At 36.5% G+C, this 121,896-nt stretch overlaps 11 protein-coding genes and 1 pseudogene across 16 annotated transcripts; 5 read left to right on the plus strand and 7 right to left on the minus strand.

Annotated features, from left to right (window-relative positions):
* Positions 1 to 1,529: 1,529 nt before the first annotated feature.
* LOC125190784 (putative N-acetyltransferase HLS1) lies at positions 1,530 to 3,829 on the minus strand. The gene is made up of 3 exons (XM_048088184.2): positions 3,557 to 3,829; positions 2,956 to 3,098; positions 1,530 to 2,497 (listed from the first exon to the last, which is right to left on the minus strand). Exons 1-3 carry the CDS (start codon positions 3,773 to 3,775, stop codon positions 1,654 to 1,656), a joined length of 1,206 nt encoding a protein of 401 aa, XP_047944141.1. The 5' UTR covers positions 3,776 to 3,829; the 3' UTR covers positions 1,530 to 1,653.
* Positions 3,830 to 12,937: 9,108 nt separating this feature from the next.
* On the plus strand, positions 12,938 to 15,246 carry PNSB1 (NDH-dependent cyclic electron flow 1). Its single transcript, XM_048083783.1, has 6 exons — positions 12,938 to 13,516; positions 13,645 to 13,835; positions 14,219 to 14,476; positions 14,565 to 14,670; positions 14,765 to 14,850; positions 14,943 to 15,246. Exons 1-6 carry the CDS (start codon positions 12,953 to 12,955, stop codon positions 15,106 to 15,108), a joined length of 1,371 nt encoding a protein of 456 aa, XP_047939740.1. The 5' UTR covers positions 12,938 to 12,952; the 3' UTR covers positions 15,109 to 15,246.
* A 4,830-nt stretch (positions 15,247 to 20,076) lies between these two features.
* LOC125187847 (putative N-acetyltransferase HLS1) lies at positions 20,077 to 22,620 on the plus strand. 2 transcript variants are annotated; one of them, XM_048084496.2, is made up of 4 exons: positions 20,077 to 20,329; positions 20,558 to 20,703; positions 21,683 to 22,269; positions 22,346 to 22,620. In XM_048084496.2, exons 1-4 carry the CDS (start codon positions 20,126 to 20,128, stop codon positions 22,438 to 22,440), a joined length of 1,032 nt encoding a protein of 343 aa, XP_047940453.1. In that variant the 5' UTR covers positions 20,077 to 20,125; the 3' UTR covers positions 22,441 to 22,620. The 2 variants fall into 2 exon arrangements, with proteins under 2 accessions (XP_047940453.1, XP_047940452.1); XM_048084495.2 differs by having other exon boundaries at positions 20,079 to 20,329; positions 21,683 to 22,620.
* Positions 22,621 to 34,399: 11,779 nt separating this feature from the next.
* On the minus strand, positions 34,400 to 37,691 carry LOC125187506 (Tetratricopeptide repeat (TPR)-like superfamily protein). Its single transcript, XM_048084106.2, has 2 exons — positions 37,005 to 37,691; positions 34,400 to 35,733 (listed from the first exon to the last, which is right to left on the minus strand). The coding sequence occupies exons 1-2, from the start codon at positions 37,583 to 37,585 to the stop codon at positions 34,695 to 34,697; spliced, it is 1,620 nt and encodes a 539-aa protein (XP_047940063.1). The 5' UTR covers positions 37,586 to 37,691; the 3' UTR covers positions 34,400 to 34,694.
* A 7,893-nt stretch (positions 37,692 to 45,584) lies between these two features.
* On the plus strand, positions 45,585 to 47,414 carry LOC125187520 (uncharacterized). The gene is made up of 2 exons (XM_089058498.1): positions 45,585 to 45,805; positions 47,110 to 47,414. Exons 1-2 carry the CDS (start codon positions 45,652 to 45,654, stop codon positions 47,199 to 47,201), a joined length of 246 nt encoding a protein of 81 aa, XP_088914624.1. The 5' UTR covers positions 45,585 to 45,651; the 3' UTR covers positions 47,202 to 47,414.
* Positions 47,415 to 49,954: 2,540 nt separating this feature from the next.
* LOC125189738 (cell division control protein 48 homolog C-like) lies at positions 49,955 to 57,589 on the minus strand (annotated as a pseudogene).
* Positions 57,590 to 75,249: 17,660 nt separating this feature from the next.
* LOC125190109 (magnesium transporter MRS2-1-like) lies at positions 75,250 to 79,522 on the minus strand. Of its 2 annotated transcripts, none has more exons than XM_048087310.2 (6): positions 79,416 to 79,522; positions 77,717 to 78,329; positions 76,661 to 76,789; positions 76,225 to 76,563; positions 76,095 to 76,142; positions 75,250 to 75,703 (listed from the first exon to the last, which is right to left on the minus strand). In XM_048087310.2, exons 2-6 carry the CDS (start codon positions 78,308 to 78,310, stop codon positions 75,473 to 75,475), a joined length of 1,341 nt encoding a protein of 446 aa, XP_047943267.1. In that variant the 5' UTR covers positions 78,311 to 78,329; positions 79,416 to 79,522; the 3' UTR covers positions 75,250 to 75,472. The 2 variants fall into 2 exon arrangements, with proteins under 2 accessions (XP_047943267.1, XP_047943266.1); XM_048087309.2 differs by lacking the exon at positions 79,416 to 79,522 and adding an exon at positions 79,216 to 79,409.
* A 4,440-nt stretch (positions 79,523 to 83,962) lies between these two features.
* On the minus strand, positions 83,963 to 86,664 carry LOC125191014 (cinnamyl-alcohol dehydrogenase). The gene is made up of 7 exons (XM_048088469.2): positions 86,540 to 86,664; positions 85,649 to 85,745; positions 85,345 to 85,458; positions 85,036 to 85,266; positions 84,685 to 84,970; positions 84,450 to 84,600; positions 83,963 to 84,381 (listed from the first exon to the last, which is right to left on the minus strand). Exons 2-7 carry the CDS (start codon positions 85,729 to 85,731, stop codon positions 84,185 to 84,187), a joined length of 1,062 nt encoding a protein of 353 aa, XP_047944426.1. The 5' UTR covers positions 85,732 to 85,745; positions 86,540 to 86,664; the 3' UTR covers positions 83,963 to 84,184.
* Positions 86,665 to 91,855: 5,191 nt separating this feature from the next.
* Positions 91,856 to 101,021, minus strand: LOC125188749 (putative protein phosphatase 2C 60). Of its 4 annotated transcripts, none has more exons than XM_048085782.2 (11): positions 100,885 to 101,021; positions 98,652 to 98,774; positions 97,726 to 97,789; positions 97,067 to 97,175; positions 96,711 to 96,852; positions 94,424 to 94,549; positions 93,781 to 93,904; positions 93,605 to 93,681; positions 93,385 to 93,437; positions 92,480 to 92,534; positions 91,856 to 92,398 (listed from the first exon to the last, which is right to left on the minus strand). In XM_048085782.2, exons 2-11 carry the CDS (start codon positions 98,766 to 98,768, stop codon positions 92,237 to 92,239), a joined length of 1,029 nt encoding a protein of 342 aa, XP_047941739.1. In that variant the 5' UTR covers positions 98,769 to 98,774; positions 100,885 to 101,021; the 3' UTR covers positions 91,856 to 92,236. The 4 variants fall into 4 exon arrangements, with proteins under 4 accessions (XP_047941739.1, XP_047941738.1, XP_047941740.1 ...); XM_048085781.2 differs by lacking the exon at positions 100,885 to 101,021 and adding an exon at positions 100,693 to 100,873; XM_048085783.2 differs by lacking the exon at positions 100,885 to 101,021 and adding an exon at positions 100,756 to 100,867.
* Positions 101,022 to 104,826: 3,805 nt separating this feature from the next.
* On the plus strand, positions 104,827 to 108,047 carry LOC125190271 (putative leucine-rich repeat receptor-like serine/threonine-protein kinase At2g24130). Its single transcript, XM_048087532.2, has 2 exons — positions 104,827 to 107,503; positions 107,570 to 108,047. The coding sequence occupies exons 1-2, from the start codon at positions 104,950 to 104,952 to the stop codon at positions 107,971 to 107,973; spliced, it is 2,958 nt and encodes a 985-aa protein (XP_047943489.1). The 5' UTR covers positions 104,827 to 104,949; the 3' UTR covers positions 107,974 to 108,047.
* A 188-nt stretch (positions 108,048 to 108,235) lies between these two features.
* Positions 108,236 to 114,272, minus strand: LOC125190272 (uncharacterized). Its single transcript, XM_048087534.2, has 7 exons — positions 114,085 to 114,272; positions 111,483 to 112,891; positions 111,168 to 111,248; positions 110,563 to 110,739; positions 109,546 to 109,611; positions 109,223 to 109,459; positions 108,236 to 108,783 (listed from the first exon to the last, which is right to left on the minus strand). The coding sequence occupies exons 2-7, from the start codon at positions 112,885 to 112,887 to the stop codon at positions 108,563 to 108,565; spliced, it is 2,187 nt and encodes a 728-aa protein (XP_047943491.1). The 5' UTR covers positions 112,888 to 112,891; positions 114,085 to 114,272; the 3' UTR covers positions 108,236 to 108,562.
* A 2,465-nt stretch (positions 114,273 to 116,737) lies between these two features.
* Positions 116,738 to 117,891, plus strand: LOC148926400 (serine/threonine-protein phosphatase 7 long form homolog). The gene is made up of 4 exons (XM_089059118.1): positions 116,738 to 117,119; positions 117,227 to 117,503; positions 117,576 to 117,663; positions 117,745 to 117,891. Exons 1-4 carry the CDS (start codon positions 116,738 to 116,740, stop codon positions 117,889 to 117,891), a joined length of 894 nt encoding a protein of 297 aa, XP_088915244.1.
* Positions 117,892 to 121,896: the final 4,005 nt, after the last annotated feature.

Here is a 121,896-nt window from a genome sequence, read left to right on the forward strand (position 1 = left end):
ACGGAGGGAGTATATAATTGAAATATATAAATACATATAATCGATAAATACCTCATTTTTTGATATATACCATATGTTCGGTATAAATTAATAATGGTATATACCTCATTTTCGGTATATACCGAATGTGCGATATACTGCGGTATACGGAAATCTATACCTTTATCTCACCGAATTCTATCGGTAAAGTATCATACTGTACCGCAAATTCGGTATAATTTCGGTATAGTAAGTGCGGTATTGCAATATTTCGGTATATTTACACAGCCTCAGTTCTAATAGAATATTAAAAAAGCTAAGTGTAGCCATCGTTTCATAAACCAGAGACGCACTGACAGAGACACATGCATGCACAATATACAATTTCCTAGCTGATAAGTTTTCTTATAGATATGTAATTTTGGAAATTAAACTTAACTAAATTGTGGCGTAGCCAAATTTAGATGAAATCAAGATGAGCAATTTATCTTGAAATTATAAAAGGGTTGTTTGTGTGTACGTGGCATTCTTCCAAGAAGCTGGATGGTGTAGTGAGTAATATAGTAGTACTTCATTTTTTTTATAGTTAGCTAGTAATGAAAATCATGCAGAGGGACAAAGTTTAATTGAGAGACAAGATCCCAATTTGAGGATTTGATGATAAGAAGAAATCATGTGGATACTTTTTCCTCAACAAGTTACATCTGCTTGTTATGAAATGACCCTATATTTAATATTTTGTCCTTAATATGTTGGACAAAGACCGGACCACACTAATAGTCACCATTTAGGACCGATATATATGTACATATGCTATTAAATGATGTGTTTTTTAGAATTATTTTTCAAGAATCATCTTTCGATTTGTATTGGTACGGAATCACTATCGATCACATGATCACATTAAAAATCATTATACAAATCTTAGAGGTTCTTCGACATGAAGACCCTCCTCGCATACCATTTCATTATTGAATGATGTGATATATCATATCGTACTCATATGTTCATCTCATATTCTCATTTTGAACTAGTCAGCAATTTTACATACTCGGATATAGAAAGTGATTTATATAAAAAAAATTTGCAGTGTAGGAATTGAACTAGGATCTATTTTGGAGGGATGATCTTCGTGTGATCTAAACAAATTAAATTATGGTACTATCTTCGTCCCGCAATAAGAGTAATATTTTTCTATTCCAGTCAGTTCCACAATAGACACATTTCACTTTTATCATAAATGGTAAGTAGATCTCATATTTTATCAACTTATTTCACTCATATTTTATTAAAAAATATATAAAGTGGGACTCATAGTCCACTAACTTATTCAACTCACTTTTCTTTACATTTCTTAAAATCTGTGTCCACACATAATGTGAATCCTACTGTGGGACGAATGTAGTATATATATTAAACCAGTTTTTGTTCTTCGATCATGAATATTTTTGGTGGATGTATCTCTTGATGTAAATCAAACTTTATTTTGGTTTTAATATCTCAAAATTTGTTATTGACATTTTATTAATTTTATGAAATATAACTAATACTTAGCTTAATTTATTCTTATTTTCATTTAATTGAACTTGATATGATTGCTTGTGTACAATTTGAAACAAAAAGAATAAGAAAAAAAAAAGATTAAGACACACCTATACATCCCCAACATTAAATCTATAAATCACGTGGATCAACAAATATAGGAGAAGTAGACGACACTGGAAACTCATAGTAGTCCTGATTGATCTGTCCAAATCTCTTTATGCACCAAATATCTTCATCCCATGAAAATTTCTTCCAATGTGGAATGGCCTCTCGTACAGGGTCGTTTTGGCCCACCTCAGCCACCACGACCCTACAACGAGAGTCATTTCTGGCCATATTATGCGCCATTTTGCACAAAGCTTTCAATAATCTGGGACCATCCTGACCCTCCATATGAAGTCCGTACATGAAGTAAAATCCAAAATTCTTAAAAATGTTAGGAATTGATGGAATTTTAAGCCATGGTGCCATAGCATCAACAACCCTAGTTCCTAGGCAGGCAGCATGTGTTAGGCTCGACACTCCCTTCACTCTTAACCTGAACACTTCCTTTGTGTCCCAAACACTAAGTAAGGCGAAAGAAGCCGGTAATTCGCCATTGTTAGGGTCCCAATTTGGGAGTAATTTATTTGGCAATGCCATGAATGTGCCCAAATTGAGTTTGTTACTTAGTAAATGATCGATGTCTTTAGGGAAGAATTCGGAGATTGAAAACAATTTCTGATACATAGATTCAGCCAGATTAGGAGGTACTCGAATGATTGTGATATCTGATGGTAACGGCTTGTGGTGAAGATGAACTGGCTGCACGAGGACCGTTGGATTTCGAAATTTCATATAATTGCATTTTTGAGTGAACAAATTCAAAGATGCTTGATTGCTGCATTCTGTAGCCATATAGGCATATTCTGCTCCATTTTTCTTGCACCACTCTTCCAATTCTTGGACTAGTTTTATGGCAATGCCAAGTCTCCTGAGCCATACAAAATATTTAAGTATAATTAATTGCACATTAAAAATAATTTAATTAGATGAGAAACAAAAGAAGAGGACAAGGTATTGAATTAATAATTCAGATGTCGTTATGTAATAGTAAAACTTTATGAAATTTGGAAGTACATATGCAAGTCATGTCACATCTAAACCTAAAGTAGTGCAGGAATATGTTTAAATATATTTGGATTTATATGTAATTAATTGGATAATGCAAAAATTAATTAAAACATGCAGATTACATATTTAGATTTCCGTAAAATCATGTACGTGCATTCATCAAAATAAAACAAAAGAAGAAAATAAAATAGTACTAACAAATGCATGGGGCACATACAATTATCATTAAATACAAAATAAAATGAGATCACACAATAATTATCTTAATTTGTAGATAAATAAATTATAATTTGCATGGGGGAAAAGAGGTTGACAGACCTGTGCGTGGATGAAACCCTTAATCCAAGAATGTAAGCCAATTTCACATAGATTGGAGATGAGCTTTTCTTTCCACTCGTCGCCGTTTTTATGCACCCTCTTATCACCCCAACTATTTCCCTCCCATCACCATATTCTGCCACCTATATAAAACATATATTTAATCAACATTACCTTTTCTATTTTCATATATTTTTCTTTTTTTTTTTTTTTTTTTGTTTTTCCAATGCCAAACGATGTTCTGAACCATCACGTAGACCATGTTGGTTATATTTTTCTTCTTTTCATTTTCATTCATGATAAAATTATGACTAGGTATTAATGTGATAGTACTTTTTCCTAGAGAACGTGAGATAAAAAAGGGACCACTAAATATAATGAAAAATTTTCAATTTTGGCCAACCATAAATTTAAACAAAATATAATAGCAAGTGAATTAAAAATATTAGTGAAGTAAGAATCCTGTTTTTATGTATTAGTTTTATACTAATAAAATGTGAGTGTGAATGAGTTAGTGAAATGCATGGTCAATTACCAAAAGTAGTAAAAAGTAGTGTGACAAGTATTGACTAGTAATGGCGGATAGATGAAGTATAATTACCAGCATAATGTGGGAGACGAAGTTGCGGACTCTAGCAATAGGATCTCCCATGAGGTCGGTCACGAGTGAGGGCTTCCCGGGCTGGCCAACCTCACACCGCTGCTCGAGCTCCTCCACGGCCGCCTTGTCTCTCCCTTCATCGTACGGCCTCACGGCCACCCGAGGCTTCTTGGCCGAGCTAGGTACATAATTCTCGGCTGCTATTTTAGAGAAGGGCATGATTGGAAGGATTGCTTAACGTGTGATAGAGATAGGAGAGAGAAACTATATATTTGATTTGTCTCATGTGCAGACAGTGGTTATATATAGTATAGAGGATGGATTTGTTGAGGTGGAGTTCCTCTGCCACCAAGCCATGTCATTAGGCATGAGTGGTCCACACTCCTACTCACTCTTACTCCACACACTCCAAAAATCATCTCAAATAAATTCTATTTTATGTTATATATGTATTTAATCATATCGCAATCGACACTCAAAAGCTAAATAATTTCATTCTTGATTCTCTGTTGGTTATTGTGTATCTCAACCTCATTTTTAATTCAATTCACTGAGACATTGTGCTTAAATGAAATAAAGGATATTGTGCTTAAATCAAATACTTTACAATGATATGACGTGCATTTGGGTTAATTAAAAAATAGTGATTCCTCATCTCATAACTTTTAATTCACTTTCTAGGGGGAAAATGAAGTCACAAAAAATGACTGATCTCAAAGCAATATATTATGTGCTGTGACATATTCTATAACCAAGCATAATATGCATGTCACTTTTTTTTTTATAAATATATAAGAATAAATTAATTGCTAGACAAGCTCAAGTTAGGGAGTCTCTATCTTGTAGTAGAATGGCATTTAGTGCGTTTATGGCCGTGGCGGCGAATATTGACCTTTTTCTTGATTACACAAACATGGATTTAGCTTTATATATACATACTCTATAGGGATATATTCACTTCAAATAGTTTTATCAATTAACTTAGTGACCATACTAAAAGCTATCCCTTCAAATAGTTTTATGAATTAACTTAGTGACCATACTAAAAGCTATCCCTTCAAATAGTTCCCTCCAAATAGTTTTATGAATTAACTTAGTGACCATACTAAAAGCATGAGACTATATTAAAAGCATGAGCTACTAAATTCTTTTTACGTTTTGTTTCGATTATATAATCAAACTTCTTTTTGTGATTTACTACATCTAAAAATTTTAGTGTGGAGAAGGTGGTCGCCTTCCAATTTTCTTTAACACATTGACCGACCAATTCGAAGGATGACGTTGGTCCTCGTATATACTACCCCAAATTTGATTGTCAACTTTGGAATATCTAGAGATATGCTTCACATAAAACGATACATTCATGGTTACACAATAACTTGAAAACGAACTTGTATTTGGGTTTTGAATAAAACATGTAATCAAAGAATTTCAGTTATTCAATCTTGTTTCCACACTAAACGTGTTGGACGTAAAATCCACCTAATGTGTTTCCTATTCTTCAGACAAACGTTTTTACCCGACTTGGGTCTAGCTTTTTTTTTTTTTTTTTAATTGGGTCTAGCTTTCCTCTTGCGTTCAACCAACGAATACAAAAAGGAAAATAAGCTATTTAGCTTAAAGAAAACTAATTCCGAGTAAGATATGCCCCTATCCTACTAGAGATATTCATCTTAATTCTAAGCCTCAATTAGGAGGCTTCTGCTATTCCTTCGTACTAATCATATAACGAGATTTAATTACTTTTGGTATAATTAAATAGTAGTAATTACTTTGACACTAAATATAAAAGGGGATTTAATTATTGAGACTCAATTATACTAGGAGATTTAATCACTTTGATATTGGTTAAATTAGGAACTTAATTAAATTAGAAGATTTAATCACTAAAAATTAATTAAATTAAAATTTAATTACTTGAGATTAACTAAATTACGAGATTTCATTATTTAGAATTAATTAATACTAAACTCAAAGTTAGATGAGCAAGCCCACATCAATTAGTTACAAGTATGCCCAAATAATAATAGAAGGTAAGCCCAACACCATATTAAATTTAATAAAAAATAGAGTGGTAGTTAAAAAAGAAAAAATCAGCTGCAAAATGTGGCTGATTTTGGGGCCAGCGGAAGCAGCATTTTGAGTTAATTCATTAGACGGGGAGTGTTATACTGTTAACTTAATATTTAATTGCTAATTACAACAAAATAATAGCTATTAGATATTTAAATTAAAGGCGTAAATCATCAATCTCGAAATGTTAATACGATCAACAAAAAATGTCAATAAGGCTATAGAATTAATTCCAAAAAATATCAATAAGGGTATTAATGTCAATTAACTACAAAATTAGTTATAACTAACTTTTAAAAGAAATCCCAAAACTTTAAATTCATATAAAATATATCAAATTAAAGATAATTTTATGAGGATTTCAACGATATCCTATATGCATATGTTCCGACGTCAAAATTTGAAAAAAACTTCGAAAATATTTAATTTTTGCGTACAGCAGATATGTCAAAATACTATATAAAATATGTCAATATAATACATGTAGAATGTCAATATAAGCAATGGGTTAACATTCTTAAAGCATTGTGTTGACATTCTCAAAGCATTGTGTTGATATTTTCGGAACACTATATTGACATTTTCATCCAAATCCTATGGCCTTAAATTAGTTGTAGTTAGCAATTAAATTATGAGTTAGCAATTAAATTATGAGTTAGCAATTGATCACTCCCCGGAATCTATGGATATATCATACGGGGAGTGATCAATTGCTAACTCATCATTTAATTGCTAACTACAACTAATTTAAGGCCATAGGATTTTAGAAAACGGTCTACAATTTGCCACGTGTAATTTTCGTTTTTATTAATTAAATAAAAAAAGATAAAAAAAAACTCCAAATTAGGGTTTTGGATGAAAATGTCAATATAGTGTCCGAAAATATCAACTCAATGGTTTGAAAATTTCAACACAATGCTTTAAGAATGTTAACTCATTGCTTATATTGACATTCTACATGTATTATATTGGCATATTTTATATAGTATGTTGACATTTCTGCTTGTACGAAAAAATTAAAAATTTTCGATTTTTTTTTCAAATTTTGACGTTGGAACATATGCATGTATGATATCGTTGAAATCCTTCTGAAATTATCTTTAATTTGATATATATTATATGAATTTAAAGTTTTAGGATTTCTTTTAAAAGTTAGTTATAACTAAACATGTAGGTAATTGACATTAATACCCCTATTGATATTTTTAAGAATTAATCCTATGGCCTTATTGACGTTTTTCGTTGATCGTATTGACATTTAGGGATTAATGATCTAAGCCCTTAACTTGAATATCTAATAACTATTATTTAATTATAGTTAGCAATTAAGTTATGAGTTAGCAATATAACACTCCCTATATCATATATATATATATATATATATATATATATATATATATATCCCCTATATCATACATAGGGGAGTGATCAATTGCTAACTACAACTAATTTAAGGCCACATGATTTTAAAAAACGTGTGGTCTACAATTTGCCACGTGTAATTTTCATTTTTATTAATTAAATCGAAAAAGATAAAAAAAACGCCAAATTAGGGTTTTGGATGAAAATGTCAATATAGTGTTTCGAAAATATCAACACAATGCTTTGAGAATATCAATACAAATTTAGGATTGACATTTTATATGCTTTATATTGACATATTATCTTAGCTGCATTGACATTAACCTGTGTACGAAAAATACGAAAATTCTAGATTTTTTTTTTCAAATTTTGACGTCGGAACATATGCATGTAGTATATCGTTGGAATCCTTATAAAATTATCTTTAATTTGATATATGTTATATGAATTTAAAGTTTTGGGATTTCTTTTAAAAGTTAGTTATAACTAACTTGACATTAATACCCCTATTGATTTTTATTGGAATTAATCCTATAGCCTTATTGACGTTTTTGTTGATCGTATTGACATTTTGTGGTTGATGATCTAGGCCTTTAATTTGAATATCTAATGGCTATTATTAAATTATAGTTAACAATTAAGCATTGAGTTAGCAATATAACACTCCTCATCATACATATATATATATATATGTATATATATAATCAATTTTAGTTGAAAAGTTTGTAATTAAATAAGAGAAGACTGCAGCAAAATAAAAAGGAAATCAGAAGAAACGTGAGGCGCCAAACCGATAATGAATCTTAAATTAGTTGGTAAGAGCATCTTCAACCATTTACACTAAAATTCAAATTTATTTTAGTGTAAATGTCACATCTAATATGATTTTACTCTAATTATTTACACTAAATTCAAACTTAAAAAAATATTCTTTATATTATACATTTTATACTTATAAAATTTGAAAAAGTTTTTTATTTTAGTTTAGGTTTAATGTAAACCTAAAAATAGATATTTTTTATTAAAAACCAGAAAAGAGATTGATTTTATCACTGGAGCTATATAATTTTAAGTTTTAGTATATTATTGAAGATGATTTAAGACTAAGAGGTACATTATTTGGTATAACGTTTTTCATTTAACCAATAAATCCCTGCATCTAATATAATACTACTAAGATAGTAGTAATTAATATATTACATGAAGGATCATTATTGTTGTTTTGTATAAACTCAACGCCAAGCCAATAATGCATTCGAATCATGTCAATTAATCCTATTACAATATTTCCTACCTCTATTTGTTGTTGCATCTATCGCAAGCCTTAGCCAACCATAATTTAAATTAGTACTCCCTCCGTTCTATAGTAATAGGGGCGTTTTTCCATTTCCGTTTGTTCCACAGTAATAGAGTCATTTCCCTTTTTAGTAAAAGTCAACACATTTTTCCACACCTACTTTACTCTCTCTTACTTTTTTTTATCTTCATCTCTCTACCTTTTTCATTTTTCACTTTATTCTCTCTTTACTTAACTCATCTAACAGAATTTTTCTTAATCTCCGTGCCGAAAAGTTTTCCCTCCATTATTATGGAACGGAGGGAGTAACTTATTTTAGTATCTTCTTTAATTCATCATTCATGTCCACGCGGACAAGATTACATAAAAAATTGGAGTATTACTCCTATATGACAACTTTTTTACTAACCTTTGAAGGTTCCGTTCACATAGAAAATTGATCGAATATGCCCGTCAATGATATTGTAAGTTGTAACTACTAGTTAGATTCGTTAATTATTTTCCTAGCAGCCAATTAGGTGAGCTCCGAGCAGCTCTGGAGTAATATAAACAAATTTTAAAATATTGATCTACAATGAGAATAATATATCTCTAGAACTTTTTTGGAGATAGATTATTACAATTAATTAATTAAGATGATTTGGTCATCATTACAAATTTACAATTACGTTATTCCATTCAGTCGCAGAATGCTTTTATTCGACAAGCTAGTGTGGATTTTTCTATTTCTTTCCCTTTTTAGTGTATATTTGTATTCTAATATAATAATCGCCTAAGAAAATTCCATAGCATCATAACCAAAAGTCCTTTGAGATGACATGAAAATTCTGACGAATGAAATAAATAAGTTAAAAGGGCTTAATTATGATGATCGGCATATTCTTGCCTAAAGTAACTATTAAGCACATAATCATATTCATATTAGTATAAAGTAAATTTAAAGTACATATGGAGTATAGAATATTTGGACCATTCTATAATGTTTTTTATGGTTCTTTTGGTCATGTATGCCATTTTCTTTTATCTTTGTATAATATCACTATTTTGGCCGATTTAGTTGAAAAAAAAAATTACTATTGATATCAAGCTAAAATGGGTCAAATTTATTTTGTAATTTATTTATTTTTAATTATCAAAGGTATCCACCGGTAGGCCAATAAAATTTGATTGTATTTGAATTTTAATTTATAGACTATCTTAAATATATGTGGGATATAATAGCTTATAGAAAGATTTTGCTATAATAACAGTATTTACGATATATTGATATCAATATATGCTATATAGTGTACTGGAATTCGGTATGAGCATATTGAAAAGTGGTATGGTATCGAATTAAAATTGGCCATGCCAAAAATTCAATGTACCCCGACTCACGGTATAAATACACATAGTATATTAAGTAGGTTCCAAACATGCACTTTATGCACACACAAACTACACACACATAGAGCACTTGCACAATTGCACACTCATACATTACACACAACAACAACACACCGCGCGCGCACATACACACACCAACACAATGTGCACACACGTACACTTTACACACTCACACACACAAATTTATAAATACACACAGTATACACATAGTATACACACAATTCATACATTGTATGCACACACACTATTAGGGTTGATACTGAAAACATGCTTTGAGCTGCTCATAATTTTATTTTCCAGTTATATGAGAAGAAGGAGGTTTTTGGTAAAAGAAAGCGGCTAAAGCCGAATACAAATCAATTAACGAATATAAGAAACACCTAATCTGTCATGGATCAACCAACTACTAAGCTTCAGCGACGATGCTCTAAAACATGAACTCTTCTACGAAAAGTTGAAAATTGAGCCAAAATCTACAGACTAATTAACTTTTTTGTGCACTTAATGAATCGTTGTTGAGCCAAAATCTTGGAATAACCTGCGGACTTTATGCACTATGGAACGACAATTGACAGAGATGTCATATTGCTCTTTGATCATAGAAACACCCACTAAGCTATCACTTTCCACCTGTACCTTATGAAATCCCTACTCATTAGCTAGCTGAAGCCCATAAAATATGCACCAAATTTCAGCAGTTAAAGTGGAACAAATCCCAATATTAACCACAAAACCGACCTCCATGCTCCAAACACATCACGAAATAGGCCTCCACCAAAAGCTCGCCTCGGTCGCATCCAAAGAAGCATTCGTATTAAGCTTGATAGTATCCATCATTGGCAGTCTCCAAGCCACCAAAATAAGCGCTTTAATTGCTCGTAGGCCAATATCATCCAAAACACGAGCCTCTCATACTGCATTTTTCCATACTAAAGATTTGAGATATAACCACCCCTTCTGGACCTACCCTAACCCCCTTAGAAATAAACCAACATCTCCTTTTCCAGGTAATGCCAACATCTTATTCTAAAAAAAGAACTCCATTTGAGACCACTACCCATCAAGCGGTTAGAGTCGATATTCCAGATCAACCAATATGAGACACTACCCATCAAGCGGTTAGAGCTAATATTCCAGATCAACCAATCTGACAAAGCTCAATGAAGAATCCTAAAAATTCTTCTGCCCACTGTATCTAATACGACCCAGGGGGAGGAGCGCACCTCGTTGAAGATGCAAGGGGGACCCGTGACAAGAGCAAAAACAAGGCATCTCCAAGGTGGGGTCTCCAATCTCGTCCAAAGGTTGTTGCATGAAGAGTCGTCAAAGTCTGGGGTTGAGCTTGCTGCGAAGACCACGCTTTTAGCCGCTCAAAGGGATGCGGAGGGTTTGCCCGGTCTGGCGAATGAGAGCTCTACCCGACCGGGCGCTGGAGCTAAGCCGTGGGAGATACAAAAGGTTTTTGCCAGGTCGGGCGAAATAATACTGCCAAATGCCCGACCGGCAACTGGGCGTTTGCCTTGCGAGTTCCAGAAGCTTTCGCCTTGGTCGGGCGATTTATCGTTGTCCGAACGCCCGACCGATCGTTTTGTCCTTTTTCTTTATTTTCTAGATTTTGTGGGCCATTTTTCTTGGGAATGAAGCCCTAACTATAATACTCTTTTGTATCTTTTTGGGACAGCTTTTGTTGAATTAAGATATCTCCCTTGTGAGTTTTTCCTCTTTGAGGATTGTATCTAATTCCTTCATTGAAGGTTGCTTGTTTCTTTCCTAGATAGATTCAAGTATAGGTATGCATCAATGGGTGTATCCATTGAGTAGTGGAGCAGTCGGTGATTAGGGTTGATGAAAGTTGCCTAGGGTTTTTTCCATTATTTTGGTCAGGTCCTATGGTTGTAATCTCAATTCCTCATCTTATACAGATTCTTTCACTTCTTATCTTCCATGGATCTCTATTTTGGATCTAGTTTTTGTGGCTAGATGCTCTCTATCTTTGTTTATTTTTTGTGTTTTATTGATAGATCTACACTTGTGGCATAATCTTGGATAATTACATGGATCTAATCCTTCAAGATCCTTATTAGTATCTCAAGATACCATTCTAGTTTCTCATTGCATCAAGACAAATCCCATTGTATATGTAAACAACTCTCCACTCTATCACTACACAGACAACATGAATCTATTTACGAAATTCGCCCCCTAGCTCGTTCCTCATTTATCAAGACTCCATTGTTAAAGAAGAAGGCAGAAAAAGGCCTTTATCAGCTCATCATAAGCTAATTTAATAGAAAATGTGTTCGACAACGAAGGCCCTCAGTACACAATCTTTCCCAAGTGCTTATCTTAGGGGCATAATAGCTGCTATAAAATTTATCACATCTTCTGGCTGTTGGAACTTAGACCACTCCCATCCTGAGCCATTAATAAAAAAATGCATAGGTTTATAAAGCAAGTGGACGGAATACGATGCATAGAAACTACTGATAAGGGATCATCTAAAGTTGTGATCCAACGATGATTCCGGAACTGAACTCTATTACATACATGTCTCTAACGCCCAAATTAGCTTTGCGCTTCGCTCATCATAGCCCAAGAGTTGCGGACCAACTTCAAGGAAGGTGCACCTAGAGGCGAAAATGCACGGGTCAAAACCCAAGGGCCGCTTTAATTTGCTCCATGATACCTTACTTATACGTTGATTTCCAATTTACTTCCCCACACATATCCCTACATGGAGGTTACAGGACTAATATTGCATAAAATCGAGTCATGACTTAAATCAATGTTAATTTAAGACAAAGATTTTGTTATACAAACTCTGCCCCATTTAAATTTAGTTTCAGCAAAATAAATAGGTGTCTTAAATTAGAGAACTCTTTTATAAATTACGTTAATAAAATTATATCAGCAATAAATTTAATTAATTAATGAATAATATCTAAAATACGAAGAAATAATTAATTAAAAGATTGCCCCAGACTACATGTAATTATGGCATCAACTTGAAAGTGTTCAATATTAATTTTCATATTAATAAAAAGTACTTAATATTTCAATGAGTTGAATAATATTTTAGTAAAATTTCAGTTGCAAAGCCCAAGCTCTATCTACCTTAGCAAATAATAAATCAGGCAGTGTGACAAGCAAGTATTAAAAAAATAAAAACATATGGCGGGTAAAGGGGAATGGAGCAATTTCTTATCCCAACTATCTTCACACGTTCAAATCCAACGTTAACAAAATGCCACACAGCTTATCTACTCTCCTCACCAACAATGGCTGCTGCCCTTTCCCCAAAACCAATCCCACCATGCCTCACACTTCCTCCCTCAACTCCCCCCCTCCAATCCACCACCACCCTCTCCTTCTTCCCCCGAAAAGCGGCCCCACTCTTCATACCCAATGCCAAGAAGAAGAACCCCTGGCTTGACCCCTTCGACCAGGGCGACGACCCCGAGATGGAGTACGGCCAGCTCTTCTCCGACGGCAAGCAGGACGAGGACCCCCGCCCTCCCGACAACCCCGGCAACCCCTACGGCTTCCTCAAGTTCCCCCAGGGCTACGCCGTCGAGGTCGCCTCCCTCGGCCTCAAGATCAGGGGCGACGTCAGGCGATGCTGCTGCGTCGTCTCTGGCGGCGTCTACGACAACCTCCTCTTCTTCCCCGCCATCCAGATGATCAAGGACCGCTACCCCGGCGTCCAGGTCGACGTCGTCACGACTGCCAGGGGAAAACAGGTTTATGAGATCAACAAGAATGTCAGGTTTGCTGATGTGTACGACGTCGACGATCCTTTTCCTGAGCCGGCCGACTATACTGACATGATCGGCCAGCTTAAGGTAGGGAAGATAGATAAGATAAAACATGATAAGAATGCACATTTTATTTTCTGAACATGGATGAGTTATCTGTCCTATCAAACTGGATCTTATGATTTTCGTTGACAAATTGTTGTCGATTTTTGCAGAACAGGTACTATGATATGATCTTGTCGACTAAGCTGGCCGGGATAGGCCACGGTGCATTCTTGTTTATGGCTAGTGCGAGGGACGTGGTTAGCTATGTTTACCCTAACGTCAATGCTGCCGGAGCAGGGCTCTTCTTGTCGGAGACATTCACTCCCGCCACCACCAATCTGGCTGACGGCGGTTACCACATGTATGTATGTTTGTTTGTTCATCAATGGGAAAAGAATTATTCATTCTTGAAAAAAAAACAGGGGAAACAGAGTATGTGATGTATATGAAAATGTTGTGGTGCTTGTTTGTTCATCAATGGTAAAAAAAAATCATTCATTCTTGGAACAAAACAGGGGAAACAGAGTATATGGTGCATATGAAAATGTTGTGGTGTTTGTTTGTTCATCAATGGAAAAAAAAATCATTCATTCTTGAAACAAAACAGGGGAAACAGAGTACATGGTGTATATGAAAATATTGTGGTGTTTGTTTGTTCATTCATTGGTAAAAAAAATCATTCATACTTGGAAAAACAGGGGAAACAGAGTATATGGTGTATATGAAAATGTTGTGGTGTTTTAGGTATCGCGAGATGATAGATTGGCTAGGGAGGCCGTTTCGTAGTGTTCCAAGGCAGGCGTTGCCTCCGCTGAAGGTGTCGATTTCAAGGAAGGTGAAGGAGGTGGTCGAGGCCAAGTACACGAGCGCGGGGGCGGTCAAGGGGAGGTACATCGTGATCCATGGCATCAAATCAGATTCAAAGGCCTCAATGCAGAGCAAGGGAGATACTGATAGCTTGCTGCCTATTGAGATATGGGATGACATAGCTAGTGCCATAAGGTACATATCTTAATTTTTCACAATTGATCAAATTTTCCATGACAATAATTAATTAACTATCTGCTTTATTTGATCAACACTGTGACAGTGGACTCACTCCATTGTTCGTGATCCCACACGAGAAAGAGCGGGAAAATGTTGAATATGTTGTTGGAGATGATGCTAGTATAGTGTTCATTACCACCCCAGGGCAGGTTAGCCTAAATTTTCATATGCATTAATATTCAAATTATTATCTAAAATTAAGATGATTGTCTAATGTAAAAACATGTAACTTGAGTTGATTAGCTCGCTGCTTTGATTAATGATTCGGCGGGTGTGATATGCACCAACACAGCTGCTGTACAACTTGCAAATGCGCGCGAAAAACCAAGGTGATAAATATCATACTTATAGAATGTGAGCATAATGAGTCAGTAGAATACCACCGAAAGTAAAAACCCTAACGGTGCTTGTGTGGGTGCAGTATCGCATTGTTTTGCTCGGAAGACAAGGCTAAGGTGTTCGTGCCCAACGCGGAAGAGAAGAAGTGCGCGGTTATATCGTCGAAGACAGGAAAACTTGTGGATATAGATGTTGAAGCCGTTAAGAATGCAGTTCAGATTTTCAGCTTGCCTTTGGCTATTGCATAACTAAATTCTAACATGCCAAATTCATTTTCTTACATTTAAGAATCTGCAACAGCTGCTTTTATCAAGAGTTCATCATAGATAATATATTATATATGTATATTTCAATTATCAAATAAAAGATAACTTTCTTGCCTTTGAGAGTTGGGAGCTTTGTCCACAGCCCACTAGGCATTATGTGGGATTTTTTTACTAGTATTTTTGGAGCATCCATTAAATTTTGGAATGTTTTTTGAACTTGTAATATGAAGTTTTGAGTTATTTTTCGTTTTCTCTTTTGTTTAAGTTGGGAAGGGGCAGTGAAATTTATGAGTTAAAAAAATGAGTCAATTAAATTGAAAATTCTAAAATGAAAAAATGGCTCAATTAGCATGAACGGATGAAGTGGTATAAGAGAAAATATGGATAAGAGAAAACATGAATCATCCACAGTGCTGGATGTTCTAACCTATTGATATTGCCCTATGGACAGACAAGTCATTGTGCTTAGTCAATTCATCTTTACCACTCCAAGAGCAATTAGACACATCAACCTGTGTTTTATTAAATTTCCTACTTTAAAAATCTAAAAAGGGCAAAACTTTGTTTGCCATCCAATCCAAGACCTCCCCCCATATTATATCATAACTATTCTTTTCCATCAAAGGCATAAGCAAACTAAAAAAAAATCATTCAAGCATAAATAATTGCAGATATCATGTATGTGAATGTGATCATCACCGCATAATTGTAAATCCATCATAAATATTAAACTCATCTACATGTTAACCAATTAACAAGCTTTTATGTGCATCATTTCATTCTCACAAACCAACCCCACCTTATAACTAATCTTCGCCATTAATATAATTAATCTCGACTTGTTTAATGACCTCTGTAATACGTAGGATGTGGAAATAATTAGCATGCCATGATCCCTACTTTATTTCCTCTTTTTCTATGAATCGTTTTTATATCAATTATCTTTAGGCATCGTGAAATTCATATTTATTTTGTCGGCCTCAAATGTAAAGTCTCAAGCATGGCATTGGTTAAATAAATATTCAAATCCTTTTAACAGTTCAATTTGCCAACTAGCTAGTAGTTTCAGCCTTAAAATAATAAACCAAACCCATGTGAAAGCGTTATTAATTAAACCAACAAATTCATGTGTTATACTCCCTCCATCTATAGTAGATGTCACACTTAGAAAATAACACAGAATTTTAGGAGATTGTTATTTTGTGTGTTAAGTGGTAAGAGAAAATATAATTTTATAATTGATGTGAGGGGGAACCTTTTTCAAAAGAAGAAATGTGACATTATTTGTGAGACAAACTAAAATAGAAAGTGTGACATCTATTATAGATAGGACAGAGGGAATAATATAATTACGATTATGTTCAGATTGTAGTGAACAAATAAAATAATTATTTAAGAGCAAATAATTGCAACCAAACGTATTAATTATTGCCTCTAAAACCTTTCCAATTTCTAAACTCCGAAACTTAATTTCAAATTCGACAATTAAGCTAAAGATATACTCTATATTTTCTTTGATTACAAATTCATCATAAAGAATACTAAGAAAATATGAAAAGATTTAATTATATTGTAGCGGTCACCATTTTTCTATATATCATGTGTTGTTTACACTGGTAGAAACCTGTGAAAATAAGTGAAATATATGCATATATTCCACCATTTTCCACCAAAGTAAACACATTCTAACCAAAAACAATATTAATTTCATCTTTTTATCCTAGTGTATAGACTTTTTAATTAACTTGGTAACATTAATTTTACGCAAGATTGGGAGTTGTTTTATTTTGGCCATCTGCTTTAAATCTTAGGCAACTTCATTGTCAATTCACACCAGAAGTTAGGGAAATAAAATTCTAATAAAAATTATATTCTTAAACATATCAATCTCCAGTCATCCGTGAGAACTTTGGAACAAATTAAATCTGCAATTGATACTTTAGAATTGGATTTTTAATTAAATCGCGATCATATCTTATATTGAATGTCTTAATCTGCTTTGTTAGTTGCATTAAATAAATATGAGTGGTCACTTACATTTAAAAAGAGCCAATAGCGGCGTGGAAAAAGTATTTAATCTTTCTAGTAAGGTGTGTGTGGACCACATTAGGAAAACAACAAATTTTATTGTGCACTTGATCACCATCTCTGTTATTTTGAGTAAATCTAATTTTATATTCTAAAAGTTTTAACTTTTTGTAAATGTGCCCCAAAACATGTAAATTACAAATAAATTAAATAACTACACTATCTTTAATACCCTCGTCATTTATTTCTATATATTATTAGAATTTAATCTTAAAAGATAACTATTTATGTCTTCGTAGGTGGCGTTTGGTTTCCAAGATAAAATTATCAATATATAATCTATGATTGAATTGTGAGATTCTTTTAGTTGAAGGGCGTTATGACTAATTACTATCACATGATTATCCATTTATGATTGAACTGTGAGATCCAATCTCATGACTCAATCACACTATTTATTTAATCCTGAGATACAATCTTGCAAACCGAACAGTCCTTTAGTATACTCCCTCCACTCCACGTTATTTGAGGCGTTTCTTTTCGGAAAAAAAGATAATTAATGTTTAATGAGTTAAAAATAAAATAAAATAAAATAAAATAGAAGAGAAAATAAAGTATGAGAGAGTAAAGTAAAAAAAAGTAATAACGTAAGTGAAATTAGATGTTTTGTTTTTAGTTAAAAAGAGAAATGACTCAAGTAACTTGAGACAACCCAAAATAGAATATGATTCAACTAACTTGAGACGGAGGAAGTACTATAAGTATGTGCGATATAAATGACAAGAAAGAAGAATGAAGAAATAAAATATTCTTATTATTCTCACCTTTGATTTCAAGGTGCCTCTTTTATCCATCTCTCCTATTCCTATTTGGAAGAGGAATTTTCTTTTCATTATTTTTGCATGTCTGATACATGTAATACGTACGAATTTTGCTATTTTTAGGGGTTAGAATCGCTTAGTTTCGATCATATATTGTTTGAATTGAGCTTGATAATGTGTATATTTCTCTATTTAGGTACTTTTGACAATTCCATTGAGATTGTGCAGATAATAGAGTTGAATTAGATTCAATACGAAAAGTACAAAAGTTGGAGTTCAAATGTGGAACAAAATGAACTGAGCGACCCGTTGGGTTCGCAATTCTCCAACCGAGCGACCTGCTCGAAGGTTTCCAGAAGAGTCATAGAAAGCCAGCAACCTGTTGAAAAGCTTCAATAAAACAAAAGACAACTAGCAACCACTGAGATCGCACCCTTGTGACCCGCTGGATTGTTGCGGCTCATCCGAATGACGTGTATTTATTGCATTTTCAACTTCAACTTATCCCCAACTATATAAAGGGACCTTGAGCTCAGTTTTTAAACTACATGGATATATTGATGTTGACTGAGCTAGAAATCCAAATAACAGAAAATCCACAACATGATACTTTACATTTGTGAGAGGAAATCTTGCATGCTGAAGCTATGTATAAAAAGTGGTTTAATCGAGATATCATGGTTGAAGAAGTTAATGACTGAACTAGGCCTTGGGTCATCAACTACGAGTAAGTTGTTCTGTGATAATAAGGCTCCCATTTACATCTCAAAAAATCCAGTCCAGCACGATCAAACCAAATAAATGGAGGATCACCACTTTATAAAAAGAGAAGATTGAAGCATAGGTGATAGAACTTCCTATTGTCAAATCTGAAGATTAGCTGAAATACATTCTAACAAAGGCAGGGAACTTGAAGATCTTTCATGAAGTATTAGTCAAGTTAATTTTCAGAAATCTCATTTCTCAACTTGAAGGGAGTTTTGGAAAGAAATCTAACATTCAAAATATAAGGAGAAAAATTAGGAGAATGATTATATTACAAAAATTAGGAGATCGTGATCCTATAGTTCAAATTTATCATGCATATGTATTTCTACCTTACAAGAGTATGTAAAGCATTATTATTGAATCAAATATAGATTATAGAGATTAAACCGCCCAAAATTAATTAAATTTGTAATTGCAAATTCTAAGAAATATAGTACTAAAATCAACAATTAATTCTTTTTCATAATCAATTTCTAGAGTTATATAGGAGTATATCTTTGGTGAAAATATGATTTTAGTTAGATTTGGTGGTTGTGGAGAACGAGAATCGGCAGGGAGTGGAACAGAACCGTTGCATAAATTAACTCTATATTCACATTTAAAGCTAAATAGATGTAAGTTTAATAATAATTAAAAGATTCGATATTCGCCGCCACAACCATAAACGAGCTAATGACATTCTATTACAAGATAAAGACTCCCTTACTTTAGCTTCCCAGCAATAATTGGAACACTCTTTGGTCAATATTTACTTTATAAATAATTGTAGAATAATAAAAGTTTACATGCATATTATTCTGGCTTACAGAATCACAATAGTATGTGGCCTTAGGATCAATAATTTTATGGATTGAATTATTCTTTTTAAAAGTTATAGGGATCATTATTATTTAATCAACCCAAGTGCATGGAGGGAGTGACGGAAAGTAGTGAGTATTAGCACTTCATATCATTGTAAAGTAATCCAATTGAGCATAGTATCCTCCCTTTTGTCTAACAAAGCATAATAGTGAAAAGATTAATTTATTCGTATAAAAAGCATAGTCATTGTAATAAAAGTGCATCTTATTTAAAAAATAAGAAATATAAGATTGAGATATATACTTATAAAATAATAGAGAACATGAGGAATGAAATTATTAGAGAATGAGATTAATATATGAGGTGTGATATCATGACATACAATGCATGTATACATCATAATCATAACAATACAATTTAATTAGAGATAATATTTTTGGTGAGTGAGTAGGCGAATGGACCACGCATGCCTCATGACATGGCTTAGTAGCAAAGGAAGGCCACCTCAACACTCACTATATATAACCCTCTCTCTTTAACAACACACAATCAAATTTTATCACTCTCTCTCAAAATTAACCATGCCCTTGTCCAAAATAGCTGCGGAGAACTATGTACCTAGCTTGGTGGTGGTGAGGCCGTACGAGCAAGAGAGAGACAAGGCGGCCGTGGAGGAACTCGAGCGCCGGTGTGAGGTCGGGCAGCCCGGGAAGCCCTCGCTGGTGACCGACCTCATGGGAGACCCTATTGCCAGAGTCCGCAACTTCGTCTCCCACATTATGCTGGTATATATATAGTCATGTTTAAAGGATTGTATTCAATGTCGAATTAATTTCAAAGGTCACTGGCCTAAAATGATTTTAAAATGAACTAGTCAATGTTATCCAATAATGAACTAATATTTTAGTTTGACGATTCAGCATTAAGAATTAGTTCCGCCTATAGCACAGCCTCATGTTAAAATAGATATATGCATGTAAATATTTTACTAAATAAAATTTATTTATTTTTAGGTGGCTGAATACGATGATGGGAAAGAAATAGTTGGGGTGATAAGAGGGTGCATCAAAACGGTGACAAGTGGAAAGAGAAGGTCAAGCTCTCCAATTTATGTGAAGTTGGCTTATATTCTTGGATTAAGGGTTTCATCCTCACACAGGTTTGTCATTTGTCAACCTCTTCCCCTCCATGCAATACTTTTGTCTTATCTTATTTTCTTTTTTGATGAATTTAACATGCACATTTCCCAATACCGCTATTAAAATGGAAACTGAGAACCAATTAAATTGGTTTACTGATTGATTAATATCAGTTGTCATCAAAAAAATTTCAGTTCTTGTCTTTGTTTATTGATTCATGAATATCAGTAGGATTTTATAATATTGAAAGTTAAGAATTCATATGTTTTGTAATGTCAAACGAAAAGTGTGCATATATGATGTGACCGAAATCTAAATTAGGATGTGATTCGGTTTATTTTACATTAGACACAAACTGATAAGTAGATGCAACCTGTCTGCTCCTGTTTTTGGTTCGTTGTATATATATAATCTATATAAAATGAACATATTCGTGCACTATTTTAGACATATATATGTAGCAGATAAGACTTGGATATATACTTCCAAGCTATCATTAATAAAATTTTTTTTACATAAGAGCAACTCCAAGGGTAGAAGGTAAATGAAAAGGGTATATCATGTTTATACCTTCTCAAAAATTGCAATATACCTTTCCAAAAATCAATCAACTCCAAGGATAAAAGGTATATAGAAAGATATATCATTTAAAAAAAATAAAATAATAGTACAAACATTAAAAAAACATAAAGTGTAATACCTTCTCAAATACCTTTCCCTTTGGAGAATGATTTTTTATGATTTTTTATGAAAAGAAGGTAAATATGGTGGTTATATGATTTTACCTCTCCATCAATGGAGAGGTAAAGATACCTCTTCAAAATGGAAAAAAAAAGTATAATACCTTCTCAAATACCTCTCCCCTGGAGAATGTTTTTTCATAAAGAAAAGGTAAATATGGTAGTTATATTAGTTTACCTCTCCATTTACCTCTCCCTTGGAGATGCTCTAAGTAACTCTAGAATTGATGGATTATGCTTATACTTTTGTATGGCTCAGGAGGCTTGGCATTGCAACAAAACTTGTCCAAGAATTGGAGGAGTGGTGCAAAAAAAATGGAGCAGAATATGTCTACATGGCTACAGAATGCAGCAATCAAGCATCCTTGAACTTGTTCATTCAAAAATGCAACTATGTCAAATTCCGAAATCCAACGGTCCTCGTGCAGCCTGTTCATTTTCACCACAAGCCGTTGCCATCAGAGATCACAGTCGTCCAAGTTCCTCACACTCTAGCTGAGTCATTGTATTGGAACATATTTTCAGGCTCGGAATTCTTCCCTAAAGACATCGACCGTTTACTAAGTAACAAACTCAATTTGGGCACTTTCATGGCGTTACCAAACAAATTACTCCCAAATTGGGACCCTAACACCGGTGAATTACCCGCGGCTTTCGCCATACTTAGTGTTTGGGACACAAAGGAAGTGTTTAGGTTAAGAGTGAAGGGAGTGTCGAGCCTAACACATGCTGCCTGCCTAGGAACTAGGGTTGTTGATGTTATGGCACCATGGCTTAAAATCCCATCAATTCCTAACATTTTCAAGAATTTCGGATTTTACTTCATGTACGGACTTCACATGGAAGGTAAAGACGGTCCGAGACTAATGAAATCGCTATGTAATTTGGTGCATAATATGGCTCGGAATGACTCTGATTGTAGGGTCGTGGTGGCTGAGGTGGGCCAGAACGACCCCGTTCGAGAAGCTGTTCCGCATTGGAAGAAATTCTCGTGGGATGAAGACATTTGGTGTATAAAGAGATTTGGAAAAGTCAATCAGGATTGGTACAAGTCTCCTACTTCGACTATATTTGTTGACCCACGCGATCTTTGATCATAATTAATAAACTGTGCTGTTTTAAATTAATGTACGATAATGTTGTAGCTTGTTCCAATTCTGCCAAGTAATGGATAACTTAGGAGTTTAGGATTTTGTACACGGCCGTTTCTACTTCTAGTACTGCAAAACAAAAACAAATTGCCACATGTAACATCTGGACAATTCCTTGGTTGAATTTTACTATCTGTTGACAATTTATTATCCTTATCCACTAGATTTGGTTGATTGGGAAGCTGGGGTGGGGGTATATTTAAAAATATGTCTTTTTCAAGAATAGATAGTTTTTCAAAAAGTTTGTTGTAATAACTAATTATCATAGGTTAATTAGGATGAATTGCACATTTCTACATTCACCTTTGTGGGCCCGTCCCACCGCCTAGCGGAACGGCGGTTGGGAAGGGCCTTATTGTGGGAGCCGAGCCGTGGGGGAAGGGGAGGGGCGCTCGAGAGCACGGGCTAGGCTGTCCCGCGCCGAGCCATAATTTTATTTTATTTCTACTTTATATATGTACAACTCATTGCATTTTATTTTTTTACTATTTGATAAACAACAACAACTAAAAAAATTAAATTGAAGAGTTTTTAGGAAGGCTGTTGGGAGGGTTGTTAGTAGGACTTTGATGATGTAGCTGGAGGTATCTGTGGTTCAACTGTGGCTGGACTGTGGAATGAACATTGTTATTACTAATGCTCTTAATATAACACCGTTAGGAATGATTTTTCATTATTAATATTTTTGGCCTTTCTTTAATTTTTTTTTTCAAGGAATAAATCCACTATTTAGAAAGTACTTGAAATGATATTGAATTATTCGTTAGTTTTTGTTATTTTAATATCCAGGAACTAATAATGTTGAATTGCTGATAAAATTCATTAAAGGCCACAAAAATAGCAGTATTCATCTATTAATTAATTAACTTTTAAAATAAGTAAGGATATACACAAATTAAAGATTCGCAATAGATTATGGAAAAGAAAAAAAGTACTATTACTATATCACATAGGCAGGCGCAAACACACTCATTTCAAGATTTATATAATCTATAATTGATCCATCAAATCTTGATGTATATGAATAAAATTTAAAATTTGTTAATGAACGTGTGTCATTAGCAAATGAAGGTGATATTTGGTCCCCTACTCTCTTTGGGAAAGAGAAAGTTTATCGCCCTTTCGGCTGATTTCAGTGCAACAACCCCAACTACACACACATACACACATAATAAAAAAAATAATATTAGAAAAATGGTTTCGAAGAATCAATCAACGTGTTAGCATTCAGCTTTAACACCTATCATGCCCGATCAAATGTTCGTTCACCACCCAAAATTAGTTCACATGACATGCCTTTCCTTATTACCCTTAATTTTGTGTTTAAATATTAAGTATTGTTTACCTTATCCGATTAATCGAGTGCTATAGTTTGTCAAATTATTGTGTAATGATGTATACGGAGTAATATGTTTGGACTTAATTCTGACATGTAAATGTAATATGAATCTATAAAAATTTATAGGGTTCCATCCTAAATTAATTAAATTGGTTATGGCATGAATAGTCATGAGACTAATTCCAGTTCACTTAACACCGATGTAGAACTATTGATACTTGTATTTGTTTAGGTTAGTATGCCTTGAATTTATATAGGAGGTTTCCTATTTAGGATAGAATTATATTTCTTACACCCAGTCTATCTCACGTGTGTTTATATATATATGGGAGTAGAGCACATAATTCTGTATCTGAAAACCGCAGTCATAGTACAATTTGTTCTCTGTTCTTGCCCGTGGACGTAACCAACACAACATTTGTAACAGCCCGACATTTCTAGGGTATAATAAATACGGCGACTGTTAACTAGGCGAACTTAAGGCGACGAAAATGTAGACTAGGGTTTCATTTAAAGAGATTTGACCAAGTGTTTAATGAACTGTCAAGGCAAGAAGTCAACGGCTAACTTACGAGAATCAAGATTTAATAGACTAGGCTCAAAAGTCAAAGGTTTAGCATAATTCCAACAAAACGCAAAAATTCTCATTATTCCAAATCAAAGAAATAAGTTCACAACAACCAAAGATAATAAGTTTCAAAATATTCAGCGGAAGCATTCCAAGAGAAAGCGAAGCCATGTATGAGGACACGACTACACTCAAAATCCCAACCATCCATATTATTCGATTCAATTGTCTCAACACCACCGACCGCCCGTCGCCGCTCAACCTGCACATAGGGAAAACACATGCAGGGCTGAGTATTTTAAACATACTCAGTGGACTCATGCCAAATCATTTTATAGTTATGCCACCCTTACCATAGTGAACTCGAGATTTTGCATTTATTTAAAGATAAGCATCGAGTATCACAAAATATTTCATGGACTGGCCAGTCAAACAATACCTCCCATTTTCTCATCAATCATCATTTCATATGGTGCGACGAAGTGTGGCCACACTTTCGCCCACGAGATCGGCCGACTAGCAAGGACGGCTCCCGATCTCCCGTTACACTAGCCTGATAGGGTTTGCGGCCCTACTCAGACCCGAATTCGTTTATATAGCCCTATAGCCTAATGGAGCGCACTCGCAAACTAGGCATCAGGCACACACAATATCCAAAATAATCATAGGCATGGCATAACAGTTTAATCTACCCTTATTGCTCCACTTTCATAAATTTGCAACATAAGAGAGAGTTTAAGAATAAAGCCCACCTCGATTTCCTTCGAGTTCAAAAACGCACTTCTTCTTGTTATCACACCGGGAACGCGAACTATCACCTTTAGTTCATATATTTCAAATAAGTCTCAATCATGGATCAAAATCATGCATGTTCTCACGTTTCCCTTTCCCATCGATTAATTTCAATATTCCAATCAAAATCAAAGTACGATTATCATATCGTTTTCATTCACACAACAACTCTAGATTTATCATCAAATCGTGTCATGCATGAGTGTTTCCACACACAACACACGCACACACACACAACGCATGTGCACGCCTACCGAGGCGGGCACACACACACGCACTCGGTCACACACACACCCACTTATCACATGCATCCAAATTTCACCGATTAATTTCCCCCTTCACTCGATCTAAATGCATGTGGACTCAAGAACACCGATTGATCGGTAGAAGAAGAGAAGATCAAAAATACAAATACCTTTTCAAGAGAACAATCGGTAGGAAACAAGTAGAATCTTGATTCTTCAACAAAAACTTGAATTTCAGCTTCAATTCTTCTCCAAAGATGAAAAATTAATGGAGAAAGTAGAAGAAAAATTTGAGAGAGTGGGGAGAAAGAGAGAGACGTGATTTTGGGAGTGGGGGCGATTTTTCTGATGTGCTAGGGTTAGGTCTTCTCTCTTATTTATAGAGTGCAAGATATAATATCTTTAATTAAATAAATTAAAGATTTAGAGAGATTTAGGGAGAGTAGTTGGCGTTAATTTGGTTGAGGAGAAAGGGGATTTTCGAAAATTTAGGCTATTTAATTAGCTTATGATTTACTTTGAATATTTCACGGAGCAGAATAAAATATCATGGAGCAAGAAAATAATAATAATCTCCCAAAGATATGGTAGTAGGCGTGATTTTCAAATTCCTACCCCAAGGAATTAATTAAAATCCTAATTTAAATAGGATATGGTAAGATCTTCTTAGATTTTGCAAGATATGCTAGGATATTTGAATTTATTTATGGAAGAGAATAAACAAGGGATCAAATAATATAATAAAAATAATCCCTTCCCCCATAATATAAGGGATTTTCGAAAATCACCCTCGAGACAATATAGGGTTTCGAAAATTTTATCAATAAATAAGGAATATTCGAACTTTGGATTTAATTTGGATAATTATCCCAAGCAATAATTAAATCCAAGAAAAATAGGATTTCTTCCCAATAAATAGGAGGGGTCGAAAATTCCACATACTTAAATAATGCTCCTATTTAATTCTCACTCATCTCTTAGGAAAATAATTCACCACAATTATTATTTCTCGCCACATTAAAATATCCACATATTCGAATTTCACCTCCACTTCACATTTTCCAACGACTTTGACCGTTCCACGGCCACGTCATATTTTCCACCATGTTGACTATTCAATAGCCACGTCACATATTCAACAAGTTTGACTATTCAACTCAAACTCAACTCCATATCGCAATTAGGTCACAAAGAATATTGCAATTTATCACTCGACATCTAATCCACATATATCATAGCATTAAAATCATTTAATGCAAAATTTTCCACGTCACAAAAATTAGGGTTTGAAAAACGGGGCGTTACAACATTGGTGAACCACGTAAATTTCGTGTCTCTTTACGTTTCTGTTTGTCTCGATTATACAATTGCTCACAACAAACTGGTATCTAGAGCCTGGTTTTCGGACTAGGATTTGAATTTCGTTGCGAGGGTTTTTGTCTGGTAAATCGAGATGTCTGCTCTGAACGTGAAGGTTGACAAATTCACCGGGAGAAATAGTTTTGGTTTATGGCAGATCAAGATGCGATCCCTGCTGAAGCAGTAGGGTTTGTGGGCGCCGCTCAAAACGAAGAAGGCAAATGAGGATGATGAGGAGTGGACAACCTTAGACGAAAAGGCCCATTCGACCATCATGTTGTGCCTGTCTGACGATGTTATCATCGAAGTTGCGAATCAGGAGACGGCTGCTGCGCTTTGGGCGAAGTTGGAGAGTATATACATGACGAAGTCTCTAATCCATAAGTTGCTTCTGATGCAACGTTTGTTTTGGTTATGCATGCAGGAAGGTACACCCCTTCGGGATCATCTGGAAAAATTTGAATAAAATTTTGCTAGATTTGCGTAATGTTGAAGTTAAAGTAGAAGATAAGGATGCTGCTTTAATTTTGCTTGTGTCATTGCCTGAATCATACGAAAATTTCGTTGAGTCTTTTATGACTGGCAAGGAAACTTTGTTGTTGGAGGATGTTCGATCTGCTCTTCACATTAGAGAGGGTCGTCAACAGGCAACGAGTTCAGCACAGAAAATTTGACATCAGGATTATCTGTTACGGGTAAAGGACATAAGAAATTTGGACAGAAGAAGCAGAACTTCAAAGGTTCAAAAGGTCCTAAAGGCCCTAAGCCAGATGACATCTGCAGATATTGTAAGGAACCAGGGCATTGGAAGGCTGATTGTCCAAGGATAAAGAAGAAATTGGGTAAGAAGGAAGGGACTAAACCAGATGAGGGGATTAGATACAAGGCTCGTCTAGTTGCAAGAGGGTTCACGCAGAAGGAGGGAGTTGACTATAATGATATATTCTCACCAGTGGTCAGACACACTTCCATCAGAGTGTTACTTGCGATAGTTGCACATTATGATTTGGAGCTTGAGCAACTAGATGTGAAGACGGCTTTTCTACAAGGATTGCTTGAGGAAGATATCTACATGACTTAGCCAGAAGGATTTGTGGTTCCGGGCAAGGATGATTATGTGTGCAAGTTGAAGAAGTCCCTGTATGGGCTAAAGCAGTCTCTGAGGCAATGGTATAAGAGGTTTGACAGTTACATGATCAAGCTGGGATTAAGTAGGAGTCCGTATGATTGCTGTGTGTATCACAACAAAGCTGATGATGGTTCTATGGTCTATCTTGTTATGTATGTGGATGATATGCTCATAGCTGCGAAGTCGAAGTCTGAAGTACAGAAGGTGAAAGCTCATCTTAGTGTTAAGTTTGATATGAAGGATTTGGGTGTTGCGAAGAAAATTCTGGGCATGGAGATTTCTAGAGATAGAGAAAAGAAGAATCTTTCTCTGTCACAGAAGAGCTACATTGAGAAGATTTTGTCAAGATTTGGCATGTCTGCATCTAAGGCTATTGATACTCCAAGTGCCACAAACATTCATTTGTCATCTGATCATGCACCGAAATCCGAAGTTGAGGAGGAGTACATATCTCGAGTCGCGTACTCTAATGCAGTAGGGAGTTTGATGTACGTCATGGTTTGTACTAGACCAGACATTGCACATGTTGTCAGCGTTGTTAGCAGGTTCATGGGACATCCTGGAAAGGAGCACTGGCAGGCTGTGAAGAGGATCTTTCGTTACTTGAGAGGTACGTCTGATGTTGGTCTCATTTATGGAAGTGATACTCATTGTGTAGTGACTGGTTATTCTGATTCTGAGTATGCTCGAGATGTCGATGGTAGAAGATCTATGAATGGTTATGTTTTCACTCTTGGTGGTTCTGTTGTTAGTTGGAAAGCAACTTTGAAGGCTGCAGTTACTTTGTCTACTACTGAAGCAGAGTATATGGCGTTGACAGAAGCTGCTAAAGAGGGAATATGGTTGCAAGGGCTAGTTGGTGATCTTGGTTTACATCAACATCAAGTTGTTGTGTTCTGTGATAGTCAGAGCGCTATTTGTTTAGCCAAGGATCAAGTCCATCATGAGAGGACTAAGCATATTGATGTGGGGTATCATTTTCTAAGAGATGAGAAGAAAATTGAGGTGAAGAAGGTTGACACTTCTGATAATCCTGCTGATATGTTCACCAAGTCAGTCCCGCAGAGCAAGTTTCAACATTGTTTGGACTTGCTTAATGTCATGAGTTGTTAGTTGCCCGTGTAGGGCAAATCTGAGGTAAGAATGGAGAAGTTTGTTCGTCTAGTATTATGATGATGCATTTGGAAGAAGGGAGAATTCAAGTCAAGGTGGAGATTTGTTATTATGCCTTGAATTTATATAGGATTAGGTTTCCTATTTGGGATAGGATTATGTTTCCTAGGCCCAGTCTATCTCATGTGTGTCTATATATATATATGAGAGTAGAGCACATAATTATGTATCTAAACACCGTAGTTATAATACAATTTGTTCTCCGTTCTTACCCTGGACGTAGTCAACACAACGTTGGTGAACCACGTAAATTTCGTGTCTCTTTATGTTTCTGTTTGTCTCGATTACACAATTGCTTTATTATGTCACAACAGTTTCATTTGCCACACTCTCTCTCAGACCCTTTTGAAAGATGAGTCTTGCGATTGGATTGGAATGGATTGGATTGGATCGGATCAATCCTATATTAACAAAGAAGAAAGAAAAGTGAGGGTGATTGATAGAGAGACATAAGAGATAGAGTAAAAAAGAAAAAAGAAAATGCCTCTAACGAAAAAGGAAAATGATTATTAAAAAAAAAAACGTTTTTATAATGCAACATCAATTTTTAGTGCCATCGGACAACGTTGCTTTGGCCTCTTGTAATTTTTCCACATGATATTTACATCAACGCTTATTCACCCTAAATAAGAGAGATGAGATGATTGAGTAATTTTCAAATTGATGATTATATCAATCAAAATTTGACCAAATTTGGTGATATATTTGACAAAGTATTACTGAACGACATTCTTTTGTCTACTCGTTGTCTTGCCCTCATAGATATTCAGCGATATTCAGCGTTAACTTCGCCTAAATTAAGAAAAAATAGATCATTGCAAACTTTGTGATTTATAGTTTCATTTTTTAAACTATTGACCAAATTTAATAATTTATTCAACAATTTACCCCTTTAATTTATGAGCAAGATAACATTTTCTATTCTGAGTTAAATTCCAACGTAGATGTCTGATTGCCAACACGGCTCTACAATTGTCCACAAGGCTTGTTGATGTGTGATGTGGAAATATATGTATATCATGGAAAACATTTTATAATTGCCGAAAATATCTCAACTTCGAACTTTTTTTATTTATTTTTACCACGAACTGCAATTCTCCTCAAGTCATGCTTATTCAATATACATGTAATAATTCACATAATTACATAGCGCATATGATTGGCAATGCGACTTGCATCCAGGAGATATGGTGTTTGAAATCCCACTACTTGTTTATTTACTCCCTTCATCCACGAAAAATAGACAAAATTGTGAATGGCACGAATTTTTAATGTATAATTGGTAAAATAAGAGCAAGATAAAGAGTAAGAGAAAAGGAAAAATTGGTGGACGCAGGAATTTTTTTTGGCAGGGCTCCACTAGAGCTGGGGAAAAATATCGAAAAAATGATATATCGCTCATATCGTATTGAAAAATATCGAAAAATTATCGAATTTTCGGTATATCGTAATTTTCGATATGTTACGGTATCGTATCGTAAGTTTTTTATACGATAACAATATGAATTTCCGTATATCGCGATATATCGTTTTATGGGATGTAATCAATTACTAACTAATTACCAATCCCAAATTGAAACCAATTTCCAACCATTAGATTAGAAGATCTTGTGGTTAATATAATGTCAGGTGTAATATATTTTAAATTTAAATAATTATTAATTAAATTAAAAGGGTATTAATGTCAAATCCTATATGTAGTAATTATAACTAACTACTTTATCTCTCCTCAAAATCATCTCAAATCTTTAAATTTACGTAACTCTCTCAATTTAAATTATTTTTTCGCAAAAAATATATCAAATTAAAGATAATTTAATAAGGAATCCAACGAGATCTCAATTGCATATGTTCCGACGATGTTCGGGTGATGAAATTTGATAAATTATATTTCAATTTTCGTACATGTTGATAAGCAGCTTTTATCAACAAATGCAACAAAAAATCTCAATATATTATAGGCAAAATCTCAATATTATGCATGTTCAATCTCAATAAAAATGTGTTGATATTTTCTTGTCCTTGTATTGATATTCTAATGTCATATTGTTGATATTTGTAATACATAATGTTGATATAAAAAAACACCTATAAAAATTATCATATGATAACATAATGACGATATTACCCTTTTGTTGATATTTTGTCTACTATTTATTGAGATTTGTGAGCTTTAATCTCATCCACTCATTTTAAAATCTAAGGGTGGAGATTTAGTATTGATTTTGGATTAGGGTGCTATAAGCATTAGAATATGACCCATCGTTTTATATCGAATATACGATATATATCGATATTTTTGATATATCGTTTTATATCGAATATACGATATATATATATATATATATATATATATATATATATATATATATATATATACGATATATATATATCGTATATGGGATGTAATCAATTGCTAACTAATTACCAATCCCAAATTGAGACCAATTTTCAACCATTAGATTAGAAGATCTTGTGGTTAATATAATCCCAAGTGTAATATATTTTAAATTTAAATAATTATTAATCAAATTAAAAGGGTATTAATGTCATGTAGTAATTATAACTAACTACTTTCTTTCTCCTCAAAATCATCTCAAATCTTTAAATTTACGTAACTCTCTCAATTTAAATTATTTTTTTGCAAAAAATATATCAAATTAAAGATAATTTAATAAGGATTCCAATGAGATCTCAATTGCATATGATCCGACGAAGTTCGGGTGATGAAATTTGATAAATTATATTTCAATTTTCGTACATGTTGATAAGCAGCTATTTTCAACAAATGCAACAAAAAATCTCAATATATTGTAGACAAAATCTCAATATTATGCATGTCCAATCTCAATAAAAATGTGTTGATATTTTCTTGTCCTTTTGTTGATATTCTAATGTCATATTGTTGATATTTGTAATACACAATGTTGATATAAAAAAACACTCATGAAAATTATCATATGATAACATAATGACGATATTACCCTTTTGTTGCTATTTTGTCTACTATTTATTGAGATTTTGTGAGCTTTAATCTCATCCACTCATTTTAAAATCCAAGGGTGGAGATTTAGTCTTGATTTTGGATTAGAGTGCTATAAGCATTAGAATAAGACTCTATCGTATATATCGAAACATATTGAAATTCAATACATATTGAAGTTTAAAATTATAAATATATATAAATCCATTTAATTTATTAATATATTTAGAAAATATATATATATGAAATCCTAATAAGAACACTATTTATTTTATTGTGTTGAAGTTTTATTAATTTTTTTGTTATTTTTCAGTTTTGAAATTATATTTTTCGACATATAGGTATTCGATACGATAACGATATTTCGATATATCGTATCGATCTTTGATATATCATTCTTAACGATATATCGAAATATCGATATGATAATGATATTGATATTATCCATATCGAAAGTTCGATATATTGAAATTTGATATATCGAAACTTTCGATACGATATCGATATGAAATTATTTCATATCGATATTTTCGATACGATACACGATACAACGTTTTCGATACGATATATCGTATCGACCCACCCCTAGGCTCCAGAGTAAACTTCATTCTCGCCCCATAAATGGAAAAAGTAAGTGGAGTATGTGTCTTACTTTTTTGTATATAGAGTTTATATTAAAATATGAATATAATTATTTAGTAAATTGAAGGGTTCACTTATCCAAAAAAGTGAATCAAGTTTAAATTGTGGACCTATCAAAATTACAAAATGTGATATTATTTCACGAACGGAGTGAGTATTTTGTTTAAATAATTGTTGTATTAAACCTATAAGATAAAAATTAAATAGGAAAACATCAATTTTAATAATCACTAATCTTATACTCCTTTCATTCTATTTTAAGTGGAACATATTTTATTTGGTATAAAATAGAAATAATGACGTTACCTTTTTAATAATGTGTCTACTAGAATGCGACGATGGAGTATATTCTTAAACTACAAACTCTAATTTTTATTGTGAATTGTTTATAATAAAATAAATATAAATAATTGTTAAAAATCATTTTTTTTTAATAATAGAATTGAAAGAAAAATATAGAAAAAAGCGAACCATTAAAAATTGTTATGTTAAAATAATGAAGAAATTGTTTTTTTAAGCACATCTATATAGATTAAAATACTCGTAGTAATTTCTAACAAAAATATTGTCACATTAACAAAAAATTACTATTACATGTAGTATAAATTTAAAATATGCTGTGTCTATTTAACTTAAAGTGTCACGCCACATTTTAAAGTGGAATAGTATTTTAAAAAAACTAAATAGAGAGCATTTAGGAGCCTGCAACTTACTCGTGGTAAAATCTTAGGAAGGGCTATTGAAAAGTTTTGAATATTTTTAAAATTTTAGAAGGAAAATATGAAAAAATAACTTTTGGGAATGGCTTAAGCCCCTCACCACTACGTACTGTGTCTGCCACCGGAGGAAAAAGGTAGTGAAATAAGTGTTATTGGATTGTGAGGTCCACATTTAAAATGATGTGTAGAGTTAGTATTAGTTGAAAATTTTCCTTTTAGTCTATTTTTTTTTAGACGGACTAAAATGACAAAACTTATTTATTTTTCGTGGACGGAGGGAGTTTTAATTTGTGTTTTTCTTGGATTTTCTCACACCTAATCTGATTCTTAATTCATTATTAATTTATTTATAGTATTTTTCTATCATACTAGTAGATTTTCTCGTGGCTAGATTTATTCATTTGTCTAGTATCTTAATCATTTTTTATGATTTTCATAGTTAATTCATTAGTTAGTAATTAATTTATTTTGTTTTTTTTTCACACTATTAATTTTGTGTATTTTTTTTATTTTCCCATTTATGTAAATATTGTTATCATAAAATTACAAAGTAATATTCTCTATAATCTAAGAATAATAATAAAAAAATTCTTTAGCCCCATAAATATACATATATATCATGTAAATTTAATTTTAAAGTTATGCTTTCTTTTTTAAAAATATACTCTTCAATTATTTCGACACTATCACTATTCATTCTAAAGTTATTCATCTCTCATTATCCATCTTTGTCTCAGCTAATGTATTTTTTAAGTAAGAAGTATTTCTGTCGTGATTGACATTGAAAATGTGCAACAATTATCATAATAATCCTAGGTCCGCCATAGCCAACATTTTAGCATAATAATACGACTCTTCGATATTTTAGACTACATGGAAAAAAAACTTGCATTTAGCATATTTCTTGCGTCTTTTGGTGCTTCTTAAAGCCTCTTTAGTGAATATCAAATCAAGTAAGCATATAGTTTGAGAATAAATTGAAGTATAAGCATGATCTACAATACCAGTTTGGGTAGGGTAGGGTCGGGTCGGGTCAGGTCAGGTCGGAGCATGATCTTGTGGCTTGCGACATTTGTCACTTCCATTTTACAATCAGAAGCTTTCCAAACCGATTCCTACTAGCATAAAATAAGCGATCTTCAAACAAACTTTGACTTTCTCCCTTATGTCCTCATTGCTTATTATGGTTTCTCTTTTTACTTCCACCATGTCTGAGACCTTTGCATCTCTTGATACGTCTCACAACTTTCATCTTTCCTTTACACTGACCAGGACTGGGTTGTTCCACGAGCTTTCTAAGAGATAGATCATCTTCTAGTCCTGAAGACTTCATCTCTGAGTAGAACTCTCGAGCTTTATCAGTCAATCCACACTTTGTCAATCCTTCAACCATAATGCCATATAACGCACGATCTGGCTTTACTTCATATACCTTCATAGCTGACCATATCTTTAACGCATCATCAGGTTCGCCTGATTTGAAATACTCATCAAGAATACAAGTAAAGGTATCGTGGTTTGGACCCAAACCAGCTTTATTCATATGATCCAGCACTCCCAGAGCCCCTTCTGAGTTCTCTCCCTTCAATAGCTCGTGATAGGTGTCAATAGTAGGACTGATGCCATCTCCTAACATCCTAGCTAAAACACTTCTTGCCTCCTCAAATCTAGCATTTTCACAGAGAGGACGTATGATAAGATTATAAGTGGTCGAGTCAGGCACCAGACCTGATTCTTTCATCCTATCTACGAGTTTAAGAGCTTCAGTAAGGCAATTTTCATGAGTTAGCACATAAATCAATGAATGATACACCTCCAATCCAGGAGCCCAACCCCTTTTCTTCATCTCATCGTACAACCTCAATGAATCATATAGATTGTGTACCCTGGAATAACCGGAGATCATGTGTATATAGGAAGTCCTGTCTGGTTCAATACAGCATTTGGACATTTCCCGCCACACCCTCTTGGCTTCATATATGTCAACCGTTATATTACACCAGCCATAGAGAATTATGTTGAAGCTCTCTGTTTCCAAAGGGAAGAACTTCTTGTTCAGAAACATGAACTCTTCAGCCTCTTCAATGTTTCCGTGTGTGCAAAGAATGTTGAGGAACGTGAAGTATGTTTTCTGTTCAAGAGAAAAAGTGAACTTCTGCATAAAGTGGAACGTCTCTATGGCTTTGTCGGGATGATTGGCAGCTGCATACCTGTCGAGTATCAAAACAAGACAATAAAAACTAAAGAACATGCTTGCAGAAATGTGAAATCATAAATTATGAATGCATAAGTGGCATAAAGTATGCTAGCTTCAGATATTTGCCAATTTATAATAGAAGGAAAATTTAGCTTCAAAAATCACTTCAATTCATAGAAAGTAGATTTCCACACTGAATATCAATTTATTTCCAGATTGCAATATGATCAGACCAATCACACTTTCAGTTAAATATATTCATAGGAGTTGATTTGTAATATTTGTTCACATGAAGAAGACAGTGAAATTCTAGTGCAGAGATGTGAAGTCAGTTTATTTCATATCATTCTAAGAAATCTATACAACTAGAACCCATAGTTTACTTAGGGCATGTTCGTTTTGAAAGATTTTATCACATGATTAAATATGTATTACGTTTGGTTCATGAGATTGAATCACAACTTAATCCTAGATGGATAAGCCATAGCCACCACCTCCAACTAAAATAATCACACAACTGAATCCTAGATGAATAATCATATGATAATAAGTCATGGCAACCGAACGACACCTTCGAGAATATGAAAATTGGATGTTTTGACATTATGGGAAGTATCCTGATGGGTTAAGAGAACCCAAAAGCCACACAAGTGCATTCAGCTCAAAGGCAGAGTGATGATAGTCGCATGGATTTGGCAGATTTGTAGTGAGAAAATTTCATAACTTAGTAGTGCTTAATTTCCCTTCTAATTCCACTCTATCCTATTTTCTTTTTCCTTTTCCTCTCGTTTCAGATTTTGCATCGGATTAATCAACCAGAAACCCCTGCTACGAAGCCACCTACCACCTAAAAGAGTGGCACCATCGCGATGAACATATTCTTCGTGTCTTCAGCAAGCAAAATGTTAAAGCAAACGCACCCTGGTCTGAGGGACTGTATCATAGTGTTTTTTTCTACTTTTTATGTATTTTAGCTATCTATTTTCTTTAGATTCATACTTGCCTTTTTTATCTCTTCATCTCTTTCATTACATATTCAGAAGAATTCTCAAAACAGAAACCTACACAAATCTACAGATACAAAAAATTCAAAATTCAAGGAAGAAACATAAAAAATGCACATTTCAGACCTAAACCATTCAAACTTACAGTTCTGAAATCTTAACTCAACACACATTAAATTAAGTCATACTCAAAAGGATGATCCAGCGATGCCAGTAAACCATTCCCATGCATTGCAAATCACAAAATAAGAGAATGACTAGTAGTGTTTTCAAAATTCACCTGTCGATCATGATCAGGATTGCTTGTCGAGCATCCTTCGAAGCCCGATAGAGCTCGTGTACAACAGTCCAAGCAGTGCTAAACTTGTTGTGATTACCCAACAACCAAATCATCAAACACCAAATCTTGTTAACCACACAATCCCATTTCATACCCCATTTGAACACCAAGAATGCCAGCTTCCACTCTTCCCTCAAAGCCCAGATAGCCGAAAAGATAAAATCTTGGTCGGGCTTGACGCCAGAATCATCAAGGAGAGCCATGGCCTCATCACCAGAAGCAATATCCTTTGCATTCTGAACTCTTTCAAGAAATTTGGGGAGACCCAATTGGGCACCTTCAGGGATTTCGTGCGCGTATTCTAAGAAGTCGGTGATTCTGTAGATTGACTGGCTGTGAGTTTGGAGCAGGCTGCCGGCGGGAGGAGTGCGTTTGCAGCGTTTGCAAGGTGCTTGATGAAATGCTTGTGTGAAGTAAGGCGGGAGTTTAGCAGGGATGGAACGTGATATTAGAGAGGTGCATGAAATTGGGCGTAATGTGTGGAATTGGAGCCTCCTAACAACAGTAAGAAGAGATGCCATGATTTTTGTGGGAGAGATTCATGCTGTTTTCAATTCATTTTCCCGGTGAAGGCGAATCACGCCGCAGAGTGCAAACCATTTGTGAAATGTATTGACACTCTAATAATTGTGTATGAATATGGAATATTTAATTCTGTTATTATTGCATTCGTATAAATGAAATTAATTGATATTTTATTGAGATTTGTGTTAAGACTTTGTTTCGAAAAAATATGTAGTTTCCATATTTATGCATATATCATATGGAATGAAGGATTACACGATTCAATTTATGTTTTAAAATATCTTTTTGATTATATTAGTTGTAGTTTCCATATTTATGCATATATCATATGGAATGAAGGATTACACGATTCAATTTATGTTTTAAAATATCTTTTTGATTATATTAGTTTTATTTTGTAATCACCAAAGTGAGACAAAATAAGTAGAGTTTATTATCAAATTCATATAAAAATATGTTTAAGTAATTGATCATTATACGTTTTTTATTATATGATGTTTATTTTGCAATCACCAAAATAATAGTAAGAGTTTATAATCAAATTAAGTGAAATCTGCTTAAACAATTAGTCACGATATATTCTTAATTGTGTTTATTTTGCAATTACCAAAGTGAGGTAAAATAAGAAGAGTTTATGTTTATCTGTCGGGTTGAAGCTTTCAAAGAAGCAAACTTAAAAATGGAACAAAAAAATGTCAGCTAGAATGCAACAAAATGGATGCACATCTACACTGGTAAACTCCTACTACTTTCTTTCATAAAACTGAATCATCAATCAATATTAAATACTACACTAAACAGTATACTAATATGATAATGCTTAATATGATAATGCTTTCTGATTTTTGGCCAGAATATAAGCAGTGAAATAAGGATAGTGGAAGTGAGAAGCGGAAGTAGTTCAGACACATGTTCTAAACAATAAGATATAGCAATAAACACAGGTTAGAAATCCAAACCAATCTAAAAATAAATATGACCATATGATGATAGTAAATTTGAAAAGAACGAACAGAAGTAAATAATATATAAGCATTACAGAAAAACTTAAGGCAAAACACATTTTTAGGTCCTTATACTTTATTCAAAATGTTCATTAGGTCCTCGTACAATTTTTTCGTTTTAATAGATCCTTATACTTTTCACAATATTTTTATCAGGTCCTCGTACAATTTTTTCGTTTTAATAGGTGCTTATACTTTGATTATAAATTTTATTAGGTCCTTATACAATTTTTTATTTTAAGATATTTTTTTACTTTTATATTAGATAATAGTTTATATTTAATTAATTAATTAATTTTAATGAACCTTTTAATTTTATTATTTAATTTATCTTATGATTATAAATATTCAGGGAAACGTATCTTTCAATATAAATATAAATAATCAATTGAAAATTCGGATAGTTATTCAATAAAAAAAAACTTCGGTTTTAATCTTCAATCATCACGGTTAATCTTTTTATTATTCTCTACAACTTACTGAGATTATTGGATAACAAGATGATATTATCTTCGTAGACTATGCTAAGTTAAATAATGGAATATTAAAAAGTTCATTAAGTTTAATTAAATTTAGATTATTACCCAAGATAAATGAAAAAAAGTCTCTAAAATAAAATATTGTACAAGGACCTAATGAAAGTTATGATAAAAGTATAAGGACCTAATAAAACGAAAAATCGTACGAGGACTTGATAAAAATATCGTGAAAAGTATAAGGACTTATTAAAACAAAAAAATTGTACAAGGACCTAATTAACATTTTGACTAAAATATAAGGACCTGTTTTGCCAAAACTTAAATACACAGTATATATTCTAAAAATTAGTAAGCTATTATTGGACTTAAACTTAATGATATAATGCATAGAAACTATAGAATATATATAATCAAAATAATCTACTACTAATCAGTAGGAAAGTAAAATGGAAATAAAATACTCCATTAACATCATTAAATAAACGGCCCATAAGCCCATTTAATCTTAGAAAACTTTTAAAATTACTTTTTAGCATACTAATTCAATTATAATGTGCCGGTCATACATGTAAAAAGGTGATAATGTGCATCACTGTTTACTTTATACAATCAATATTACATGTGTCCAGTATACTTACTATCTTAAAACATAATATCATTCAAATTTATGTACCAAATTAACAGATGAATATGACTAATAAACAAAACTTAATTTTTTTTCAGGAAATAGGAAGAGTAAATCTTAATAAAAGCAGCTTTGTAAAAGAAAATTTCTTGTTTCTAGAGCCTTCACAGGCCTAAATCATACGCACTCTGAAAAGGTAACAAGTAACTTTCTGAATTCTAGAGTTTTCAAAAATTATCGTCTTACAATTAACAGTAATAAGAGCATCCTCATACGTGCTCTTAGCTAAGAGCACAGAAGTGAATCTGGATCCATCCACGTTTGTGCTCTTAGTTAAGGACAAGTTCAAAGGTCCCACCATTCTATTATTCAATTTAAATAAAAAAAATTTCACAATATTAAAATGCATTAAAAATTTAAAATTACATAATTAAAATCCTTAAAAATAAAAATTACATAATTAAAATCCTAAAAAATAAAAATACATAATTAAAATCCTAGAAAATAAAAAATTCATAATTAAAATCCTACAAATTAAAAATTACACACGTGAAAGACTAGTCCTCTATCCCTAATTGTCTTTTGAGACCCCGGATTATTTGCTCATGTGTTGCAAGTTGCTCCGGAGTCATCTTAGACGTATCGTTCAAATAGAGTTGACCCAAGAGGGTCCACAACGTGTTGTTCGGGGGTGGAGGAGGCACAAAGGGAGCGCGAGCGGGGGCGGGGGCGATGGAGTCGAGGCGCGACGGCGGGTGGTCATCGCCTTCTTCTTTCCTTGCGGCCGACGGGAACTGCTCGGGGCAGCGTCGGGGCTACCCAAGTTAGTTCCGGCAAGCTGGGTAGCCACATCATCGGAGGCGTCGTCGGATAGGGCTACCGACCTTGACCGTTTGCTGGAGGAGCTGGAGGAGGATGCTACTACGCCGCCCCTATACTTCGAATGTAGGCGCCCCTCCTGCCAACTTCGAGGTACTTGAACGCTTTGAACTTCATGTGTTTGTAGGTCGCCAAGGCGGTAGTGATGATGTCGAGCCCGCTCGTGCCGCTCCCCGCCGACCGCTCTTCCTGGGGGTAATACCCCTGGAACTTACCGATTGTCTCGTTGCATCTGAAGAGGCAATTGCGCACCATACTATCATTGTGATAGATGGTTCCCCCCGGCAGGGTTTCATTGTAAAGACGAGTGATGCGCCACCAATATGTTTCCCCGGTTTGGTTTGTGCCAGTCTCCGGATCTTCGGAGACTGCCAAGTAGGCTTTGAACATCGCCATCATCTCACCCGGAGTGTACGGGGTGCGGGTGCCACGAACAGGATGAGTAGGAGTAGGAATAGAAGTAGGAGTAGGAGTAGAGCTGTTGCTCCCTCCCGATCCGGGTTCGGGTGCCCACCCGAAGCTTGCGAACCTTGGGTTTGAGGAGGGGCCGTTAATTGCGTTTCCGAACTAGGGAATGAGTCGGAGTCAAACCAATCGTGGTTCCAACTGTGATTGCCGGAGGGGTGATCGTCGGAGCCAGACATTGTGTAGTGTGGTGGGAATTTAGATGAGTGAATATGAGAAAAAAGATGAGAGAATGTAGATGATAGAATAGATGAAATGTGATTTTTTTTTGTGTTGAAGTGGGGGTATTTATAGATAAAAATGTGAATTTTGGGGGAAAAAAATTGCAAAATAAATTAAAAGTGGGTAGAAAACGGATATAATTTTTTGGGAAGTGGAAAAATATTCTTTTTTTATTTAAAAACATTTTTTAGAAAAATTTCGAATTTTTTTTTTTAAAAAAATTGAAATGCCAACGGCTATGCCATTGGCCAATCAGAACACGTCATGTAAGGCTGCTCAGCGGCACGAACGTGCTCTTAGCTAAGAGCAGCGTCGTGCCGCTGGCTTGGACGGAGGAGCTACAGCGGCGGATGGACGACGCCTGCTCAGCGACACGGACGGACGGACGTCCTTTCTTCAACCGCTGTGGATGCAAGCACACAGATGGATACATGAAACTAAAATAAAAATCATTTAATTAGGTTCTGAAGTCATGCACATTGGATATTGAATATTGGATATTTTTATGTGCAGTAAGACTTTTTTTTAAACTTAGTAATGTATGATACTCCTATCAGTTTTAGTATTCTTTGGTTTCATATATAGTTAGTAGAGGACTAACAAAAATACATTCAATTCCATGAAATACTACTTGTATTATAAAGGTTTGACGGTAGCGTTTGATTTCAAGATTAGTTTAACTAATGGTTAGTACAGGAACTTAAAAGGTAAGAAACATTTTACTGGATATAGTTTATTCCAATGTTTTAAAAATCGGACCGGCCAGTGAATCTGCGAGGCTACTGGTTCACGATTCAACCTGTCCGACCGGTTCAATCACTGGTCGAACCGTTTTACTGTTACAAATTATATATAATATATAAAATATATTCAATTTAAATGAATGATAAAATTTATTAAATTTTTTTATCAATAAATATAATTAAATGTACAATTTACAAGCTAGTGTGGATATAATTTTTAATATTTTAGATTTAAAAAAAAGATAATTCATAATAATTCAAAAAAATTATATGACAAAATATATAAATAAATATGAATTATTAATTAGTTTTGATGAAAATATACTATATAGTAAATAATTTATTATAAACCTTAGATATAACTACTTATGTTTACATAAGTACCTATATTATATAAATAATAGTTAATTTTATTAAAGAGTTAATTTTAGATAATAAATATATTATCATATTAATACCTACTCACTAGAATATAAATTTAAACTTGAATGATTAGTTTGAGTAAATAAAAAAAATATTTTAATATAATAATAACTAATGTTCATGTTATTAACAAGAAATGTCTGTGGTGGAGTGGTAATGGTTTTGGTCTCTTGACCAAGAGGTCATGAGTTCAATCCCCACCAAAAGCACTTATTTTACAAGAATTTTAAACAATGAAGAAAACTGGCTCCTGGCTTTCACACGTACCGGCAATCCGCAGACCTTGACGAACAAGATCTGTCACCGGGGCTTCTATACACCCTCCTAGTTGATTACACAAGATGAGAAAACCAAGACACACCTCTTTCCACGTTCCAATAGATTCACCAATTAGTAGAATCTAGGACTAGATGAGTGCTACCGAAATAACTATGAAACGACTTACTTGACCATGCAAATCTCAAGTTACAGTGCGTTCAAGTCACCTCAGTTAAGCACACCCCTACGTATGGTACTGTGCTAATTTCAAGTCACTGTGCGAATTTCAAGTTATTCTTTCCCAAACGAAATGCATTTTAAAAACACATAAATTATTCAAGTATAAATACTACCAGGAACTAATACAAGAAACTACAGAAACAGAATACAAATTGTTCTTAAATTAGGAAATACTCCGAAAAATAAAAAGTAAATATAAGTGGTCCCCACAAATATATGCCAACTGTAAATACGGTATTCCAATTAACACTCTCTCTCTTCTCTCACTTTTCTCTGTAAAAGCTAAAAACACAGTTTTGCGGTCATCTTCTTCCATTTAAAGTGACGAGAGCTACCGATTGAAGGTTATAAAAGCAAAATTTGGGGGTACAGTCGTACACTAAGTTACCGATTAATGGTCTAATTATTTCCTGAAAAGGAAATGACTTTAGTCAGGCCACGTGAGTATATTGACTCCATTTTGGGAAAAAAAAACCATTTTTGGATTTTACCGGCATCTCTTTTCATGCTTGTTCTCTATTTTCTGGATTCTTTACTTATTACAGCCATTTTCATTATCAATTTAGCTTACATTGCATACTTTTTCAATTACTCAACTTTTGTAACTTTATTCTTCCCAAATAGCTTCAACATATTTTAGGTGGTTTATCGTTGGATGATAACTTTATTTAAATAACTATTAATCGGTATTAAACTATTCATTAAAATATATGAGTTAATTTTTATTTTACTAATTAAAATTTCATATATATTCAGTTAAATAATCATTTAAATTTTATGTATTAGTAACTATTAATATTATGATAAATTAATGTAATAAAGATAAATTAGAAGTATAAAAAAAAAAAAAAAAAAAAAAAACTCATCGTCGGTCTCTCGCTGCACAACGGCCGCCGCCGTTGCTCATTTGATTCGTCACGTTAGCATGTAAGTTTTCACACCTATACTTTGATTTCTTGACAAGATTATTTCATTTTAATACACACGATACTTTGGAATACTAGTTCCTCAAGAAGCACAACATAAATGCTCTCTGTGACGCTATGGAAAAGCTCAAGACAGGTAACTCATCTCTCTCTCTTTCTCTATATAAATAAGAATCTCAACTCTGATCGCAACTTAAAACACTAATTATTGAAAACATGACATGTTTAAGGATAAATTTCAAATAAGTTGCTTCATGTTATGATTATAATAATTTAGTTAAACGCTGCTAATAATTAAATAATTAATGTGTAGTATTTAATTTGTATTGCGTCCGTGATAGAATGACTTGAAATTTGCACGGTGCATGACTTGAAATTTGCACAGTACGTGACTTGAAATTTGCACGGGCCATATGGAAATTAATTAAATTAATTTCACTTTCCAATAGATTCACCAATCTGCAAAGCAATAGGAAATTAGTAGAATCTAGAACTAGATGAGTGCTACCGAAATATCTATTGTTGGTGTGATTGCTATTATTGCAGAATGACATGGTGATGTTTGTTTAGACCGTTTTCTTTTACTATTAAGCACGCCGAGATCCCTTGTTCCTTTCCATGAGAGGCTAACTATTCTGTGTAGCATACTAGCATTGCCTAAAATTTTCCAAAAATTTCAGTTTCAAAAGCGAATGAGATCTTACTATCTTTTTAGGCGGATACTAAGGAAGAGCGAGCGAAGTAACATAAGTAGTTAACTTGTACTCGGAATTGAAGGTAACAAACACATCATTCAATAAATTATTGCCTTCTCATTCACAAAAGTCTCAACGACAACTCAAGTCTGTCAAATATACAAAATATAACAACAACAAAACCAAACATGCTCAAGCACCAAGGAGAGAGAGACTCGAGGATGAGAGAGTTGGTTCAGAGAAGGCGGGAGTGAGACTAAGGTGGCAAAGGGTGCTCAATGGCTCTGTTGCAAGTCTCAGTTCAGAGGGGAGATCATTCGTTGCTCAATGGCGGGTCTCCTGGACTGACACTTTGGGCGTCCGGCTTCGTCACTACCTCCTTTGGCGATGGTTCGCCTGAGCTAGCATCGTCGCCAGTCTCTTCTAGCTCTGGCGATACCTCCGCATCCTCCTCTTCAAGCGTGATCTCCGCATCATCTTGTGGTGTGTGGCTGATGGGATGTGGAGGCATAGACACCGTAGGGGGTGGTTGATGGGATGTGGAGGCATCTGCATATCCCTCACACCGTATCCCAACGATCTCTTCATCATTATGTACGAATTCCGTATTAGTGGGCGGTGGCGGTGACTGTTGGAACATGAGGGCATCTGTTGGCTCTTCAAGCACTGTGCTTTTATGCTTTGACCCTATCGTCGGTCTCTCTCTGTGCTTTTATGCTTTTACGGTTGGACTTTAAAATGATAATGACCAACTGTTAATTTTTTAAAATAAACATATAAATATAGAGTATTGTTTAGGACTTTGAGCCAAAACTCTCACTAAATGTTTATTACTAAAATGTTTTCTTGAGCAAATGTACAGATTTTTTTGAACTTTAGTCTATTTTTAAAAAAAAGTTAAAAGTTTTATGTTTTTAAAAAAAATTACCCGTCAAGAAAAAATTAAAAGTTTATAATATTCAATTGAATTGAAAATGTGTATTTTCAGAAAAATAATCATTAAAATGAGCTAAATATTAAACGACTTTAGTATAGGTAAGTAGAGTAGAGGATTTAAGCTGAAACACAAACTCGGAGAAAAGGGTTGAAGAGCGACAAAGAAAATGAGCGGTGAAGCGGCGAAATCAGGAAATGGAGGCGGAGGATTTAGGGCGAAAATGCATTATTATTTATACAGTGGTGAGAAAAGGCATGTTTTTACAGGCATCGCCATCGTCGGAGTTATTTTTGGCGTCCCCTGGTACCTTATGACTCGCGGTGAGCTTCGCATCTTTTTGAATTTTCGTTATTCCGGTGTTGATTTTCTGCTAATCTATCATTTTGGATCAGATATTATGCAAATCTGCCCTATTCTTCTTGTATATGTTGACAATTCTTCGTTGATTTGTGGTTTATTCCCTCACCTTTTATAGGTAATTGAAAATGCTGTTTAGTGTTTTGATTTCTGAATTTAATTAGTGCGAATCAGAACAGTGATCTGGAAGTAATTAATTGGAATGTAATTGTTATCAGAAGATCTTTGAAAATGGGCTTATGTTATGTAGTTATTGGTAGGATAACTATGATTTGTTAGCATCAATGTTTTAGAGTGGAATTCTTGTTTCAGAAAAAATATGCTGGTTTTGTTTTTGTTTATGGTTGTTGATAGATTAGCATTGAAGTTCTGTATACTAGCGATGCTTTTATTCGATTTACTAGTTTTTCGTAGCTAATGATTTGTAAGCATGCAGTGGAACATACATCTCTGATCTATTTTTATCTAATTTTTTTAGTGTTTATTTGGGTTTAAACAAACTTGAAAGGAAAGGACCAAAGGATATCATAACTAGTTTAAAGCCTATAGTATATCAGATTTACTTGTGTTGGTGTCTATATTTGAAAGATGTCTCATCTGCTAACTGTTTTTTCATCATTAAAAAATACGGAGTAGTCTGTTTTGGAAGGTCTGAATGCACGTCGCTATCTTAAAATGGATAGATGCCAAGGACCTGAAAGTCTGAAACACTGATGACATAGTCTTTATCAAAACTCATATGTTTATCCTATAACTGGACTTTCTATCGAAACAAGTTGTGCATTATTAGTAAAGAGTAATGGCTACCTACTTGATTAGCAGATTGTAAACCTCTTTGCCTTAGTCCCTCCCGATTATTGCAAGAAGTGTGGTAGTGTATTACTTTTGTCAAACAAGCCATTGAGTTTGGAAACTTGTTGTGGTTATCCGATTAATTTTCAATTCGCTGCCTATTCTTCATTTTCCTCGGTCAGATCTCTGTGTTTGTTTCCCAGTCTATAAGATAGAAGACAGTGTGTCTAGGACGATGTGCTTGTGTTTCCACTAGGTTGTCAATTTTGTTTCTGTACCTTTTTTCCCCCTTATGTGCAGGTAAGAAAAGAGCATGAATGACCTGGGTGGTTTATATCTAAATTTCTAAAAATTTCTGCAGCTAAATTTGCTTAAGCCTTATAACAATTGCTTGAATATATCTCCATCATTTATTTCATCTGTCTTGATATCAATTGTTGTCAAAAGGTCTAAGCCTAGATTTTACTTTTGCAAGGATCAAAGCAACAATCTCATCAAGATTACATGGAAAAGGCTGATAAAGCTAGGAGTGAGAGACTTTCAACTGGTTCGTCCACAGCAGGATGAAGAAAATTTTAATCCATTTATGCTGTCTTTTGCTGCATCACGTACCATGAACTAGGTGTTTGGGGAACCAGTTTTTTGGTTAAGGTTTATCTTGTACTTTCAAAAATAAATAGAAAAAGTATAGCCACAGAGGATGTTTCTTAGTATTCTGAAGCGGAATATGTCTTACATATCGAAGTAACTAAGTTTCTGAAACTCCCCCTTCCCTGTGAATTCGCTTTTTTTGTTGATTGATCGATTATTTTATCCCCAATACTAGAATTTCTTCAATCCTACCATTTCGATGGGATGTGAATCCAAATAATATTAGCTCAAATAATGTAAAAGCATGAAGCCCCTGAGAATTTTAATACAAAGTCTATCCCAATCCAACACCATGATCTAGAGAACAATTTCTAATTGAATATTACATTGAAGTGAATTGAATCAGGACTAGACAATAGAAATGTATTGTATGTTGTTCCTATAACTTGATGTACATTTTTTTGTATTTTTAAATAAGTAATTATTTTAATATTTTAATGATAATATCTTAGTCCAAAGGTAGTTGAATCGTTTTAGTTTTGAGTTAAAAATGTAGCCGTAAATATTTTCCTTGCCAATGGTATTCCAGTCTTATATGAAATGTTGTGTGTTTTTCGTATTTATCCTGCGATTGTGACTACTCAAATTCTCTAAACATTTTACCAATTAAATTGTGTTTTATTGTTAAGACGGAAAACGAGATTTGTAGCCGAATTCTAGTGTTTATTTCATATACCCTCTCCGTCCACCAAAAATAGCCTTATGGGTGAATGACACATGTTTTAATGATAAATTGTTAAAGTAAATGATAAAGGGGGAAAAAGTGAGTAGTATAGAAAAGGGAAAGAGAAAGAGTGGGTACAGTGTGAGACAAAATGTGGATAGAAATCGAAAAAATTATTGCCCCAGCTATATATAGCAATATATCTGGGCTATAAATTTGAGCCAGCTCAATAGAGAGTTGTTCCAACCTGATAAGAAAAAAGTTCAACCCGTTCAAGGTTTATCCATGAAAGGTTTGAGGAAGGATATTGGCAATTGAAACTAAGAATAAAATATACTACATCTCAGATAGTTTGTCTCACTTTGACTGGACACGAGTTTTAAGAAATGTAAATGAAAAGTGAGTTGAAAAAGTTAGTGGAATGTGATTCCTACTTTTATATATTAGGTTTATAATAAAATGTTAATATGAATGAGTTAATGGAATATGTGGTCCACTGTCAAAAATGGTAAAAAGTGAAATGAGACAAACTATGTGGGACAAACAAAAATGGAAAAATGGGGCAAACTATCTGGGCCGGAGGGAGTAACTCAGACACCTGGCAGCTGGATAGGATTTGAGTGACATCATCACTAGGCAGCTCGATGGTGAGTCCATTTATAGTGGAATTGGGAACTCGTTTCGTAGTCGTGACGATTCAAACCCAAAACTATGAATCCATGATGACTGGGAACTCGTCTAGTCACATAGTGCTTCACTTATTATTATATGTAGTCATTATGTTACTCATGTTAACTAAGTTTGCTTGATCGTCAAATATTTGAAGAAGATTAACATCATTTACAATGACCTCTCGACCTCATCTATTTCGAGCCTTATGTTGAACACCTTTCGTCGTAATAAGCATATCAATCTCGTTGATGAGAAGGAGCTTACCTTTGCACAATAGTACCTCGATAATGTTCGCTTTGCTCTCAATGCTTCCTAATTTTTTACTACTCCCTCCGTTCTGCTATAGTTGAAGCGTTTACTTTTGGCATGGAAATTAAGAAAAATATATGTATTCGGTTTAATGGATGGATTATAAAGTAAGAGACACATGTAAAATAGATATAATTGATGCTACAGAGTGAAGAAAAATTGAGACATGGCCATTATCGTCAATTCTGGAGCTCGAGCTCTGGCGTGATCATGAAAGAGCAAATGGTAGAGTTTTACGAGATTTGGTTTGATTTTAGTACCATTGATTTGTCTTCAAATAGTTTCAATGGGAAGATACCGAATGCAATTGGTGATCTTACCTCTCTTCACCATCTTAACTTCTCCCACAATGCTCTCAATTGAAGCATTCCAAAATCATTTGGTCAGTTGATTCATCTCAAATCACTCGACCTCTTGTGAACCAACTAACGGGAACGATCCCAGAGGGGCCTGGAGAACTCACATTCTGTGAGAGTGAAATAAATAAGGGTTTAGCTTAGCTTATGTGGTTAATTGTATTAACTAGGAGTATATGTTTGGCACGCATGTTAGTTTTAGTAATGGCATATGCTATTTGTTATGGCTCGGAGAGCCCTTAGTGTACCTATCGATTATCATGATCATTATTCTATCTAGCCGAAGAATGGGTAGTCTACCATTGAGCTAGTAGGTAGGGAAGATAAATAAACACAACATGATAAGAACACATTTTAGATCATTTTTGGTTATATAGTTATCACCTTACCAAAGTTCATTGAATACCACTTTTCTACTAGTAGCGCATGACTATAGACTATAAAAAAAAATCAAATTTCATTAAAGACCACTTGTACCAAAATCCAAACACTATCAAAATCTCAATTATACAACTGAGACATTAACTAGAATGCTCCAGAAGATGCAATGAAAACTCACATATTCACAACACATAACTAAGGTAACATATTACCTAAAAGACTGCTTTGATTTGCTACCAGTCCATCACAGAACTGCTATGTACAACAATCTTCTTAGACTGAAGCTCCTACTTCTTGACTTCCTGCGCACACACAAAATCAAGACCGTGAGGCGAAGAAACAACTCAGTGAAGGGAAAAACACAAAGCAAACCAGTAGCAGCACCGTGGCTGAGAGAGAAGGGGAGACTTCCGCCAACGCACTCTCGAAATCTGCATATTTGATTGTCATGCGGTTCCCAACAGACAATGCTGGTCTATTAATGGCGAACTTAGAAGCTTCTGTTACCTATCAATTATAGAAAATTTAAAGATTATCAGAATTTCACTTACCTCGTCCGTGCATGAAAATCATTACCAAAAATCACATTGGATTTTAGGCTAAATAGGTAAATATATCACAAACTATCACCATTTTTTCAGTTCTATCTTTAAGTGTCAATCGACCTCAAATTACAGAAGACTAAGCAAATCAATAACTAGACAAATTGAGTACCTAAAAGCCAGGATCATTAGAAATTTGATGTGGAAATACATATGTATATATGATTTCTTTTAATGCCACATAAGCAGGAGGGAGGAGAAAAATAAAGATGCATTTGTTTTTGTTTTTGTTTTTGTTCTTTTGACAGTTTCAAAACTAGGTTGTTTTGAGCTTATGTGGCATGAAAATATGCAATTTTCCATATGTATTACCAGGTTAAATTTGATATATTCCTACTCAACTTCCATGTTGTCTGGTATGGATTTGTAGAGTTTCTAGTAGTATGGGTGCATTAATTGGTCGAAGTAGTTCAGGATACAAAACATACAATTGAAACAATGGTGATAGTTTGGATTTATATTTGACTTTCCACAAAGAAGTTGGGACATACCAAAGTAAATAGATCACGGCCACTAAAATTTTCACAGGCCACGTCGTTTCCTAGGGCCATCAGGTCCACATCGGGATCTATTGGCTTGCATCGAGTAAGAGCTTTCAATATCGCACCTCGCTCTTCTGGAGTAGGGAGAGGAACATACAGAAGCCTATCAAATTGTGTTTTGATGAGTGAAGAATGACTCACAATTTCAAGCCTGCAATATGGCCAGCAAGATAAAAGATGTCAACACAAAGGCTCAAGAAGCAAGATTAAACCAAGAAGCATCACGTACTCTCTAAAATAAAAAATAGTGATATTGACATCTAATATCATGGAACTTTCAAAAAGTTGGGTTTTTCCCACAAACTTTGAAATTGGCAAATAATATCACGAACTTTATCCCGAGTTTGTTATTTCCCACCAGTGAAAAAATCCCGGCTAATATTAATAGATGGAAGAACAATTTTGTAGGATGTGCTTCAAGAAAAACTATCATCAAAGATTGAAAAACTTGAAGCTCTCGAAGTTGTTGTGGAGAAATTACGAAAAATATACGTATCATGATATTATTGAATTTTTAAATTGGTGGAAATAATAAACTCGGGGTAAAGTTCGTGATATTATTTACCTATTTCAAAGTTCGTGGGAAAAAACCAATTTTTTTAAAGTTCCATGATATTAGATGTCAATATCCCAAAAAAATAAGAGCACTAAAAGAGAAGATGAACCACAAAGCATCCCGTACCTGTTTGTTGCACCAAACACAAGAACACCTTCCATCGTTAATTCTGATATTAGCTGCAGTATGAAAGACCATCATCCTCTTTTTGCTAAATATGTGCACAGGGATGTGCTTAAAAAATAACAAATGTTAAAAGTTACAATGTACTTCTTACCTCGTTCTGCCACGTGGCACGTAACATGCAATATTGAACACACAAACATGAAATACACATTTATGAAAATTGTAGATGGATTTCCGCTGATTGCATTTTAGTTATAGGCAAATTGCATTTTTTTATTGTTAGTTATACTGTTTAATTTGCAGCATTATATATATAGATGAATTGCACATATATATAGAGTAAAGGTCAATTTTGGTCCTAAACATATAACCAAAATACGAATTTGGCCCAAAACATGCAATTAGCGTTGACCATTAGGTTTTTTACGGAACCATAAAAAAATGACTACTTCGACGACATTTTCATTTGTTATGGACCTGGTTTTCAAAAAGTGAATGTTTATTTTGCATTGTAGACAATTTAGGTTTATAATACAAAACTCAACAATATAATTTGCCTATAGTTCCATCTATAGCTTCACAAATGTATATTGCATTCCAGTGCTTACAATAATGCATCTTTTCTGCCACGTGGCAGCACGAGATTGGAAGTACGTTGTGACGGATACGCCCTAGTGCTCCCCTATGTCCATATGTTAAGTGACATATATATTGATAGCAAAGTTAGCATGGGAGAAGTGCCATTTACAGACCTGTCTAAAGTCCGGCCATCGTACATCATCACGTGATGCCATTAGGTAATGCTGTAAAAAAGGACATTGCGCATAAGGGGAAGGGTTATTCTTTAGTTACAGCCCGAACTTTGACCTCATGGTGACTTTAAAACACATCTGTCGGAAAAAGTAAAAGGAAGTACCTCATCGAAGAAAAGTACACATGGGACGTGAGTGCTTGCATAACTGAATATGTTATGCACTGCCATTTCACACTGATTGCCAAATTTCAATAGATCACGGGCCTTCATGGTGAATAAAAGTACTCCCTCCGTCCCATAAAAGTTGAGACAAAACTTTTGGGCACGGAGATTAAGAATTTATATTAAATAAATAGGAGAGATGAAAAAAGTAGGAAAGATAAGAAAGAGTAAAGTAAATGATGTAATAAAGTATGAGTGATTAGTGTTTTGTCTTTTGTTAAAAAAGGAAATGACTCAACTTTGTTGGGACGGAGTAAAAAGGAATACGACTCAACTTTTATGGGACGGAGGGAGTACAAAATAAGAAACCATTGATTGTTTCCAACTAAAGCAAGATGAAATGTGACTAAAGAAAGAACCTTGATATGCATGAAATTTGCTCCTGCTTCTTAAGCCACAGCCTTGACAAACAATGTCTTTCCACAGCCAGAAGGACCACAAAGGAGAAAGGAGCTAAGGACACTCGTCTTTATATCCTATGAAAAGATAAAACTTATTAGGGTATGCTCCCATTGGTTGTAAATTTAGCATAAGAAATGAAGGGATAAGAAAATATGAGTAAAGATGAAGTGGGGGGGGGGGGGGGAATAAGAAAATATGAGAAAAGATGAAGTGGGGGAAAAGAGGCATGCCCAGGGAAAACTGTGGAAAATGGGATAAAAGTAGGGGAGTGTTATATTGCTAACTCAATATTTAATTGCTAACTACAACTAATTAATAGCCATTAGATATTTAAATTAAGAGTCTAGATCATCAACCCCGAAATGTCAATACGATAAAAAAAAATGTCAATAAAGTTATTAATGTCAATTTACAATAAATTAGTTGTAACTAACTTTTGAAAAATATCCCATAATTTTAAAATGTATATAACTTTCTCGATTTAAATTATTTTTTTGCACAACATATATCAAATTAAAGATAATTTCATAAGGATTCTAACGAGATCTCACTTGCATATGTTCCGACGTCAAAATTTGAAAAAAAATCCGAATTTTTTTTAATTTTTTAGTACAACACAAATGTCAACATAATATATAAAATATGTCAATATAATACATGTAGAATGTCAATATAAGCAATGTGTTAACATTCTCAAAGCATTGTGTTGACATTCTCAAAGCATTGTGTTGATATTTTCGAAACACTATATTGACATTTTCATCCAAAACCGTAATTTGGTAGTTTTTTTACAAATTGTAGACCACAGTTTTCTAAAATCCTATGGTCTTAAATTAGTTATAGTTAGCAATTAAATGATGAGTTAGCAATTGATCGCTCCTCGATAAAAGTATATGTTTCTACCCTTTTGCAACAAAGAGAGGAAAAGGGAATAAAATGTGAATATCCAAGAGTTGAGCAAGAAAAAGGATAATAAGGAAATCTTTTGTCACCAAGCTTTTACTCTCAGGGATTGCTCAACTGGCTAGTTTCCAGAATACAAGGTAAGCTCATACGAGTTTGGCAATACCGATGAAGTTTGATACAGAGAAGTAAGCCTATGTATAAAACGAAGATGAAAACCTAAAAATTCTTGATTGCATAGATTGAGCAATGAGCACCAGGCCTTATTAAAATCACTCTTGCAAAAATCTAATTGGAAATACACCAAATGAGAAAAAAAAAAAAAGAAAACCCGTCTAATGGTCTAAAGAATAAAATGTAAAAAGAACAAATTAAGCAATAAAGTTTGGTAGAAGAGAAAGCATGACACATGAAGACTTGACATAAAAAAAATTAGGAAACAATACTACCTTAGAAAGCTCAAGAAACTATATGGGGATAATATCAATTGACGGCCTTCATCTATATTTCAGCACAACAGATAGGAAAGGAAACTACCTCATAAACTCGAGGATACTTTATCGCTTTAACTACATGGCGTTCAAACTCCGATTTCAATGCTTCAAGACCTCCAACATCATCCCACTTTGCATGTAGTGTGGTGAAAAAATCTTTCATAATTGCAGACAGCTGAACCATCTTTCCAGCTTGCTGCCCTCAGTTGAATGGAAAAATCACATGTGACAACGCAATGCAAAAATATTACAAGAGCATATAGAGAGAGATCAACAACTTGGAAATGATGGAGAACTCTAATCAACAGAATTATAAAAAGAATCAATTTGGAGTTGGTTGTACAAAAATATGGTAGGTTTTAGTTTATGTCCTGAACTTTCAGCAAATTTCAATTCTGAAGAGAGTGCAAGAATAGAATTACCACAAAGTGATTCATGGTTATGCTAAGGTTCTCCAATTCTTCATCGTAAAATGGCTGCATGTAACATTCTCCATGTTCAACCATGTGCCTCAGTTCTTTGAGATACTCTGTGTTTCTCTTGCCCATGATACTATGTACAGCAAGCATACCAGCCTTTTTTGCTAGAGCTACCAAATCTCCTGCTACATAACCCATAGTGGACCTAGCTAATTTCCTGGGATCAAAACCAACTTCAACCTTAAGATTACGCGTTAGAGCTGACAAAATGTCAAACCTTTCACATTCATCTGGAACACCTAAAGCAAATTCACGATCAAATAAACGCCTTAAGGCAGTGTCAAGAGCATCAGGCCTATTGGTGGCTCCAATCACCAGCACATAGCCAGGTGTACTATTAGAACTTTCAAAACTAACATCGTCATTTACTGGTCCGGTAGGTCTGTCTCGCCCATCCATAAAAGCCATCAACTGATCCACTATGCGATACTCTACTTCCTTGAGTGTCCTTTTCTTTACTGAAGTCATCGCATCAATTTCATCAATGAACACAACAGATGGTGCTCTCATGTATGCTGTTAAGAACAATCTTCGGATCTTTTCTTCTGCTGCACCTGAACGCAATTCAGAAAAGTCAGGGGGAAAGAAACAAAATGTTAATTCTTGAGGATTAGTTCTATGAAACACAACCCATAGAAATATGGAACCGTACAAAAATTCAGAGTTTAGGCTACGGACAAGTAAGAAATCTTAGTGACAAAGAGGTTTAGCAAGACATGTAGAAGTGCATCTGCTAAAGCCACTAAAAGATGAATAACTTAGAAGTTAGCATCATAGGGTGTTTGGTTGAGCTTATAAGCTCCTTAAAACAGTTTCTAAACTGGAAAAAAAAAATAGGCTCCAACAACTTCTAAGCTTTCTGAAAAATAAGTTCCTCGGCCCATCTTAGTTTTCCATAATCTCATTAGCAACAATCAATTTACAAAAATAATTCTATTATTTGTCATTTGCAACATATACCCTTCTAATTAGTATCTTTCAATTTTTTCCCCTGAATAGAATGTAATCTCCTAACTCACAATTCTCTTTGTAGCTTATAAGCTTAATCATTCAAACACTTTTCACAACTTATAAGCTCTAAAGGTATAAGTTTAGCGACGCCAAACACCCTCTAAGTTGAATAATAGAGAAGCTCTATTTGGTTTATAGTACTTTGGTAGATCATAAAACATTAAATTGATCCCAAAAAGGCAAGAGTGATTCTATGAGATTTACTCACATTCTTGTGAATCTCAAAAATGTAAAGGCTGCATAAAATGCAATATTGTCAATCCTGTATGGCGCGGATTATGGCGGTTAGCCTGAAAACCGCCGCAAGGATGTGGCGTATCGGTATGGCGGGATATGACAGTCTTTAATTAAATAAATAAAATAATACTCCCTCCGTCCCAAGAGATTAGACTCGTATACCACTTTGGGGTGTCCCAACATACTTGAGTCATTTCTATTTATGGTAAAAATCTACTTTATTACCAACTCCACTTACACCACTAAACAACACCTCCTAAATTCTTGTGCCAAAAGAAATGAGTCTAATATCTTGGGATGGAGGGAGTACTTATATATTTATATAATACAAATATAACATCTAAAAATCTTAAAACAATTAATAAAGCATAAAATACAACTCCAGCCTCCATGTTTCTTGCATAATGCCCCATTCCTAAATGCACTACACACACAATGTTGTCAAATAGAGGATACGGCGGCGCAATGGCGTTTCCACCACCGAACGCCACGCCATGGGCCCATGGCGCCGCCATACCCGCTATTTGACAACATTCCATTGCACACAATTCAAGCATCTCTACCCAATTTCAAATGTGCAATCATGCTAGTATATGCCAAATGTCACACAAACTTGACATAAAAAATGTTAGTAATACCTAAATATCCACGCACCATACTGATACGCCATATCCTTGTGCAAGAAACGTGGAGGCTAGCGCACCATATTGATGCGCTATATCCTTGTGCAAAAAACGTGGAGGCTAGAGTAGTATTTTATGTGTTATTAATTGTTTTAAGAGTTTTAGATGTTATATTTTTATTATGTTCTAATTTTTGAATCATACCCGCCATACTGATACGCCTTATCCTTGAAGCATACAATTATATCACACAAACTTGACATAAAAAAAATGTTAGTAATACCTAAATCTCCACGCATCAATCGAGCAACAGAGATTTCGAACAATGGCAATCTGGCCTCATTGGCAACAGCTCGGGCCAACATGGTCTTCCCACATTTGGGTGGCCCATGCAGCAGAATTCGAGACGTAGGCTTGACTCCGAGGTGGCGCAGCAGCTTCAGCTGATGCAGTGGCCGAACCACCTCCTGCTTCAATTCGTCAATCACACTAGTGATTCCCAATAAATCCCTAAAACTTGGCCGACTATGTTTCTCACTCTCACTCTCACTCTCACTCCTTCTCCCATTCCTGTTCATCTCTCCCCTGCCATGGCCTAATTCATCACTCCGCCCTAAATTCCCAATCGTTTTCGGATTATTACTACAATCGCCCTTTTCCAATGGACTGGCGGAGAACTCATTGATTTTTTTCCGTTTCGCTGAGAACGGAGCGGGCTCATTGATTTTTTGGCGTCTGGCTGAGAACGGAGCGGGATCTTGGGAAAAGACGCCTGCTCTCCGGCGCTGGAGCTGGGTGATTTTGGCAACGCGTTCAGTTAGGAGGTTGCGGTCGAGGCGGCTGTAGGTGAGGCGGTGTAACGAGCAGAGTAGGTTTACTATTTGCTCGTCGGTGAGGTTTCCTTTGCCGTTGGAGACGGACTCGATGTGGCGGCGGAGAGCCACAGCGGCGCTGCCTTTTTCTCTCGTCATGTTCCCGGAATAAAACGAGTTTTCCGGTGAGCGTTGGAATTGGGTACAGACTATTTGAGCGGAAGGGATCACCTCATATTTTGTATACTCCATTTCTTAATACACCACTTAAAAGTTGACAAGTGGTTTTTATTTATGGAAAGAAAAGTTATTTCCAAATTCCAATATAACCTCCCCACTCAAATAAAGAAATTTAAACTTTACAAATATAAAAATCGTTCCTCATTCAAATATGTTCAGTAAATATTTATGTCAATTAATTTTACTACTATTATTTTGGATTTTATGTCTTTTCTAGCACTCTGTCAGTTAATTTTGCTTAATTTTAATAAAAAAAATTTATCATTCAATTTTGTTATCTTGGATTTTTTATTCTAGTACTACATTTTTTTAGTTTCATTCTTTCATTTTATTTTTGTTGATAACGTATAGGTAAGATGTTTTTCTATAACCAATAAATCGGAAGTTCGATTTATTTTGAATACGAGTATGTGAAGGAGGTCAGCGTTGTAAACTCGAAGATAAAGTAAGAGATTATGATTGTTTGATACATGCATAATATATATGGAAGCAATATTCATAATAAATAAATTATAGCCCCCTTTAAAAATTTGAATATTAAATAATTTTTTTTTACTTTTTAGTTATTTTCTTTCTTGTTACTTGAAGTTTTTCAACGTTTTTTCTTTTCTTTTTATGATATTTAAATTTTGATTTTAATTTTAATACTCCTATAAATAGTTTACTTATTTCGTGTAAAAGAATACTAATAGAGTAATGTGGGAGAATACTATCATAACAGATAACATACTTATAACATTAAGAGAGAAAATACAACACTACCACACAGAAAAATATGGATATTTTAACTAAATTATATAGAGATAACTTTTAAATTTATATAGCAGAAAACTAAATTATAAAGAGATAACTTTTGAAAAGAAAGAAGTTAGAAATTAAAATATGTTCAGAATTAATGAAATTGAAAGTTGTGTAGAAGTAAAAAAGTGCAAGAAATAAGGAGTATATTTTAACTAACTTCTCTTTCCGCAAAATAAGGTCTATTTTGTCAATATTTTAATGTTGTATTATGAAATGGAGTATATAAGTATGAGGTGATCCCTTTCGCTATTCGAGGCAAAACTTTTCGACCCTATTTTAAAAATAAATTTTGAGTGTGTTACATAAATAGATTTAAAAAAAATAAGAAAGAAAAAAAAAGGTTAAGAAAATAAAGTGAAAATGAAATAAAGTAGAGAGAATAAAGTAAGCAAAATGAAAAAAGTTATTATAATATATATGGAAATGACTCAACTACGAGGGTCCGTTTGGTACACGAAATTGGAATTGAATTGGAAGAAATTAAATTAGAATTCAATTTCAATCTTTTGTTTGGCAAAATGAAATAATTGATATATAATTGAATTTAAAATTTTGAATGTGCCTGTGTTGTATGTGTGTGTGCAGAGTGTGCGTGTGCAATGTGTTTGTGCGGTGCGTGTGCAATGTGTGTGTAAGAATGTGTGTTGTGTGTGCGCAGTGTGTGTGAATGTGTGTGTTGTGTATGTGTTTGTTGTGTGTGTGAATGTGTGTGTGAATGCGTTTGTTGTGTGTTTGTGTGAGGATGTGTGTAGTGTGTGTGTGCGAGAGTGTGTGCTCTGTGAGTGTGTAAATGTGTGATGTGTGTGCAGTGTGTATAAGAATGTATGTATTGTGTGTGTGATTTAATAAATATTTGGAATTCCACTACTTTTGTATGGAATTCTAATTGTGGAATTAGAGAATTTGGAATTGTAATTCAATTCCAAATCTAAAAATTTTATGATACCGAACACTAGATTTGGAATTGAAGACTCTAATTCCAATTCCATAACTCTAATTACACGTCCAACGCAGTCTGAGAGAATATCCCGAAATGGAAAAATAACTCAACTATGAGAGAACGAAGGGAGTACTGCACTAGAATTTCTTCAATCCTACCATTTCGATGAAATGTGAGTATAAATAATACTCCCACAAGAATATGCAGTTTTCTTTTTAGTCCGTCCCACAAAATTATGCACTTTCTAATTTTAGAAAGTCTTTTCTCTCTAATGAGGTGGGATTCATTCTCCACTAACAATACTTTAATTACTTTTTATCTCCACCTATATCTTACTTTACCAATTTTTTTTTTTTAAAATAAACTCCTAAGAAAGGAGGAAATTACAACTGAGTTCAAGAGGGCTCGAACTCGGCACCTTATACATTGATGTCTAAGCTCCTTGCTGCTAGGACAAAGGCTCTGGACATCTTACTTTACCAATTTTACATTAAAACTCGTGCTGAACTCAAAGTGCATATTCTTTGGGGACGGAGGGAATATTAGCTCAAATCGGTTATGTTGCTATAAAACAACGATTAAAACTCACTTATTATGATACGAGAAGTTGCATAGAAGGCCCGTGACAAGATTCATGAAGAGGCTATCACAAGAAAGGCTCTTCAACTTTATTCAAAAGGTGTTGCAAGAAGAGTCTTTGGTGCCTGAGGACGTCCCTGGATCAAGACCAGGCGAATTTCAGCAAGCAGAATTCCCGGCCGGGCGTTGGAGCACCGAAGGAATCAGAGTCTAGAGAATTCACCTGACCGGGATAATTACTTCCGACAGAACGCCCAACCAGGCGTTGAGGCGAAACACTTGGAGTTCCAGAGAGTTCGTCCGGCTGGGCGAATTACATCTGATAGAATGCCCGATTGGGCGTTGAAACGAAGCACTTGGAGTTCCAGAGAGTTCGCTCGGGCAGGCGATTGAACGATGCCTGAACGCTCCGACCGAGCATTTTATCCATCAAATTTTATGTTTAGGTTTTGTGGGCCCTTTTCTTCAAAATTGAGCCCTAACTATAAATAGTCCTTTGTTTCACTTTATTTTAGGGGTTTTTGATTGACATTGTAGCTAGTAAGATTTGTTTCTCCTTTATTAGAGTTCCTATCTACTTCTTCCGTCCGCAAAATGTAGTCCATGTTTAACTCGGCACGGATTTTGAGAAATATGAAGAAAAGAGAGTGGAAAAAATTAGTGGAATGTAAGCCCCACATCTATATATTAGTTTTATAATAGAATGTGAGTGTAATGAGTTAGTGGAAATTAGAGTTCATTTACCAAAAATAGAGAAAAAGCAAAGTGGACAACATTTCACTGACGGACCAAAATAGAAAAAATGGACAACATTTCACAGACGGAGGGAGTAATTCCTATTTTATAGGTTAGGTCATCCGCATATCTGTCTCTTATCCGTCTCTTAACCGTTTCATCTCTTACTATTCATGGGTCCCACTATACTTTTCACCATATCTCTTAACTAAGAGACATCATATGCATCCCTCCATCTCTTAACCATCTCATCCCTTAACTATTCATTCAGTTTCATTTTTTATTTTTATTTCCAACAAATTTGATAAGGCTAATTTCATGCATCAGTTATATGGTGAAAAGCGTTATAATTTGCTGGGTCTAACACGTTTCTAAAGCCAGGTGTGTGAAAAAAACATCGCTAGATTGAGGAAATGCTGAAGGAGATGGTCTAGCAGAGGAATGAAGTGAAGTGAGCAGAATTTAAAAGAAAAGAAGGCGTGAAGGAGGGAGTCAGTAGCTGAGGGCAACAAAGTCTATCTATACCTCGCTGGGCCCCACTCCAACGCCTATATATAGAAGAGCATTCAACGCACATCATATCACTTTTTCACTCTCTTTTAGCTCACACACATAACACACACTTGGGAATGGGAGATCTGGGGTAGTTCGGGTTACGAAGGGTTCATTTCTTTAGAAGTTTCTCAGTTGCAACACCGTCCGCGTGTAGACGAAGATACAATCTCTTTTAATTTAAGTTGTTTTGCACTTCTGCGGTCGAACTTCACTTTTGGGAGTCGACTTGGCTGTTGATGATACTCGTTATCTTTTCGCTTTTGTTGATTTGTGTTTAGTTGTGATATTTTGAGTTGATTTACGTAGATCTCGCTGCTGAGAGTTTATTTTAACAAGTATTATGTCGATCTCTGTTTTATTTTGATGTTGTGGTGTTTGATCTGGGAATTCTGTGATAGATCTGTGGTGTATTGACTGATTGGAGGTTGTTGTTCAAATCTGAAGTAATGAAGTGTTTCTGTTGGTTGGAGTTTGTGTCGGACGCTTGGATCCGGAGTGGATTTAGCGTCTGAGGTTGGATCCGAAGTGAGAAAAGGAAATTGTTAGATGGATTTGAGTTTTCTTCTTGTTTTCTGTTTTACTTCGTCTAGCGTCTGCAGATCTGTTTAGTTCTTCGTTGTTATGCATAAATTTGATTTAGATTTAGTTTGCTTTGCTCTGATTTCGTTCATGTTGATTTTCTTATGAGTTTTTACGCAATTTGGTTGAAGAAGATGATGTCGTTGTTAGTTAGTACTCGAGTTAGTTATTCTGCCAGCTTTTCGTCCGTACTCTGCTTTTTCAGTCATGGTCCCCACAGTCAGTTTATTTCCTAGGTCTAGGTAATTGGAGTAGTTTTCTTAGATCTGGTGATTGAGCAGTTAATTTTCTCGCAACGTTCTCTTGTTATTTCGCCTAGGTCTAGCTATTAGCGTAGGATTTTTAAGATTTCCAAGTCAAGTTTAATTTGTTTTCCTCAACCCAAGAAAAATGCGTGGCAGCAGCCAACACCAAAAACAAGTCCAAATCCTTGAACACGATTATTACGCATCCTTCTCTGTGGGATCGATCCCTACTTCCCTATACTAGGTTTAGTAAAGTGGTTGACGGTTTTTGAAAGAAGTGCTCTGTGTGTCCGACGACCAGGATTTCCTACGACCAACGAGTTACTAGACCGCGTGATCTAGTGGATTTGCTGGACCGAGGGAACCTGTTTATTTCCTTCTATGTGCACACGTAACGCACTAAGAAAAACACGTACTTTCAAATGGCGCCGTTGTCGAGGATGGATGGCGTTTATTGTTATTTCGTTTAAGGATTTGGTGTAAATATTTTAATTTCTGTTATTTTCTTTCTCCTTGACAGTTTATGAAAGCAGGCTTCCATTCTGGAAGTTGGGCAAGCTCATCTGGGTCAGGGAGTGGCCAATACAAGTGGCGAGTCAAGGAATCTACATCTACCATCACCACCAGATCAGGATTGAGGACAGAGGATCCATTCCCGTTCGAGTCAGAAAGTGAAAAGGAGTGGAATTTGTCGACAGAGGAGAACCCGGAGTCTTCAACAGAACCAGAGCATTCTGAGACCGAGGAGGAGGAGGAGCCGAATATGGCTCATCTGCTAGATCCCGATCCGGAAATAGGGTCACTCACCGCACATCTTGACGGTGAATCCGCTCATGCTATAGTCTCGAACCCACGACGGAGGTCGATCGATATCAAGACGAATGTACTTGGAGTTCTACCCACTTTCTCTGGGCGTAGGAACGAATGCCCCTATGAAATTTTGAACGAGTTCAGTAAACTATGCAGCATTCAAAAGCGACCCAACGAGGCAACATAGGAGGACTACCGTCTTCAAGCAATTCCGTTTGCTCTCAAGGGGGAGGCGAACACTTGGCTGCTAAGGCTCTCACCGGACTCGATCAACACGTGGAAGGATTTTAAACTAGAGTTTCTGGATTACTTTTTTCCATCCAACAAGACGAATGCCTTGAAGAAGGAGATTCAGGAGTGCAAACAAGAATACGATGAGTCTCTGAGTTCTTATTGGTCCCGTTTCAAGGGGCTGCTGGATGCTTGTCCGAACCACGGGATGATAGAAGCGGAGACTTACTATCTGTTCTACGAAGGTGCAAACCCTGAATCAAAGGACTTGATGAACTCCTCGAGCGGGGGAAATTTTACCAAGAATAAGGCAAGTGAAGCTCGGGAAACCTTGGGAAGGCTGATCGAGGCGAAGAAGGCCTATGATAACCCGCGAAGCATATTGAGGAGATGATCAGCTAATGCAGTGATGGAACAAGAAGACAAGAAGGTGGAAGATAGGATCGATAAACTGGAAAAGGCCTTGCTAAATGCAATTGAGAAATACAATCCGCATGCTCCAGTGGAAATTGAGAAACCCCCTGGTCAGGAGGAAAGGTAACTTCAACCATACTACAGTCAGCCCTGCGAAGGGGAGTGTCAAGCTCAGGCAAATTCGATGGGAAGTTAGAATCCCGACGGAAGTTGGAACCAAGGAAGACAGAGGGACGCTCCATGGAGGACTCACCCAAACTTCAGATGGATTGACCATGATCAAGGCCAGCCACCCCCATTTCAGCTCACGAATTATGCACACCCTCCGGAGAGGCAGTCCAACTGGTCCTGGAAAGGTCAAGAGGGGCAATTGCAGCTGGGGTACAGGAATCAGGACCATACTAATTTGGGAAATAGGAATCAGAACAACCCAGGAAGCTCCTATGTGCCACCTCATCAGAGAAATAACCAAGGAAACTACCAGAATTCTCAACCAAATCATCAAGGGAATCAAGGGTCTGGTAGCCAGTACAATAACCATCAGGGAAATCAAGGGTCTAACAACCAATACAACAATCATCAAGGCAACTATCGTCAGAACCAAGGTCAAGGACCAAATTCTGGTCAATTCAACTCCAGACCACAGAGGAGTTTGGACGACATGGTCCATGATCTAGTGAATTCACAGCAGTTCATGCAGGGTAACCTACACTCCAACAATGACATGGTGCACAAGTTACAAGATGCTCAGTCTGAACATAAAACCGCCATGGACATGATGGCAAAGCAACTTTCCCAGATCGCAGTTTCCTTGAATAAGATGCGAGGGAATGAAGGGAAACTTCCTGCCACCGTCAAACCGCCAGACCGAGCAAACATTAGTCAAATCACCTTGAGATCTGGGCGGGGTTATGAAGGGCCGACGTTGGAAATTGATGAGGAAGTGCCTATACAGGCTAGTGAAGGGAAACAGAGTCAGCTACATCAAGAGGAAGGCGCTAGACCCAGGGAAATCCTTGTTCAGGAAGACCTCCAGAAGGGAGATTTAGGGGGATCCCTACCTCGACCAAGGGACCCGTTCTTCCTAGACCCCGAACCTGAAGAAGTGAGTAAGGAAGGAAACAAGGGAGTTGATGAAACCCAGGCTGGGACTTCCACAAATGCAGTAAAGCGAGCAAAACCATTTCCATATCGCGGGGAGGCGAAGAAGAAAAAGGATGATACAGAGGATCTCATGGAGATTTTTAGCAAATTGGAAATCAACCTGCCATTCTTGCAAGCCTTAAAAATGTCTGCCTTCAGTAAGTTCATCAAGGAGTTTATTGCAGGGAAGACCAAGCCAGATGGGAAGATTGTGATCGGGGAGACTGTGTCTGCTGTGATACAAAAGAGAAGGATGCCCTCAAAATGCACCGATCCAGGTATGTTCACATTGCCCATCTCTCTAGGGGATATCAAGGTCGGGCATGCTATGTGTGATCTAGGGGCGTCAATAAATGTTTTACCGCTTTCGATCTATAAGAAGTTGACTGGGGTGAGAATGGTTGCTACCAAGGTAGTGATCCAGTTAGCAGATAGAACTTGCATCTGCCCTGAAGGAGTGTTGGAAAATGTTATAGTCAAGGTGCATGATTTTCTATATCCTGCTGATTTTTATGTGATCAAGATGAATGATAATGAGTCTGCTGAGTCCAGTGGGGTACTTTTAGGGCGACCATTTTTGCGTACTGCTAAGACCATTATCGATGTCTTTGATGGAACAATTTGCTTGGACTATAACGGGGAAAAATACACCTTTAGCATAGATGAGGGGATGAAAAGGCCTTTAGATGTTGAGAATCTCTATGCTATTGATGTTATTAACCCTTTAGTCCAAGAGTATCTTGAGACGGAATTGATACAGGAACAAATCGACAACTCGGAGTTGAGTCATTCGATTGACAGAGAAGTTGTAGGATGGTGTGCAGCAATGAACACATCAGAATTGACAGATGAAGAACTCACAGAGGCCATTATGGAATTCTGCAAAAGCCCTGAGTCAGCTAGATCTAAGGGATCGGCTCATGTGGCTAGTCTGGAAAAATCTCCTGGGTCTGGGAAGGAGACGTTACCAGAAATTACGGACAAAAATCCCTTGCCCCAGGAGACGAATGGAGCAAAAAAGGAGCTGAAGACACTTCCACCAGGCCTCAAGTACGCTTACTTGGAGGAGGATGAGACATTTCCGGTAATAGTTAACAACAACCTGACCAAGGAGCAAGAGAAGGAGTTATTGAAAGTCATCAAAAGAAACAAGAAAGCAATAGGATGGACTCTCTCAGATTTGGTGGGAATAAGTCCGGACCTTTGTATGCACCACATTCGTTTAGAAGAAGGTGCGAAGGCTCATCGAGATGCACAACGGAAACTGAACCCGAACATGCGAGAGGAGGTCCTAAAGGAGGTGTTAAAATTGCTTGCTCTAGGGATTATCTACTCCATTCCTGACAGTGAGTGGGTCAGTCCTGTCCATATGGTACCAAAAAAATCAGGAATACAGGTTGTTAAGAATGAAAAGAATGAGTTGGTACCCACCAGACTAGTGACGGGATGGAGGATGTGCATCGACTACAGGAAGTTGAACGAAGCCACAAAGAAGGATCATTTTCCCTTACCTTTTATTGATTTGATGCTGGAAAGACTGGCTGGCAAACAGTACTTTTGTTTCCTTGATGGATACAACGGCTATTTCCAAATCTACGTTAATCCAGAGGACCAAGGGAAAACCACATTCACGTGCCCCTTTGGTACCTATGCATACCGAAGAATGCCGTTTGGATTGTGTAATGCACCGGGAACTTTCCAACGGTGTATGATGAACATTTTCTCGGATCTGTTGGAAGTATGCATTGAGATATTCATGGACGATTTCACCGTATATGAGAACTCATTTGATACTTGTTTAGCCAGCCTTGATCTAGTGTTACAGAGATGCCAAGAGAAGCATTTAGTGTTGAATTTCGAGAAATGCCATTTCATGGTAACTAAAGGCATTGTCCTAGGTCACGTGGTTTCTGAGAGGGGTATTCAAGTAGACAAAGCAAAGGTGTGATATCAAAATTACCATACCCTACGAACCAAAAAGAGGTGAGAGGCTTCCTAGGCCATGCAGGGTTCTATCGGAGGTTTATCAAGGATTTTGCAAAAATCGCGCAACCACTCACTCGGTTGTTACATAATGATGTGGAATTCGTCTTTGACGAAGGATGCGAAAGGGCGTTCCAGTTGCTTAAGGACAGGTTAGTATCAGCACCAATTATCAGGGCACCAAACTGGAGCCATCTTTTCGAGATAATGTGTGATGCGAGCGATTTTGCTGTGGGAGCCGTCATAGGACAGAAAATTGATGGAAAAAGCTATGTGATCTTCTATGCTTCCAAGACGCTGAATCAGTCTCAGAAAAATTATGACACCACGGAGAAGGAAATGTTGGCTGTCGTATACTCGTTTGAAAAATTTCGACCCTATCTCCTTGGGTCAAGGGTTATAGTCTTCACGGACCACGCGGCGATTAAGTACTTGCTGGCTAAGAAAGAGTCTAAGCCGAGATTAATCCGTTGGGTGCTACTCTTGCAGGAGTTTGATTGGGAAGTAAGAGACAAGAGAGGAACGGAGAATAGAGTAGCTGATCACTTAAGCAGAATACATCAGGGGAAACAGAAGAGGCCATACCCGATGCCTTCCCCGAGGAGCATTTGTACCTTCTGGAGAAATTTTCTAGACCACCTAACTGGGAAGCAGTTTTGGCTCTGACCGGTCTAGGGGAATCGGATAAGGGGAAGCGCACACTGAACGCAGAACCATGGTTTGCTGATTTAGCCAACTACTTGGTCACGGGAGAGATGCCAAGTTCAGACGAAGTTTCCCGGGCCCAGAGGATGAAGATTAGAAGTGAAGCTAAGTATTACTTTTGGGACGATCCTTACCTGTGGAAAATGTGCTCAGATCAAGTGATTACACACTGCATTCCCGAATGGGAACAAAGAGATGTGTTAATTCATTGCCACACGTTAGCATGTGGAGGCCACTTTGGACCAAGGAAGACAGCGAGGAAGGTCTTGGACATCGGTTTTTATTGGCCGACGCTAAATAGGGATGCTTTTGATTTCTGCCAATGTTGAGAGAGGTGCCAGCAGACGGGGGGAATTTCAAGGAGAGACGAGATGCCTCAGGTCCCGGTGATCGTGTGTGAAATTTTTGATGTGTGGGGAATGGACTTTATGGGACCGTTCCCATCGTCTTGTGGGAATACATATATATTGGTTGCAGTGGACTATGTGTCTAAGTGGATAGAAGTTAAGGCCACCATAACATGGGAATCGAAGGAGGTGGAAAAATTTTTGAAGGCCAATATTTTTAATAGATATGGAGTTCCTCGGGCCATCGTTTCGGATCAAGGAACTCATTTCTGTAATCGCACCATCGAGGCTTTGATGAAGAAATATGGTGTTCACCATAGAGTGTCGACTCCATACCATCCGATATTGGAGAAAACAATTAATCCGTCAAGGAAGGACTGGAGCAAGAGGCTCGGAGACGCATTGTGGGCTTACAGAACTGCTTTTAAAACGCCTATTGGAATGTCACCTTACAGACTGGTGTTTGGCAAGATGTGTCACTTACCTGTTGGTATTGAGCACAAGGCGTACTGGGCAGTGAAAGAACTGAATATGAAGCCGATAGCTTGCGAAGAAGAGAGGAAGTTACAATTGCAAGAATTGGAGGAACTTCGGCTGGAGTCATTTGAGTCTGCCATGTGGTACAAAGAAAGAACGAAGTTATGGCATGATAAGAATCTCCGGGTCAAGGAACTTCATGTGGGACAGAAAGTGCTCCTTTTCCAGTCCCGGCTCAAGCTAATGCCAGGAAAACTGAAGTCTAAATGGATCGGCCCATATACCATCATCGACATCCGAGCAAACGGAGCAGTGGAGATTCAGGAAAGTGCTCCGAACTCTGTTCCTTTCCTTGTCAATGGTCATAGAGTGAAAGTCTATAGGGATAATTCCGAGTTGTGTGTTGTGGACGAAGTTCCACTACATGCACTCACTACTATATTCCCGATGAATTCCTGGGTCAAGGAGTAAGTTAACAATTTTAAAAATACAAACTGAACCAGGGAATCTCGGGAATACTTTAAGAAAATGTGTGTAAATAGTTTAATTACTTTTCAAACTTAGAAAATCCAAAAATATTTTCGAAGCACCAGACTCCGAAGGGAACCGATATTTTTATACTCTAACTTGACCTAGGAGTCTGGAACCTTCATTTCTTTTTTTATGTAGGACATGGTCAAGGGAATCAGCTAGAGAAGAATCTGAAGGGAGAAGTCAAGGGAAGCCTGGAGGAAGGGGTCAATGAGGGAAAAAGATATTTTGAAATTCAAAATCTGGCCGATATTTATGGAAGTTGTACGGTTGCTTACATCATGTCTGCAACCACACCATCTTTTCATCAGAAAAGCAACCGTCGTCTTTCTCTCTCCAATAATCCCAAATCGACGAAATCTGATTTACTCCCCCTTCTCTCTACTTTTGCTCTCTCTCTCTCTAGAAACTAAACCCTAACCAAATTCGACCAGTTTTTTTCTCTCATTTTCAGATCTGCACCGATGGATTCAACCCAACGCACCGGAAGTTCACAAAGCACGGTGTACGACCCAGCCCTGTTGGCGAAATTGACGCAGAAATTGGGGAGCGTCGAGAAAGCAAAAGAAGTGTATGCCTTGTTCGCCGCTAGCCTGATGCCGTCTGTGCCGGTCGTACCACCACTGACGATTCCGGCAGACTCGGTTGCACAACAGGCGAATCTTCATGAAGAAGGACCGCAAGATTCTACATCTCAACATGCAGAAACCGCTTCACAGAAGGAGGAGGAAGAGGAGGCAGTACACAAACGGCCGGAGGGTGACGGACCGACGAACGACGAAACCATGGTGGAGACAGAAAGGCAAGAACCTGAGAACCCTAATCTTGAAGGTAGGGAAGTTTGTGAGGGGGAAACCCCTGTTTTCGATGAAGTGGTGGAGGGGGTAACCCCTATTGTGGATAGTGTGATTGAGGGGGAAACCCCTGTTTTAGAGAATGTTGCTGAGGGGGAAACCCCTTTGGAAACTGGGGACGAGACCCCAACTGATTTCAGGGGCGCAACCCCTGAACCCATGGAAGAGGGGGCAACCCCAGGAGATGTCAGGGGAGAGAACCCCATGTATATTGAGGGGGCAACCCCGATGTTGGTTGGCGAGGGGGAAACCCCGGAAAAGCTATTGGAAGAAGCAGACCTACTCACGACTGGAGTACCGGAGCCCGAGGGAGGGCTGAAATTAATTGTAGACCTGGTGGGCGACCAGGATGAAGATGAACCTAAGGTTGATGAGAGGGCAGAAAGGAGGCGCACCAGGAGGAGCCTCCTCGATAAAGTCGATGACTTAGTTCCTGACGCAGCAGAGGCAGAGGAGCGCCGCTTGGCCAAGGAAAGGGCGAGGAAAGGAAAGGAAAGGCGACCTCATCTACCCGGTCTAGGAAAGCTCCCTCCGTCCAGGAGGTCGAGGAGACCCCCCCCTATAACCGAGGAACCCTCTGTCGAGGAACAAGATGAGCCCATCCCTGAACCCATCTATGACTCTGAAGAAGCTGAAGATGAGCCGATTCCAGGATGTCTGGAAGTCTGGCTGACTAAAGAGTTGTTAGAAGAGATGAGGCAGTTCGACGACCAAAAGAGGATCGCAGTGTACAAGGAAAGATGTAGCGCAGGGAAGATGGCCAAGTCAGGGAAGCAGTACAGCTCAAGGGAGCTTAAAATGATTGCATGTGAAAGAATTCCGCGCTTGTATCCAATCGATAGGATTTGAGTGGTTATTACAGCACAGCCAGGAGAGGGTGCCAGTGGATCTAGCAAGGGAGTTTTTCTCCACCTTTCGTTTGAAGAACACCACTGATCTCGACGCGGATTCTATAACGTTCAGGCTTTTTAATGAAGAGTATGAGATGAGCATTCGGGAATGGTCTCTGCGGATGGGGTTGTTTACCCAAGCCGAGGATGAAGAGGGGGCGTGGAATGATAGGATGGTTGGAGTGCCGAAGAACACACCCTGTTTCAAGGTGCAAACGGCATGGGAACTGATCACGCATCCAAAGGCGGGGACGTTTAAGTCCAACTACTCCAAGGCCTCCCACATTGAAGACCGAATTCTCCGCTTTGCTCAGACGTTTGTCAGTTACAACTTGATGGGTACCGCGAATTCAGCTCTCACAACTACCGACCTCTACTTCACATGGTGCATGGCGAAAGGTGTAAAAGTGCACCTAGGATATTGGCTGGCGCAGGCATGCCACCAAATGACGAGCAACCCTGAGCGTCATATGTACACCTGCCACCTCATCGGCGCTTACCTGCAGAGGAACATAGGAATGAAAATTTCCAAGACCGCTCTGTTGGTAGTCATGTGCGAACCCCCAGAAGTGTTCAGTGTTGATTATTTTTTCAACAAGGGGTTGCTGCAGACTCACGGCACCAAGACTCTCTTCTACTCGTTGGGAGATAAGGTGAAAGCAGAGCCGGAGGAAGCCGAGGAAGCCATGCCAAGTTAAGAGATTGAAGAGCTACGCAAGGAAGTCCAGGACGTGAAGAAGGAAATGCAGTCAATGAGGAGGGAAATGATTAAGGAACTTGGTGGGATCAGGAAGGAGTTGAATGGGAATCAGGAGGAAGTGAAGACCCTGAGGGGCAACATTGCAGATTTGGCGGTGAAGTGCGCCAAACAAAATGAGCGAATGACGGAAGCGGTAGAGCTTTCAATGAAAATGTTAAAGTGGATGCAGCAGACGCTCCCCTTGACCCAGTCGAAGGCAACTCCTGGTCCAGCAGTGAAGTCAAGCAGCCCATTCAGAGCAGTCCCTCCGTCAGGCAATCGCAGCAATCGCTCAAGCAGTTGATCGCCCCGGCCGTTCCCAAACAAGTTCCAGCCCCATCTAAATCAAAGTCTATAGTAAGGAAGCTAGTACTCGAACAAGCAGCACAGGAGGAGGAAGAGCTGGAGCAGCCAGCAAAGAAGAACGTAAGAATGACCCGACCCGGAATCCCACCCCAGTCTGGCTCTCGAGGGAGCCAGCCCCAGAAGTGAATCACCATCCCTTGACCAAGTAACTTTTATTTTTTCATTCTTTTAGTTTTTTTTATTATTATTATTTCTGTTACCTATGTGTGTTTTATAATTGTTTGTGTCTTCTCCCACTTAGCCCACTGCGTGGTCTAAGTGTGAGAAGTTTGTATTTTCTGTTTTATTGTGCTTTTCTCACACTTAGCCCAATTCTTGGTCTAAGTGTGAGAAGTTTGTGTTTTCTGTTTTATTGTGTTTTCTCCCACTTAGCCCAATGCTTGGTCTAAGTGTGAGAAGTTTCTGTTTTTGTAACCTGTTTTGTTGTTTTGCATTGATCTCTCTGTTTCCCCCTTCACGACGATGGCTTGGGGACAAGCTTGAGTGAAGTGGGAGGGGGAGAGAAGTCAATGCATTACTTTGTCTGCATGTCAAGAGTCTGTAAGTCTAAGTTTTGTCGCATGAGCCAGTGAATATAATACGGCATGATTCCCTTAGTGAAAGTAATTGAAGATAGGAGGCATTCCAACTTAGAAGCTTTTTCCTTAAATAAGCCTAGTTAATCTGAGTGAAGCGAGAACGATGGAGGATGTCTCTACTTACTTAGTTGTGAAGCCCTACTATAATAGTGAGTTATAAGCCTTAAATAACTTCGAGCTAACACATGTTTAGGGGCCGCCACTGAATGCTTAGGGAGAAGAGCTGTGAAGAAGAATGGAGGAATAAGCTGGACGAAGTCAAGGAGAAAAAAAAAAGAGAAAAAAATATATAAAAAAGGGGGAAAAAATATATAAAAGAGGAGGAATAAGCTGGACGAAGTCCAGAGGGAAGTTGTCTAGAAGGCAGGAATGATAATAGCCTGACCCAGGAAGGGAGGAACTCTCATAACCCGACGCTTCAGTGGTGTAGCATTAACTTAAGAGAGAATCGATCCTAACATCCCTGGTGAGGAATGAGTGATCGAGTGAATCCAACAATCGGGTAAGTAAAAGGCTATCTTGACAAGCTGACAGATTGACTAGGTGAAGGAAGGGAAAGGGCCTATTTGGAGGAGTGCAACCTATTGAATTGACCTTAATCTTGTGGGGACGGATGCCTAAAAGTTGAAGCTAGCTCATGTATATGTGTTTATGTGGTTGTATGTTTTTCCTAAACTTTTTAAGTTTTTAATTGTGTCTAGGTCTAGGAGTCGGTCAGGAGATAACCTTGCTTGAAATTCGCCTTATTCTTTTTCTTTTCTTGTCTTTATACTTGAGGACAAGTATGGTTTAAGTGTGAGCAGTTTGATAAGGCTAATTTCATGCATCGGTTATATGGTGAAAAGCGTTATAATTTGCTGGGTCTAACACGTTTCCTAAGCCAGGTGTGTGAAAAAAACATCGCTAGATCGAGGAAATGCTGAAGGAGATGGTCTAGCAAAGGAATGAAGTGAAGTGAGCAGAATTTAAAAGAAAAGAAGGCGTGACGGAGGGAGTCAGTAGCTGAGGGCAACAAAGTCTATCTATACCTCGCTGGGCCCCACTCCAATGCCTATATATAGAAGAGCATGCAACGCACATAATATCACTTTTTCACTCTCTTTTAGCTCACACACATGGGGTAGTTTGGGTTACGAAGGGTTCATTTCTTTAGAAGTTTCTTAGTTGCAACACCGTCCGCGTGTGGACGAAGATACAATCTCTTTTAATTTCAGTTGTTTTGCACTTCTGCGGTCGAACTTCACTTTTGGGAGTCGACTTGGCTGTTGATGATACTCGTTATCTTTTCGCTTTTGTTGATTTGTGTTTAGTTGTGATATTTTGAGTTGATTTACGTAGATCTCGCTGCTGAGAGTTTATTTTAACAAGTATTATGTCGATCTCTGTTTTATTTTGATGTTGTGGTGTTTGATCTGGGAATTCTGTGATAGATCTGTGGTTTATTGACTGATTGGAGGTTGTTGTTCAAATCTGAAGTAATGAAGTGTTTCTGTTGGTTGGAGTTTGTGTCGGACGCTTGGATCCGGAGTGGATTTAGCGTCTAAGGTTGGATTCGAAGTGAGAAAAAGAAATTGTTAGATGGATTTGAGTTTTCTTCTTGTTTTCTGTTTTACTTCGTCTAGCGTCTGCAGATCTGTTTAGTTCTTCGTTGTTATGCATAAATTTGATTTAGATTTAGTTTGCTCTGCTCTGATTTCGTTCATGTTGATTTTCTTATGAGTTTTTACGCAATTTGGTTGAAGAAGATGTGTCGCTGTTAGTTAGTACTCGAGTTAGTTATTCTGCCAGCTTTTCGTCCGTACTCTGCTTTTTCAGTCATGGTCCCCACAGTCAGTTTATTTCCTAGGTCTAGGTAACTGGAGTAGTTTTCTTAGATCTGGTGATTGAGCAGTTAATTTTCTCGCAACGTTCTCTTGTTATTTCGCCTAGGTCTAGCTATTAGCGTAGGAGTTTTAAGATTCCCAAGTCAACTTTAATTTGTTTTCCTCAACCCAAGAAAAATGCGTGGCAGCAGCCAACACCAAAAACAAGTCCAAATCCTTGAACACGATTATTACGCATCCTTCTCTGTGGGATCGATCCCTACTTCCCTATACTAGGTTTAGTAAAGTAGTTGAGGGTTTTTGAAAGAAGTGCTCTGTGTGTCCGACGATCAGGATTTCCTACGACCAACGAGTTCCTAGACCGCGTGATCTAGTGGATTTGCTAGACCGAGGGAACCTGTTTATTTCCTTCTGTGTGCACACGTAACGCACTAAGAAAAACACGCACTTTCAAAATTCAATTAATATTTCATTGAAATATTAAATTAATACTAATAATTCATAAAATCATTAAAAACCACGAAAATTACAACATCCGAAAATACGAAAAATACATAATTGAAACCCTAATATTACAATTTATTGAAATCCGCATAATCATTTGTGTGAATGATTGGTGAGAGTAGAGAGTTTTTTTTTATGGTGGACAATTTGTGGGAATGATTTGATATTTATAGAAGTGATAGGGGGCTTAAAAAATAGAAAAAAAAATTAAAATTTTGAAAAAAATGGCTATAAAAGGTTAGTAATTTTTTTGGATTTTTTTTCGGAATCTTTTTAAAAAAATAAAAAAAATAATGTTCAACGGATATAAACGGGCGTCGCAGACGAACGGGAGCTCGCCACGTGGCCAACGCGCGTGGCGAGCTGTCTAGCCAGCCACATCTTCGCGGAGAGACGTGGGACGAGATAGAGACGAGACGACGTCCCGCATCGCTGTCTCGATGCGGTCTCGTCTCTCCAAGATGAGATAGAGCCCGCATCGAGATGCGATGCGGATGCTCTTACTTGATTCATCAATTGATTTATTCAAATATGGATCAAGTAGAGGTATGCATCGAAGGCACGTGAATCTTTTGAGTAACAGAGCCCTTGATAGATCTAGCAAGGTGATGGTATTGGGTTTATCTAACTTATTCATCTTTTCCCCCACCAAATCCTTCAATCTAGCTTTTGAAGTCTAAATCATCTTATCTTTATTTTCCCTTTTTATTTGAGTTTCAATTAATAGATCAATGTCAAAATAGCAAAATCTTTGGAATCACAAATACATGATTTCATATCATTATTTCTTAAGCTTTATGTAATGACACATTTTCCTATCCTTGCAACAAAGCAAAAACTGCAGTAAGGAGTTCTTAACCAGTTTTTAAGTTACAAAGATAGGTCATCGACACATATATTTTGTACAATTATACGAGGAACAATTATACTCCGGCCATTCCACCCTAAAATGCCTGCAGTTTCATCCAGTCATCTACAGCGGCATCAGTCTTCTATGTTTGAAGAACCATAAAAATGTTGAAAAAATGATGGCTCCGCTAACTCCTGTGATAACCAGGACCCATTTGAATGCACCAGCGTTGTTGAACATTGATATCTCAAAGTTCATGCCAAATATACCGGCTACCACTCCAAATATTGCGACGACAAAAGTTGCAGTAGTCAATAGCAGCTCAAACTGTATAAGCTGGTTCCGAACATTATCCTGCAGATAGATTGTGGGCGCTTAAAATACAAAGAGGGCTAAGGCCTAAGAGTGAGACATCATAATAAAGCCCCTGAGAATTTTAATATCTCAAAGTCTGTCCAAATACCTTCACTCAACACCATGATCTAGAAGAACAACAATATATGATTGAATATTGCATTGAAGTGGATTGAATCAGGACTAGACAATAGACATGTATTGGCGATTGCTAATAATTATGCAAACATACAGCATATTGTTCTTATAACTTGAACTCTATGCTACATCAGTACTACCCAGGATGCATCAGAAAAAAATAATAAATCTATGCCATTTACCCTAAAGAGGAAGACATCTTTCCCAAGAGAGAAGAAAATGAAAAGGAAAAAGAAAAGAGTAAGGCCCATACCAGCTGGATATTGATGAAATCTTCTGTATCGTCAATGTACTCCTTCAACTGAATTAATACAAGCAAATTGTTAATACCATAGGAGTTGGAGTAGGAAGAAATTTAATATTATTATATAACTATATTATACCGAGGTCAGCTTGTTTAGTGTGCTGTCGATAACAACAAAGTAGGCCTCCAACAACATTTCCAGCTCTTCTATATTTTCCGTGGCACTTTCTGAGCTCCTGACACTTTCATGTCTGCTCCTGGCTATGCTAAGGCATTTCTCAAGCTTCCTGCTGCTGTCAGGAGGTGAAGAAACAGGAGAAACAGGAGCAGAGAGAGACAATCCACCATCATTTGATCTATATCCTACCAAGGATTGATCACCATAAAATGAAGACTCCATGCGCCTTTTCTTCTCAGTGAGATACATTTCAGCCATGTCACCATCATCATCCATCAGTTGTTCTATCTCATCCCTGACCTAGATGATAGTGATGCAACTATAAAGGAGCAGAAATAAGAGAGAAAAAATAAAATGTAAGATCTAGTTGGACGAGTTGATATAACTAGCTACATACCTTCTGGACTCTCCGTGTCAATGCGACAAGCCTGCTTTTTAGTCTACGAACTCGTTCCAAATTCAGAGTGCTGATTTTTGAAGTAAGTTCATCCAACAGAGGATATGCTTCAATCTCCAATTCTGCTGCCTATCAAAAATGGAAATTTTCCAAATGCACATTCAATTACATTAGACATTTTTACTGTGTCTTGTCAAGCTTCACATTCATACTGGTTTCTTAACAGCTAAATGTTGTTGACTTGTTATGTTATTAAATTATACAATTCATCCTTTACAGTATGTTTCTATGTACATCCTAAATTTCTACCCAAGATAGTCAAAAGTCAGAGTTGCTTCTTTGCATGATTAGTTTCCAGATACTAACAACTTGGATAACAAAGAATTAAGCACAGCAAAACATCCAAATTGTATAAAATCCTGAAGACATTCAATTACAAAACCTATATCATGGCATATGTTCCACTGTTCCAGATAGCTATCAGATAACTAAATTCACGGGTAGGGTATGGAAGAGAAACACTAGATTTCAGGCTTAACCTCCGGAGATACAAAATATATGGCGCATGTTGTGAATGCAAATATTGGTATCCATCAGGCCAGAATGTATATCTACTAGAATCTGGAACACGTGGAAAATCAATTAACTAGAAGATTAAAGAATCAAGTACGCATCATTGCATTGAACTCAAGTTATTAAGTTTTACAGTTTTACCTTACATCAAAAGGAAAATTTTCAATGCTTCATACAACAATTTTTACTTTAATACCAAAATAGAAATCAAACGACGAATGATGTAAACAGCTGAGGTTTGCTTGGTTGCTTCCTAAATCACAAAGAACATCCTTTACATATCACTGTCATGCAGCTTAAGCTGTTATCATTATTGGGAATATGACCTTTTTACTATATATATAAACATAGTGTTTCTTATCAATTAGGGAAGTAAAAAAGAGATAAACAAAGACATTTCAGCCAGGACATCCAGCATTCTCTGAACAACATGGTGCTGAGAGACAAGGAAGGATCAAAGGAGCAAGCTCTTTTGACATATACCTGAGAATCCAAAAATGTACAAGCCGCTTCCAATGCAACTTCAAGGGCTCTGAACTCAAATGGTAGGTAATCTGGAGATGTGTTTCCAAACATATTGTCAAAATTTCTGCTTCCTCTCCTTCTGCCAGAATCTGGACCTTCAGATTGCTGCCAAACTTCACCTACTCCTGCAGCTTGTAACCGTCTCTGCAATTCCACCACATACTGTAGAACATAGCTATCAAGAGAGTTTAATAGCAAAACCTCATCTGCAGTAATGATGCATCGGATCTGTTCAAGATTTACAACAATCGCTTTCTCTCTGCCAAGGATAGTAGATGGATAAACGAATAATGGGTCTAGTAATCTTAGATCACGTGCAGGGAGATCACATCGACGCATCATACTGAACTTGTCAACCTCAATCACTTGGGAATTCCCTGTTACATCAACACGTATCCATGACCGAAGGCCTTGCCCACGCTTTTTCAGGCCTGAAACATCAACTCCTTGAAATGGGATACGGCCAGAGGCAGATGCCCTGTATGAATTGTCTCTCAGATTTATAGCAGACGCAGGTTTTGGTGGGAGCAGACGTTCCTTGAGGTCTGCCATCACCGAACAGATTCCTCAACTACAGAAGAAAATATATGGCAGGTGAGTTACAATATTGGAGAATGAAATATAGATCACCACCTACAGGCTGCAGCACATTTTAGAAATCACTATCAAGTAGCACAAAGTCCAGTCTGAGGTTAGGCTTTAGACATGGTGAAAGCGTAAACCTAAAACTGATAAACATGACTACATGACATTAAGAGGTCCAGATTTTTGTGTTGTTTCTGTGTCAAAATGTAGCATAAATGTCTTAAGAAAGGTACTACTTTCTCTTACTTATTCTGAAAAGCCCCATCTTCACTAAAAAACTAAGCAAGCAGTCTTTCCCTGCCTCTCTTTCTTATCTTGCAATAGAAGAGATCTTGTGGTTAATATCTTTTTCTTTATCTCTATATCTTTCTCTAATCTCTACAATTCTTCGAAACATATTCATGCTTTCCATTGCATTTTTCATGCTAATTGATCACATACAACATTTTTTTCTCATCGCCACCTTTAACAAAGAAAAACAAACTATCTTTTCATTAGAAACTCCCTAGAAATGACCATATAACCCCTTTTTTTTCTCTGGAGACAAACAAACGCATTCATGTTTTCCATGGCATTTTTCATCCTAATATATCACACAAAAATATTTTTTCATCAGAAACCCCCAAAATAACCATATTACACATGAATAATTGAATACTACAAATTATACAATCGACAAGAAGTTACTATTAAGCTAAAAGCAGTGTCAATCAAGCCAATAATCAAACTAAAATTAGAGCCACATAGTCATCGAAAAGTGTAATATTCTCCCGTCAACAGGCCAAAGGCAGGAAGTGTGACAGAATCAACACAAACACGATTCAAGAGCAAACAGTAAACAAAAATAATTAGTCCAGCCATAGGCAACTCACAAGCTTTCGCAATATTGATGTAACACAATTACAGCAGCAAATCAAGCATCCGAAGGAAGAAAATTAGGGTTTCTCTACTGAGTAGATGAATCCGAATCCAGAGTCAGACAAAATAAAGAGAAACTTAGACGAACATATTTCCTATGGAAAAAGCGCGGCTGCAGATGGACTGAAAAAGTGAGTGAGGTTCGGGAATTTACCTGAATCGTGAGGATTGGTTGCGACGGAAATGATGGGATTTTAACTTTATAACGGTGAAGAAGAAACAATCTAATGATGAGTTACTGATTACTGATGTTTTATGATTCTTACGTTGATTTTATTATTTTATCTACAAATTTTAATTAATAAAAAAACAGATCGAAAGTAAAATGAATAAATCCGGGGGGCCCAACTCTACGTCTATGTATTTGATGATTTGCATGAAAAATAAAAAAAATAAAAAAAAATAAAAAATCTGAACTTTTTTGAGTTAAGAGAAATAATATTCACAATGCTAAAGATTCGTTTGATAAGAAAGATGAGATATAACAAGATTTGTTAAATAAGACAAGAAATGCGGGTTTTGTGTCAAGATAAGTTCGGATGAAGGTTTTTTCGTTGTTGTTTGGTAGACAAGAAATTATCTAGATTTTGTATTAATAAATCATAATAAATGAGGTAGAAATGCTATCCGACCAAATTTGTGAGATACATATCTTTGTATTTTAAGGAAAAATTTGCGGGCTTGGATGGGCCATAGAGAAAACCACGGGCTGACATAATAGGTTAACTATGATATCAAACACTTAGAAATAGTCATATAAGGGTCCGTTTGGTTTGGCGTTTAGCATTCCTCAAGAAAATGTTTTCAGCTTGAAATTGAATAGCTTTTCTTGGGTGGTCATTTAGTAGACAACCGTTTGGCTTGTCACCTAGCTTTTGTTGGTGTTGTACTGCTGTATATACGGAGTACACATTACCAACTAGAATTGACGAATTTATCCTCTTAATTTTCACCAAATAACACCATTTGCCCTTCTGCCCTAATTCGTATTTTAATGCAATCATATGGAACTAATTTATTTGCAGAAACTTGGTGTTGGGGATTCGGTGGAATCGGTGTCTAATGTCGAAACTTAATTGCAAGTTTTTTGGAAGAAAATCTTTAAACTTGTTGGTTGATGGCCATGGAATTGCCATCAACCTCTGACAAAGATTAAACATGAAATTACCAGACAACTTGAATCAAATTGAGGAAACATTCTGTTAAAACTCGAAATTTGAATACCAATTAAACACCCAAATCTAAAATACAATGGTGCGGAGGAAATCTCGGAGTGGGGTAAATTAAACCAAACCTCGAACAAAATAAATGGCCGGTGCCGTTTTCCATCACCACTCTCCGAATCGGCGCAGTCAGCCGTATTATGGGTGTCGACCGGTTGATCTCGAGCAGCAACTGCGTGGAGGTGAAAGAAAACTAATTCAGCAGCGTTAATTAATTCAAAATGAGCTGCTCTGTGTGGAGTTAAAATTGAGGACAATAATGTCATTTTGTGCTTCTATATGAGTTACTGTTCGAAACCCATATACATATCACACCAAATTTGAAAGATAAGAAAACCACCTATTTCAGCATTTTTAGATTGGGCCTGCCACATTTCATCGGGCCAAGCATTTAGCTTAACTAAGAAACCAAACAACCGAATCCACTGGTTACCATGCACTAACTGCTCCTAACATACAAACCAAACACACCCTAAGTATATATATCTAGGCATTATTAACTTATCAAACGTGCCCAATCTAGTAGTAGTATGAATTTTGAATATTCTTTTTTAAGTAGTAAGTTATCCAAATCAGAATAAACTATATATTTATAATTAAAATTCGATAATGCTCAAAAAATTAGTACTATACTTTTATTTTAGTTTTTTTATCCCAATCCAGTAGTAGTATGCTTGTAGTAAGAGTATCCACAATGGTAATAGGCCAGTCATAGATCAGTCACTCTCTCTCCCTGCCATGTCAGCAGCACTAAAAATCCACATGCCACATCAGATTTAGACCAGCCATAGGCCAGCCGCAATAAAAATAATTCAAAAACAACTACATTTTACGGAATAAAATTTACGATTAAATTACGAAATTAAATTTACGAGACATATACGGAAAAATTCATTCATTTCATTAAAAAAAAAGGTACATAGTTTAAAAAAAATACATGATTTTTTTCAAAAAAAAATGGCTTCCACACACGAGCCCCGCCACTCTCTACTCCTCGTCGTCGTCGCCGCCACCCGGGGTATCTGAGCCCGCGTCTGAACCCCCCACCAGTGTCCTCGAGGCATCCAAATCCACCCGCATGTTCTCGAGCATCGAGTAGAGGAACATCTTCTCCGTGGGGTCGGTTGCGGCCTTCCACTCTTGGAAAACCTCGAACATAAGTTCCACCGTCTTCGCACGCGAGACTAACGTGTACGCGCGTGGGGGTGGGGGGACCGAGATGACCTCATGGGGCGATAGGGGGGATCCTCCCCTCGCTGCCCGTTGCGCCCGTTTTTGGCCAACCGGGCGAGGGCGACGAGCAACGGATGGAGGGGATGGAAACTCCTCAGCATCCGGGGGGAGGTCGTGGGATCCGCCGCTGCTGCCGTTGTAGTCGCCGGAATAGTTCAGCCTCTGTTTCTTCGGCCACCCAGCGTCGCACCCAGCCCGGAACTTCTCGAAGTCCTTCAGCAACAAATAGCATTCCCAGAAGAGGAACTCCTTATACTTCCCCGGCAAGGAGAACTGACTCTCCGCTATCCTCCGGGCGTCCTCCTCATTCTACCCACTAGTCAGCTAGCGGAGGGCGTTGGCGTACAACCCCGAAAAACGGCCGACCGCGGCCCTAATGCGCTCCCACCCCTTCCGGCACTCCTCCCCGCTGAAGTCCTTCCCGTGCGGACAGTTCCTCCTGTAGGCAGCTCTAATCTTCGCCCACATGTTGACGACCCGCTGGTAGTTCGCAACCAGCGGATCGTCGCACACCGTCAACCACGCCTTGGCCACCCCGGCGTACTCATCCTCCGTCCACTTCTTCCGCATGGAAGTCCTCATTCTACCCACTAGTCAGCTAGCGGAGGGCGTTGGCGTACAACCCCGAAAAACGGCCGACCGCGGCCCTAATGCGCTCCCACCCCTTCCGGCACTCCTCCCCGCTGAAGTCCTTCCCGTGCGGACAGTTCCTCCTGTGGGCAGCTCTAATCTTCGCCCACATGTTGACGACCCGCTGGTAGTTCGCAACCAGCGGATCGTCGCACACCGTCAACCACGCCTTGGCCACCCCGGCGTACTCATCCTCCGTCCACTTCTTCCGCATGGAAGTGTCGTCAACACCGGGCTGCGAGGACTCGCCGACCGCCTTGCCCTTCCCCTTGCCCTTCTTCTTCTTCGGCGCGGCCCGACCCGCTGGAACGGGAGTGTCCGGATCCCCGAGATCGATCCCCATATCATGCAATGACAGAAGGTCATCGCCAGTGAACTGCGTCTCCACTGGGGTCGACGTGTGAGACGAAGCCGTCAAAAAATTAAGAGAGGGACGATAGACCGTGTCCCCCCCGATGGCCCCTGCATCCCGGGATGCATACCGTGGCGCATCCCTCCCTGATCATCCCCATCATCTGCTGCATCATCTGCTGCTGCATCTGAGGCATACCTCCCCACCCCAGCGCTGGCTACCCGCCGCTCCCCTGCCCCCCGCCCGGCATCCCCCACGGCATACCCCCCTGGTTCCCCCCCGGCGCTCCGGCCATCATCCCCATCAACCGCCCCCAAGGGACGTTAAACCCTGGGCCCATCTGCCCGCCCATTTGGCCCCATCCAGACTGGACTGGACTCGTTGTTGTTGTCCATCGCTCGATGATGCTCTTGTAAAGAAAGTTAGAGAGAGAGAAAACTCGTTAAAACAAGTGGTGCAAATGAAAATGAAACTAAAATCGCGTATATACAGTTTTTCAAAAAAAAAAAAAAAAAAAACCGAAAATAGGCGCTGGCCGATCGGCACGCCACAATGGCGGCCAGCGCCCCTGAATCAGCTAGCCCACGCCGATTTTCTGGCCGATTGCAATGGTTCGGCTAGCCGATCGGCCAGCGCCGCGAATCGGCTAGCCGGCACTGTGGATGCTCTAATGGAGGCGCAAGTTATTGATTATCAAAACCTTCAAGTTGACCAACATCCAAGTAGAAATTTGAATTTATTTTGCCGTATTAGTGTTGATACGTAAAAAAATGACCAGTTTTGTGAATGTTCGGTTGACAAGACTAAATCTCATGATTAAATATGTATCATGTTTGGTTCATAAAATTAATCCCCTCAACTTAATCCTAGCTGGATAGTCTCATGATAATTAGTCATAGCCTCACCCCTCCAACTAAAATAATCTCACAACTTAATACTAGATGGATAGTCTCATGATTATTAGTCATGACAACCGAACATCACCTAAATTGTGTACGAAAAGTAACATACCAAATTATTAAAGTATATTAATCTTTTAGTTGGACATGAAGGGATTGGAAATTGCACTTGGTCACATAAAATGGTGATACTTTTCTCAAATAATTAAATATGGTAAACATAATTTTTACCGAAATTTTGGACTTCCTTTTTTTACAATATCTCATACTTCAACTATTGACGAATCAGTACTCATGATATTATTCCAATTTTTTGTTCCAAATCTAGATTGACATAGCACAAGTGATGTGTGCTTCGAATATATGAAACGAAGTTATAATTTTGTTCTATGCAGGAAAACTCAATCCTCGTACAGCTTTACAGCAACTGAGTGCATATTCGTAACAGCATTTATGCTCAAGCACAGTGTTGAGCTAGTGCCAATTTAAGAAAAACATAGCCATAGATATTCAACGGCTGAGGATATAATGTGGCTGGTTTTAATTATTACAGCAATAGCAATATTAGTTTATGACTCTACTGACCTCAGGTAAGAGAGCTGGCAACATCAATCACAAACCGGTATTTCACATCCTTCTTCACCAGCCGGTCTAGGGCCTCGTTGCAGTAGTTAATAGGAATCAGCTCGATTTCGGGGTAAACCTTGTTGGAAGCACAAAAGTCCAGCATTTCTTGTGTCTGTTTAGTTCCACCTGTTACACTTCCCGTAATTGTTTTTGCGCCTACAAAAAATCGCTTGTCAGTAATGGAGAGGTCGAGAGTAGAAGTAGTCAACTATGCTAAGTTGTACCTAAGATCAGGCTTCCCGGATGGAACTTCACTTCGCTTGGGAATCCAACCAAAACAAGCACGCCCATGGTCTTCAGCAGTGATAGGTATAAATCGAACGATGTACCTCCGGATGCTGTGTTTATGATGAAATCAAGTGATTTTTCCATAGCCTGCACCAAGATGGTAAATAATTTCATCAGCCATGGGACTAAACTTCTTGGTCCTCTTTCAAAGCTAGGATGATAAGATTTTACCCTCATCTCCTTTTCATCCGAAGAGATGACAAAATGATCTGCCCCGAGGAGATTCAATGCCTCGTCCTTCTTGGTAATGGAGGTGCTGAAAACTGTAACTCTCAACCCGAAAGCCTTGCCAAACTTGACAGCTAAATGGCCAAGCCCACCTAGCCCAATAACCCCTAAGGATTTTCCGGGTTGATTCATGTTATGCCGCACCATGGGGGTGTAAACAGTGATTCCAGCACATAGCAACGGCGCTGCTAACTGTGGAGGAATATTCTCAGGTATCCTGAAGCAGTACCTACAGAAGAGAGTTAGTCAGTTTAGAGTTAAATTTCTTAGTTTCTTTACATCTAATACAATTACCTTTCATGAACTACAATGTAGCTAGAATATCCTCCCTTAGTGATGGTACCATCGACATCTACGCCATCAAATGTGAGGACGGATCCCTTGGCACAATGTACTTCTATTCCACTATCACAATACTCGCACTGTCTGCAAGAGTTTACATAAGTTCCCACCCCCACATGCTCACCAACTTTAAAGCGATCGACGTTTGATCCCACCTCCTTCACAATCCCAACAATCTCATGCCTACCAAGTACGGGGATTAGATGTGTCAGTCCATAGACACTGGCAAATTATATCTAAATTACTTCAAAACATCCATACCCGGGTACCAAAGGATAATTCGAATGACCCATTACGTTTCTAGTCCAGACAACATCAGCATAACAAACTCCACAGTATAAAATGCTTATAGAAATATCATCAGCACCAACAGACCTGCACAGATATCACCATGACAGAGATCGAGTGGAACAATGCAAAATTTTACAGCCAAGAATAGGGAAAAGACAAAAAATTGGCAATTGTGGGATTGTAACAAAGAGACAAAGCAAGACTGTTGATTTAGATCACACATAAGCAAATATAAATCCAAGATAAGTAAAAGATCAGAGAGATACGAAGATACCTGCGACTAAATTGATAAGGAGAGAGAGTTCCAGAGGAATCTCTGGCTGCCCATCCAAGGCAATCACCATTTGCACTGGCCATTTCACTCTGTTAGCCTAAAGCCACATTAAACAATGGTTGTCCTTTTAAATAGCAGTAATCGTCTTTAAAATGTATTGGTATGACTTCAAATATATCTGCACCAAGTCACTCCGACTAATTTTCTTTTACTCCAAACACTTAGATGGTTTTTTTTTTCAAATATATCTTTGTAATATCTCATACTACAATATTTTTTTTCCCATCAGAATCCTCAATTAACCAGTTACACCCAACTATTGTACATTAATCTTTTGGAGAATCAATTCCAAGTACTAAATCTAGGACCAGTGACAGTCTTTTCAAATCCCAACGTTCAATCAGCTTACAGATAAAAGAAACAATCTGTGATATTTAAAGTTACTTTCCCAATTCATTCTCCAAAGACAACCAAACACATGCATATCCAATACATTAACTAAAATCCCAAATAGCAGCGTAACAAAGTGATTAATATTTTGAAAAACATCTAAATGCATGATCGGTGCAAGATATGATGAAACCAACATAGTCACCAAAAGCAATAAATTATCCCTTTATCTCGCACTGCTCTTCACTAGACCGGACCGCGAAGTGCAACAAATTCACCACAAATACGCAGTGAGAAATCGATACCATTCACAAAATCATAGAAATCACTCATATAAAGGAAGGAAATTACTGATTTATCGACCGAGTGGATAGAGCTGTCGATAAACCGAATCATGATACAAATAAATTGAGATATGTGATTGGTACAAAGGTGTCGATGAATTGAGATACAAAGTCAAAGTACACCTGCAAATGGTCTAAGATGTGATTGGTAAATTACCTGAATCGGAAGGCAAATCGATGAGTCTGGGAAGCGGGAACGACTACTTCGATTGGATGAGACGAAACAAGTGAAATGATGAGTTGCGGTAGGACTGGGAAACCAGATATATTTTATTGTATTTTACTTGTTCTGTTGTCGGTCCACCATATTAGCCTAGCCTAAAAAACTTTGAGTGAACTACAAAAATAGTTCTTGGATTATTCGTTTATCTTGTCAATGAATCCTGTACTTTAAAAATATCTCCGATAATTCTGGATTAAGCGTTTATCTTGAAAATCATCATTTTTCACTATTTCATGATAAAAATACCCTTTTGGGGGTTTTGAGGAGTTTGGACAATTTGATCTTTTTACATTTTAAATCTGATATTATTTCACTGATGTACTTAAATCTGATATTATTTTAAAATTATCATTCTTCTTCCTTTTTGTCATCCTTCACTTTGTTTCTTTATTTAAATATTAGATTTAATTTTATAAAATTAAATTTTAAATTTTGATTTTTAAATATCAATAAATTTTTAATTATTAAAATTACGAGTATTAAATAACATATTAATAGATTTAATCAATATTTGATAGTGTCTAATATTTAATCAATAAGGTACGATGACACCTTAGTTTTAATCATAAATAGATCATATAACACAATTTATTCCGAAATAAATATGCATCTAATGTAAGACTAATATAATTTTCGTTTATTAATTTGAAAACAATCAAAATTAACTAGAAAATTTTAACAAAAACTCTCCTATATCAAATTTTTAGTAGTATCAAATTTTTAGTCAATTTCATAATATTTTTAGTCAAATTCTCCTATACATTAGATGCATTTATTTCAGAATAAATCGTGTTATATGATCTATTTATGATTAAAACTATTAAATATTGATTACTAAGGCGTCGTCATGTCTTATTGATTAAATATTAGACACTATCAAATATTGATTAAAACTATTAATTTGTTATTTAATAGTAATTTTAATAATTAAAAAAAATTATTGATATTTAAAACTCAAAATTTAAAATTTAATTTTATAAAATTAAATCTAATATAGAAATAAAGAAACAAAGTGAAGGATGACAAAAGGGAAGAAGAATGATAATTTTGAAATAATATCAGATTTAGTACATCACTGAAATAATATCAGATTTAAAATGTAAAAAGACTAAATTGCCCAAATCCCTCAAAACCTCCCAAAAGGGTATTTTCGTCACAAAACAATGAAAAATGACCATTTTCGAGATAAACGCTTAGTCCAGGGTTGTCTAGGGATATTTTTAAAGTTCAGGGTTCATTGGCGAGATAAACGCATAGTCCAGGGACTATTTTTGTAGTTCACTCAAAAACTTTTTAGTCTTATATACTTTTTTGAAAAGCTTAATTAAATTGAGTCATTTTTTTTAAATATCTTAATTAAGTTAAGTTATTTCTTTCTTTTAAAAGAAAATAAAAGGAATGAAAAATTATAAATTTGGAATATTTTTTAACATAATACTATATGAAAGATAAATAAATTTTTAGAAAAATATTAACCAATGAAATTACACCATATGACATAATCTCGTCGACTGAATTAACATAATGGCATGGGCAACCAAGTGGTTGGAGGTTGTCATCCATATGATAGAGACGAAGACCATCAATTTCAATTTTTTTCCTTTTCTTTTTTAATTGTGTAATGACACGGAGGTGGGCTTCCATCAACCGATAAAACTTGGTCTTAAGGAATACGTAGGGGCCAAAAATGGATATTAGCCTTCTATTTATATCACAAAAATAACATTTGGGTTAAATTATACTTCGTCCGTCCATCAATACAATGAGAGTTTTGATCTAGCACAAGTTTTAAGAAACGTAGTACTACTACAATGTTGGTTGAAAATGTAAGTAAAAGATGGATCCTATTTTTATAAATTAGTAGTTTTATATTAAAATGTGAATGAGATAAAATTAATGGAATGTGGGGTCTATTACCAAAAGTAGTAAAAAGAAAAATGAGAAGTTTATTGGTGGATAGACGAACATGGCAAAATGAAAAGTTTATTGGTGGACGGAGGAAATAGTAGACTAAAGTCCCTTTTTGGTCCAACACATATGGTCGTTTTACAAAGTTGGTTCAGAACATTCACTTTTTGGAAATTGACTCCCAAACAAATAGAAATGTCGTCGAAGTAATATTTTTTTAACGGTTTCGTCAAAAACTGATGATCAACGCCCGATTAACTATATTATGAACTAATGGCATATTTAAATAAATTAAAAAAAATTAGCCACTTCTTGTTTTCTTCGTTGTCTTCACCTCCACTGTTGCTCACGCGGAGCCGCCGCCAGGCTTACGCTGGCTTCACTTGGCCTTCCACTCCTCTCCTCATTCCAAGACTCGACAGCCCTAACTCTCCCTCACTCTCCTCGCATCCCCCCAGTCTAGATATAAATTAATTTTTTTTTTTTAAATTTAAAAATATACTCCCTCCATTTTTTCAAAAATAGACACATGTTTTAATGCAAAATTGGTAAAGTAAGAGAGAGTAAGAAAAAAAGTAGGTCTTGACTCTCCCTCACTCTCCTCGTATCCCCTGTCTAGATATAAATTAACTTTTAAAAAATTAAAATATATACTCCCTCCGTTTCCTAAAAATAGGCACATGTTTTAATGTAAAATTGGTAAAGTAGAGTGGGAGAAAAAATGGATAAAATAAGTGAGATGAAGAAATAAAGTATTGGAATTAGTGTTAGTGGATTGCGGAGTCTGTTTCCTAAAATGAATGTTTTCATTTTTAGAAAACGGACTAAAAAGGAAAGAATTTCTATTTTTAAGAAATAGAGAGAGTTCTTTAATGCCGTAAGTACTAAATAAATAACTTCATTTAGATTTTTAATAATGAACAATAAATAGATCAAGAATTTCTTTTCCAAATAATTAATGGGCATTTTATAATGATCAACAATGATTTAGGGTTTACGGGTGAGAGAGAGAAACGGATACAGTGAGAGAAATGAAGAGAAAAAATAGTAAAATTGGTATTAGTGGATTGTATGGTCCATTTTGTAAATAGAAAATTTAGAAAACTTCTACTGAACGAACCAAAATGGATATAATTTTATTTTTAAGAAATTGAGGTAGTATTATTATTTGAAATTAATGGGAAAAAGAACGATTACAACTACGACTTTTTACTTTTGCGTAATATAATAATAATGTCCGGCAATTTTAAGATATTAAAATTGTACTAAAAGTATAATTAAAAGAAATAGCTCTAACATAATTTAACGTGGATCAATACGGTATATCTTACTTAAATCACATATTGTATATATTACTGAAACCTCTACACTGTAACGTGGAGTACCTTACAAAAAATGCAATATGAGAAAAAACAATACATTTATCTTACCAAAATTTTTGGCATACCACATTTTTGGTATGGTGAATTTCAATAATGATACCATACCACATTTTCGGTATGCCGTACCAAAATTCGGTATATCGTACTTTTATGCGGCGTATCAGTTTACGATACGGCATATACCGAAATCCCATTATTTTGAAAATAACTCCCTTAGTTCCATAAAATAATCTCTTTTTTTTCATTTTGGTCAATCTCATAAAAATAGTCTATTTCTATTTTCGGCATGTTTATCTCTTTTATGAGGTAATTTTTTGTTCTTCTTCTACTTTACCAATTTCGTATTAAAAACATGTGTCGTTTCCAAAGTCACTATTCTTATGGCACAGAGAGAGAATTAAATAGAAGAGTGAACTACAAAAATAGCCTCTACGTATGCCAGGTCGAACGCCAGAGGTACCTATGTTTAAAAAAATACAACATGCCCCTCTATGTATGGATATAATATCATTTGAGGTCCTTTTTCACTATTTTTAATCTTTCATATCCTTTTTTCTTTCTCTTTTTTACATTTATGCCACCGAGGACATTTTTATCTTTAAAAATGCAACAAAAAGAAAGGTATGAACCGTAATTCCTCCTATTATCTTTTCTTTACTTTTTGTATGCTATTTTCATTTTTTATTTAAATACTTAGTAAAATCTAGATTCATAAATTAATATACTTACAAATTCTAATTAGAATATCAGATTATATATGTATTTATTTATTTGTTTTGCACCTTTTCTTTTTCAGTGTAATATTTATTTTTTAAAATTCTAATTACAAAAAGTGTTTTTTTTTAAAATAAAATTATATCATAATATTATATTATACAGAAAAGTAAAAAGTGTAAAAAAAATAAATAAATACGTAATACAATCTGAAATCTAATTAGAATTTGTAAATTAGACTAATTTATAAATCTAAATTTTAAGTATTTAAATAAAAAAATACATAATAGAAAAAGAAGTAATAAGTGTAATAATTATAAAAATAAGAAAGACTAGAACACCCTTGGATTGGCATTTTGGATAAAAAGTGAAGGGGAAAAGAGCATGAATGACTGGAAATAATGAAAAAGGACCTCAAATGATATTATATTCATACTTAGTGGGGTTTGCTGCATTTTTTAAAACATGGTTACTTCTAGCGTTCGACCTGGCATATACAGGGACTATTTTTGTAGTTCACTCTAAGTACAAAACCAATGAAAATAATGTTTCAAAATACTTAGAGAGTGTCCAAATAAATAAATTAAATATATTTTATACTCCCTCGTCCCATCGAAGATGATTCACTTTCCTTTTTCGTCCGAATCAACCAAGATGACCCCTTACTAATTTAAGAAATAATTAAGATACAATTACGTTTTTTTTCTATCTTATTTTATTCAACTCTATTACTGTTATACATCCAACACCATTTTCTCCGTTACTTTATTTTCTTTCTTACTTTAAAATACATAACAATCTTTTCAATCTCTTACTTCTACTTTGAAACATCCAACAATTTTTCTCTCTCCTTTAACTCCTTAATAATAAGATTGCATAAAATTTGGTGGCATTCAAGGAATTGGTCATCTTCATTGAGACGGATGGAGTACATATACTTAAAGTATATTTTATAATTTAAAAATATATTAAATGGAGTATATTTTACAATATATACTGCGAATTCGGTATACCCTGTATATGGTACATACAACATTTTCGGTATATAGTAGATACCGAATTTCAGTATGTCGCGATATATCAAAATTCATACTATTACGTTACCAAAATCGTTGATAAGATATCATACCGTTCGGAAAATCATGGTATTAAACTCTCATCCCCTACTATAAAACACTGCTAATCTCTAATTCACAAATGCATGCAACTAATTCAGCACAATTTGAATTCATACACCCACCTGTGATAACTCACCAATTTGAATATTTGTTTTACTCCTGCAATTAATCCAAATGTGCATTCCATAAACACCGAATACAAAGCGATGCATAAATTCCAATGTAATCAGCCCAAACCACAGTAACGAACTAGTCCATTATTCTTTCAACGTAGAAAATCAATCCTTATTCCAGCAATATATGCCATCATTTCCTACTGAATCAACTCGTCAGAAAACCTTTTACCTTGGTACCGAGTCTTCCTAGCAGAAGCTACATGGCTAAAACACCGGTATTTACAGAAGGCGTTGAGTAAAAATTTGCCGAATCTGATCACCAGTGATCGAAATTTCAGCTTGTTTCACCCAGAGGAGTGAGACTTGGGAGCCCGAAAAATTCTTCCACGTGTTTTACTGTGAGGGCACAACCTGTTCTGATGAAGATGGTTTTGAGAATAAAGCTTTCTTGAATTGCACTACGATCATCGTCATGTTATCGCAGCCTTCCAACCCAGACGATGGTGCCAAACACCTATCAAATGCTCTCTCGCACACCATAGAGAGCTTCTTTTCCTGCAAGTTTTTTAATAGTCATGTTTTAGCTTTCCATGAGATATGGCGATAATGGTTGCGACTGATACAGCAAGGACTTACAGAGTTCAACTGTTGTTTCACGAAATCAACTGCTTGTTCACTTGACATGCAATCCCTAGCAAAAGAAAGAAAGTAAACCGCACAAAAAAGGATATGAAGGCAGTGAATATTCTTATATTCGATTCGAGATTATGAGCCAAAGAATCACAAGTTAGCAACAGACTGAAACAGGAAATGCATAAATCACAATGGAGAACATCCAATGACTGGACTGGAGCCCCCACAAGTATTAGATTTTGCACGTTGAATAAAGATACAAGTTTAAGGATTTGCATATACAGTTCGTACACTCCTTCACAAGACACATCATATTATTAAAATTTTCATTAACATTTCCTACAGAAAAGTTGCATTTATAATGGAAATCACAGCTCCCATAATCTAAAAGAGAACAAAAAGTTTGACAAGAATATTAGTTGTAATTCCTGCTGGTAACGTTATCTTGTAGTTCATCTGTTAAATTTTGTTCGAACATATTCAAAGTTTGGTGTACGTAACAAAAATTTCATGTCTAATTACCAAAGCCAGTAATTAAGACCACAAATCATATCTCCAATTGTTGTTTTCTCTGAATAAGGAAGAGTCAACATATCCAAAAACCAGACTGTATTACAAATATCACCTTATAAAGCAGACTGTATTTTAAAACCACCAGCACATTAGAACTGAACTCTTAGAATCTATAATTATAAAGCTCTTGATATATGTCTTTGTGGTTAAACAACTAGGATAACTTTCATATCCTTGATGGGATCAAAAATAATTTCAAAACTCGTTGCATAACAACATGAAATAACAAATAAAAAGATAGCTCTATCATAGATACACAAGATAATCCCATTTTGGGCTAAAAGAAATACATGCATAATATAAATTAAAACATATACGACATCAGAAAGTCTTACCATATCCCATCACATGCTACTATAAGAAATTCATCATCTTCAGAAAGCTCAACCTATTTGGGGGAACAACAACCAGAAAATATGTCATACCGGCAAATTGGTTCCATGCCACAGAATGCAAAGGGTGTAAAACTTTTCAGTTATTCTTTGACATTTTCCTAAGAATTACATTAAAATATCTCAAAAAGACAGTTAGGCATAAATAAAAAAATCCACATACCTTAATTATATCAGGGTTTGCTGTGACAATTTGCTTTTCAGCAGGCAATGACCTATTTTGCTTCAACTCCATATCACCTGAAAAGATTTGAAACTATCATTATGGGCAGAAAAGTATTGGAGCACTACTGCGCTCCATACAGACAGATGGCCAAGTCTGTTTTACGTTTTACGTACCAATTGCTCTTGACAGGTTCAAGCTCCCATTGACCCGCCCATATTGTACATACCCACCAGCATCTAATATCCTTTTTTTCTCAATAGCATGATCTGGCTTGTGATCTTTGGATAACTCGAACGCCTGCTAGAAAGTTTCACATTCCATACAAACATGACCCAACATCTCTTGTAAAAATTGATGACCCACAAATGTCACTGCTTATTGCAAAGACATGACACTCTCTGAAACAGAATAATACCTAAAATGTTACCACCTCCGTCCCTCGTCCCTTAAAAGTAGAAACTATTTCCATTTTGGGCAGTCCCTTAAAAATAGAAACTTTTGAATCTTTCTATTTTAGGACGTGGACCCCACAATCCACTAACACTATTTCCACTACTTTTCTCTTCTCTCTTATTTTACCCATTTTTCTTTTCCTCTCTCTTACTTTACCAATTGTGCATTAAAACTTGTGATGTTTCAAAAGTTTCTATTTTTCGAGGAAGGAGTATATTTTAAAAAATTACCAATTCAATTAAACATCTGAATAATTTTATTCTCTGAAAACTCTAATTTGTGTTAGGGACATTTACTAGGCAGAAACAGTTGAAGGATTTAGAACACCACCACAAATGCATAAAAAGAAAGAACAGACTTCACCTTTCCCTTGCGAGACATGACACATCTGGAGTCACCAGCATTTGCAACAAGCAGTTGATTATTTTGGATAATTGCAATACATGCTGTGCTTCCAGAACTTGGGCCACTGTAATCTGAGGGAGTTCCCTACATTATGGAAGATACCAAGGAACCAGTTAGAGAAAAGAGGTGAGGGAGGCTAGCAGGGAACAGTAAAAACAGGAAATACAATTGATATATAATTATTAACGAAAACAAAACAAGTGGTAATCCTTTTACGATGCCCTACGGTAAACTACCGTCCTTATACTAGACTCGAGACTAAACAATCTGCTCAAACCTCAAGGGAAGGGAACTATATATAAGACACCCTAGAAAACTAAAGGACAAAATTAATAAGATAAAGATAAAGAGACTCCATGATCTCCACAGTCAACTAATCAAGTCTCCATAGAGACTCCATAAAGACCACATAAAGGTTCCATGATCCAGGCTTTTAATCTCCAAAATTAACAAACCTATGATTATCAGAACCCTTGTGTGCAATATAATTTTCCCAAAACATCATCAAATCAAAACATTTATCCTTGTGAATTCAGATCAAGAATGCGACACAGTGTGGAGTAAAAAACAGAGGTTCTCATCTTGATAAACTTCAACAAGAATCCAGATAAACTGAGATATCTTAAAGAAGAAACAGAGAATGAATGAATATAGAGGCGGTGTTTGTTTACTTCCCCAAATTCTAATTCTTTCCTTGAGAAACAAAATAATGTTTGGTTTATTCATCCCCCCAAAACAACTTAATATTCTCCCAATCTTCTGTCACATCCTATAGCGTTTCTCTGTCCTACCTACTATCACCATATTTACACAACAAAACATCAACATAAGTCTTCGACTAAAATATGCAAAATATAACTTCGGTCATTTTCCTTTTCAATACAATTAATTATATTCAATAGAAAACAAAATGAAATAAACTATATCAACAAAACGAATTTTGATTTGAAATCTACTGTAAAAATTGTTACGCCTAATTCCGAAGGGAAATAAATGACTTTTATATTTCTACCTTAAATCTTTCTAGCCCTATTTCTACCTAAAATCTTTCTAGTCCCCAGAAGAATAGATCAGTAACAATTAAAATGCCAACCCAGCATTACTTAATCTTTAAATTCCGGAATTGTCAGTTCCAGAAAACATCGGTTGTCATTTTATGCATACATTTTCTCATAAGAATAGCAAGTAACACAAACTTTACCACAAAAGTCACACATAACTGGATGGTATAATGGAATATGGTTATAGGACAAATGCCTGCAATAGATGAGATAACTCTTTATTTTCTCATGGGATATTGGCACATAATATCATGGAACTTTCAAAAAGTAGGATTTTTCCCACGAACTTTGAAATTGGCAAATAATATCATGAACTTTAGCCTGAGTTTGTTATTTCCCACCAATGAAAAAATTCCGGCAAATAATATCATGATACGATTTGTTTCGTAATTTCTCAACAACAATTTCGAGAGCTTCAAGTTTTTCAATATTTGAGAATAGTTTTTCTTGAAGCATAACCTCCAAATTTGTTCTTCAATCTATTAATATAGCCAGAATTTTTTCATTGGTGAGAAATAACAAACTCAGAGTAAAGTTCGCGACATTATTTGCCAATTTCAAAGTTCGAGGGAAAAACCCAACTTTTTGAAAGTTCCATTATATTAGGTGCCAATATCCCTTTTCCCTTTTGGAAGCTTATAAAGATAGAATTTTTTTTAGTGTAACATCTGGTTCTATGCATGATGAACAATCTAATCTCCTCAGAAATTTGACACATGCAAATATAAATTTTATATACTCCTACTATTTCCATTTTAGAAAAGTAGAGGAATATATATATAATCCAGCAACAATGCCCCAGTTCTGAAATGAGTTATATCTTCTGTTTCTAAAATGAGTTATATCTTCTTATGTTTTGTCATATGTTTTTCGTCAGAGGTAGAAAAGGTGCTACTCTATGCACTAGTAGCACAAGATGTCTCACTCTCTATATAATTATAAGCATATAATACAGGTCCAAAGAGCATTTAGTAGACATTTAGTGCATGTTCTGCCTTATTTTATTTTCTTTCACTGCATATATCACGAACTTTAGATGTGAAAGGTATCAGACATTTTTGGTTTGTGGTTCAGTAGACAGGGGGCAATGCAAGTAAAGCACTATGCAATACACTGGTTTTATTCAATTTTAGAGCAAGAAACTTCTTTAGTCAAATTAGTGCAAGTAGGTGTTTAGCACGTACTTCATCCGAGGACAAGACATCCTTGCCATTATCTTCTTCAGTCTTTTGTAAATTTTCTACATTACTGGTAGACTGGTCCACTTTACCCCTTAGTAGTTCCAACTCCTTCTGTCCTTTTCTTCCACACATCATTTCGTCCATTCTGCACCAGAGAAGAATGATGGTACAAACTTGTTAGCATAACAATGATCCTGATAAGAGCTAGGAATCAAGAACCACATTGATCATTTTGATCCATATAAGATATATGGTGTATTTTCTCCCAGAACAATGTTTTGAATGAAATGAAAAATATAGTCTACTGGATGAGATAATAATCAATACAATACAAAGCCTCAACAGAAATGAAAAATAACCTGAGAAAAGCCTTTCTAACAGAATTTTCGAGATCACCAGCAGCATACGCTTCATCATTCAACACCTGTTGATGGAGAAACTTGGCACAAAATCTGGAAACTTCATTTCCTGCATAGTTGATCAACCCCAGTTATCAAGAGAAAAAGGTACTAACCTATAAATCTGTAATAAAATTTAAAGTTAACCTAAGTAATAGATTGTTTTCCCATTAACTTCAAATTGTTCCCACAAATGATGGATTGCACATTTACACCAAAAAGTATTAAAATATCAGTTCTAAGCCGATTGAGCTTATTTTTGTAGTATCTAAACTTCAATAGATACTCTAGATCTTGCATTCTCTTATTACAAGAATTGAGACTCTAAATTTCTTGGTAGAATATCATGTGTATATAAACTTAATTTGGGTGGTTTTATTTGTTAGATGTCTTAATCTCTAAAGCAGGATCAGGTCCCTTAATGAATAAGAACCTAATAAACAGTTTGAGTTTCTTAAAAGAAAGTTTCAGTACACCAGCTATTAATCAAAATTTGAGTGGACCCTGTTTTTAAAGGTTAGTGTAGAGCCAACAGTTAAGCTAACCTATATCAATAAACCTCGGCAACAACTGCCATCAGACAAAAAAGGAAAAAAAATTACATAAAGATTTGTGTTTACCCCCATGACCATCATAAACTCCAAAGAAAGAGGTTGAATCATCCAAATTAGTGAACGCAGCATGCTGTAAAATAACTCAACCAAGAAAAACAAAAGAACATAAGACCTCTCTTATAAATATATAGAGTTCCCTTTTCCCTCATGAAAGATACACATTTACGGAAAAGTGTTCATGACTTGATAAGGCAAAGGAAGTAACATAAACAGTGGTTAAATATCAAATGCATTTTGGAAAATGATAATCACTCAATCATCTCCTGTTTCTTCTGAAGTCCTAACTGTGGTGGATCCTGAATAGTTAAAAAATGCAGTAAAAATATATGAAAAAAAAAAGAAAGAAACATGAGTAAAAAAACATGGTTGCATCAATGCTACACTTTATCCAATCATTTTATTACTTACAGAGAACTTCATAAGCCAGAATGGTCAGAGAATTTCAGCATTTCAGATAGTGTTCATGGTCATATAATCCATTGCAAACTGAAAGTAACTACAGTAAATATTAGCTAGTAAGTAGAAAGAAGTTCGAATGTTTTGCTCATTCATTATCATTTAATTAACATATTAGGGATACACATTGACTTTTCTGTGATCAAGAGAACAAAAAGGGGAAAGGATCATTCCATGGTTAGGCATAGCAAAAACAGAATCTTGTTAGAAGATATAACCATCATAGCATCTTATCTATATGCAGACATCTGATCACATGCAATCTAGATATTGGGAAACAAAAATTGGTAGTAATAAGCATAACACTACAGTACATTGGCATAAGAACCCCTGAGGAGTACTATAACTTGGAAATATGAATATCATCACATTTACGGATGAAGTGGATAAGAAGTTAGAATAGGCCAAAAACAAACTTTTTTATGCATGCAAAAACTAAAGCAAGATACAAATATTTTTAAAGTAGAATCAGTTACAGCATCTTCCATAGTAGCTCGCCAACCCTGCATAGACGACACGCCATATCTAAGCCTCTCATTTTCACCATCCTCTGAGGCTTTTCCAGTCTTTGGAGTGCTAAGGTATACCCCCATTTCAAACTGCAAGAACAACTAATCAATTTCGCAAACCACTGTAGAGCAAAATATGAAGTCAAAGTCAGTTTCACCATCTCAGTATTATATAGTTAGCACCTGTATTCTGCCTTATCAGCGAAAGTTACTTTTAATACAATAAAGGTTTGGAACAAGTTCAGAAATCTAATGTTTATTTGCAGTTACAAATATAAAATTGCAACCTATATTATTATCTTTTATATCAATCACTTTTGTTGAACAATTGATCTTATCTTTTAAAGAAGATTATACTATTATCAAGCATTAGAAGGCGAGCAAGAGCATTAGATCTGAATCTTTACAAATGAAGAGAATCTTAATATCTTCGGTCTTCCTAATGAACTCACCAAGACAGTTTAGTATTAGTAAGGGTGTTTTCCTAGAGAAGAGAATTAAAGAAACAACAGTAAGGGGGCTGTTCCCTAAATACATAGGTTTGTTTCTACAATCCACGGCATCATGTTTGCAGATTGATTCCTCAATCCTCATCTAGAAACTATATAGTCAACCAATATTCTTGTTTCCCCTTGCATTCTTACTTTCAAGATTTAAGACTTCTACTTTGCACAACAATTCAACATTTTTCAGATGATGGTCCAATCATACCAACTCTATACCTATTAATCGTGAACACTATCATTGTTTTCAATGGCATTATTTATTAAAATGTCAATTTCCAAGTATATGAAGTGCAAATTTTAGTTCAATCATATTAAATATTTCCTTCAAATCTTTAGAAGCTTTTGGAAGAAGGGGTAACACCAAGAAATTACACTATGAGGACACAAAGATCAGCCCAAAAAATATAATCACGTAACTGACATAAGATACCCCCTAGTGCATACAAATGCATATTCTACACATGTGAAAATGGAATACACCTATCTTAATACTTGATTTCATTATATAAGAAACAGTACATGTCTAGAACTTTATATACTCAAGTAAATGAAATAACTTTAATCAGAATAACCACAAACATGAAAGTTACATGGGACATGTTGAACACAATCTTGAGTATTGGTTCTGAAGATATTTTCTAGTAGCTAAAACGTGTGCTCAAGAAAATAAAAGCCCTACACTGAGGTCTCTATTGAATGAATGCTTCAAAAATAGTTCTTATCATGCAAGGACCCATAACTTTTAGAAATGCTTTGTAAAACAGAACAATATTCCCTTATGGCTGAGAGTTGATGAACATTATGCTCCCAACAATGAATTTTAACTTCGAGATGCCAATGATACTATCACAGCATCCATGAAATTGATCAATCATATAACTCTGACCATACATTTTAAATAGCCAACTAAATCAATCCTTCCAAGCATCATCCACTATTGAATTTTTCAGCAGGCATAAATTGTCCTTATCCTTCTTCAATGCACCAAGTAAAAGTCATTTTACTCTTACACATGCACTTCACAAATGGCTAACCTCATGAACTCATAATCTGGTTCCATGTTAGTATCTAAGTATGGAGTACCATAACTTATACACTGCCTTCATTTCTGCTTAAGATAGCAAAATAGGTAACATATGACTTTCTGGCCTAAAAGTTTCTCAAAGAATTTGAAAATCTGGTATAAACTATGATTCAACTTACTTATTTTTGAGTTTCTAATGGGTGTAAAGTTAGCCAGCCCGCTACTGAACTAAAAGCACACAAGATATTAAGTATCGCCAACACAAATTTATAAAAGCTGAGTGTGTGTTGTAGATATATTGGCAACAATACAGACTATACAAACGAAGAAAAGTAATTAGATGTGAATCATCAATGCAATACACTTGAGTTTCGAATATGATTGTACATAAAATCCCCAATTACATATACAATACACGTTCACACGCCTTAAAAACAATCACAGACAATTCCATTGCTGCTAGATTTGAAGAGGATACCGGATAACAAAAAGCGCAAATCAATTAGATCAGGAAGATACTAGAAAATGAACGCTAACTAACATCGGAAAAGAAGACGAAGAAATTAAAATCGCAGGGAGAAAATGAAATGGCGTATGATTGAATCAACAATTTTACAGAGATACGATAATTCGTGATGGAATTATTTGGCGATTATACGAGCGTACTAACCTGTGGAGAAAAGTGAAAGTTAGAGAGTAAATATGATTGATAATTGTGATTTGTGTCGTTTTATACCGCTTTGGAGCTGCGTAAAAAATGGAGCTAAGCAATGTTACGGTTTATGATTTGTTGGAATTGGACTATTGGAAATAATCGGACAGATCTAGTTTATGGCTATCAAATCTTGTTATAATCATCCATTATTCAGTAAAAAAGTGGGATTAAAAGGATGTCACACTAATTCAAATAAACAGAAAATGATTAATTTTGATTCATGTACTAAAAGATGTGTCTAATTTGAAGTACGACCTCCATCCATCAAATAGAACTTAATTTTAATAAATAACCAAAATAAAAATACAAAGACTGTTTTATTGACAAGATAGTACCACTAATAAAGATTATATGGGCTCAAGTTATACCTCACTTATTTGATAGTAAAATTTTATAAAAAACATATTTCTACTTGTTCAGGCAAATGTAAAGAATCTGAGACAGGCTCATTGGTAACTCGGGTTTAGTTTATATGCCATATACTACAATTTATAATTTATAGTTAATTTAAAAATGTACTCCCTACATCCCCAATATACGTCTACTTTGATCAGATACGAGTATTACATAATAATTTAATAAAATGTGAATCGAAAAGGTTAATGTAATGTCGGAATGTAAATCTTACTTTTGTATACTCCCTTCGTCCCATGTTAAAGTGTAAAAAGAATAAAGTACGAGAAAGAATAATGTATAGGAAAATCTTTTTGTTTATATTTTCTCTCTTACTTTACTCTCTATTCACTTTAACTATCCAATTTCTCCCCTCGTCTCACAATAGGAGTCACATTTTGTGTGAGCACAAGTTTTAAGAAATGTAAAAAATCGTGGAATAGAAAAGTTAGTGGAATATGAAGTCCACTTTTATATATTGGTTTTACAATAGAATGTAAGTGAAGTGAGTTAGTGGAATGTGATGACTGATAACTACTTATCATTTATGATAAAAGTGAAATATGACTCTTATTGTGGGACGGGTCAAAATTAGAAAATGTGACTCTTATTGTGGGACGGAGGGAGTATAATTTTTTTAAAAATGAGTGCAAAAAAGAAGTGACTCAAGTAACGTAAGACAAAGAGAGTACGAGTATTAGTTTTATAATAAAATATGAATGGAAATGAATTACTAGTGTATAAGGTCCACTACTAAAAATTATAAAAATGAAGTGAGATAATTAATATAGGACGGAACAAAATAGAAAATTGAGACGCATAATAGGAGACTACGGAGGGAATAGCTGGAATAGTTATAAATAATTCTATGTACATGTACATTTTAATGATTTTAGTCCCATATTTAAAAAAGTAATAAAAATATTAGTGTGCTTGATGTGATAGACTCCTGTTCAAAATCTAACAAAATACAGCTAAATTTATAATTTCAGATGCATATAATGATATATTCGATCCAAACATAGCTTACAATGATTACGCGAAATCGATCGGATCTCTACCGCTTCAAGCAAGAAATTTGTATCCTTCATAGCTGACGTGGCTATAGTTTATGGCTGAAACAGAAACTGTATCTTTCTCATATTCAAGACAATAATTACCGATAGTATATCTTCTGCGAATCAAATCCATTGCAAAACAAACGTTTTTACCCATCTTCATTGATGATGAGAATTGTTCAAAAAACAGAAAATTTAAATGGCCATCTTCATCTTCATCTTTCATCTTCATCTTCTATAACTAATAAATTAGCAACAATACCAATACCATATTATTGCCCTCCTTCTTTACTACCGCGTGTGTTCTCCCTGCCTAATCCTTAAACTCAGGGCAGACACAAAAATAAACATCTATAGTAGCTGTAATTTCTAAATTTTATTTCACAATATATTTATGAATAATTTATATTATTTGTAGGAGCTATTATACAATAATTTACCTTAAACTTAAATAAAATTTTAAAAGAAATATTAAAAAATAGTATTTAAATAAGAATTTCATTGAGGGCTTTTAGTCCCTAGTCGCTTCCATTTGGGTCTACGTCCGCCCATGCTTGAACTCCCCCTTCTTCGTTAGTTGGGTCTATGATTGCTTGGTCATGAAAAACTAGCACGGTTTATAACATTTATGATTTTTAAAGATTAATTTTAAAGGTGTGAAAAATAATTAAATATAATAAAAATTCATTATTTTAGTAATCAATATGACAACTTTTGATCCGTCACATTAATCCAACACGAATCCATACGAAAATAATGGATTTGAGTTAAGCTTTATTGGATTAGTATCCTTATTGGTTGTCTTAAGAACCCGATAATTTCAGGTTAGGTTCTAGTTGGATGCGGGTTGGATACGGATAACCCATTAAAAATATTTTTTTTATTTTTATAATTTTTTTTAATTTTAAAAAAATAATGTTATACTCTAGTTATTTAATTTCTTGTAGATAGGGTTTGAATCGTGAAAAATGGATTTATTTCATTAAAATAAAGTTTAAAAATTAGATTTAATAGTGTATTACCAGGTTTTAATCGTGTAATATTAGGTCCGAGTCATTATCGTGTCGTGTCAACCCATATTATATTGTGTCATTAACAGGTTCTTGTTGGGTTCGGATTGTGTTCAGGTTTAAGGATAGCAGGTCGAGGTCGTGTTCAAATTGACAATTTCCTTAGTAGATCAAGCTCGGGTTAGGCCTTATTGGGTTGAGTCATTATCAGGTTGACTTCATGGTGACCCCATCCTAGAACAAAATGATTAGATATAATTATAATTTGAAATCGAATATCATAATAAATCCTAATAATTAAAAATCAACTCTTAGGGAAATAATTGACGTAGAAAAGTTAAAATTATAAAAAGTAGCATAAATCTAGAATTATGAAACATCATTAGATTTGATTAGCTTAAATATATAAAAAATGTAATATAAATAATAAACTCTAGTTTTAAAAAGGATAATCATTACAAAAACGAGTAACTACAAGTCTACAAAATATAATTATACCGATTTACATGAAAAAGGAAAAAGAAAAAAGTATGCACCTTGTCGTACACTCGTACCTTTTTTTTAACGATACAACCCTCCATTGTGCTCTCATTCATAATTAATGAAATTGGTGCTTTTTTTCCACTCACAAAATGCATTATGTTATTTTGATTAAATCCATGCTACATTAAGGTGTGTATTATTTCCGGGTACGAAGAGTATATTTGTTATGTATGCAAGTATTTACATTAAATTCTGTGACAATGTATTTTTGAAAACTTCCATGGAGAATCATGGTATTGATTTATTTAAATTTAATTCCTTCTCGAAATTGGTGTGGATGGAATCCGTCGAAATATTAAGATATTAATATAAAATCGAGTAAAGGAAAGAGCAAAAGAAAGAGAATGTATGGTCACGAAATTCACATGGACAAGCACCTTCAAGCTTCCACCCACAATAAATTGAAAACTTCAAATTGGGCAAAAATGTGATGTAAAATGGCCCAAAAATACCACATCTCATAATTTATTACTAGCAATTTGCCATAGGTAATGATAATGTTTCATGAAATTCCCCTTAAAGAAACAATGAAGATCTAAGTTGTGACCAAAAGCTACCTACTCTAACGAAAAAAACCTCACCTATAGCCTAGCCATAGATTAATCTTGTTAGATAAATTAAAAGTGATTTGCAATTATTTGTGTTTGCGCGTAAAAAATTAAACTGGCGCCTTATATTGTTTTTTCCACTTGAAGTTGAAGATTGATACTTGTGATAACAGGCCAACTACCATCATCATTCATCAATATATATGATATTCAACAATCTGAGTTGAGTTGAGAAGTTGAGTGAGTATCTACTCATCACTACTGCAAGTTGGAATCAAATAGTTATTAATTAGTCCCACCACTAATCATACATCATTGGAAGCAAAGCAACTACACTTTTTCACACCCAAAAAGCGATTATTTTTATCTTCTTGATACATATGTACCACAAATAATCCAATCTCTTATCAAACGGCCTAACCAACTTGACTATGCCCCTCTCCCAACTTTGGTGGAAACAAATCATCAATGCACAGAGGCAGCAGCAGCAGCAGCAGCATGTTGTTCAAGATAGCCATATTTGTTTCTTTGATGCAACATCTACTTACCACATTAGGCCATCACCATTATCACTCTCTGCATACTGATAGAGCTGCTCTACTAGCATTCAAGAGCTCCATAACATCCGATCCACATTCGAGCCTCGCGAACTGGGACGAGCTCACACCCGTCTGCAACTACACTGGCGTGCAATGCAGCCCAATACAGCACCGCCGTGTGGTCTACCTCAACCTCAACGCCTCCCACCTCACAGGACTTTTGCCCCGTGCCGTGTCAAACCTCACCCAACTACGCTACCTCCACCTAGCCGACAACAATTTCTTTGGACCGATCCCTTGGGAAATCTCCTCGATCAGGAACCTTTTAGAGCTGAAACTCGGCAAAAACAACCTGCAAGGCCAGATCCCGGCCTCCTTCTCCCTGCTCTCCAATCTCAAGCTGATCCACCTCTACCAAAACAGCTTGACCGGGGCGATACCAGCAACCTTCTTCGCCAACTGCACTGGCCTCAAGAACATAGACTTCTCCTCGAATCAGCTCACCGGAACCATCCCATCCGAAATAGGAAACTGCCCGGATTTGTGGGCTGTCAGCTTGTACGACAACCAGCTAGTGGGCGAGATCCCTTCATCATTAGGCAATGCAACAGGCATGCTGAGTTTGGACGTCGAAAACAACAGCATTTCCGGCCAACTCCCTGCAGAGCTCATCTCTCGCTTCGTCAACCTCAGCTATCTCCATCTATCAGACAATCACATGACCAGCCACGATAACAACACGAACCTAGAGCCGTTCTTTGCTGCGCTGGCTAACTGCACCGAGCTGGAGGAGCTGGAGCTGGCCGGCCTGGGACTCGGAGGAACTCTTCCAAGCTCCATAGCAAGACTCAGTGATAAAATGACAACATTCCAACTGCAAGGAAACATGATACATGGTCCGATTCCTTCAGCAATTTGGAGACTATCCAAGTTAACACTACTCAACTTAACATCCAACTTTCTAGTTGGCAAGATTTCACCTGAGATAGCCAACTTGTCCAGATTGGAACAACTCTGTCTCTCCAACAACTTCTTCACCGAAATCCCAGCTGCATTAGGCCAGCTATCATCCCTCGGGCTGATCGATGTGTCACACAACAATCTCACGGGTCAGATCCCAGATGATCTAGGGAATCTTGCTAGCTTAAACTTCCTGTTCCTGAACAACAATCTTCTCTCGGGGGAGATACCTTCCACCATAGGAGGATGCCTCGCCCTGCTAAAGCTGGACCTCTCCCACAACTTCTTGACAGGAAGAGTGCCTCCGAATATAACCAATCTTCAGGAAATGCGGTTTTTCCTCAACCTCTCGCACAACCAGCTCAACGGGCCGTTGCCAGTCGAGCTGAGCAAGCTGGAGAAGGTCGAGGAGATCGACCTCTCCTTCAACAGATTCAACGGGACCATCTCCAGCCTCATCTCCAGCTGCGACGCGCTCAAGCTGGTAAATTTCTCGAATAATTCCATTCAAGGAGCTCTGCCGCAGACATTAGGCGATCTCAAGAGCATCGTAGCCATGGATTTTTCCAACAACAAACTATCCGGAAAGATCCCAGCGAGCTTGAACAAGAGCAAGACTCTGGCTTTCCTCAATCTTTCCGGCAACAGCTTTGAAGGAATGATCCCCACCGGCGGCGTTTTTACTAATATCACGAAATCATCATTCTTAAACAACCCGAAGCTCTGTGGCTCCGTTCCTGGCATTCCACCTTGCAAGCGCAAGCACTACTATTTCCGATCAAGAACTTACTTGATCATATTCTGTGTGATCATATTTGTGTCCGGATTCTTGTCAACGATCGGCTGCGTGATAGGATGGCAGCGGGTGAGAGTCAACATCTCACGCAGACGATCAAGAAAAGAGAGGAAAGAGTCGCCTGAGCTGACACAGAAATTCCCAAGAATGACATATAAAGAGCTGGTGGAGGCCACCGCGGGATTCGACAACGAGAGGTTGGTGGGATCAGGCAGCTACGGCCGCGTTTACAGAGGAAGCCTGCCGGATGGGACGCAGATCGCCGTCAAGGTTTTACAGCTGCAGACAAGCAACTCCACCAAGGTCTTCAACAGAGAATGCCAGATATTGAAGAGGATTCGCCATCGGAATCTGATACGTATCATCACCGCGTGCAGCTTGCCAGAGTTCAAGGCGTTCGTGCTGCCTTACATGGCGAACGGGAGCCTAGACGCCCACCTCTACCCGCCCGAGGCAGGGTCAGCGGGGCTCACCCTGCTCCAGAGGGTCAACATTTGCAGCGACATTGCTGAAGGGATGGCTTATCTGCACCACCACTCTCCGGTTAAGGTCATACACTGCGATCTCAAGCCCAGCAACGTCCTCCTCAACGACGACATGACGGCTCTGGTCTCCGACTTCGGGATATCCAGGCTCGTCATGACTGTTGAAGGCGGCGGGATGGTTGAGAATGCAGGGAACTCCACCGCAAACATGCTATGTGGATCAATTGGTTACATAGCACCAGGTAGGTACTGAAACCCCTTGTCCCATATCGACAAATTGATGATCCTGACTCCGGTCTGTTTTGAAGAGTATGGTTTTGGGGCGGAGACGTCGACCAAGGGGGACGTGTACAGCTTCGGAGTGGTGGTGCTGGAGATGGTGACGAGGAAGAGGCCAACGGATGAGATGTTCGTGGGAGGGATGAGCCTGCACGGATACGTGAAGAGTGGGCGGATGGAGAACGTGGTGGACCATACTCTGGTTGGGGCGTTGAGGGATGTGTCGCCACCAGTGATGCGGATGTGGGAGGTCGCTATCGGAGAGCTGATCGAGCTGGGGCTCGTCTGCACGCACGACTCGCCAACTCTGCGCCCCACCATGCTTGATTGTGCCGATGACTTGGATCGCCTCAAGAGCTACCTTAGTGGCGACACCACTGCCACATTCTCATCCTCCCTTGGAGTCTCTTCTTCAACCTTCAATGATTCTTAGTTTTTTCCACTGTTCCCCTCTTGCTGGAATTTTTTATACTAGCATACAATCAACCAAATGTCAATCTTACTCTACATGAGCTGCCACAACGTTCTATCTAAATACATAAATCAAATTGTATGGAATTTCAAAAACAAAAAATCTTTTGATATGGAATTGAAAATAATAATATTTTAACAGTACCAAAACACTGGAATTAGAATTAAAGATTCAAATTCTATTTCCACACCCATAATTCCATGGTGACAAACCGAGCTAAAAGTTTAGTTTTGAAAAAGTTAAATCTATATCCAGCTGTGACAAAATGAGTTTGTTGGAAGCTCCTCCGTACACCATATGTACATATAATCTGGTAATAGCAAAATCCCAATTAGCAACATAAACCCGTTGACAAAAAGAAAAGGTATCCTAACCATCATTGTGGGAGTTAGGAACCCTATCTATGTACACTTCCATCAACTACGCCCACCCCCTACCTCCATCACCAACAAAATAATTCCTATTTTTCTTCCCTTCCTTTTTCTATTTCTAATTACACTTTACCACAAAAGTTTTAAGATATTAGCCAGAATATGATCAGCAAAAGTGATTAGGTGTCACCAACGACACAAGGAATGCAAGGAGGAATTTTCAACTGGTCTTCAGGAGTGATTAATTGCAAGCAACAGTCGTGAAAAGTGTGGCCACACGGAAGAACAGCAACGGGTGGCGGAGCTGTGGGCTGGTACATTAAGCCTTCTGCTGTAAATGAAAGATCCCTCTTGCACAAGAGACACCTGTGTCCAGTTGGTTCAAGTGGTTCTTCAAAACCTACAGGCATGTATGGTATTAGCTTAGTTGTTTGTGTCCATTGTGGGACCAAACAGCATACTGCAAATTAAGAATGCAATTGTTGAGACTAGTTTCTATAGATGTTACAGAAAACCAAGGATCTATTTAAAGCTATCAAACATCTCTTGCTAATGGTAAAAGAGACCACATCTAGCAGATCATGGACTAAATAAGGAATTAAGGACGGAAAGATATCAACAATATTTCTTCTAGTTCTCCAAAATATATTTCTCACGATCGAGACAATTTTGAATCCAGGAAATTATGACATAGCTAAGCCCAACCTATGATCATAATTTAATGTTAAGTGCCTGTGCTGTTATGCATGATCTAATGGACAATGGATAATCAAACACTTAGTATTTCTTTTGTTCCAGTATGCAATTAATGCATCCAAATTTGCAAACAGGACATGTACCTTCCCATTCTACTTGAAGAGGTGCAGTTGGAATATGAATAGGAGCTGTAATAGCTGGAGTGTTCTGCCTTTGTTGAGGAAGAGAATCACTAATAGCAGATTGTGGAATCTTTTTCCTCCGTTGACCTGAGGGTGCAATGGGATTTGCAGCTGCTTTTCTTTTCAAAGGTGGATGAGGAAGAATAATAGGAGCAACCTGAGGCGTAATATTTAGTTTTGTAACTGGAACAACCTGACCTGCAAGATGAGAGATTTTAAAACTATTACCAAAAGAAGTGGATCCATAATTTGTTATACTGCTGAGATACATTAACATTGGATACCATCAGAATTATCGATTTCAGGAGAGACTGCAGATGATTGGGTTGACATCCCATGCTGATACGGACCTGAATAAAAAAGGCATATCACAGTGGAACAGTTATTTCAAAGCTAATATGCCTGACATATATTCTTGTCTAACAAAACATGGAAGAACTTGTTGTTACCATGAAGCTAAATTTCTTTAAGTGAACAGAGGAATGGATTTTGTGTAAGGGGGAAAGGGTCAAGTAAAGAAAGTACATATTCGCAGGAACGTAGGCACGTAGCCAGAATTTTATTGTAGGAGGGGTAAAATTATACTGCTTCCGTCCCTTAAAAATAGAAACTATTTCTACTTTGGTCCGTTCCTTAAAAATAGAAAATTTTTGAACTTTATATTTTAGAAAGTGGACCCCACAATCCACTAACACTACTTTCATTACTTTTTTCTCTTCCTCTCTCTTTCTTTACCCATTTTTCTCCCTCTCTTACTTTACCAATTGTGCATTAAAATGTGTGCCATTTCAAAAGTTTCTATTTTTCAAGGACGGAGGTAGTAGTTATAAGAAATTTCTATAGATATGAGAAGGGGCATTTGGTATATATCAGAAAATTTGTAGTAATAAATATATAAAGGTGGAGAAGGGTGAGCCGTGAGAGGAGGAGCATTTGCCACACCTGCTTAACGGCTGACTCTGTTCATGCTTATTCTCACGTCAAACAAAGTTATGTATTGCAACCCCCACCTGATGAAGCAACATCTAAGTTCTTCATATAATTTTCATTATTTTAATGCATTTATATTCAGTTGGATGATTCATCTATTTAGTTGTTCCAGTGGGTTGATACTGGAAACGGTTTATCCTATTTAAATCTATCCTTGTGTTCTCCTTGACATAGAAAATAGATTTAGTTAGTATTTACTGAGAAACCGGAGTTAACTGACATCCTCATTCAGAACCCAAAATTTAACAAAAATACATGAAGTATCAGTTAACTCAGTATTATAACATTCTAAGTTCTAACATGTAACTAACCTCTTGTGTGTTGAGCAGTAGCAAAATCAGGTTGAAAACCCAACCTCTCAGGAAAACAAGCAGCCACATCAGACTGGTAACTGCTACCTTTTGAAAACTGAAGCCTGATTATGTCAGGGGAAATATAGGTCCTAGGTGCTTCAATAGGACTGATATTATGAAAAGCATGAAACTGTCCTGAGGAAAACAAAATCATGACATGTAAACTAAAACATCTAGGCTGAATATAAGTATGTATTCATATACCAGACTACAAGATAAAGAACTTTGTCTTCAATATGACAATATTATACATGGACTAGCAGTAAATTGTGCCAAATCATTTCAGCGACATTTGACTATATAAGCTCAAACAAAAAATAAGGCTTAATGATAAGTTCGTTGCGCGATAGTGTTTATGACATGAATGATCAAATAGGGAACAGACTAAAATAATAAAATAGTGAATCACTTTTAAGAACCACTCAACCACAAACTGAAAACGGAGTTTCTCTTCATATAAAAGCCCAGTGACTGGGGAAAAACTAGTTTAGGCTTGAATAAGAGTAAGCACATTTGGTCAAAATCCCAGTGAGCGGCATAACTGAATATGTCAATGAGCTCACCTGCTGGTTGAACACTTGATGTGAAAGAACCAATTTTGGCAGCTCCTGTTCTTGTACCTTCTACTGCGGGGTTAAGATTTCCTATCAACAAAAGGAAAGCTAAAATGCTTAAAAATAAATATTTAGTTTGAATCTCACATGAATAGACTACTACCCCATACTCTCCCACCAGCTAACTAATCACTTGGACAAGATGGTCTTCTTAATTTTCAATCTACAACTTGTCCCAATTTCTAGTTTATGGAAGCTGGCAGGATATGAACACAGAACCAATATAACATCCAAAAAACATCAAAGTGGGAGTACAAGACTCACCAGGTTGTACATGGCTGGTGGATCTCAGTTTGTCCCTGTCCAAATTGTAATGTCGGGAATCTATGGATGGCACATTAATGGAATTCTTCCTAGAGTGATCCTGTTGCCATGATATAGGTTGACATGCCAAATGTGTGGACATTATTTGTGGCTTTGAACCACATTTAGGTTGAGATGGTAAAGTGCTTCCAGATGACAATGGTATAGAAGATGGCTGACACACCGATGTATAACTTTTTGATGGGGCCGTAGTAGGTGTATTAGTTTGCAGAGTGTGAAGACTGGGGAATGGATTGGAATTCAGCCTGAACCCTGTTTCTCCAATAATCCTATCTTCAATACTTGTGGGCATCCTACTATGTGTCAATCTTGATAATCCACCAGCATTAGTTTGCAGTTGCACAGTTGCAGCCTCACCTTCCAAATGAGCAATGTTCAACAGGTCCTTAGCAAACCCTTCAAGTTCACCAGCACTAGTTTGGATCCCTGCATCCCCACCGGACAGGCGAGCAAGACTTGAGGCATTCTTTGGGAAGTTTTTAACATTAGAATCATTAAATCGAGAAGAAACCTCCTGATCTTCACTTGGAAACCTTGGGGCATAGGAAGTACTGTTAGATCTTGAAAACCCGCCAGCATGAGTAAGGATCCTAGCATCCGCACTTGCCAATTGAGTAGTGAGGTTCTTTTGGTGGGGTCCGGTAATAGGATTGTTACATTGGGAAGAGACCTCCTTCAATGTATTGGAAATTTCTCGGATACTGAAATTCCTATTTGGTCTGAACTCTCTGCCACCTCCAGTTCCAAGAGTAAGAAAACCCTGATCATTTTTATTTCCTCTTGCACCAAAATTTTCCACGAGTGGCAACAAAGATGTGCTTGAAGAAGAGAACTGTCCACTCATCTGGAACCTACTAATTCTACTACTTTGAGCTTCTGCTCCATAATTCTTTATTGGATAACCTGCTCCAGTCTCGCACATTGGTGGGGAGAGGTTCATGTCTAATTCACCACAGTCCATGGAAGTGACAGCTGAGGTCGTCAGACAATCTGCACCATCTCCTCTCATGCTCAGTTCTGGAGGCAGCATTTCATATTTTGTGCAGGACTCAGACATGTCAGTCCAGTTTTTATCTACCTTAGGATCTGCTGTGCAATTCAGATTAGGATTGTAAGAGTGACAATCCTCTTGTATATCATGTCCAGAAAACTGATCATAGCCTAGTGAATTAAATGGGAGAGACATATTTTCCTCTTCATAACTACAAGCGCCATGAGTCCAGCTCCCACCATCAGCTCCACTTGGGTTGTTAGTTAGATTAGCTGCACTTGGGTTGTTAGTTAGATTAAGTTCATCTTTCCCTTCCTCCAAAGCAGCAGATACAGGTTGAATGGCATTTCCCATTTATCTAAACAAATTAAACAGAAGTATGAGAAAAAGAATCATTTTCTCCAGCTGATTGCAGGATAGTTTCACCTATTGCATAGCAAATACAGAGATATATATATAGCGGTAAAATACTCAATCAGTTAATGTCTTGCACAGTAATATTATACTATCCACTTTCAGACTCAAGACACCAAAGCAACTCTTCACTGACACTGACTTGGAGGATCAAAAATTGTCAGAGGAAAGGCATGTCAAATGAAAACAAAAGGTGAGTTATACCTATCTTCAGTTTCCAACCAATGAACACTGGTACCATTTCTCTTGAACCAAAAACATCAATCCAATTACTCACATCACTCCATATACTCTATGCACACAATAGAGCTACAAAATCATGCATAATAGATACTAGAAAACATACTATGTCTCACACCTAGAAGGAAATGAAATTGTATGATGGTTTTAATAGTCTGATGTTCAAGTATCAAACTACATTATTCTCTTGCTTGCTATACTCTCTCTCCACTTTAACTATTGAATATCATTTTTTCAAAACAAGTGCAGAAAATGAAATGCCTTAGTTACTGTGGAACGGAGGGAGTATGAAAAATTCACAAACATTTGAAAAAGGCCCCAGCACAGATGCTTTATTCCCCTGCCAAATATGGCCTAATCCAACAAAATAAAATTAAGAAAAAAAATTCAAAGAATCTTTTTTTTAAAAACTCACAATTTAAAAGGTAAGAATTAGAATTAAAATCAGGTCTTCATAATCATCATCAGTTAAAATGCCAAACACCTTCTATTGACTGGTACAACTAAAAACGAAAGAGAACATCAACGATCACAACATACAAAGCACACCAACATTTACCAGATAGACGTCGGTTCTATTCTCCCAAAGATACAGATACAGATACAGATACAGATACAGATACAGATACAGATACAGATACAGAGGGGGTGAATAAACACTAGAAAAAAGGACTATCACACATCCGCCATATAAGAATCTCAGAGACACAAATACCAGTAAGGATGCATCATAAAACACGTTTGATTCTCTCACAAGAAATCCGCAGAAATACGAACCATTGGCGATTTTTTTTAAAAAAGGAACAAAATCAGTTGATCAATAACCCTCGCGAATCTAGAAATGATAAATAAAACCGCGCTTGACGAGAATCAAGGAGGATTTTCGAAATTGCGTACCAGATGAATTTTTGATCGGTGAAGAAAAACTTCAAAGTGATGACATATGAGAGTGGTGAGTGAGTGTATAGAGAGAGAAAAGTGTAGTGAGAGAGATCATGTTTTTGGCGCTTGAGGAGAAAGAGATTTAAAGGGTTCGGTCGGTGGGATGCGCACGTAACATGAGACGACGACTCCCTTTGGCTTTGTTTGTAACTAAAATAGCCAGCTGTGATGGTGCATTCTGTGACTGTCCAATGGAGGGCTCCTATCAAATGTTTTTCTGTTTAGCAACAAACGTGGCGTTGTATCAACGCGGGGATTGTATGTGTATTCCATTATTATTGGTGTAATATTAGAGCCGGAGTATGCCATGGTATAAAGAGAATGGGGAAAATTAGAACAAAAAATATATTAATTGTATGTGCATATGGTAAGAGTTGCGATATGAATATGGAAGGAAATATTAATTGTATGTTTACCATGGTAAGAGTTACAATATGAATATATGAATATGAAAGGAGATCTTCTTTATTCTAAGGTGTAATTAAACCATTCTTAGTATAAGATTATGATTTTATTCTACTTTTCTTTTCTAACACTCTTTCTCAAATTTTGTCACTAAAGTTTGATTTATTTCAAAATGAACGCTAAACTTAAAACTATATACTTCCTTCATTCTATAGTAATAGAGGCGTTTCTTTTCAGCACGAATATTAACAAAAATTGTGTTAGGTGAGTTAAGTAAAAGGAGAAAAAGTGGAAAATGAAAAAGGTAGAAAGATGAAGAGAGAAAAAAGTAAGAGAGAGTAAAGTAGGTGTGGAAAAATGTGTTGACTTTACTAAAAAAGAAAATGTCTCTATTACTATGGAACGTACCAAAATGACAAAATAACTCTATTACTTTGGAACGGAGGAAGTATCATTTAAGATTTAATTTAATTAATTAATTTTATTCCATATGGCAATTAATGCCAGATAACTTTTATACTCCATTTGTTCTCCAATAGTGGAAGCGTTTCTTTTCGATACGAGATTTAAGAAAAATTGTTTTAAGTGAGATATTCCGTCTCACTTCTGTCTACAAGTTGACATGGAAACATGATTGGCTGCTTCAGTGTAGCATAATAGGGCGGGTCGATTTGGCGGCACGAGCTGGTAATAGGGTTGGACAGTTGGTTACAATGAATCTGTTGTCGTCGTCCGGGTGAGGGAATGAGAGTAGGTTGTCGAGGGCAGCAACAGGAAGTTTATTGTGGAGGGGCGGCTACGGCGGGTTGTTGAGATTTTTATGGATTATTGGAATCGTGCTCGGTCAAAAGGTTTTGACCAAGAATAAATGCGACGAAACATTTAGTTTTGTGAAATTAAATGATTTAGTGGCAATCTACTCCTGTAGTAGATGGTTGTGATATACTCCCTCCGTCCCACTCTAAGTGACACATTTTCCTTTTTGGGATGTCACATTCTAAATGAAACATTTCTAAAAATGGAAACATCACTCTCTCTACTTTTTTTCTCATTCTTACTTTACTCGCTCAACTTAACTCACAAAATAACATTACATAAAATCTCGTACTAAAAAAGAAATGCTCTACTTAGAGTGGAATTTTTCTTTTGTTCTAGGATGCTAATTGCATTCCATCTTAATGAAGAACAATAGATGTATTCCGACTCAAGGAGTGACACATCAACAATATGCATCGCTATTAATGAAACGCATGAGAGTTGTGCGTTTTTACCTAGTGACGCATAAGAATAATGCGTTTTATAATGACGCAAAATGGTTATGCGTCTTTGGGTAGTGACGCATAATGGTCATGCGTTTTTGGATAGTGACGCATAATGGTTATGCGTCTTTGGGTGATTTTAAAGTAGTCGCGAAGAAGCAGCGCAGAACACAAACTAGCGGAGCAGGCAGCAGCGGCGAATCCAGCTTTCATCCGGCGATTTCAACCGTTTACAAACATATTCCAGTAATTGTTCTTCAATTTGGTTATATTCATCCTTTATTGCTTAATTTGTGTAGGTTTTCCCTAATTTAGTAAAATTAGGGTTTATGATGAAATTGATGAATTTCAGGTCGATTTTTGTTGTTTTGTTGTCTATTTGTGTGTTTCACATGTATATAATTCAATGGGTAGAAAAGTAAGTGATTCAATTTTTGTAATTGCGCCCCTTTTTACAAAGATAAAAATTGAATCTTGGTTATGTTTTCAAATTGGAATATAGCTTGTTGTTTTTCAATTGAAGTTGCAATTTAAGTTGGATTGTTGAGTTTTTATGATAAAAATTAAATATTGGTTGTGTTTTATAATATTTTTCAAATTTTTGTTATAGTTACTCATTGTTCTTCCTTACTAAAGATTGTAGTTTGTCGCCTAAATATTGTTTAATTATTTTTGAGGTATTTGAGTGCTATGTAGATATTCAGTTGTTGATGAATATGTTAGTTTTGTTAATGACATCTCTGATTGATATGTTGGAGGTTATTGGATATGTAGATTTTTGGATGCTATGTTGTATGATTGATGATTGTTGATGAATATGTTAGTTTTTCTGGGTGAATATTTTGAAGCAGATGACATCTTCAAGTTCCGAAAGACAGTTATGCTATGGACCTGAGTATCCATCACTGCTCTTTCATCAAAACGAACACATTTCAGCGTCATTGATGGCAAATGGCACATCAAATGTTTTCAGAGTTCGTCGGACGGAAAGTAAGGTTTGGGCAGTGCAAATACATGAAAATATGAAGTATTGGCTTGATGTATGGGCTTTCAAAGGCGTGTTGGAATGTAAAAGGCCGATGAGGATGGACAACGAGCTTATCACTGCCTTGATCGAGCGCTGGAGGCCTGAGGCATACTCTTTCCACCTACTAGTTGGAGAAGTTACCGTAACCTTACAGGATGTGCAAAGCCTGTGGGGTTTGAGAGCAGACGGGCGTGTTTCCACTGGCTGTGACTACCCTAACGGATATGAAGATTGGCTCAGCAAGTGTCGAGATATGTTGGGATGGATACCTGACCTAGAAACAGAAACGAAGCAGGGCGGTTTGTTAATGACATCTCTGATCCACCAAGCAACACTACCTTTGGGTGTGGGCTGCATGCTTATGCATACATCCAAAGGGCACGTATACATGCCCTGATCTTGTTAGGGGGACTTATTATATCGGACACCACAGGGTGCAAGGTCCTCTTTATGTGGTTAAATGCCTTTGACGATCCGAAAGAAGTGTCTAATGTCAGTTGGGGTAGTGCTGGTTTAGCGTTTCTGTATCATTATTTATGCGAGGCTTTTGTAGGCAGGCAGAAAAGGGATTTGGGTGGACCTATGGTTCTTTTGCCGCTATGGGCGTGGGAAAGAATGCCCACATTGAAGTCATCCTTTGTGATATCGCCTATGCACACGCCATATACCCCTTGTGGAGCCAAGTAATGTATTTTTTACATTAACTCACTTAATTATTTTTCTTTGGTAACTTTTGATATTAATTTTATGTATAGGTGGCACGGAGTTACTGAAATAGGAAATGCTCCCCGATATTCAGTTGCTTATTATCGTGATCAATTATCATTGATTCGTCCCGGCCAGGTGAAATTTGTTTTTGTTGTCTTAGTTAATGAATTTACTATACCATGAAACTAATTTGATTTTTATATTATATGTTTGTAGTTTCTGTGGACACCGTATGTGGATTGTATCTTGCCTGATTACTGCATTGATTCGACTGCGTCCTTCTTGTGCGACTCTTACTTGGTGTGCTGGTCATTTGTCGAGGCACACGAGGCTGGACGAGTTTGCCGACAATTTAACCGCTAACAGCGTATTCCTGAGTACCGTGATAGGATGCTAAAGAATGTCGGACATTTATGTAAAAGTCACCGCCGTGGGATGAAGGGCACTGATTGGGCCAAAAAACATAAATATTTCATTGATGAGTGGGATATGAGACACGAGAGGTTCCATGAGGGTTCAACCCAATAATCTTCGTGTCTTGGTGCATCAAATGAAACTTGACCATAGTACTGTGATCTCCATGTACCTAGGTAGTAGCACTTATCTATGAGGTCAATCATAACGTGACCTCTGTCTCTAGCAACTGCACAACCATGCAAACAAGGAATTCTCCACGTCTGCCACTTACCACAACTGCACGTCGAATCCTTATACTTGACTATTTTAACATTGTTGCCCTTTGACACTCCATTTTCTATTCTTCCTTGAGTTCGGACATGGTACTTCCCTGTATCTCAGTCAATTACAGTAATGTAGTGTTTTCTCCCCTTTGAGTCATTCTTAGCAAGCATGTCCCTCGCCCACGGGGTTAACTCACCTTCGGTGTGTTCTATTTTTGTCTTCATCTGCACCCACCATTGCACCATCCTCCAAAATGTCAAATCAACCAAAGCTCTAATTGGCAACTCTCTCACACCCCTCAACACGCTATTGTAGCACTCTGACATGTTTGTTGTGGCCACCCCTCATCTAAGTCCACCATCGTAGCATAGTGACCAACATTTTTTTTGTAATCCTACTGAGCATTCGCATCGCACCATGACTGACATCAGATAGTGCTCGACTTCTTCTGTCAAATTTACGTACCTGAGTACTGACCCCCAACTTCCAGATTATGGCCTTCACACTGGGGCCCTTGTGCTTCTTCAACACATTTGCCCTCGCATGGACCAAACAAAATTTGTGGTGTATCTGCGGGGCCCTTTTCATGATTTCAGACTCCATTGCATTGAAGATTCCTTTATGCCTATCTGATATAATGCACACCTCCCTCTCATATTTCACCATTACATGATCCAAAAACCACGACCAACTGTCCTTGGTTTCTTCATCCACCACATCATATGCAATAGGCAAGCATGTCTTGTTAGCATCAAAACCACAAGCAACAAGCAGCTTACCTTTAAATCTTCCTCGGAGGTGAGTCCCGTCTATTGTTAACACCGGTGCGGCCTTCTGGAAAGCATGTATTGCAGGCCCAAATGCCCAAAAAACATAGTTGAACACCTTTGTACGTCTCTGACTCAACAGCTCATTGTGCTTCCACTCAACAATTGTGCTCATTCCTCCCATCCACCATATACAAACTCTATAGCCTTTCTTTTTGCATACCATGCCTTCTTATAACTGATTGACACACCAAATCTGTCTTGAATATCAGCTATTATTGAGAAGACCTTGAAATCAGCACATTGACGCACATGATGTCGAATACACAGAACAATCATTGCCGATGAAAAGTTAGCATGATATCTGTTAGCCGATGGCCTACACAAGTATGTCGACCCACCCACTTCCTAACTTCCCACATATCGTCATGCGCCCATTGTGTAACTGAAAACTCCCACTTACATTCCCTCGCTTTTTCAGCGTCGGTGGTGCTGATGATGCCTATATTGTTGGGGTTTGGTGCCCCTTGCACAGCGGAAGACTTTTACAAAAAAAATAAATCAAATACGAATCTATTTGACCGATTATGCGACTAATCAATTCACATGTTAAACAGATAATTGCATGCTAGAACGCAAATAATTCACGCTCATAGAAAGTAAATCCTAAATATGAATACTACGGTTTAGAGTTACCGATTTGATTCTCCAAAGAATCGTCAATTGCTCGCGCCTTCTCCACGTGATGATATTCAATACTAGACCACAAATCTTCTAACTGGTTCCCGAACCGTATCTCGATATCAGGGTGGGCTGATCTTATCAAAATACTAGGACTCGAATAAAGAAGACAGAAAATTCCTCACGGAGGAGGAGCTGAAAATCTCACGGAGGAGAAATTCATAGAAAAATTGTTCCTCTCTCATATTTGGAGTAGACGATATTTTCAATGAGAAAAGTGATTTCTATCTTATTTATTCTCCTATTTGTATTAAGTTCATATTGGACCCAGTCAGGGATCTATAGAAGGTTTTGGATATGAGGTCCTCCAATTAGCTTTTTACTAATTAAATTGAACCTCAATTTAATATAAGCTTTTAATTGAAATATTACGAGCAACCACTACAGAAGTAATATTGCACTCCCCATCCAAATCCAAAATTACAAGTAATCCGGGTTTCCGTTATTTATATTATTTATTTCCCGCGCTTAAGATATAAATATCCATTAATTAATAGAAGTCTGCTATGGACTTAATTAATTAACATCTTATTAATTCCAAGAGTGGATCAGCAAGAAACACTTATTTATTATTCATGGAATAATTAAATTCCAACTGGCTAGTTTTTCCGAATAATAAAACCTTGTTCAAGCTCCTCTTGAGGACATTATCAAACGAGAATCATCTCGCGCACGATTCAACATAATACCTATCCTAGCACCGCTAGATATTAATCACCACTACCCATTATATCAGGATTATTGGGTTGCGTAAAAAACCCGCACCATTTGATAAGTCAAAGTAGTGCATAATCAATACCGTATGCTCAATGCTAAAGTTGTAGATTAAGAAATAGTATTTTATCAAGACCTAGTCTTTCAGTAGATAGCATAAAGACACGTCTTGCCGTTAGATCCATTCAGTGCTATACCACACCAACGTCATCTTATTTCAGAAAGGCTTAGAAATAATTGGACTGACATTGCAACCTTTCACGATAGGTAGTCTAAGCCTATCTGGGTTGTGAAATTCTTCTTTCTCTTTTGCAAAGCATTGCATAGAACCGACCGTGTTACCTTAAAGTGGACGTCGCCCACAACCGGTCTACTAAACAAAAGACTTAGACTTTGTTTTCTTCTTATATAGTTAAATGTTTATAAAACATCTTATAAATGCACAAGCAAACACAATGTAATAATATACTAATTCTATTCGTGCGAAACTGGTCGACTAATACTGAATCGGGTTAAAAATGGATTATAGAGTTTTACGTATACAAGCAAGATTCTATTCGAGCGAAACTTGCTTGAAACATGCTTTTTAGTATACCAAACCTAACATATACCTGTTGTTGTCGTTCCTGCTGGAAATTTGCATACGACATGCCATCTTCTTAATTTGCTCTCGACGACCTTAAACTGTTTTTCTTGCCACAAACTCCACATAGTTATAGCAGTCTTCACATGTAGCTTGGAATCAAATTTTGTTCCCAACACAATCCGATGCGGCTCTTTCTTATCCCAATACAAATTGTTGTGTTCATTATCAACAACATCATCAGATACTCCAGAAGGATGACTTGGTAATTCGCGAAAGAATTTTAACCCCCTAGTGTTGTATTCCGGAAGTGGTTGTTCACCTTGCACAACAGGTTTACATGCTACTATCTCATCATCAGAACAACCATCAACATCATCAGAAGAACCATCACCATCACTGATATCGGGTTATGGCTCAGTCTCAGATAGTGCTGTTGGCTCATCATTAAATCCAACACCAACATCAACAGCATCTACAACATCTCTCTGCTCATTCATACTACGATCAAAGCTCATATGCTCAACCCTCGCAGATGATCCAATACCACAGTCAGAGCTAATAAGTTCAACCCTCGCAGATGATCCAATACCAAAATCAACAACTGGTGGGATTTCTGAACTTCTCACAGGTGAATACTCAACAAATAATTCAATACACCCACTTGAATTTTGAGCATTTTGAACATAAACATCACACTTTAATCATTGCAAATCACAGAACATGTATAACTCATACCGGAAGCAAACACTATACATTGTCTCCACAATAATTCAATAGTGTGTTGGTTCATATCTATTCTCATCGCATCACATATCATTACTAACAATTCAGAATAGAAAACACACGAATTAAATAAGATAGAGCTCCTCGCACGAGGTG

The sequence above is a fragment of the Salvia hispanica genome, chromosome 5, assembly GCF_029641045.1.
Source record: "Salvia hispanica isolate PSC_SH4W2 chromosome 5, Shi_PSC_v1, whole genome shotgun sequence".
Classification (NCBI taxonomy): Eukaryota; Viridiplantae; Streptophyta; class Magnoliopsida; order Lamiales; family Lamiaceae; genus Salvia; species Salvia hispanica.

Coding starts and splice junctions, on each gene's coding strand:
- LOC125190784 (XM_048088184.2), bottom strand. CDS start 3,775: ATGCCCTTCTCTAAAATAGCAGCCGAGAATTATGTACCTAGCTCGGCC. Junction 3,099..3,556: donor TCGTCTCCCACATTATGCTG/GTAATTATACTT, acceptor TGTTTTATATAG/GTGGCAGAATATGGTGATGG. Junction 2,498..2,955: donor AGGGTTTCATCCACGCACAG/GTCTGTCAACCT, acceptor TGTATGGCTCAG/GAGACTTGGCATTGCCATAA.
- PNSB1 (XM_048083783.1), top strand. CDS start 12,953: ATGGCTGCTGCCCTTTCCCCAAAACCAATCCCACCATGCCTCACACTT. Junction 14,477..14,564: donor GACATAGCTAGTGCCATAAG/GTACATATCTTA, acceptor ACACTGTGACAG/TGGACTCACTCCATTGTTCG. Junction 14,671..14,764: donor TCATTACCACCCCAGGGCAG/GTTAGCCTAAAT, acceptor TGAGTTGATTAG/CTCGCTGCTTTGATTAATGA.
- LOC125187847 (XM_048084495.2), top strand. CDS start 20,126: ATGCCCTTGTCCAAAATAGCTGCGGAGAACTATGTACCTAGCTTGGTG. Junction 20,330..20,557: donor TCGTCTCCCACATTATGCTG/GTATATATATAG, acceptor ATTTATTTTTAG/GTGGCTGAATACGATGATGG. Junction 20,704..21,682: donor AGGGTTTCATCCTCACACAG/GTTTGTCATTTG, acceptor TGTATGGCTCAG/GAGGCTTGGCATTGCAACAA.
- LOC125187506 (XM_048084106.2), bottom strand. CDS start 37,585: ATGGCATCTCTTCTTACTGTTGTTAGGAGGCTCCAATTCCACACATTA. Junction 35,734..37,004: donor ATCCTGATCATGATCGACAG/GTGAATTTTGAA, acceptor GATACTCGACAG/GTATGCAGCTGCCAATCATC.
- LOC125187520 (XM_089058498.1), top strand. CDS start 45,652: ATGAGCGGTGAAGCGGCGAAATCAGGAAATGGAGGCGGAGGATTTAGG. Junction 45,806..47,109: donor CTGGTACCTTATGACTCGCG/GTGAGCTTCGCA, acceptor TACTTTTGCAAG/GATCAAAGCAACAATCTCAT.
- LOC125190109 (XM_048087310.2), bottom strand. CDS start 78,310: ATGGCAGACCTCAAGGAACGTCTGCTCCCACCAAAACCTGCGTCTGCT. Junction 76,564..76,660: donor TGACACGGAGAGTCCAGAAG/GTATGTAGCTAG, acceptor ACTATCATCTAG/GTCAGGGATGAGATAGAACA. Junction 76,143..76,224: donor CACTAAACAAGCTGACCTCG/GTATAATATAGT, acceptor GTATTAATTCAG/TTGAAGGAGTACATTGACGA.
- LOC125191014 (XM_048088469.2), bottom strand. CDS start 85,731: ATGGCCAGTGCAAATGGTGATTGCCTTGGATGGGCAGCCAGAGATTCC. Junction 84,971..85,035: donor TACATTGTAGTTCATGAAAG/GTAATTGTATTA, acceptor TCTCTTCTGTAG/GTACTGCTTCAGGATACCTG. Junction 84,382..84,449: donor TCCGGGAAGCCTGATCTTAG/GTACAACTTAGC, acceptor GATTTTTTGTAG/GCGCAAAAACAATTACGGGA.
- LOC125188749 (XM_048085782.2), bottom strand. CDS start 98,768: ATGGGGGTATACCTTAGCACTCCAAAGACTGGAAAAGCCTCAGAGGAT. Junction 97,176..97,725: donor AGTTTATGATGGTCATGGGG/GTAAACACAAAT, acceptor TCAACTATGCAG/GAAATGAAGTTTCCAGATTT. Junction 94,550..96,710: donor ATGTCTTGTCCTCGGATGAA/GTACGTGCTAAA, acceptor TCCATAATGTAG/GGAACTCCCTCAGATTACAG.
- LOC125190271 (XM_048087532.2), top strand. CDS start 104,950: ATGCACAGAGGCAGCAGCAGCAGCAGCAGCATGTTGTTCAAGATAGCC. Junction 107,504..107,569: donor AATTGGTTACATAGCACCAG/GTAGGTACTGAA, acceptor TCTGTTTTGAAG/AGTATGGTTTTGGGGCGGAG.
- LOC125190272 (XM_048087534.2), bottom strand. CDS start 112,887: ATGGGAAATGCCATTCAACCTGTATCTGCTGCTTTGGAGGAAGGGAAA. Junction 109,612..110,562: donor TACTGCTCAACACACAAGAG/GTTAGTTACATG, acceptor TTTTTTATTCAG/GTCCGTATCAGCATGGGATG. Junction 109,460..109,545: donor TGAAATCGATAATTCTGATG/GTATCCAATGTT, acceptor CTCATCTTGCAG/GTCAGGTTGTTCCAGTTACA.
- LOC148926400 (XM_089059118.1), top strand. CDS start 116,738: ATGGCAAATGGCACATCAAATGTTTTCAGAGTTCGTCGGACGGAAAGT. Junction 117,504..117,575: donor TATACCCCTTGTGGAGCCAA/GTAATGTATTTT, acceptor TTTTATGTATAG/GTGGCACGGAGTTACTGAAA. Junction 117,664..117,744: donor CATTGATTCGTCCCGGCCAG/GTGAAATTTGTT, acceptor ATATGTTTGTAG/TTTCTGTGGACACCGTATGT.